This window comes from Gopherus flavomarginatus, chromosome 7 (assembly GCF_025201925.1).
Source record: "Gopherus flavomarginatus isolate rGopFla2 chromosome 7, rGopFla2.mat.asm, whole genome shotgun sequence".
Taxonomy (NCBI): domain Eukaryota; kingdom Metazoa; phylum Chordata; order Testudines; family Testudinidae; genus Gopherus; species Gopherus flavomarginatus.
The window spans coordinates 9,321,188-9,446,844 of NC_066623.1; the positions used below are offsets into that span (position 1 = coordinate 9,321,188).

Here is a 125,657-nt window from a genome sequence, read left to right on the forward strand (position 1 = left end):
AGATTACTTTAGTAAATAAACAAAAGCCACAAACTGATCTTGACACACCAGATAGGTAGGATACAAATTAGCAAATTCTCACCCTGAGTGATAAACAGGATGGCAGATTCTTCAGGCACAAGTTGCCTTGGCTTTCCCAGGTTTTCATACACAGGCTGAAAATCCTTCCAGCCTGGGACCATCACTTCCCACAGTTCAGTCTTTGTTCCTCAGGTGTTTTCAGATGTGTTGTTGTAGGGAGAGTGAGGGTCCCTCTTTTATATCTTCCCTGCACTTGGTGGAAAGCTTTTTTGCTGTGACCTGGGTCAAACAGTTCCCATTGTGTAGAGCTATCTCTGAGAGGTTTCTATTGCACACAGTTCCTGGGGTCATCCTTATGCTTGTGTGTATTTCTTCAATAAGCCACTAACATAGATTCATAGACTCTAGGACTGGAAGGGACCTCGAGAGGTCAGCGAGTCCAGTCCCCTGCCCTCATGGCAGGACCAAATATTGTCTAGACCATCCCTAATAGACATTTATCTAAATGTCATTTGGAATACAGAGACATGGTTAATATTCCCAACTTCAGATACAAAAATGATGCATGCATGCAAATTGGATAAACATGTTCAGTAAATTATAACCTTTCCAATGATATCTTAGAAGACCCATCTTGCATAAAGTATATCTTAGTTATACCATGTTCATATCATAACCATATTTCTATGAAGAATGTGGGGTGTAACATCATAGAGAACTCCCCTCCAAATGGAATGGTAAAGGGGAAAGCATTCCCTTCATGTGCTGTAGCAATGGATCAGCAAAGAGAGGCGTTTTCTCCAAAACAGTTTTTTGCGATACTGGACATACTAAAATGTGTCTTTAGTGCCTACTGTTTTCAGATGGTTCATAGGGGAGGATGGCGCAGATGTGAGAAAGCTTTGAATTTAAAAGGAATGGCTTGTTGCATGTTCTCTCCTGGTCCTGCTGCCTGTGAGGTTCATTTCCTCTGACAGTGATTTCCATGTAATAAGTAGCTCTTTTCTCTCATTTCCACAGGCCCTCCAGGAAGGCGGGGAAAGCCGGGACGACGAGGAGAACCTGGTAAGCCTCATGTTTCCTCCTGTGGAGTGTGGTGCAGTGCACCCAGGTTACAACTGGAACAGTACTTAAAAGTACTTGAACTGCTTGAGAAAGATACTAGCTACCTTTATCTAATTGACCTGTGAAAGGAAGAAGTTCCATCTCCCGTGCACAATAGGTTATCTATTGATGTTAAAACCCTTCAGCTCTATTCTGACCTAGCCACAGTGACTTAAAGGGGCACTGCCACATTGATTACACACGTGTGTGTCTGTCTGTGTGTAATTTATTAGTCTGCTGTTTTTTTCCTTTTGCTATGTGTGCTCCATTCGTTTTCAAAGAAAGAAAGGACAGGGAGAAGGGAGATAGGCATGTGAACAGTCATAGCAGGTAATAATACAGAGAGAAATATAAAAAGCACATATACAGTGTCTTGGGAACCATACACTGGCTTGTTATTTTAGGATTACTTATGCATTATACACCTTGTATGATCTATTTAAAATGTTCACAGACTGAGAGTCAGGAAAGAGTGAATTCTAAGCCTAACTTGTGTTGGTCTTGGACACACATTCTTGAGATTCATGTTCACCCATAGCCTTTACCTCAGCTAGCTAACTCATGTAAAAACTATAAACTTCTCGTCCTTCGCTAGGATTTCTATTTTTGTTAGTCACCATGTTTTAGCTAACTCGAAATACGAACACACCTGTCTTCCTTGTGAAGACTGTTTTTCTGCCTCTCTTGTGAAATAGGGCTAATGCTACTTCGATATCAGCTTCAGAAGGGTATTGTTTGCTCTGTGCTTTGAAGCTAGAAGGTACTACAGAAGTAGAGTGGAACGTAGTTGGTTTTGGGAGGTAAAAACATATCTAAAGAACTACATGGAGTTTGTGAACATTTATATAAATTAAAGGTGGATGAAATTTTTGGCCTCCCAACCTTGACAGTGCCCTTTTAATTTGGTCTAAGCAATATGGTGCTCTAAATATGTATTTTTAATTAGCAACAGGGCTTCTGTTTGCTGTGCCTTGGATATAATTTCATTTCAAGGGCAAGCCAAAAATATTCTCAGATGGTGCAACATCTGTTGCTGTAACTCAGGGGTGGGCAAACTATGGCTCGTGGGCCGGATCCAGCCCATGAGATTGCCCCCCATGGCACCATGGGCCCTGCACCGCTCTCAGAAGCAGCTAGCTCCACGTCCCTGCGCCCCCCCGGCAAAGGGGCAGAGGGCTTTGTGCATTGCTCTTGCCTTCAGGCACCGCCCCCTGCAGCTCCCACTGGCCGGGAACAGGAAACCGCAGCCAATGGGAGCTTTGGGGGAAGTACCTGGAGGCGCGGCAAGGGCAGCACATGCAGAGCCCTCTGCCTCTCCTCCCCCAGGGGCCACAGCACCCTTTAGATAAGTGGCACTGGGTCAGAGCCCGAACCCTGCCTGCACCCCAACTCCCTGCCCTGAGCCCCCTCATATGCCCCGCACCCCTCCTGCGCCCCAACCCCCTTCCCTGAGCTCCCTCGTACACCCCGCACCCCTCCTCTTCCCTAATTCCTTGCCCTGAGCCCCTTCCTGCACACTGCACCCCCTCCCACACCCCACACTCCCTCCCACACCCCAACCCCCTGCCCTGGCTCTGCATACAATTTCCGCACCCTGATGTGGCCCTCGGCCGAAAAAGTTTGCCCACCTCTGCTATAAGTTCAAGCTGTTTATATCCCAAACTTATGTAAATATTCAGCTATGAACTTCTAGAACACACATGATGGAATTAAGGGTAGGTAAATTTCGTATCAATAGAAGTGCAATATGGTACCAGCCTGTGGAACTAGTGCTGCAGGAGAACATATAATCAAATACTTGAGCTGAATTTTCAGAACAGACTAGATAATTTTATGACCATCAGTGCTTGCAGTTATGAGGAGGTGGAGCAAGGTAAATGATACACTCCAGGCCATAGAACTGATTGCCATAGAGGTCAGGAAATCATTTCCTTTGCTTGCTCGCTAGAGGACATCACATATTGGGACAGGTAAACATCAGGGATTGTTGCAACCAGCAGAAGAATATTGGACTTCATGGAACAGCGATCCAGTCTGCTACAGTGAATCCTGTTCTGCTTAACTAAGCCCAACTGTCGAGGTGGATTATCCTGTCATGTGGTTTGGATTTCTTAATGTTGCACTCTGCTCCATAAAGTTATTGGTTGACTATAAGATTCAACCAAGTGCTAACTGCAACATTCAAACAGTGAATAGTGTTTAAATACATCAGTTTACTGAATTTTCTCTTATGACATTGTCCAACTATTTAGTCATCAAACATTTTAAAGACATCACTGAGGCACAGGATGCCGACCTGTGAGAATTTATACTCAAACTACACTTTAATATTTCACGTGAACTGCCTGAAAATACAATTATTGTGATGCTAGTAGCAATAGTATTAAAATGCCATCTAGGGTCCCAATGTGAGATCAGGCCCTCATTGTGCTAGGCACTGCACAGGCATGGTAAGAGACTAACCTTTCCCCAAAAAGCTGCTTACGTTTTACATATACAGCACCAAAAGAGAGAAAGGAAGTGCTATTATCTCTAATTTACAGATGGGGAACAGAGGCACAGAGAGATTGTGACTTGCCCACGGGGATACAGGAAGTCTGTGGCAGAGCAGGGACTTGAACTGAGGTCTCCTGAGTTCCAGTTCAGTTCATTAACCACAAGAATATCCTTCCTCTTAAGGAACAGCAAACTGCCCTGGGATCAGAGGATAACCAGCAGCGGAATTATAAAGAATTAATGAGACTCAAGTATGTCTCTTTCGAGGGAAACCAAGGAGAAGCTGTAGTTATTTTTGGCAGGGAGGCTCCTAGGGCGCACACTTGTGGTAGATGGTTAAGCTATGCCTTACTCTGAGACGGAACAAAAGCACACAACGTAATACACTAGATACAGCAAAGTGGTTAAACACAGCCTATGTAATGAAGCCCCGGAGAATTGTCATGCTGTATTACAGATATAAAGAAAGGCAAAAGAGCAGACTTCCCTCTGCGTATTGGTTTTGGCATAGCTGCCAAAAGTTTGTTTTCATAGATAGCTTGAACATATATTTATATATTTGTTTCAGAATCTTACCACACATAAACCAGGTCCTTGTTCTTTCACCACGGCTGATAAATGGGAATAAAAATTTGTTTGCCTAGCATGATAGCATCCCTCCCTGGAGACTCTATGTGGTTACAACTTCACAGCCTCCAGACAAATACTGTCTTATTGCCAGAAGGCTCAGCCCTGGGGGAGGCCTTTCTCTGACAGCTGTTAAAATTGTAATGTTAAAGCTTTCTAATACATAGGAGGCATTCAATAAATTTGTTTTAAAATCAAGCAGCTTTCCACAGTGATGTTGGAGAGATCAGCCTGGCTCCTCCAGGATTGATTTAAAACATGACTGAATTCCATTTCTTTTCTGTTTAGATTCGGACAATATAAAAATTAACCAGACAACTATAAATAAATAGGAATTTATAAAGAAGTTGTCACTCTTGAAGCACACTGAAGACAACTGATGATGGGCATTGTTTATGGGGTGGATAAAATACTATTTCAAAATTTAATTTAAAATGTCTTTAAAAAAATTAAAGGACACGTCTGAACTGTGGTGTCATTGGGCCAAATGCAAACCAAAGTTAAGTGGTAAAACTGCTGATATTCTGGCCATGCTAGTGCTTCCACTATTGCTACTCATGGTGAAACTGCACTAGTGCTAGACAAACACTGGTTAAAAGTGCCAGTGCAGCCAAATGTAAATAGGTTCACTCTGCTAATCTGCTTGGAATTCAGCAATTCTTACCAAACCAGAAAGGTGCTAAATACCACATTCCAAAGGGATTATCACCTTTCCCTCTGCCTCTGCTCTTACTGATTGGGGACAAAAAGATAAATTGTTTCTACCCCATGAAGGGAGGAATAGGAGGGGAATTCCTGGCTCCTGGTCCTACTGCAGCTGTTCACTTCTGGAAGTGATACAGCCTTCCAGAGCTGTTCCCTCCCCACATACATAGTAGGCCTGCCTGCCTCCCAGTACTGTACCGTGTTAGGCTATCAGTGGGATAAGTGCTGTCAATTTTCAGTGCAGAGGCAGCCTTTCGTGGAAAGAAACTTCACCATAAACCCATCCAAAGCCCTGCACTGGGGCTGTTTGAAACTCTTTCCCTGTGAGTTCCACTGCATGTGCCTGCTCTTGTCCTTTGGCCTGGTCAGGACATAAGAATGTTAGAAGTCAGGACTGTACACTTCAAAAGTAAATGCACAGGCATGTTTGTACATGGTCTGAGTGTTGTGAAAATGGCTGTGGAACATGCAAAGCAAATGTGAATTTGGAGGTTGCATGAGTCCCCCAAACCCTTCTTGCCTTTACACCCCTGGCTACAGCCCAGGTTTCTTCTAATGCTCTTCACCGACCTTCATGTTTAAACAGGAACAATGCATAGATTTGGAAAGCAGTTTTGTCAGTGTCAATACAGTTAAACAGCCCACAGATATATTGAGTCATTGACTCTATCTGACCCATTTTATTTACTTCTGCAGTCATCTGGCTCTTACTTAATTATTTCAATGTCTCTGACAGAGGAGCAGCTAATGCCATGAATTGCACCTATGTCTCAAAGCTATATACAAAGAAAGAATCACCTTTGTAATGGGCATTCAGGTTACAGCTTTCTGGAAGAGGCTGCTTTTTAAAAAAAATCAGCGTATCTTAATAATGCAACTCTGGCACTAAGATACTTTGAACAACTAATCAGTCTCACTTGGGAAGCACCATCCTACTCTCACCTTTCAGGTGTGTCTACAGAAAGCAAGAAAGCCACTACATGAACATTGAGTGCGTCAACTGGCTTGTGAGTCTCGCTTATCTTTGCAACCGTTTGACGTGTTCAGGCAGCCAAAACTGTTTTGGATGGAACTGCTACAGTATGTTTCTGTAGAGCATACTACAGATCCATGGCTATCCCAATGCTTTCTGAAGCATTTATCCCATAGTGCTCAGCACTCTTGCTGGGACTAGGAGGCTTTAGGATAATTTTCTATATACAAGGCATTGCAGGAGGGCTGACTCAACTGATTCATTTGCAACACAGGTGGCTTCTCATCTGCAGTGGGAAGAAACCAGTGTAGATAGCAACAGTTAAGTAGGATCTCAGCTAAAGAACTTATCCAAGGTGTTGCCATGAAAGCAATTTCTACAGAGGGAAAACGCATCCTGTTAGAAAATGTTAGCTGACATGTTTTAGCTAACACAACTTGGCACCTGGTATAGACAAGGAAAAGTGATATCTAGCTTGTTAATGGGTATCCTCTACAGTCAGCTAATATATTTTTTAAAATATAACTGTCCTTTTCCACACTAAGGGCAAAGTCTTGTTAACATCATGTTAATATGTTTTCAAACATTAACCATTTTCCCAGTGTAGATACGGTCTAACTGATTAAGGCCACGTCGCGTCTGGTGAAGATGCTCTGTTCTGACCTCTGCAAATGGCAGAAGCTCTGTCAGTGGGAGAAGCACAGCATGTTTGGGATGAGCTATATTCCAAAAATAATGAAAGCTTTGGGCCTGAGGCTGTCACTTACCATATGTTTGTATAGTGCCTGGCATCACAGAGCCCCATCCTGGTAGGCCTTTGGGCACTACCACAATCTAAATATATATTAATATTAAATAACTAAAGCTGGATTGTTAGCTAACTAATCTGACTTTTTTCCTCCAACACGTCGACCTTTGGGGGCCTGTGAGCATTTTCAAATACTTTTATATGCATTTAGAGTTCTGGCTATAAAACATAAAGTCTTAATTATAGGAGTTGTTTAAATCTAGCAGTAATAAATGCTGCAGGTTATAGATAAGAATGGCATCCTGCCAACACTATGTTTGTTAATGGGGGACTCTGTCAGAAATGGCTCAGATTTTGTTCTGTAGGTTATTTTGTCTTCCTGTTTTCCTTTATGAAATATGCCTCCGAAGTAATTTGTTATGGAATCCCAAATTTACGAAGGCTGTTGCCAATTTTTGCTTGTTATAATAATAATAATTTCCAACTGATTTCATTCTGACTGTAGGATGTTGAAAATAATTGTTGCTGGTCAACTTTATTATTAATAATTTGGGCAAATTTCTCAGAAAGGGAGAATGCCTTATGCAGTGTGTCTACATCTAAGGGAAGGAGAGAGAGCCCCTTGGCACATCGCTCACTTCTTTGCTTATTGCCTTGTTAAAAAAAAAAAAAAAAAAAAAGACTTCATCTATAGCAGACAAGTCTCCCATGACCAGTCTGTGAAAAACATTGAGCAAGTCAGAAATGATGTAGTTCTTGGACAATGTTTATTTTAAAAATCAAATTTGATTTATTCATAAATCCCTTAAGGGTCTCCTATAACTTTTAGCATTAATGAAAATTCCTAGCCAAATTCTGCTCTTTATCAGTAAAAGTTTAACATAACTCTGATATCAATCAGACATCAAAGTTCTTCTGCCCTGAGCTGCATGTTGCAAAAGATGATCTACAGCGATCCATTCAATTCAGTTGAGCCTCATGACCAAGGCTGAGGCATTTTATAAGGCAGATCAGATGTCATAGTTGCTTGCATATATTTGAGGGACACGGTATATGAATTAAGGCAAAAAGACAACAAAGCCTAAAGAAATTAGGTACGTCATTGCAATCCCATATTAAAATGTCTTGACCACGTCACTTAATTTGTTGTTCGTTAACATGAAAAGGGGCTTTGCGTGGGTAAGTTGATAGAAATTAGTTAATAAATCAGTTCACGTTAAGAGCCAAATTCTCTGCTAGTAAATAGATCCAGTAAGTTCAATGTAGCTACGCCAATGTATAACAGCTTAGGATCTGGTCATAAGAATTTAAACCTGTGAAAGTACAACAACAGCCATGTACATGACCTAAGGTAAAGACAATGGTCCTGATCCGGAGATGGACCAAGTTGCCACTGTAACAAATGAAACTTTGGATGTATTCTCTTCTAAAATATAACCTACAGCATTCACAATGAACGCACCATGTTCAGGCCCAGATGCTACCAGGTCTTGTGCGGAATACGTTGAGCTGGCCTACTGATGCTAACAGGCCAGTTCCTGGCAGTATATACTCTGTGCCATAATAAATAGTTGGTTTGGATCCTAATTCTGCACTATTATTTGGTTTTTATTGTTTCATTTTTAAACACTTAGATGTTTTAAAGTAAGTTTTTTTTTTAAATTGAGAGCTTGAAAAGACTCATAAAGAGAAACAGAAATATGCTTTTCATTTAAAACTGAGTTTCCAGTAAGCTTCTTTTTTTTCTGTTTTAATTCCTCCCACATTTTTTATTTATTTATTTATTTATTTGCATTGAATCCATTTCTGGTTTTGATCATGTAGGAAATGGAGCATGAAGAGGCCCAAAAACACAGTGTAAAAACCCTCTCAAACAAGAGTGGAACATGGATGCCATTGGTCCACAGCCCAAATGTTCACCTCTGCTGCACAGTGCTGAGGAGATGGGAATTTGGGAATGCTGCAGAAATTGGTCTGGAGTAGGTGGGATGGTTGTGCAGCAGGAGATGCCAGGTTTCCTGCTACCACCATCACCACTTGAGTCCTGAGTTCTGTGGGTCTGATCTAAAGCCCATTGAAGTCTAGAGGCGTCTTTCTTTGTTTTGTTTTCAGTTACCTTGCCCTGGGCTTGGTGCATGGCATGTTCCCCTCTCATGGCAACATAAGTCAGCAGCAGCAGCAGCAGCATGACCCAGTGGTTAGGGGCAGGAGTGGGAGTCAGGAGAATGTTCAGTGAAGCTTGGAGATCAGTAGGTGAAATGTGCTGCACAAATGCTCAGAGGTGGTGGAATTTGTGCCTCATAAGTTGCTGTGTATCAGTAGCTCCCTTCCATCAGCCAGGTCTACGCTAGGAGCGCTTGGCTGGAATAGGTATACTGATGTACTATAGCGACAATGCGCTCCTATTGGGGACGCAGCTTATCCCAGCAAAACCAGCACAGCCCTACCCCCAACTGAAATAAGCTATACCATCAGAAGCACAGCTGTGCCAGCATAATGGCATCTACGCTAGAGGCCTTTGTTGGCACAGCTGTGTCAGATGGGTCCACAGAGGACCTCACCCCCATGAGTTGACATAGCTATGCCAGCGGAAGGCTGTAGTATAGACCTGGCCTCCTACTACAGGCACCAGAGATGAGAGCAGAGAACTCCATAATGGCAGCTGAACGTTCCACAGACTTTTAGCTCTACAGCATTGCCACTTGCTGCTGCCAGCTCCGTGCCTTCTCCAAGGCTCCCATGGTAGAGATGAAGATTCAATTTTATCCTAGTGTGGGAGTGTTCATGTATAGCTGCGTAACACTCACTCTGGAACCGGGTTGTAGATGCTGTGTTTTATCTACATGTGGAATGCCACCAAACTTGATGCAAGATAGAAATATTGCTCTGACATCCTGACCTCCCTGCCACATACTGTGTTGTATAGAATGATACTTTGCTTTCTTGTGGTTAATAAGTGTTTGGGGTTTTGCTTTTGTTTTTCAGGACCTGCAGTAAGTACCGTGGATTTTACTCTTGGGTCAACAAAGTTAAGGCAATTTTTTTTCCTTTCTATATCATTTCACAAGAACAGCTTTTTTGGTAGAGGTGTGTATGGAAGGAAAATTAGTACCAGATGCTACTTTTTTTTTCCTCCCTCCCACTCTTGATCGTAGACAACTACTTAAAAAAAAAAACAAAAAAAAAACAAGCTTTAAAAATGCTTAACTCGCTGCTCTAAGGAGCCTGTGACAATTTAAAACCCCGCAAATATTCTGTGAAAAAAAAGCAGTTTTTTTTTTTAAGGAATTCTTTGGTCAGTCTCCATGCTCAAAAATGTGCACACTGTATTAATATTTTAATGTTTTGATGTTTTAAATGTGAAAACTGTCCATCTCACTTCTCCCACCTATTATGTCTCAGTTGATTGATACTGCATGTCATTAGTGATGTTGATAACCCCACACCACTGTGATTCAGCCAAAAAAATGTATAGCTTTCTTCTCTTTTCGGGGCTGCTTGGTGAGTAATAAACATCTCTCGCTGCATGGCCAGAACCTTTATGGTGAATGCATTGTTTGAAGAGATAGCAGTTGAACATGTGCTAATCCCTCCTCCTAAAACAACTTTCAGACACATCTGTCTTTATTCCCTCCAATGAAATCCCCAAATCTGTTACTCTCCCAGTGCTCTTAGGGTGAGAAGTTAGCCTTACTGGCACCAGTTAAATGCTGTCATGGGTGGGATTTTCAAATGAACCTAAGGGAATTAGGCACCTGCCACCTTCCATTGACTTTCTGAAAGTCAATGAAAGGCATCTAAAACCTTCAACAGCTTTTGAAAGTCCTACTCTTTATATTTCAAACCTGCCGTGCTTTTCTTGATAAGCAATGTAATGGCAGTTTCTTTCTTCAAATGCCATTCCCTTCCTGCCAAGGCCCAATGACACTGGCAGGGAGTTATTCCAGTAATCTCTGCAATTCATTGATAAACCATCTTTTGATCTAGTTAATCTCCAATTCTATATATTTCATTTAAAACCTTGAACCAACGATGAAACACAAGTAAAATGTAAAACTCAGCAGTGTTCATGTGGGTTTGAACAATATTTTGTGTTTATACTTTTAGTTAATGGGCGTTTATGTCCCTTGAGGTTTCATTTTTCTTTCAGGTTCATTTTTGAATCTGAAAACTTGGAGAAATGTGGGCAAAACTGCTATGTTGGCTTGGATTTTAGTGGGAACCATAGAAGAATGTGCAGTTAACAATGATTTTGACTGATAACCCCCCTGAGAGGAGGGAAATGGGGCTTGTCTGAAACTCTACCCAGGCACACATTCTGTTATAAAAGTTGTGCACGGTATTAGCGATCAGTCGGTGGGGTATCTGTCTGCAGAAGCCCAGGCAAATGAATTTGTCCCAGCTCACTGGTATTTAGGAGTTTAGTCTGTCAGTGAAATCATTTTCCTGTAAACATTTTCTAATCAAAAAGTTCAGCACAGTCTGTTTATCCACATAGTACAATGAATATATGGGTCTCCGTAATATTAGTGAGGGAACATTTATTGGGGGCGAAAAACAATTTAAAAGCAAGTGATTGCAGGTTACTTGGCACCGAGGTGAGCTGGGAATTGGCTCCTGAACTTCCCGGTTATACACAAAATCCAGAGCACGTTTTTGCTTCTTCAGCAAAATCATTATACACACTGACCTACTAGAGCTAAGCCCCAAAGCTCCGTCTTCGAGACATTCTGTTCTGGATTTAACCCCACAGAGCTTTCATGGTATAGTTTGGGCAGTTTCCCCAGAATGACTAAAGTACCCTATGGATAGGGTGACCATTTTTCCCAAAGGGAAAATGGGACACTGCTTAGGGCTAGCCCAAGTCCTCCCCCCCTGCCCACACAGGGCTGGCATCACTGCTCGCCTGAGCTCTGTCTCCCTCCCCCACCCCCAAGAGGCTGGGGCTGGCGTCACTGCTCAACCAAGCCCTGCCTGCCCCCCTCATGGGACTGGGGTCACTGTTCACCCGAGCCATACCTGTCTCCTGTGAGAGCCCTACCTTCCTCCCCTGTGCAGGGTTGGCATTGCTGCTCGCCTCCCCGCACATTGCTCTGTGCCCCACTTTTTTGACAAAACTTGGCATTTGTCCCATGTGCGTTTGTCAACTGATCAAGTTGGCAAGAGCAAACGGGAGAGGGATAGCTCAGTGGTTTGAGTGTTGGCCTGCTAAACCCAGGGTTGTGAGTTCAATCTTTGAGGGGGCCATTTAGGGAACGAGGGTAAAAATCTGTCTGGGGATTGGTCCTGCTTTGAGCAGCAGGTTGGACTAGATGATCTCCTGAGGTCCCTTCCAACCCTGATATTCTAAACTCCGGCTTTTGCCAAAAAAGTTGGGATGGCCAGGACAGGGCTTAAAAAAGGGACTGTCTTGGCCAAAATGAAACATATGGTCACCCTACCTCTGGATTAAATTTGTGTCCGTCAATGTATGGAATTATTTGAATTTGATTGGAATTCAGAAAAATATTTTATTATAATTTTTAGTTTATTTGTAGCTAAACATAAAAAAGATGACCTCCTTCCAACTCCCTATATATTTTAAAAGACCCATTTCTTTGCATTTGTTGTTTACTGTACCTTAAATGATTAAAAGTGAATATTTTAGCAATTTAGGCTCCACTCCTGCAGTTGATAGCACAAAGTGTCTGCAGTCTGCCTGCATCCTGTCAATTGCAGGATTGAGGCCTGAAATGTCACTGTATGTGTTGTCTGTTCACTTCTATTAATCTGATTTAGTTTGAACAACATATTTAGAAACCATTTTATTTTAGTCTCCAGTCACTTTGATTTGCTGGTTACTGTGCGCTGTTGAGTTGTGGACGCTGCATGGGGGAGATTGTGGTGAGGCAGAGAGGCCCCACACCAGCAGAGAAGGAGCTAACAAGATCCTTTGGGCCCAAATAGCCCTGCCTGCCATACCTGAAGGAATAAAAGAAGAGAACCTGGCCCAGTCCAGGGCTGACTGGCCAGGAAGAAGGGTGGAGCTCTGTCTCTTTGCACAAATGGAGCTTTGCTGGTGGAGAGGTTAGCTGGAGAAGCCCCTAGGGACGGGCAAGTATCCAAGTGGTAGCCATGTTAGTCTGGATCTGTAAAAGCAGCAAAGAGTCCTGTGGCACCTTATAGACTAACAGACGTTTTGGAGCATGAGCTTTCGTGGGTGAATACCCACTTCGTCAGATGCAAGTCAGGGCAGTTAGTCCCCAGGAGAGAGCAATGCTCTACTAAGAGACTGCTTAGGAACTAAGCCCTAAGGAAAGGGCAGAGACACCCCACAGGAAGCTTGGGGGTGGTCCAGTACTGAGCTGATTTTCCCTTTTTGCGTCAAAATGTTTCAGCCCTTCCAGTAGCCCCCGAAGGGGTTAAGACTGATGGAACAATTAGCTGGTGGGCCAGAGCCTACCTCCTCTTGGGGAGACCCGCAGCCATGTCAGGCACCTGGGAAGGTTGACTAGGGGGCGCTCTTGCAGCCAAACCACTACAAACATTTTATTCACAAACAAGACCCTTTTCCCTCTACACCCATTTACATTTTTTTAACCTTTTGTAAAACTTTTCTTAACAAGCCCTAACACTGTGGGTTAAACTACAACTCTTGACAAAGACTCTTTAAACTCTTTAAAAAGAAAAAAAAAGTCCTAAAACCCACAGAAACACAATGTTATTTTATGTCAGCAGCATTGCAGTTAAGTCTATTGCTTTCTTATGTTTCTTGATTTTTGGCCATAAGGAACTGATTACATTCTATACATACAGCATCACATTATGCTAAAAGGCATTCTCAATTATGTTGGCCACTAGTAGTAGTTGTTCTGGTGTTTTATTTTTGGCTGTCATAAATTAGTTGCTTGTATGAAGTATTAGAATCTGTGGTACAGTATTTAGGGCTGTTAGATGATGGATCATTCTGTCTGTAGGATAAGGAGTGTGCTAGTCAAATACTCTCTATAAAGACTCAGTTACAGAGGATATTAAAATCACATGCAGAGTAGGAAATTTCTACAATCTGAAGGATAGATTTACCATACACTATAATTTAACATTTACTGTAACAGATACTAACAAACACTTTATGTATTAAGATACAGACCATGGAAACCTACCAATAAATGAGAGTTCTGATTTACACAGTGTTTCCTACTTACATATTTTATGCTTCAGTTGTCCGGTACCATAAGCCTTCATAAAAATGTTACTGTATATTTTATCTGAAGTCTATGACTTGTTAAATGAGTTGTTATTGTAATTAATGTCTTGTTCCTGGAAGAACCTACATTTCTGTAGTGTGTGTGTTAAATACTGCAGTGTTTCTTTAGTAGATGTGGATGCTACTGTATTTAAACTGGAGGAAACTTTGGAAAATGTAGGAAGTTGATGCAATAAGAAATTTATGAATGCAGCTACCATTGTATAATAACATCGTGCCAATAAAGTCCATGTATACAGTGTCACATGACATTGCTGTACTAGATACAACCCTGAAATTTAACAGCTCTGTACTTGGAATCTGTATAACTTGTACACTTTTTTGTATATCCTGGAGAGCAGCTAACTGCATGTTTAACCCTATATCTAGCTGCAAACACTACTTTGAAAAACAAGGAGAATAGAAAATGAGAAATGTCCTTGGCCAGCTGTGTTTTGTGTCCCTTTGCTGATGGTGCAGATCTGGAGGATTAAATAAGATATTTTCTGTGTAGAGCCCATTTTCTATTTTAGCTTCACCCTAAACAGATGCAAAACCTTGAGCGGGGTTGGGAAATCTCCCCCTCCCATGGAAAAAAACAATGGAAGCGGGGATGTGGAGAGGGGAAATCCTCACAGAAATGCTTCACCCAAATCCCTTCATCAAGTGAGGGCGGAGTTTGGGGTTTGTCCCCACACACTGAAATGCCCCAGATCACAGACTGGGATCCTAATCCTGTAGATTCCCCTGAGGTCTTCACAGACAGAGAAACACAAAGTCAGACACACAAACGGAGACACAGAGCCAGGGTTCCTCCTCCTTCTCCCCACTACTTTTCTCAAGAAAGGGTCCCCAGCCCAGAGGGGGCACTGTGCCAAAGCATATCTTGCCATCAGTTTGCTTAAAGCAAAGTAATGTTCCTCATTACTTCTGCGGGGAACTCTGCCTGCTGGCCTGTAGCAGGGCCTGGCAATATGTCCGTGACTCCACTGTAGGATTGCATGAGAGGAGGGGATGGGTGTGTGGGAGCAAAGCCTTTGGTAAGTAGCAAATGTATACAAAAAGTCAAAAACAACTGAAAGATGAAGAGATTTGTATTTGATTCACATGTGTGTCAGTTTACCCTCCACTAGGAAAAGTTGCTCTTGTAAGAGCCTGCGCCTTAAATGTTGCTGAGTTCTTGCACCTCCCACTGGCTGCCAAGGATGCAGCAGGGACTAAGCCCTCTGCGTGGGTCAGGCTCTGAGTTTTACATATTGCAATGTGTTGTCATGCTCCTGAGAGTACAACTGTGACTGACTTTTTCTTGTTGTCTCGCTTATTCATTCTGCACAGGGGCAGTCAGGACGAGATGGCTACCCGGTAACTCTGCCATGCCGTTTGTATTTTACTCTCTTCTAACCTATGCCTTGCATTTCGCTCTTTTTCCATCAGCCATCGCTCTCTTTGCCTGTCTCAGTTCATTTTTTTTCCTTTCCTCTCCCTTCAGTGGTTACGGTATTTAAGGGATTTAATCCTACAGCTCTAGAGCAGATTGTGTATTTTATACAAATGATTATTGGCTAAATCCTGACACCCTGCATATTTGTAGGGGGGCCTTACTCAAGCAAACCACTGAGAGCTTGCTAGAGTATAAACTGAGTGAGGATCTTTGGATTTGTCCCCATGTTAATGCTCAGCTGTAGAGGGGCCTAGTTTGGGTGTTGACTTGCTGAAGGAAATGCACAGATACCCCAAAATGAGTCTTGATGTATCCATATCTAAAAATATACTGACTGTTCTCTTCAAAGGTGTGTTACAGCATGTAACACCCTAGCACCTCCAACTGTGATCTCACAGCAAAGCAATGCTGACCTCAGTCCCTGGGAGTCAGAGCCGTCCCTTGGGTTTGGCAAATCAGGGTGACTGCTCCAGGCCCTGCGCTTTGAGGAGCCCCATGGGTCAGTGCAATTGACCGGTGCAGTCAGTCCCAGAAGTGACAGTCCAGTCCCAGAAGTGACGGCTTTGTCATGTCTGCCCCAGGGCCCCCACACCCTTAGGGACAGCCCTGCTGGGAATTACATTAGTCGGGGAAGACTCAGGAGTGGTATGAAGCAGTACTGGTAATTCAGTATGTGGTGCTGTTCCCATTTGCACTGGTTCTAAGGGATGCTGCTCAGCCAGAGGGTGCCTTCTTTCTGAGGAGAGACTAAACCAAGGTCCTGGCTATTTTTTTTGTAATAACTTTGTGACACTTACTGCAAGAGTATTAAGCTGATTCCAGCCAAATCCCAAATTGTGGATTTACATCTGCCCGTCTACCCTGTTGTGTAGCTTCTTTGCATTTTTAAACACCTGCCATGCTCCACCCCAGAATGGAGCAAGTGCCTGCACTTTAGTGGTGAGCGAAGTGATTGCTCCATATGCTGTGTGCCATCAGTCAGTGAAATCACAATGTATGTCCATTAATGTTACAGTGCACCACAGTTTTGCAGCTGCTCTTGTGAATAATGTACAATTCACACTATGTTGCTTGAATCTCTGTCAGGGTTTCGTGATGTTCCTGCTGATCCCCTTCTAAGGGACAGAAAACTATTTAGGCTTCTCCTTGCCATGACAGACATCTTTTTAAAAGAAGCTGTTGGGAAAATGCACTTTCTTGTTTTCCTCCTCCTTGTGCTCTGGCTTAATTCCACTTTGTACTCATGCAAACAGCAGAAAATTTCAGTGTGCGATGGACGAATGACTGAAGTAAAAACAACTAAGGGGAAAAAGAACAGCTTTTCTGCTTTTCATTTTCCTGGGACTTGTTTTTGAGCTGCTCTGGGAAAAGATCAGAGATTTCCTTGGGGACACCGATCTCCTAGATTGGGCAATGTAATAGTAAATTAATTTCTAAGACAAGCCTTTTATTCCATTACATCAATAGCAGGAAAGTATGTAGTTGTCTTTCCAATTGGTTTTAATAACTTAAACTCACTATAAAAACTCCTTCTGAAAGGAACAGTAGAAGACCTGCAAGATTCTTTGTAATACTTTATAGTCAACCTGACTGCTTATTTCCAGAGGAAATTACAACTACTGTTCATGTAACCTACACCCACCCAGAGTGGTACCCTGTCCCCCTCTAATGGTGGCTTGTTGCATATAGTGGTTGATGAGCCTGCTACAACTTTGATTAATAGACATAAGTCTATTAGCTCAGGCAAGGAGAGGCACATGCGTTATGATTCCCAGGTTCAGTGCCCCCTGCTGATGGCCAGTGCAAGGGTGTGGTATTTGGAGGGTGTCTCTGTTTAAATGGTCAGTATTTTCTAATGTAGTATCTGAAAGAGTGTAGCAATTCCTGGGTTTTTTTTGGCCTTTTAATGGTGACCACTGTGTATTCACTACACCACATCCAGCGTGAGGATTCTTACAAGTATCCAAAGTCACTTGGTGGTTTTTTTGTCAAAATTATACATAAAATTAAGTGACTCTCTCTTTTAAAACCTGTTCTGCCTCTGCAGCTCCTGCTCTGGCCATATCAACCCCTGCTCCCTCCCCCACATAGCACCATGGACTTTTCCTGAGATGTTTGACTGCCCCACACACCATTGTATAGAGTAGTGCCCTAGGGCTGTGTGAACTCAAGGTTAAGGACTTGAGAGGATGTTTGCAGGCAGGGTTACTGCCTGAACCCATTCTCATTGCCAGTGGCTCCAACGTAACACTTTGCAGATGGCAGCAGCTTGGGAGTTAACCTCTTCACAGCTGTGGAAAAGGTTTCTAGAAACAATCGAGCAACAGTGTGGTGAGTTCTCTCAAGCTCCTTGAACTTTCTGCCCAGAGTAGCGCTGCTGGCAAGGCCTCAGGTACCTACACGTCATCTCTCTCCCCTCAAAAGGACCCAGTCATCATGACCGGGAGAAAATGCCAACCCCAGAATGAATGTTCATAGCAACACAGACAACTCTTTGCAAACTGCGAAGTGCCAGGGAACAAACAGTAGAAATCCTTCTGAAGAGCAGCAAACACCACCAAACAGCAGTCTATAGAAATGCTTAAGTGGCTTATCAGAAGTTAAGAATTTAATTTATTAAAGATTAAGCGTGAAGGTTTTGCTCTAATTGGACCGTTCAATAGCACTTTTGGAATGACTTTCTTCAGCAGGATGCTGACTAACCATCTATAAATTAGTGCTGCCCTTGGGGAATATTGTTGTGTTGGGTTTGGGGTTTTGTTTTCTTTTTAATCCCAATGATATTTTTGGCACTGCCGAGTGCTGTTTTAGTCACAAGCTCCTGAAAACCGGAAATGGTGGAAGGAAATAAATAATTAAGTTACACGGGGCTCAGATTCAACCTTACAATCTGCCCTGAGGGAGCACACTAGTCACAGTCCCCTTCCTGGTGCCCCCATTACCACAGCTCGGCTGGTCAGAGCATTGGAAGGAAACAGAGTCAAAGCTCCACCTAATCCTCACCCTGCCTTTCTGTCTGCAGGAGGGCAGGAGCCTGTAGCTACCCCACTGTGGCAGCTGTTTCCCTCCTACCCCGCTGGGCCCTGCACTCCAGGTAGCTCATGCAGTTTTGCTTTAAGATCCTGGTCAAAATAGTTGCAAAACTGAGTGAGCCAAACCTGCCAATGAGGCTTGCTAGAACTCATCCGAACCCCAGACCACTGCTTCCACAGAGCTGTAAGCACAATAAGTAGCTTTATCTAAGAAGGAGGCAAAAGTATCTCTCTTTTCTGAAGAGTCCAATGCCCTTTGGAGAAGAAAGGGGTTAGATGCAAATAAAAGCAGGCATTCGTGTGTCACATTCAGTAGCAGCACATACTGGCCTCCATCACATCCAATTGCTTAATCAAACTGGTCTAATGATTTAGTCACTCCTAAACAGGTAGATGCTTGGAAGGTGGTCTGTGCTACACATGCTGCTTCGGTTAACTTTGTTACTCATTTGTGGTGTATAAAAAAGAGATTAGCTAGCTAGCGGGCTTGCTTTCTGTTCTCTAGCTGTCTCATACTGCGTATGGAAACCTGAATTCATGTGCAGTCTCTTTACTGATTATCACTGTGTCAGGATGCCCTTTTGTGAATTTATAATATACACATGGGAAACGCTCGGCAGTGAGGTCAGTTCAGCAGCTTGCCTTCAAGTTAAGTGCAGCTCTGTACACTGCAGGACATTGGGGTTGGGTATTTACGCTACCTGAGGTAAAATAAGAAACAAACTGCCCTGATATTTTCAGTAACAGGCATTGTTGTGGTAGAAAGAAATTTTGGTTTTGTGTCTGTCACATGAGTTTAAAGGAGGATAACAAGTCCTCCATCTGTTGTGATGCATGGATGGGATGTCTGCTGTCTATTCCACACATGGCTTTTTGACAATTGATGTAGCTCACATTTTAGGGTCATATTCTACCCTCAGTTACAACTGTACACGCCAATGGGATTGCAAGACTATAACGTAGGGCAGAACTTCATGTAGTCCTCTGAGCAGTTAGAGGAAGTCTCTTTCTGCCTTCTGCTAAATTTCCAAGAACAGTGTATTTTTTAAAAAAGTTGAAAGTAATTCCTTTTCATCTGTATATCCCTCATCCAGTGAAATCACTACATGTAACCTTTGGCGTATTAGGAAATAACAAGTCTTAAGTCAAATAGTTCTTCATCCAGTGTCATAAATGCACGACACTTAAATTTCTGGGCTCTCAGTAGAATCCAGCAGATGTACTGGAGTGTTTTGTTACATATATGGCTATTTTAATCTTGAGTTGATAAAATTATTTCTATAAGAAGATAAAATAACTGTTGTAGAATTTGAAAGGAATGAAACCAATTAGAGTTAAATAGAAATGTAAAAGGGTTATAGAAATGTATAGAAAAAAATTTAGAATTTAATAGAGAGTTATCATCTTTCAGGAAGCTTTTTGCACCATAGTGTAAAATTCTATAGCAGAGGTGTAATATTATATTAAATTCTCTCAGATGGTTGAATATTATATTAAATTCCATGGACCACAGGTTGAAAACCACTGCTTTAAAGCATCCTGAAAACCAGTTTTAAAGACACTATATAAATAGGCTTGGAAGGATTAGATTTTTATTAGCAAATGTCGATAAATGTCAATTTCATGCACACACACAAGCCAACAACAAAGTATTTCCATCCATGATAACTGAAATTTACAGATAGACAAATTAAGAATTTAATAGAGTAAATATCCAGTGATTTAGACTTTCCAGTAAAGCTTGTTACAAATGGACTAGCAAATGAGTAGTAAAAACAGGTATGATTTGTTGGTTTAAGGATATTTAATTTGTATATTTTGATGTATGATGTTGATGATTGCTGTTTAATGGTTTATAAAGCTTTAACTCTTTGAATCTCAGCATCTATTGCCATTAAATAACTGTCTCATCCCCTGTAATTTCTTGCAATTATGAAAATCTAAATTGATACAAATTGAAAAATAGTGCTTAAAAATAAACATTGATATTATCTATTGCAATTATAAAAAATAAAAAGCAAATTCTGCGAAGCCTATGTATAAAATAAGGCCTAGATACTGTGACAACGTAAGCACATGCGTAGCTTTATGCACAGTCTTCATTGGATCAAGATCTAAGACTGAAGGAGAGCTGAAGGAGTAAAATGTTTCATTTTAGCTCTAAAACAACTAAAAATATTTTATTGTGCTCATCCTAGCTATGTAGATTGCAATTAAAAACAAAAAATCCCTAAACTTCTTAGGTAGTTTTAGGCTACAATGTAATTGGTAATTATAGCTTCTGAGCTATTCTAAATGCAGACTTCATCTGGCAAAATAATAAAGTTAGTAAATTGCCAGAAGACTAACTTTAGTGTTTATATATTTGGTTCAAAATTGGAAAGGAATAAACTTTGTAACATTCTTGGCAAAGAACACAGCAGAAAACAGCCTTTCTTTTTGTAGCTATTTTTATGGAAACAGTTTTGTTTTATACAGATTATTAAACTATCCTACCCATTGCCAAAGTGATCAACTGTTATTGTCTCTTAACGTTCTCATAACTGCTGGGAAATGAAGAGGAAAGTGTTTTCATTATGCCTTGTGTCACTGAATCCTCTAGAGATGCACTGTTATTATTGTGAAGCACTTTAACTCAATCCAATAGTCTGATTATAATTATAATGATTGGGGTAGGCGGTTAGTGACTTCCTTGGGGGACTGTTCCTTCTCCCCTCTGCTTGGGCAACTAAAACAATTTGAGTTTTAATCTACTGTTTTCTCCCATACATAGCCTGAAAACCTGAGGGTGCAGTCCCAGTTTCTAAAAGTCTGTTAGATTAGACCTGGAACAGGTCCACATCAAAGTTTTGCCTAGAAAAACTCCTCATTCAAATACTATAAAACTTTGGCGACTTATATTTTATCTGGTTTTAACCCTGTCCATATAATAGATGGAACCATGTTAATGTCTGACATATTTAACTAGTACAGTTATAGGCCCTGATCCTACAAAGACTTGACATGCAGCAAGTGGTCCCACTGAGGTGTGTAAAGTTAAGCACATGCGTACATTTTGTAGGATCAGGGCCACGGTAAGTTTTCTTGCTATCAATATAGCTGTAGTTTATTTTATTTTCTGAAATGTTATGAAACCCCAGTATAGACTACCAGGGCCACTGATAGCAGAGTCTGACTATCAGAGTTCTTAAAATACCCAGTAGTATGGCTGGGACTAAAGGGAGAATGCCAGAATCAGGACAAACAAGACAAATCGGAGATAGTGTCCCTACACAAATGATTTGTATTTTGCACTCCTTTTCTCTCCATGAGTCATAGATTCAGAGGTTCCAAGGCCAGAAAGGACTATTGTGATCATGTCTGTCCTAGAGCAGATCTTTTAGATAAACATCCAGTTTTGACATAAAAATTGTCAATGATGGAGAATCCACTGTGACCCTTGGTAAATTGTTTCAATGTAGTAATAATTATTCTTATTGTTATTCCACTCTGAATTTGTCTAGCTTCAAATTCCAGCCATTGGATCATGTTATATCTTTCTCTGCCAGATCAAAGAGTCCAATATTAAATAGTTGTTCCCCATGTAGGTACTTAACGACTGTAGTCAAGTCATTGCTTAAACTTCTTTTTGTTAAGCTACATATATTGAGCTCCTTGAGTTGGTCACTGTAAGGCATATTTTCGAATCCGTTAATCATTCTCGTGGCTCTTCTCTGAACCCTCTCCAATTTATAATCGTCCATCTTGAATTGTGGGCATCAGAAATTAACACAGGATCCCAATAGTAGTCACACCAGTGCCAAATATAGAGGTAAAATAACCTCTCTGCTACTGAAGATTCCCCTGTTTGTGCCTCCCAGCTGTTTTGACCATAGCATCACACTGGGAGCTCCTGTTTAGCTGATTATCTACCATGATCCCAAATCTTTTTCAGAGTCATGGGTTCCCAGGATAGAGTCTCCCATCCTATAAGCATGGCCTAAGTTCTTTGTTCCTAGATGTATGCATTTACATTTAGCCATGTTAAAATGCATTTGGTTGCTTTTACTCAGTCTACCAAGTGATCTAGATTGCTCTGAATCAGTGATCTGTCCCCTTCATTATTTACCACTCCCCAATTTTTATGTCATCTGCAAACTTTTATCAGTGATTTTTTCTTCTTCCAGGTCATTGATAAAAATGTTAAATAACATAGGGCCAAAAACTGATCCCTCGGGGGACCCCATTGGAAACCTGCATGATGATTCTCCATTTACAGTTACATTTTGACACCTATCAGCTAGCCAGTTTTTAATCCATTTAATGTGTGCCATGTTTATTTTATATCATTCTACTTTTTTAATCAAAATGTGTGCTACCAACTCAAATGCCTTTCAGAAGTCTAAATATATTACATCAACATTATTACCTTTATCAACCTAACTAGTAATCTCGTTTAAAAAAAAACAATATCAAGTTAGTTTGACAGGATCTAATTTCCATAAAGCTATGTTGACTTGCATTACTTACATTACACTCCTTTAATTCTTTATTAATCGAGTTCCCAATCAGCCGCTCCATTATCTTGACCGAGATCGATGGCAGGCTGATATTCCTATAGTTATTCAGGTCATTCCATTTACCCATATGAAAAATTGGCACAATATTAGCTTTCTTTTCTGTCTTCTGGAACTTCTCCAGTGTTGGAAAATCAACAATAGTGGTCCAGCGAGCTCCACAGCCTGTTCTTTTTAAATACTTGGATTCAAATTATCTGAACCTGCTGATTTAAAAATGTCAAACTTTAGTGGCATTGTTTAACATCCTCCAGAGATACTAGTGAGCCGTGCAATGTTCCAGTCCATTCAATAAAACTAACTCTGATCATTTTGGCTAGCTGTCTCCTTTTTTCTAAAGCAGTGTATGTATGACAAAGGTGCCTACATGTTTCAAATGAGATCAGGGCCCATTGTGCTAGGCACCATACAAACACATCACAGGAGACAGTCCCCACCCCACAGGGCTTTCAGTCTAACTAAATAAGACAGACAAACAATGGGAACAGAAAGAGAGACAGAGAAGTGATTGGCCTGTGGTCACACAGCAGGTCAGTGGCACAGCTGGAAATAGAATTCAGATTGCTTGATTTCCAATCCAGTACCCAATCCAGTGGACTGGAAAGAGCTACAAAAGGATCTCACAAAACTGGGTGACTGGGCAACAAAATGGCAGATGAAATTCAATCTTGATAAATGCAAAGTAATGTACACTGGAAAAAATAATCCCATTTATACACATAAAACGATGGGGTCTAAATTAGCTGTTACCACCCAAGAAAGAGATTTTGGAGTCATTGTGGATAGTTCTCTGAAAACATCCACTTAATGTGCAGCAGCAGTCAAAAAAAGCGAACAGAATGTTGGGAATTAAGAAAGGGATAGATAATAAGACAGAAAATATCATATTGCCTCTATATAAATCAATGGTAAGCCCACATCTTAAATACTGCGGGCAGATGTGGTCGCCTCGTCTCAGAAAAAATGTGTTGGAACTGGAAAAGGTTCAGAAAAGGGCAACAAAAATTATTAGGAGTATGGAACGGCTTCCAGATGAGGAGAGATTAATAAGACTGGGACTTTTCACCTTGGAAAAGAGATGACTAATGATATGATAGAGGTCTATAAAATCATGACTGGTGTGGAGAAGCTAAATAACGAAGTGTTATTTACTCCTCATAACACAAGAACTAGGGGTGACCAAATGAAATTATTAGGCAGCAGGTTTAAAACAAAAGGAAGTATTTTTTTCGCACAGTGCACAGTCAACCTGTGGAACTCTTTGCCTAAGGATGTTATGAAGGCCTAGACTATAACAAGGTTCAAAAAAGAACTAGATAAATTCATGGCAGATAGGTCGGTCAATGGCTATAAGCCAGGTTGGGCAGGGATGGTGTCCCTAGCCTCTGTTTGTCAGAAGCTGGGAATGGGCAATAGGGGATGGATCACATGTTGATTACCTGTTCTGTCCATTCCCAGTGGCATGGGCCACTGTCAGAAGGTAGGATACTGGGCTAGATGGACCTTTGGTCTGACCCAGTATGGCTGTTCTTATGTTCCTGCACCTGGACAGTTTGTCACTTGTTTGTATGCAGATGGTGTGTATGTACAGTGTGTGTGTACAGTATTCCCATATAAGAAAGGGAATAATCAATACTGGTGTAAGACCCCTTTATACTGTTATAACTGTGTCCACACTACGGGTTGTACAAGTGTAACTAAGCGAAAGGAAAATAAAATCATATCTCCAACAGACCTAGTTATGCTTGTATACTGCGTAGACGAGGCCTGTGTAATGAAAATGATATACTGTGTATACATTTAATATGTTATTTCATATTGTAACAGCCACTTTAGTTATATAGCAAGATTGAGAGTAAACCCTGTCTAGGAAGCAAACCCATAACTATCTAAATTCTAAGTAATTTCCATGGAGCCCTTTAGCCAGAATTATCAAGTTGGAAAACATATGTCTTTCCTGGAAAATGTAATAGCAAGGCCATGAAAACTTGTCTCACTCCTCCCCTACCCAATTAAACTACAGCACAGAGGAGTCTCCATGATAAGAGGCTACACTGAATGGAGAAAATACTCTTTTCCACTCATAAACTGACTGCATACCCACATCAGAGAGTCCCTGTTTAAGACCTGATCCTGCAGACACTCATGACTGAACATTTCTAAAAGATGCACTCTAGTTCAACCACAGTGTACTAGCTGAGTGCAGGAGTCTCTAGGTGACATTCTGTGGCTGGAATTATGACTCTCATAATAGTCCCTTCTGGTTTTAAAGTCTATGAATAATGCTTACAACCATGAATGGTCCTATTGGCATCAGTGGAGGGGGGCTGGAACAGTTTGTACAGTGGGGTGCTGAGAGCCATTGAATCAAACTGTAAACCCTGTATATAATGGAAACCACTTCAAGCCAGGGGGTGCGGCAGCACTTCCAGCACCCCTCGTTCCAGCACCTATGCATCAATGGGACTGTTTCCATTGGTAAGTGCTGTGCTCTGTAATGAGAGTTTGCAGGATTAGAATAGAAAAAGGATTGTCCAGTGGTTGGGTCACTATTCTGGGACCTGAGAGAGCTGGGTTCAATACCCTGCTTTGACAGACTTTCTTCGTGACCTTGGGCAAGTCATTTATTCTCTCGGTGCCCTACCTGTAAAATGGGAGTAAAAAATTCTCCTTGATGTCACAAGGGTGTTGAGGATAAAGATCATGAGGCACTCAGATATGATGGTGATGGGGCCCATAGAATACCTAACATAGACTGACTCCTTAGTTCTAGTCAAATCTCTGAGCTATGTATGCTGCAATTCAAGTTAGGTCAATATTAGCAATATAGAGCCTGTCCCTAAATTCCCTTTGGCTTCAGTGTCAATATTTAATATCCTGGAAAATGCAGGATCAGCCTCCTGCAGTTACAATTTTCTATTGGAAAGACTTGAGCCATTACACTGAGACAAAACTTGACGTAAAAATGGTGTCTTTCTGGTCGCTGTTTAAAATTAAATATTCTAGCTAGACTGTATGGAAATAGCCACATGTAAAAGAGGTGAGGTACAGCAGTTTATGCCTTGTGACACTGTTACTCACACTATTTCTTTTGTTTCAAAAAACAAATTCTTTAAATGAACCATGAAAAGGGCAAACCAGTCTTTGCATTTTTTTACAAATATTTTTAATAAAGAAATCCTTGTGGGCCAGATTCTGATATCCTTACTCCATAAGTAGACCGATCGATTTGAACTGAGCAATTCAAGTGGTAAGATACTACTCAACATAACTAAGGGTGTTAAAATCGGGCCCTCTATTGGAAAATCAGTGACTGTACATATTATTATTTATTATTTATTTGTACTATTGTAGCACCCCAGAGCCCTAATCACGGAGCAGGACACACAAACACAGAACTAAAAGTGCTTGAGCCCCAAAGACTTGTAGTCAACCAGTCCATATTTTGGGTCAATATAGGCATCAATGGGCTTAAGTACGTGTTTAGGTGCTTTTCAGATAGAGATGGAATACTTCCATGCTTACAGTTAAGCCCTCTGATTCAGCAAAGCGCTTAAGCATATGTATCTCTTGGCCATAGTGTGTATTTCAGCACCACCTGGACTTCCAGGATTTAAGAAGGAGCTGCAGAGCTGAACTGCAGCCAAGTGAGTTAATGTTTATATTTATTTCAGAATAAGTTAGGGGGCTGATCCTGCTCCCACTGATGTCAATGGCAAAAGCTGCTCATTGCCTCTAGTTTTATATTAAAGAAAGCTGCCATGGTCTTACTAAGGGAGGTAAAGTGGGAGATTGGAGCAGAAAGTGACACATTTTGCATTAATATGACTGCAGAAGCATTGATTTTGCTTTTTTTTTTCCCAACTTTTTTTAAAAATCTTTTTGGTTAGCAGTGGTTTTGTTTGGACTGAACTTACAGTCCTCCTTTTGTGTTCCTGCTGTTCAGGAATTTCATGTAACAATCAGTAAATTGTACCTTTTCCACATAAGAAATGCTAGCGCCAATCTCCATTCCACTTCCCAGTTTCTTCAGTCCACTACTCAGAGTTCTCTTCACTCCTCAGAACCACCTTGCAGTCTTGCCCTGCCTGCCTTCAGCATGAGACCCAACACATACCCTCTGGGGAAGTAGTCTCATCTGTGAGCAGGGGGTTGAAGAGGCAGGGAAAGGGGACAGATCAGAGTCATACCAGTCCTCATGGATGTGACTGTCATCTTCTGAATCCCTTTTGGCAGTAAGATAAAATATAAAGGTGGAAACAAAACTATGTTTCTAGGAAAATACTGGAGTTTTTCTTTTAAGCAGATGATGACTCTGCTCTTTACTGGAGGAATATGACAGCTATATATGAAAAAAATCTGTCATCACTAGAGTATTTATTTTACACAATTAGCTTTCAAGGAATGGGTGACAGGTGTGTGGAAGAGCGGAACTGCCTTGCTAGGAGACTCAGGCCTGGTCTACACTACGCGTTTAAACCGATTTTGGCAGCATTAAGTTGATTTAATGCCGCACCCGTCCACACTACGAGGCCCTTTATATCGATATAAAGGGCTCTTTAAACTGGTTTCTGTACTCCTCCCCAACGAGAGGAGTAGCGCTAAAATAGGTATTACCATATCGGATTAGGGTTAGTGTGGCTGCAAACCGATGGTATTGGCCTCCGAGCAGTATCCCACAGTGCACCATTGTGACCGCTCTCGACAGCAATCTGAACTCGGATGCAGTGGCCAGATAGACAGGAAAAGCCCCGCGAACTTTTGAATTTCATTTCCTGTTTGCCCAGCGTGGAGCTCTGCTCAGCACAGGTGATGATGCAGTCCCAAATCCAAAAAGAGCTCCAGCATGGACCGTATGGGAGATACTGGATCTGATCGCTGTCTGAGGAGACAAATCTGTTCTATCAGAGCTCCATTACAGAAGACGAAATGCCAAAGCGTTTGAAAAAAATCTCCAGGCTACACAGTGCTGCGTGACAAGTGTAACGGGAAAGCGAAAGAATCAAATGGACGCTCATGGAGGGAGGGAGGGAGGCAGTACTGAGGACTCCAGCTATCCCACAGTCCACAGCAGTCTCCTGAAAGTATTTGCATTCTTGGCTGAGCTCCCAATGCCTGTAGGTTCAAACACATTGTCCGGCGTGGTTCAGGGTATAGCTCGTCAATTTACTCCCTGCCCCCCCCCCCACGTGAAAGAAAAGGGAAAGAAATCGTTTCTTGACTTTTTTTAATGTCACCCTATGTGTACTGAATGCTGCTGGTAGACGCGATGCTGCGGCAGTAAACAGCAGTATCCGCTCCTCTTCCCTCCCCAGTGGTAGATGGTACAATATGCTTGATAGCTGCTGAGTACTCCTGGCTGGCCTCAGGTGAGGCGGGCCGGGGGCGCCTGAGTAAAAATAGGAATGATTCCCGGTCATTCCCAGTAGATGGTACAGAACGGCTGGTAACCATCTTCATCATAGCAACTGGGGGCTGAGCTCCATCAGTCCCCTCCCTTTCATGTGTAAAGAAAAGATTCTGTACTGCCTGGACTATCATAGCAGCAGGATGCTGGGCTCCCTTCCCCCACACCGCTTAATGTCCTGCCTGGACTATCATAGCAGCTGGAGACTGCCTCCCCCTCATTTTATCTCACTAACAAGTCACTGTTTCTTATTCCTGCATTCTTTATAACTTCATGACACAAATGGGGGGACACTACCACGGTAGCCCAGGAAGGTTTGGGGAGGAGGGAAGCAACGGGTGGGGTTGTTGCAGGGGCACCCCCCGTGAATGGCATGCAGCTCATCATTTCTGCAGGATCTTACACAGAGCGGCTGTGCTCTCTGGTTCTCTGATACACTGGTTCTCTAGTACACTTGCCCCATGTTCTAGGCAGGACTGACTCTATTTTTAGATACCATAAAGGAAGAGTTGACTTGGGGAGTCATTCCCATTTTTGCCTTTGCGCCCCCGGCCGACCTCAGCCAGGGGCACCCATAATAGCAGCAGACGGTACAGAACAACAGATAACCATCATTTCATTGACAATTTACAATGGCAGCAGATGGCACAGAATGACTGATAACCGTCTCTGCTATCATGAAAAAGCAAATGAATGCTGCTGTGTAGCGCTGCACCATCGCCTCTGTCAGTGGCATCCAGTACACATACGGTGACAGTAAAAAAAAAAAGCTGAACGGGCTCCATGGTTGCCATGCTATGGCATCTGCCAGGGCAATCCAGGGAAAAAGGGCGCGAAATGATTGTCTGCCATTGCTTTCCCGGAGGAAGGAATGAATGACGACATTTACCCAGAACCACCCGCGACAATGATTTTTGCCCCATCAGGCACTGGGATCTCAACCCAGAATTCCAAGGGGCAGGGGAGACTGTGGGAACTATGGGATAGCTACGGAATAGCTACCCACAGTGCAACACGCCGGAAATCGACGCTAGCCTGGGACCATGGACGCGCACCGCCGAATTAATGTGCTTAGTGTGGCCGCGTGCACTCAACCTTATACAGTCTGTTTTACGAAACCGGTTTATGTAATATCGGAATAATCCCGTAGCATAGACGTACCCTTAGAGCTGACTTGCTTTGCTTTCTTTTAGCTGTTTGCATTTTTAAAGATTAAAAGCGCCCTCTTGTGCTTCGCAGACCGCTGAGTGACAGCAAGCTGCTTCTGCTGTATTCCTTGTCTCAGATTAGTGCTCACTATGAACAATTCCCCGTGGATTAAGCTACTTCTAAATTCTCAGTGCTTGTCTGTGTCCAGAGAGCACAAGGTCTGGCAAATGGGTGTTAAGCAGTTAATCCACAGAGAAGATGAAATGCAGATGGAGAGGACACAAGTCACAGAGACCATCAAGTGAACTGGAAAAAATGATTGTCGTTGGCAACGGGCCAACTGAAAAAACTATCAAGGGGCTTCATAGCTGACCACCACATGGCTGGTTCTGCTAAGTCTTCCTGGCTCCAGCATGCAAGTGCCTGAAGGAAAGGAGGGATGGGCTGGCACTGTAGGCAAACAGGAACAACAGATTTGTTTAGAGAGAGAAGAAAGTGCAGAATTCATGCATGGCTTCTATTGCTTCAGAAGGGATTTTTGCCACTTTTTTTGTCAGCTGTAATATATTCACTGTAAATACTGAACAGTATTTGAGAATCGTGCATTGGTAAGAAAACTAAAATGACTTAAGCTCAAAAGAGAGACTGATTCAAAGACCAGTTTTGCATATATGTGGTAAATATTTTTTCTTTACATATTTTCATCCAGTGTTTGTGCTGCCTGTTGACTTAACCCTGCCTAAATCGGGATAATGGATGGCTGCTCAGTGTGGAAATGCAGTATCTGTTAATAACTGATAGTCACAGCGTAATGGGGCCTTATCCCAAGATCCCAAAACATTCTACAAAACGGTTACCAATTGCATGTCCAGGGGTGGTTCGGTCCACCATGGGAATGCAACCAGCTTTGTTGTGGAGCAGCTGAGAGCAAAGCTATCCAACGAACCATTCAGATCAGAAAGTGAAGAAAATACTGAATTCGGCCAGGGGGAAAGTTAACACACCATTCTCCTCTAGTTGGAAATAATGAGCCCATTCTTGTAAAAAGTCCCATGGGATTTTAATAACCAGGAGTGGTCAGGAGCTTGATGTTATACCTCACCCAGCTATGGGCATCTCCAGCCGACCAGTGTAATTGTTCAACACCTAGTACAATGGTGGCCTGGTCTGTGACTGGGCCTCCTAGGCACTACTGCAGTACAAATAATGATCATTGTGGATTGCACCAGGGATGTGCATGCACAGTCCTGTTTCAAAAAGTGTGTTTGTATCCCCATATTTTCCCCTCTTCCCCACTGGAGCCTTCTGGCCACAGATCTAGGGAGTAGCACAGTTCCCTTGGCACTGTGTTGTTAGGAAGTGTGCAACGTATGACATTTCACACATAATATAGTAATATTTTCTGGGGTTACAGCTCTCTGGTTTTCCATCACCATTCACCACAGTTTCTGACACGTAATAACTGAGGTGCATATGTCAGTGCACGGTCCTAGTGGAGGAAGACATGAATAGATCCTCATAGTCAGGGCGCCGTGGAACATTCCAACAAGCCTGTCTCTCTGACACATTGTTCTGGTAAATATGGATGCTGCAACTGGTAGTCATTATGCACACAATGATTGACAACTGAGGAAGCAGTGGGTCAGCCAGAAGGAGACAGACAAGGGCCTGGTTTCATGGTCACATCCTGGCATTCAGTCTTGCCATTTATTGCAAGGATACAGCAACTGCCTTTAGATGAAATTGAGCAGGAAAGTTAGGAAGCCTGCTGCTTCCACTTCCACAGAAACAAATTCCGCTGAGTCACAAAACTGGTTTCAGCTTCAGTCTCGAAGTCCATTTTTGGCTCGGGGAAAAGTCAATGCAAAAAGGACACAGGAAAACAAAACTGGATTGCAGCTTCGCTAAAATGTTGGCACAGGGCTGGATTCTGTAAGGATTCACATAGAGTAGAACTTTGCTCTGTGAGTAGTCCCATTGAAACTAACGAGGGCATTCATGGAGTAGGGTATTACTGCATGGGATGAAGGGTGGCAAAATCTGGCCTAGAACGTTTCCAGCTCTCAGCTCAGCTCTTTACCCTTGGTTTAATGGCTTAGACAGTTCCTCATATATGGGCTGGAACAGTTACTGTTGATTTGATAGGTCGTCAGTATTAGCTTGTTGGTGGGCATTTATCTTCATAAAGCTGAAACAGCCGTATACAGATTGGCTTTATAGGAAGCAAAGACAGGGATGCCTTCCATTGCTTATGTTAGCAGTATAGACAGCTGAATCTGCAGGGAGTAAAGAGAAAATGAAGACCAGATGCAAGAAACATACCATAGACTTTTCCCGCTAACACTTAAATGCAGTGAGATCGTCTCATATGGAGCCAATTAATGAATTCGAGTCACATAGGGCAGAAATAAGCACCATTCTATTTTATATAGCCTCTTATGCATGCTCATCACTCTAGTTTCTGGGCAGCCTGATTCCTTTAGCTGTTCACACTCGTGCCTTACTACACAGTGCTCTGGGACTTTGGAATAGATTGGGGCAAAATATGTGAACTTTGAACCCCTCCTCCTGAGAAACCAACATCCTGTGCAAGAGGGGCAGGAGAGCTCAGTCAGGTGAATCTTGTGGAATTTCTGGGGCATCATTGCCTAAACATTTGGGGGTGGTGGAATGTTTAGAAGCTGGGATGCCTTCTTCCTTGTGGAGCCTCACTAAGTTTCCAGAAACAGAAGCTGCCATGTGAACGATTCTTGTCTTCAAGGCTGCTGTCTCCGTACAGCTCAGCTAACTGTTCACATCACGCTATGCAGCACGGCTCCTGAAGTCCCGCTATGGTGCCTCAATAGTAGAGGAGGTTAATATGCTTCCCAGCTACTAGAGAAGGTGCCTTTGAACCATCACCACTCAGCCCAGTCAGGGTGCTGTGATCACCATTCTGGAAACACATTCTGAGATTCTAGCAGCATGTCCAAACTTCAGGGCTCAGTCCTGCAGGGGGCCTGGCTTCTGGCAGTTCCAGGCAGGTGGCTGCATTGTGCTACCAGCAGCCAGGATGATGTTTGCTTTACTAACGACTCACTAATGCCATGTGGAAAACTTCAACAGCAACAGCAAAAAGCCTGTTTCTACTGAATAGCTTTTGGCTTTGATCCAAAATCCTGGTTCTGTCCTGAACTTCCCATCTCTATTAAGAGCAGAACCAATCTGTGGGATCCAAACAGAGGGAGTTGAGATCTGGATGTGAACTTTATGAAGGTACAGTGTGTTCACATTCCGCATGTAGAGAGAGGCTCACGGTCAAGTGTGGGTCTGGAGGTTTGTTTCAGACCCATCACTATTGTAAAGGAATGATTCTCTTGACACAGTAGGTCTTATATTTCTGGACTGGGTTTTTCTTCCTTTTCTCATTTCAGAAGATCTTTGAAGCCGAGATTTTTGTTCTGCAGGAGTTTCATGTACCTCTGCTGTTTATTCACCACCTAATGTCATGATCCTTCTGCAACATCATAATCTCACAGCAACTAATGGAGATGTTGCAGATTAGAGGATTATGTCTTTGAGTTGGGAAAGAAGCCACCGGGATCAGATGAATTCAAGAACCAAGAGTCTGTCTTTTTGCAAATGGCCTTATTAATGGAAAGCACAGAGAGAGCAAATTACAAAACGTATGTGGTGTAATAAAGAGTCGTCTCCTGTTTTTCTAAATTTTCCTTGCAGCATTAGTGACAGGAGTGGTGTTAATTATTAATTTGGCTCCTTCAGTTTGTAATTTTGATTGAGGGAGTTTTATAAACCATAGTTGCCATGAGTGCTGCATGTGCACCTAACTCATTTTTTACTGTAATGAGAGCTCCTCGGAAATGACCAGAGTGAGAAAAGGAAAACCAGAATTAAGTCCTGACCTGTGGCCAGTTGGAACTTTTGCCACTTTTGGCTGAATTTTAAGAAATTCAAGGAATCCTAATGAAGGCATGGGTGAAATTCAGAGACCTTACCCAAACTAATACAATAGCCGAAATCTCTGTAATAACAACCTCCTTTTCTTACGATGGATACTTGTGCTAATAGAATCAGTTGATGGTTGATCCTACCCAAAACTGTTCAATAAAATAAAATAGAAAAGCTAGAGAAAGTTGCTACTGCATTACAAATAATAAATAGTAATCACCTAGGAGCCCTAGTCATGGACTAGGGTGCCATTGTGCTAGATGCTGTAGAGACAGAACAAAAAGAGACTCCAGTGCAGTGCTTCTGTGACATAGGGCCATTTCTTCCATTCTCTGAATAGCTGCGCAATGAAGAATGAGTTGTTAGAGATGAATTTTCTAAATACTTCACTGGGAAGAACATTACTTGTAAGGTTATGATCAGCCCCGGTAATGAAGTGCTGTAACTGAACAGATGAGACTCTTTTTTTTTTTAAATAAGTAAATAAATGAGAGAATTTTTAAAGATACATACAGTGGGCTAAAATCTTCTTTGGGAGCCACTGCTGTAACTCTGGTTGTCTGACCGAAGTCGATTATATGTGTGTAGAAATAAAACTGGAACACAACATGCAAGGGAAATAAACTCCATTTTTAATTTAATTTTAAAGACAAAAATTAAAGCCTAATGTTGGGCAGCTTATGTCTGGAAGGGAAAGGAGTAAATGCAGAAAAGGAACTTGATCCCCATTAGAAAGTTCCCTAATGCAGAAGCTCTGTAGCAGAATAATGGAATTGAGGGCAGCTTAAACCTTGGCTGTAACCAATCAAGTTTGTAATTTTTACCCTGAGCTTTTAGGAATTTCAATTTGTGTAGATAACTAAGCACAGGAAAGCCTATGTAAGACCCAGTAAATGTGTTAAGACCGTACACAGGCTGATCTACAAGAAATGAATAACATATGCCAAGGAATAAAGCCTCAGAGAACCCCCAATCCTAATGAAGGACACTCTATTAGTGTCAGAGCCGCCCAAAGGATTCAGGGAGCCTGAGGTCTCCGCCGCTGAATTGCCACCAAAGGCTTGGCACTTCGGCGGCAGGTCCCGGGGTGAAAGGACCCCCGCCATGGGTCTTCGGGCCACTTCGGCAGCGGGTACCGGAGCAGAAGGACTCCCCACCGCCGAATTGCCGCCGAAGACCCAGAGCAGAAGAAACTCTGGGGGACTGGGCCCCGCAAAAGCTTTCCGGGGCCCCCGGAGCGAGTGAAGGACCCTGCTCCAGGGGCCCCCAAAAACTCTCCTGGGGGCCCCTGTGGGTCCCAAGGCCTGGGGAAAATTGTCCCACTTGCCCCCCTCTCTTAGCAGCCCTGATTAGTGTACCAGAAAAGTGCACACTCCAAGACACAGGAGTAGCTAGACTTTTTGAAAAGAAGGATACATGAATGCCAGCAGTGACACCATAAAGAACTGCTTTTACAGGGGGAATTTAGAAGTAACTCACAACTTGACAGTCTGATAATTTGATGAATTGTCAACATGTGTGTTATAATCACTTAGTCCTATAATTCAAGATATCCCTTTAGAGTATTAAGCAGGGCATATTCAGGATGCAACTGTTTGTCTGAAACGGAGCTGCAGGTACTGCGTAGCCACAGACCATTCTGTGCACAAAATAGTATACCAAGCAGCGTTTAACTCGTCGGTATTTTAAGACATTGTTTGTGTTTTATGTGCTGTAATCCATATCCATCCTTTCAATGAGGATTTTGGCTACTGTGTTAAACACTTAGTTTTCCTAGGTAGCTTCACCATGGTTTATAACACTATAATTTAGGGGCTGATCCTGTAAACACCCATTTCAGTAGTTTTACTCACACAAGTTCCATTTACTTCAATGGGGTTACGTATGTGAGTAAAGTCACCCATGCACATGCTTTCAGGATCTCTTTCAATGAGAACCTGACCTACATAGTGGCATAAACATGCATTTATACAAGGGGATGGAGGTAATCTATAGAGTAGCATTAGTTTTATTGTCTTTCACTGCAATTTTAGTATAACTTTTTTATTTCTCTGTGCTGTGCCCAGGGCAATGACATGTGGCTTTAGAAAAACTCTTTAAGCCGAAAGTTACCCTCGAACATATTTGTGAATGTCTCTGCCATGTTCATTTAACGATAATACAAGTGTGGACAACTTTAATTTTGTAAGACCAGCTCTCTGGGAAAGCAGGATGTTTATGCTTGAATTTAGGGGTGGTTCTTCCATTGGGAAGACAAAACTCCCCCTGCCCCAACCCACCCTGTTGAGACATTGCAGTGGCATTCATTTAGCTTTTCTGATCCCTGTTTTATTCCAGTGGGCATAACAAGGCAGTGAGGGTCTTAGCAGTGATGACTGTAGTAGCCGCTTGGGTTCTATGGTGATGAGCATTGTTCGGTACAGGTTACAGAGGTAGGTTTTGACATAGGCATAAATGCTTTCTCTGGTTCTGAAGGTATGTATGTTTCATATATCATCAGACCAAAGGAGTAACTCCATGCAAGTCCATATAATTACACCAGGGATGAATTTGGCCCAATGAGTTGGCTGGCCATTCTCCTTCTGAATGTGGTGCCCATGTGTCCAGAGTTCTAATTACACTGGCTAAGTGTGATCTGGCTGGACACTCTTCAGGCTTGCTGATGGTGTTCTGCCAAATCTTGGTTCTCTCTTTTCCCCGTGACATCACACCCAGGTCTTCAAATGATCCTTTCCATACCCCATCTTGATGGTGCCCCTCAGAGGAAACAGTGTCAAGCCAGATGGGGCCCTGGTCTTTTTGAGTAACCTTTCCAGCAAGTGTTCAGAGAATCAGTTCAAGGAGATGCTCTCAGCTTGGGAGCTAATTAGGTGCAGCTGGGCCTGGTTCAGCTCAGCATCTTAAGTGTGTTGGGAGGATGGGGGGCTAGCTTCAGCCCATGGGAAGAGGATAAAGTGGTTTTACAGACCAGACACCAAAGGAGGGAGTTCTGAAGAAATATTAGATCTGCTTTCTTTGTTGGCTTGTGCGTTTGCTTTGGAGTTTACTTGCTGTAATGCTGCATAGAAGGAATACAAAGTCCTCGGCCGAATGAGTGTTTTCTTGCTTAAACCAGAACTTCTGAAATAAACCCCACTCTTAATGAGGTTTTTTGTGTTCAAACCTGAGCTTGCTACGAAATCTCTCATTTTACCTCTTTAGACCAGTGTCCAGTACTGCCATAGTCCCCAACCAGGGGTCACTGATACTTACAGCCTGTCTCCAACCTGCTCCTCCACACCAGTACAAAGTGCATTGACTACATCAGGATCCAGCATCCTCGAAAGACAAATGTATATACAAGCTAAGCTTTGGGTGCCTACCCTCATCCTAGTAACATACCTTTTTCCTGTGCTGCTCATGCTACCAGTCTTGGATATTCTCTGTTTGTTTTGTGAGGAGCGGCTGATGTGTTGGAACATTGCTACCCAGCCAGTTCTACTCCACTGTTGTCTGCTTTCCTACTTCCAGTGCATTTGTATGTGGAAATTGTGATGGTGGTTCTGCTTGTTGCACAAGGAAAGCTGAAGATTGCAGCAAATGGGGAGGAAACTCAGCTGGAATCTAGCAGCATTGGAAAAACAAGGATTGGGGAGAAAAAATATATATATAAAGGAATCAAGAGATGAAGTACCTGGATGAAAAGCCTACATGAAACACTGCTCCAAAACAGTGGCCTGCCTGCATTAAAACAGCACAGAACCTGTGTTCTTTCCTGTGTTTGGGGAGTAAGTGAAATACCAACCGAGGTTTAAACACTTGAAAAAAAACTGTGCAGAACATATGGAAGTCATTTCAAATCTCAGAAATTTGAGGGGAGCCTTGGGACTGGTTCCCCCATAAAAGCACTTTGTTGTTCTGGAGGAAAATTGGTGCAATATGATGCACAGATGAGTGAGTGGTGGCTTCTGAAATGAAGCTCAGCAGCTGAGCAGAAGATGTGGCACGTCTGAGATCTTGGTGGGGGCTGGAGCTCTCCTTTCAGAGCTTACGGTGACTTGGTTCATGGGCTAGCCATAAGCTGCTACTACTACTCCTCAAACTGTGCCATTTTCATTGGAGAGAGTGGAAGGAAATAAATTGTTCTCTTGTTGGAACTACTCAAGATCACAGTCTCATTCCCAAACCCAGAAACCCCTTTTAGCTTCTGTCTTCAAGAATTTTGCATTTTCAGGTCACTACCTTTTTTATATTTAGCATCACACTTCCAGGTATTTTCCTTAACATTTTCGAGAACACACCCACTCAAGCAATAAAGTAATGTTCTCTGTAAAATGAATATCTCAGTCATGTCCTCAGTGTGTTAGTGAAGTCTGTTGGTCCTCATGACAGTGGTTTTCAAACTTTTTTTCTGGTGACCGTTGAAGAAAATTGTTGATGCCCGCAACCCAGCGGAGCTGGAGATGAGGGGTTTGGGGTGTGGGAGGGGCTCAGGGCTGGAGCAGAGGATTGGGGATGTGGGGGTGAGGGCTGGGAATGAGGGGTTCAGGGTGCAGGAGGGGGTCAGGGCTCTAGACGGGGGTGCAGGCTCTAGGGTGGGGCTGGGGATGAGGAAATTGGGGTGTAGGAAGGGGATCCAGGTTTGGGGGGGCTCAGGGCTGGGGCAAGGGATTGAGGCATGGGGTTCGGGCGCAGGGTTGGGGCATGGGCTTACCTCGGGTGGCTCCCAGTCAGCAGTGCAGCCTGGGTGGAGAGGCAGACTTCCTGCCTGTCCTGACACCACAAACAACACTGTGCCCCGAAAGCGGCCAGCAGCAGGTCCAGCTCCTAGGCAGAGGTGCACAAGCAGCTCCGCATGGCTGTCTCCAGCAGGCACTGCCTCCCAGCTCCCATTGGCTTTCAGGGCACAGTGCGGTGTCGGAACAGGTAGGCACTAGCCTGCCTTAGCTGGCCAGCACCTTCGATGGGACTTTTAACAGCCCAGTCAATGGTGCTGACCTGAGCTGTGGTGACCCAGTGCCTGACATTCCATGACCCAGTACTGGGTCGCAACCCACAGTTTGAAAACCACTGCTCTATGACAGTTGTGTCTGCTCCTTTGGTAGAACAGAGTGAAGCTTCCTCCAGATTAGTATGTAAAGCTGCAACACTGGATTCTAACAACACTTTGACTGTACAACCCCCATTAAATAACACAATCTCTGCAACGACTGAGTTTAATTGCAGAATTCTCCTGTTTGTTTTGTATCATGGATATCGGTGCTAGCAATTTATTGTTGCCTTCTGCTCTTTTTCCATCAGGGAACTGATACACCGAGCTCTGCAGTCTGGGTGTGTATCTTCCTAAAAACAGAGTGAGGAATTTTAATCTCCATTTAATGCAGAACTCTGGCTTATCAGAGGTTATTTTGTTATGTGTCATCTGATACCTCTGCGGGGAGAGTTTGTTGCTTCTTACTTCTGGTATGGAACACAGCACCATCAGGAAAATGTGGTAATCCTGTGAGGCAAGCTCAGGGGATTTGGAGACTCCTGTGGTCCCAACCAGATCTGGCAAGAGCCATCTTTAGTTCTGTGCATAGAGTGAATACAGGTAGCCTTTTTAAAAAGGATTTACTCTTTCCTAGGGAAAATGCAAGATGGTGGCTGCAGCCCAGTCCCCAGGGAATGCTTTAGAAATTCTCTCGTTAGTGTGAAGGGCTTCCTTTTGCAACATTTCTCAAATAATCCCTTTGGAACCAAAAAATGAAGTTCTTAAAGTGTTTGTTTGGGGTCATATATGATACTGTGTGCAGGACTTCATGAGTTTCAGGGGGATGGATGTCATGGAACCCATAATTCCCTTATACTTTAAAATGATGTGCAGTATGTCAACTGAACAGCGAGAGACTGGCTGTTATTCTATCCAGAACAGCGCCAAAAAGGGATCATAATAGCACCATGTGCTTGAGGTGAAAGATTGTCAAGAAAGCAACTCATCAGTAAACATTTGTGCCACCTACTCAGAACAAACAATCATCTGGTAACTATTTCCTTTATTCTGGGTGACTCAAAATAGAAGTATAATCACAAAACAAAAGAGACACTGAAATGTCCCCAGAATTTAGGCCAACAAGTTGGCTTGCTGATCATATAGCTAATGAAGGCAAATGTCTCATTTTCAGTGCCCTTCATTGTTTTAGGCTGTGTGGAGAGAGGTTGCTGTCATAAGAATAAAGTTAAGTGGAATACTGTGCAAATTCCTTAAGAAGCCGCAGGCTCTGTGACATTCATTTACTTCCCATGGGGCCCTTAAATCAAACATCACTTCCAAATGCGAGAGAGCAGTCTCTATTCATTGTAATTACTGTCTCCTTCTGTTTTCATGGTGATGGGGCTGGCGACCTCTGAACAAAGACATGAAGTCGCTTTCGTTCCAATAATATGACAGTTTAAATAAATAACTACTTCTTACTTATCCCTTATTCCCATGATATCTTGCCTTCCTGTCAAATGGAGAAATTCATACACCTCCAAGCTGATACTGTGTACACAACACCTTGGCCTAATCCCTGCCTGTAATCGTCAGTTAGAGAGTAGTAAATGCCTTTTCAAAGCTGTACAGCAGATGCAAAGTGTTGTTCTCTCTAAGCACTGGTGCAGTAATGCTAGGGACATAAATCTTCCTGCTTAATTTACTATCAGGACAGAGAGAGTCCATGCAATGAGGAATGAATTATGCTCACAGTACATTGGCTGGAAGGTGGCCATTTGTCCACCCGAGTCTTGTTTTATGTTATGCTGGGACTGTAGCCAACTTCAAAACCTGTGTCATTTTGTGATAAAATTCTCTCTCTTCTCTCACACCTGCTGTTATTTTTCAAACTAAATATCTCCCTTGCCTACTTAAAGAGCCAAAGGTCTTTGCATAACTCTGATGGTATCGCTGCTGTTTCTCTGATGGCCATACACAGGTGCATTTTTTTGTATGATGAAGTAAGTTTTGTGCTGCTACTTTTTGTGCAAGTCCTGCCGGTTAATTCTTTGGCCCATGTTACGGTTATTTTGCACTGCTCGAGTGGCACAAAAAGACTTTATATGAGGAATCCTGATTTGGTGCAAAGTCCTCCCTCAGTCTGTGGTATAGCAGGTATTTCGGAAACAGATGGGATAGAAGCAGGGCCAGAATGCACTGTGCTTTAGGGATCCTTAACGCTGTAATGTTCATTAGGCTGCTATTACAAATTGGCACAAGTTAGAGTAGCCCTTAAGCTGCTCGGTTCTTGCACATCTCTGCATTAAGCCTGATCTTGGAAAAAAGGTCCACATGCCAAGTCCCATTGGCTTGAGTGGGACTCCATTGTAGGAGTTGGTATCTGTGTGCGATGAGACTGGGTTGTGGAATTGGTCCTTTAAGAGCACAGCCCATGCCTTCTATCTATCTGTAACGTGCCCTGTACACTCTGGGCATTACAGTAATCGTGATGATAAAGCAAATCCTCTGGCTTAGTTTCATTCAGAAGGCAGTTGTGTTTCCTGTGGGGCATCTCTGTTGTGTAAATATTTATATTTGCAAATTATCTCTGCTTAACTGTGAACATCTGCAATGTATTTAAATTTCAGCGGCATGCATATCAGGCACACCATTAAATTCAAATGGTTTTGCCTATTAAATCTGGCAATAAGGAACTCGCCAAGATTGGCTTTGGAATGATGCTCTTTGTAATAGTTTTAACAAGAAAAACATTTGATTTATACAGAAAATATTAAGAGCTGAAACAGTATTCCTTTTGGGGATACCATGCTGGTTAATTTCAATCATTTAAAATATAATTTGCTTTGTGAAAGTATTTTTATGCAAATATGCTGACATGAAACATGACGAGTGCAGGTTCTTTTGTAAATGAAGGTATTTTTAGTTAGTCTATTTTTTTAATGATTGCATATCTAGATTTTTGGGTTTAAATCATAAGTTCTACAAAAGTAGGGGAGGAGGGGTGGAGAAAATGTGGTAAATTCCTTTCCAGCTGGAGAACTTGCTTATAAATTTTCAAATTAGCATAACATTTTAGAGACTTAATTCATAATGTTGGAAAACACTAATGTAGCCTTTTACATACACAGAAGTTGTATCAAGATCAAATGAAACTTAAGTTACATCACCTTGCTACTTTACTTTAGTTCTTTATTGCTGACCTATGGGTGTGAAAGGCATCTCAGAATGTTTGCAACATCCTTACTCCGCCCTTGCATCCAGGAGTTTGCAACAGGCTTACCTGGCTGAAACCAGCATTAGTCCTGATAATAACTGTATATGCAGCTGCCATGACTTTTCTCCTCAGTATGGTGAGGCTGTATGATGGGTTAGGTGAGCCATGGGTGGGTACAGGACCAGTATCCCCAAGATCTGCAGTATTACTGACTAATGAACACCAAGCCTGGTCAGAAAAAAATAAATCACGTTCCCACAGTGAAGTGTGTAAACTAAGCGACAGACCCTGCTGATGTTTGTTAATGGAGAATAACTACAGTGAAGTCAGAGCTATGTTAGTGTAAGTGGGATGGGACTCAGGCCTCAAGAGTTCAATAGGCTTCCTTTAGCTGGGTCTCTAAATGTAAAACAAAGAGGATGGCTTTGTATTGCCAAGGTTGGAGGCTCTCAAAAGGACTTTTTCCTGCTTCTCCCAAGTTGTTTTTGGCTTCTTGCAACAGCTGGATTGTAGCACTCTTTGGAACACCTCCCTCTTACAGCATATGCTGGAGGAACTGCCTAATCCATTGCAGCCAGCCCAGCAATACTTGCTGGACAGTCCTAAAGCGAGCAGCTGAGGGTCTTTATTATATTCAGGGAGAAAGTGCCACTCCTCTGTCTGCCAACCCCTGCCACAGCATCATACAAGAACAATGCAGTATAGGATGAGGACTGGCACTCGGGGGTGGGGATGTGCAGGCATTGGAGCTGCCAGCTGACACTGTTGCTTTTGTACCAACATCAGAATTCTAATTTGTTGTTTGAATTCTTCTGTCACCCTAGCAGTCTCTACCCCAGGGCTTAGGTTGGCTTAACTGCGTCTCTTTCTGGGCCTCTCTTGAGCAGCATAGCTTAGGTGTAAACCAGGCCAGAGGCATGAATGTTTCACAGGCCTTGAGCTGGCTCTCTGCACAGGCATGAAGTTCACCCGCTGAGAATTAAAAGATAAATCTGAATTGGTGTTTTGACATTCCACTCTTACCCTCCCCAGACTGAACAATAAAACAGCCACAATTATTTGTTTCAAAATGTGTCTGAATAAATCAGTTTACTCTGAGGTTGAAACATTGCATGCCAAGTGCTGACATGGAGCAAATGGTGATGGCCCAGCTCAAACCCTGCATCTTTCTTTACTACTTTCTATGTTTTAAATTAAACTATAAACAAACCATTGCATACACACCATGGCAGAACAGATAGGCCCCTGTTTTATTGTTAATCTCAAAAGAGGTCTTTATTTGTGCATATGTACCATTTACATCATAGAATCAAGGTGAATATATTCATTTATCATGCACCTATCACCCCATCACCTGCACTTGTGCATCTCCAGTCCCTCCTTCCAGACCACTTCTAATGTTCGAAACCTCTGAATGGCTCCAAACAAATGTTGGGTTTTTTAAATCAAACTGACCGAGACATATTTCTTCCTTTCCCTTCAAAGGTGGGTTAGTTCCCACAAAGTTACACTGGTCTCAGCCCCAAGACAGTCAATGCTCAGTACTGCACCAGTCACAGAATGGGATTCAATTACCAGGGGAAAGCGTCCTGTCCTCACAGCAAGTTCGGCCAATGGGAATTTGTTCTGATGATGTCCTTCTTGTGACTGGAGGCCCTCAGGAAGAGCATTGGTGGGTGAGGTTTCTCTGGAACCAGTCAGAAATGGAAATTTGCCTCAAGACTTTACATTTATTCCAGACACAGTAGAGGTATTTTTATTAAGTTTTTAACAATGGCTAGTGTGGGCCAGGATAGCTAGAGTGTCTTAAAATAAAACGTGGAGGAGACTCTGGATGAGGTGTGAAATTCATACCTGTACACAGTGCTAGTCTAAGGCCTATGCAACACTCAAGTCCTTAAAACAGGACTTAAGCTGAATTTAAATGGTGCTTAGGCCCCATGTCATTCTACATAGGGATGAATTTCACAGAGGAAACTATAGTTTTTACTTTTTAGATTAGAAAGTCAAATTGTGTAGCTCCAAATTCAAATTGTGTAGACCAGTGATCTCAGTAAAAGAATGCTTTTGAAAATTCAAAGCTTAGACTAGATGAATACACAAATTTCAGTTTGGGGGCACTCAGATGTCAGAGCTGGGATGAGGACCCCTTGGAAATCTGGTCTAAGGTGCCTTTTGTACCAATCACTAATTAAACACCTCCCCACAAACACAATGTTTTCCCTTAAGAGAACCACCCTTCCTATCCCTTTTGGATACTGCTTTGTGTGTTTGGTACAAAATAGCTATTAAAAGCAGTTGGACTGGGATTTGAAATGAAATGGTTTGCATCTTTGAATTCTTGCATGATTACTTTTTTTATAACTTTCTTCTGAAAACTAGAATTTGCTCCAAGTTCCAGAACTACTTTATATCAGGCTCTACCAAAATGTAACCAGTTCTGCGTGCCATGTGAATTCTTCTCTGATGTCTGTTTGCCTTTTATTTGTTTAAAAAACAGAAAAAAGTTCACTGGGTAACGTTGTTCTAACAAGATTAAAACACCATACAAAATCTCTAGAATGTGTACACATAAAGGAAAACAGAATCACACTTTTTCAAGATTACTTCCAAAGTTAACAAATGTTTAGGTGGAAAGAGATTTTTTAGTGTATTGCTTGGGATTCTCTTACACAATTTTTGACTTGTTGTATTTAATTGAAAAACAAATCAAGACTCTGAGCTGAACTGAATTGTTTTACCCTTTTTTTGCTTTATGAAATCGAGAGAATCTTGACCATATATTGTTGTACAGGAGTGATCCAAACTCTGTTTGCTTCAAAAGGGTTACTCCAAATTTATATCACTGTCATGTGAGAGTAGCATTCAGCCCAGTGTTGCTTAGAGAGAGAGAGAGAGGCGAGACATATGTCATACAGTTGTAGCTGTGGTATGGAAATATAGCTTGGCATCAATGCTCTTTTATAACTTAGAGACCATGGCTCTTATATTACCATGAAGTGAGGAAAGCAACATCACATTCAGTGATAGAAACATACTGTAGATCAAAATTGCATGTTTGGGGACACAAATGAGCAATTCATCTGCATGAGTATATGGATCACATGGTTCTTGTGTCAAAGTCTTGTAGTTGGGTTTCTCACATGACATAGTGACAGCTGCTCACCATCATAGGGAAAAGGCTGAACCATAAAGTTGTTTGCAGTGTTGTTGTAGTCATGTTGGTCCTGGGATAGGAGAGAGACCAGGTGAGTGATATTAATCTTTTATTGGACCAATAGAAGTTCAACCATAAATGGCATGTGAAATGACTGTAAAATGGCAAGCCATGCTGCTGAGCTGGATTAGACTTTGCCACTGGAGAATCGCCATGCTCCAAGGCACAGTTGTTTAAAACTAAGCTATTAAGGCCCCGATTCAGCAAAGTATTTCATACATGCTTAAGTCCATTCCTACCTAACAAAGTGTTTAAAGCACGTGCTTAAAGGTAGGCCTATATTTAACCCCCTTTGAAGGCTGTGAGACTTAAGCAGGTGCCAAGTGAATCGGGACTTCAGTCCCTTATCTGTTTAGGAGATCATTATAAATCAAATTACAGAAGATACAAAGTTATTTGGGTGGCAAGTAGACCAGCCGGTAACAGCACCAGGGCCGCCCAGAGGTGGGGGCAAGTGAGGCAATTTGCCCTGGGCCCCGCAGGGGCCCTGCGAGCCCTGGCCTGGAGGTCCGGGTCTTCAGCGGCATTACTGTGGTGGGGAGCCCTTCAGTGCTGCCAGAGACCCAGACCGCCACCGGGTGAGTATAATCACCGCAGCTCACCCGCTTTGCCCCAAGCCCCCTGAATCCTCTGGGTGAACATAAACAGCACTGTCCTTCCAGGGATTTACTGCAGCTATTCAACTGCTCTAATGCAAGAGTAGCAGGACTAAAGTCAGTGCCTTTGCACAAGTTCTCCTAGACAGCAGCAGTAGCCTGGTGCTCAGGACCTACACACTCCCCTTCTCATGTACACTCACTCAAGGGCCAGATACAATTTGGCCTAATATGTTTAATGACATTTAACAGCCATGTAAGAGATGAAGTGATTGTAAATAATAAATCAACCTTTACTTGGGGTACTTACTGTGCATTTCTTTTGGGAATCCTTGAAAGGTAGATTTAAAGGATAGTTAAGATTGCTAAGGCCCCAATCCTGCAACACTTATTCATGCATCTGACTTTATGCAACTACTCTGGTGGATGAAGCTGAGCATCCGTCTAAGTGTGCATGGGATCGAGGACTAAAGTACCATGCTACATGCTGCCTCTCTGCACAGCGGGACTCCCGTTGCTGTCAGCGGGAATGATGCAGGGCAATAGGTGGCCCATAGAATCTGCTAAATGATAAATTATTGTCCCTATTGTTTTAAAAAATAAAGGCCCTGTTCTGAAGTTGAGTCACACGTGGGATCCATCCTGGGTTCTGTGCTGCTCTGCTAGGTGCTTTAAAAATCCCTGACAGATGTAAGCACCATGCCTGAAGGGAGTCATCTTATTCTTCCCACCGTGCCTTTGTTTCTTTTCACACCCTCTCATACTCTCTATTATATATTACTTGACATCCTTTATTTTATTGTTCTCTTGAGAAATATTATTGAATCTTGAAACAGTGATAAGATCTGTTAATATAATCCACAATGCACTAGATCTAATCTAGAGCCTCTTTTAGAGCATGACTGAAATAGCTGCATTCCCAAATTAATCTCCTTTTGTAATCTGGTATCTTTGCTTCCCTTTTCAGGGGCCCCTTGGTTTGGATGGCAAGCCAGTAAGTAGTGTGTTAAGTGTCAAATGTACCATTTATTTATTTCTAGTTATGCCATGAAACACGTACATGCAGAGCCAAATATTGTAGTAATGGAGCTCTGCATTATAATTATTACAAGGTGCAGTATAGCAAGGTCACTCTGTTTTGTAACACAGACTGATTTTAGGATTTACAAGCTCCTCAATGTATTGGATCCTATAGGCCCTGATCCTGCAAATGGTAGCATCTGGGCAAATTGTAGCACTCAGGTGAAACCCTGTTGACTTCAGTGGGACTAATCACAGTATATAAAGTTCAGCACTTTTGTAAGTTTTTACAGGATCGGGGCCTCTGTGAGCTTTTACTCTGGAAGGTGACTGTAACATAACGCTGTCATTCTGGAGTTCTGTGGTTTTTGAGTCTCAGTGTTATATACAGTGTGCTGAGTTTACAAATAAAAAGATGTACCTTTCTAAGTGCCAGCCCTATAAACTCAACTTGGGACTGGTTGGGAAGCAAAGTTGGGTTCTTTCCTTCTTGAACATAATCTCTGGTAAAGCAAATTATGCCCTCAGTAACATCTGATGAACCCCATTGCTTTCCATGTGTTTGCACAGATTGTTCCTGTAATTGGAACTTAAAAAACAACTCCATTGATGCACTGGAGGGAACAGAATCAAGTGCACACTCTTAGCTGGGTGCTAAGCTGGGAGTAAAAAGTCATAATAAAGTATTTAAACTGCAAAAGTGACCAGTCTTTCTGAATACACACAGTGCTGAGTAGGGGTGTACATTTCTCCAGAGTGGTTTGGAACTGGTCTCAGTGTGCACGATTACTGAAGTAGCATTTTGTGAATTATTGGGATGGGGCACAGTCTGGAATTCATTTTTACACGATGTTCTCTTGACTTCTTTCTTTTGCTTGGAAGCCTATTGGAAATCCAGGTATATGTCTCCTTATTGTCTTTACAAAATCAGAGCCTTTTGGTAACACGCTGACTGAACTTTGGTCAGTTCTGATTTTTTTTCATAAAGGATATTTAAGAACTGTCACTTGTATTTTGTTTTCAAACTGCATTTCCTTCCATGATCACTAGAGGGCTGCATTTGAAATCTTTTCAAGCTACAAATCATTAAGTGACTGTATTGAGAAAGGTAGTAGAGGCTCATTCATTCAGTTGCAAAGTCATTCTAGATATTTTGTTAGCCACTTTGGGAATGTTTCATTATAGCTGCAAATATGCTCTATTTCTGTTGCTATATTAAAAAAAAAGACTAGTGGTAGAAAACAATTGGGGGTGAACCAACCAGTTAGATCAGTACGAGAGTATTTGCCTATTATTCAAACCACTCCAGAATTGAACTTTTTTGAAGTGTCGAAAAAGTTGGTGTTTATTTTTATAGCTATATACACAAAATTAATTTTCTGTGCTGTTCTCAATATTTTTTGGTCTATCTAGAAAAAAAATAGCAGAAGTTTCATGAAAGAGCCAGGTCTCGTGTGTTTTCCAGCACCGTTTTCAGGACACACAAGATGGGATTTTCAAAGGGGCTGAGAGACCTAAGGTCCAGATTCTAAAGGTATCTAGGTGCCAAAAGCTGCAGGTAGGTGCTTCATGGGATTGTCAAAAGCATCTGGGCACCTAACTTCCATTGATTTCCATGGGATTTAGGTGCTTTTGAACATCACAGTTGGCACCTATTTAGGTATCTTAATACCTTTTTAAAATCTGGCCCTAAATGCCTAATTTCCTTTGGCTCCTTGGAAATTTTAGCCAAGAAGTTTGAATAGATTTCCCTAGGCTCCTCTGTTGTCAGCATACACATGGAATCAAATGTTTGCAGGATAAGACTCTGAGTGAGGAGAGGGGCATGAAACCCACGTGTTTTATAGTGTGATCTGCTTTTCTACAGGCCAGTAATTCCTTTGGTCCATGTAGTAAACATCCACCGACATATAGAGAGGCAGGATGTCAGGCTAGATCATCGTAATGGCTGCTTCTGGCCTTAAAATCTATGAATGTCTGTAAGTAGGAGGTCCATGTGTAGAGCAAATATAGGCTATAACCCTGATCTTGCAACAGGCTCCAGAGGCAGACCTCTAAATCCCCTGCAATGTGGCTCTTTGCATCCATCAGCATGGACTCTCCTGCAGAATTACAGCTCATGGTCCATACTTGTTGTTCTCAGGTTTTTTCCCCACCAGAAATGTTTGATGGTTAATTTTTTTCTTTAAAAAATAAAATAAAATTACAGGGTTTTCTTGGCCTAAAGGGAGAACAAGTGAATCTGATTTTTCTCTTTCCAAATCATATTAATTTCTTTAGCAGTAATGCTTTTAATTTCAACAAATGTTGAAAATGTTTTAAAAAAAAACCTCACTTTTTTGGTCCTTAAGGAAGAGAGGGGGAGGGGGAGAAAGAAAAACATAGCAATAGACTTAGACTGGAACCATTTTACATACTCTGAACCCACCACACGCTTTGGTGGCAGTGGGAATGGTTACTGGATGTGAATATCTTGAAGTAGGTTTGAAGAGCCAGCCCCTTCTGGCTTTTGCCCATTCCTACAGAGAACACATGGGAATAGAAAAAAGGCAAATGTGGTTTTAAAAAAAATATCCAAACCCAAGAAACTAGGGGCCCGGGTTGTGCAACATGCTGAGCATTCTGCTGTCCAATGGGATCTGGCCTTAAATTAGCAAAACCCTAAGGCAAAAGAAGACCCATAAATTAAAAGAAGAAACAGAAACCACAAACACGTACAACATGCAGTACAGGATCCATTCTCCTCTCTGTGCGTGTGTTGATGTTGATGGTCAGAAGTTAAATTCAAGCCCCAAGGCTGGAAGAGACTCCTCTGGGGAGGCAAAAACCAAACGGGAAGGAAAAGCAAACATAGCCCATCAAATGGCTATACTGAGACCAAGCCGCTCCTGAGCTTGTCCATGGAATGCTCTTGAAAATAAGGGGCCAGCACTACGGCCCGAGGCCAGACTTGCAGCGAATGGACTGTTAAGACACTAGAGCAAAGACGTGTGTGCTGATCATATATGCTGCTTTCTTATTCTGCTCTCACTTTATTTACAGGGACCTCCCGGACCAAAAGGGGAAAAGGTAAAGACTAAACTCACCAAAATGCATCTTTTAAAAGCCCTCTACAGTGCATTAACAAATACTTATTGTTTCCTGGGCACTGGGATTTTTTTAGTTAAGAATACCTAATATGGTAGAGTCCTGTCTTCTAATTGTTTCATGGTGGCGCATGGAGCCATAAGGCTAAATTCTCCCTTTACCTTGGCAAAATCCATGGAAGGGACAAAGTTACAGCAGGAAATGCTCTGAAATGGCAGGGCAGAAATAGTGTCACACTCTCTTCAGCGGGGGAAAGAATTAGCAGATGCTAACTATTCCAAGCATATAAGCATCCCCATACAACTTGAGACATCCACATGCCGTCCTTTTCTCCAGCAGCGCAGATAGCTTAGTGGTTGTGCTCTCCTATTTCCATGTTATGCTCTATCTCCCCCACTGAGAGTTAGAAAAGCCATGGAAAGGTGGCTACTGTTACAAAACTATCTTAGACCAGGCACCATTTTTCCATATAGGTTACAGGCAGTGGCTGTGGGAGCCTAAGAAATGGAAAATACCTGAAGTATCTGCTCATCTCTTGCCAATGCAGAATTGTTCCCTGTCGCCTTGTCCGGCCTGGTTTTGAATGAGTTAAGCTATGGGCAGGGGTGGCTCCAGGCACCAGCACACCAAGCGCGTGCCTGGGGCGGCCTGCCGGTTGCTGTGAGGGCAGCAGTCAGGCTGCCTTCGGCAGGCTGCTTGTAGGAGGTCCAGCGGTCCCGCAGTTTCAACAGCAATTCAGCAGCGGGTACTCTGAAGGCACGGGACCGGTGGAGCTCCCGCAGGCATGCCGCCGAATCCACGTTACCAGCGGACCTCCCGCAGGCATGCCGCCGAAAGCCGCCTGTCTGCCATGCTTGGGGGGGCAAAATACATAGAGCCGCCGCTGGCTATGGGGCTCTTGCCATTTCCCTGGGTGTACCATTCCACAGTCTACTGGCCTTGCACTCTGTCTTGCATGTATGAGATTTGAACTCTAATTGCTGTACCTTGCTGTTTTGTGTGACATGTAGGGTGAACAAGGGGACGTCGGCCCAAGGGTAAGTACCAATAGCACTCACTTGTTTTTCTAAAACACAACCAAACCCCATTATGATAAAGGAAAGCAAATCTATGTGTAATATTTGTCAGTGCAAGCTATAATGCAGTGAAGATTCAGAAAACATTGTATTCTACCATCAGTATTGATTCTTGGGCATCATTTTTTTCCCCCAGATAATTATGGACTGGAGACATGAAAGCTTTAGTTAAGAACCTTCAGTCCTATGAGCCCAGGTCACTTTTGTATTGGTTTCCCATTACTAGATCTTCTTTTGTTTGAGAAAAGAGAACAAAGAAATACCGTCAGCTTCCATGTTTCAGTTGAGACAACTATTGTTCTTTATTTGTAGTGTGGTCATACCTAGAGTCATCAGTCAGGGATCAGGGCCCTCTCTGTGCTAGACACTGTACCCATACGTATAGTGAAAGACTCTATTCCCGCCCTACAGAGTTTACAATGTAAGTATTTGATGAGAGGCAGCAAGTAGATACAACAGACACATGTGGCAGTATGAGGTACCAGTGAGGTTATTGGTGTTATAATCTCTCCGTGTCTCTCCCATTCTTGTGGATTCATTCTGTGATCTATTCTCACTCACTTATAATTGCTCTGAACTGTCTCTGATTGAGGATAAAGGTAACCAGCCCAAGTGAGGAGACAGAAAAGTTTCTGCCATAACTTATGGAAATTAATGACCTGTTGTGGGAATGACACAAACGCCTATTGTTTCTAACCTGTGAAGTAAGTCATTTACAATAGAACAGCGTAGGTTCCTTCAACAAATATATGGGATCAATCCTCTAACTAGAATGGAGCAGCTGGTTACAGGTATAGTAAGTGAAGGATCAACATGTCAAGAAATAAGACATGATGTGGTGTGGGTGCCATCAGACATGTGCTTTCCACAGTACTATGTTTTACTCAAGTGAGTAAAAGTTTAATTAGCCTGCAATGTATAGAGAGAGGCTGAGCTGGAGTTCCTATGTCTGCTGGATGTGCCTGGGAATGCTCAACGTTGTGAAATTAGTGTGCACCTCTCTAAGCCTAGAGGCTGACACAGAGTGAGTAACTTAGGAGTTGGCTGTTGGAAGATGGCTCGGTTGCTGCTTTGATGTGTGGTTTCTTGGAATCTTCTTTTTGTGTTTAAATGCAGGGTAAGCATTTTGCTAAGGAAACCCGTATAGGTCCTTCCTGATTGTTAAATATACAACATTCTCCTTTGCACCGCTGTGTTCAGACTGAGTCTCTCTTACATTCTGGCGGCTTTCCTTCGAGGCTGGAAGAGGTGGTTGTTAGTGGTTCTGTCACTTTAAGAAGATCCAGGACCCAGGCTTCCTCCAAACTCTACATCTGTGGAGTCTCGGAATATGCCACGCCACTCTGATTGTAGTACACAGTTAATATTATCATTTTAACAAAGAGTATGGGCAGAGTATTATCATTTTAACAAAGAGTATTAATTACTGATGGGTAGGAACCATGTGAGCTGGTCACAGTCTGCACATAGGGAGCAGAGAAACAAATTCCCGCCAATTATGAGATCACAATCAAAGATGCATAGGCCTTGAAAAAAATCGCAACAAAATGAGGGCTGCTCAGCTATCCAGCAGAATGTGGTAGGTGGACCCTTGAGATTCAGAAGTGAACTTTGGTTTGCAGTTGCTAGGATCGGTGTGCTCAGCAGGAAGGGTAGAGTCTATACCAACACCTCTCTGCTGTATTGGGAGTAGGCATCCAGAGGGAGTGGTGTCCATCCCCCAGAGGAACGAGCAGCAATCACAATGTAGGGACATGAAGGAGAGAAGAGTGGATAAAGTGAAGAGGCCTGAAAAGGGGAGGGAACTTTATACCACCGAAGTGGCTTTTCCATATTACCCAATTAAATGAACACTTGTGTGGTAATTACTCTGTTACTGCACAGCACTGTCTGTGGGAAGTGTATTGTGAGGATATGCCAGGGGTAGGCAACCTATGGCACGTGTGCCAAAGGCAGCACATAAGTTGATTTTCAGTGGCACTCACACTACCCAGGTCCTGCCGGTCTGGGGGGCTCTGAATTTTAATTTAATTTTAAATGAAGCTTCTTAAACATTTTAAAAACCTTATTTACTTTACATACAACAGTAGTTTAGTTATATTATAGACTTATAGAAAGAGACCTTCTAAAAACGTTTAAAATGTATTACTGGCACACGAAACCTTAAAGTGAATAAATGACGACTCGGCACACCACTTCTAAAAGGTTGCAAACCCCTGGGATACGCTATCATTGTCTGTCTAGAACAACAGTTTCTAGGGAAATTGATGGTTGATTTGCAGAGTTCCCTTTTGTTTCCTCACAAGCTTATTCTTGGGAACTTGCTGCAATGAACTGTGTTCTGCAGCAGAAGTGTTTTAGGTGTGTGTCTGAGGGGGAAGACAGAGCCCCTGTTAAACTGAGCCAGCAGACTATTAGAATTAAATTTGAGTGCACCTTAAAAAGGGTTTAAAGCTCTGGTGGATCTTGTCACCGTGCAGTTGTGGATTCTGGTATTTTGTGATAGGGTCTTTCTGCATCGCTGGGGTGAAGAATGAAATTTTTTCTTTATTTACAAACAAAATTATTAGGGCTGTCTATTAATCATCGTTAACTCATGAGTAATCAGTTTAAATCGCACTGTTAAACAATAGGATACCAATTTAAATTTATTAAATATTTTGGATGTTTTTCTATATTTTCAATATATTAAATTCTGTATTGTAATTGAAATCAGTGTGTATTGTTTCTTATAAATATTTGCACTGAAAAAATGATAAACAAAAGAAATAGTATTTTTCAGTTCACCTCATGCAAGTACTGTAGTGCTGTCCCTTTGTCATGAAAGTGCATAATTGCACTCAAAACCAAAACAATGTAAAACTTCAGAGCCTACAGAGTCCACTCAATCCTACTTCTTGTTCAGACAATTGCTAAGACAAACAAGTTTGTTTACATTTACAGGAGATACTGCTGCCGTCTTCTTATTAACAATGTCACCAGAAAGTGAGAACAGGCATTTCATGGCACTTTTGTAGTTAATGTTGCAAGGTATTTATGTGCTGGGTATGCTAAACATTCGTATGCCCCTTCATGCTTCAGCACCGCTCCAGAGGACATGCTTCCATGCTGATGACGCTCATTAAAAAAATCATGTGTTAATTAAATTTGTGACTGAACTCCTTGGGGGAGAATTATGTCTCCTGCTCTGTTTTACCTGCATTCTGCCATATATTTCACATTCTAGAGTCTGGGATGATGACCCAACACATGTTGTTCATTTTAAGAACACTTTTGCTGCAGATTTCACAAAACGCAAAGAAGATACCAATGTGAGATTTCTAAAGATAGCTACAGCACTCAACCCAGGGTTTAAGAATCTGAAGTGCCTTCACAAAACTGAGAGGGGCGAGGTGTGGCCCATGCTTTCAGATGTCTTAAAAGAGCAATACTCCAATTGAGAAACTACAGACCCAAATTACCAAAAAAGAAAATCAACCTTCTGCTGGTGGCATCTGACTCAGATAATGAAAATGAACATGTGTCGGTCCGCATTACTTTGGATTCTTATTGAGCAGAACCCTTCATCAGCATGGATGCATGTCCCCTGGAATGATGATTGAAGCATGAAGGGGCATACGAATCTTTAGCACATCTGGCACTTAAATTTCTTGCAACACTGGCTACAACAGTGCCATGAGAACACCTGTTCTCACCTGCAGATGACATTGTAAACAGGAAGCATGCAACATTATCTCCTGCAAATGTAAACAAACTTGTTTGTCTGAGCGATTGGATGAATGAGAAGTAGGACTGAGTGGACTTGCAGGCTCTCAAATTTTACATTGTTTTATTTTTGAATGCAGGTTTTTTGTACACAATTCTACATTCATAAGTTCAACTTTCATGATAAAAAGATTGCACTACAGTACTTGTATTAAGTGAATTGAAAAAAATGATTTCTTTTGGTTTTTTACAGTGCAAATACTTATAATCAAAAATAAATATAAAGTGAGCATTGTACACTTTGTATTCTGTGTTGTAGTTGAAATCAATATACTTGAAAATGTAGAAAACACCCAAAGATATTTAAATAAATGGTATTCTACTATTGTTTAACAGTGTGATTAATCACAGTTGATTTTTTTTAATCGCTTGACAACCCTAAAAATTATATAAACTCCTCCTGTATAACTCAGAGGTGAGATCAGGTTACCAGGAATACACTTACTGGCTATGTGTGATGAGAAAGAGACGTAGGAATGATCTTTGGTTTTTTTTCTCATCCTCATGAGGAATATTTTGCTTTATTTGACATGGTGCAGAGATAATTGCTTGTTAAATGTTTACTGAAAGTTCTGAATCAGAGCTAAAAAGTTTAGGGCTTCTTCTGACAAGGTGCTGTGGAACTCGGCATTCAGCAGAATCAGGCTCCTAAGGTTGGATGTCATTTTATAAATCTACCTGGTGTCACAGTGACTGAGGTAAACTGACAATTCAGGGTAAAATTTTCGAAGGCTCCTAAGTCAGTTGGGAGCTTGTTGCATTTTTCAAAAGTGTCTCCTAAGTGCCCAAGTCAAAGTTTCATTGACTTTTAAATGAAGATTTAGGCTCCTAAGTTACTTAGGTCCTTTTGAAATGCTTAACCCGCCATCCTTAAAACACCTAGAGCAGATTTGGATTCCAAGATTTGTTCTTTTTCTCTTTGGATGAAGTTCACCCCTGTGCAGAGGGTCAGCACCAGGCTTAGGCACCATTTAAATTCCCACCCAAGTCCTCAAAATATGGTCTAAGTGGGGTGTGAGCCTTGGCTTGGATGTGGTTTTCTACCCTTTGACCCTGATTCCAGATTAAGAACTCTGTGGCTCTGAACAGAAACACCAGTCTGTCCAAATAGAAACCCATAATGGCCTACATGGACCACAATGCAAGATCAGGGCCTATGTGAATTACAGAAGAGATTATTATTAAGGCCAGAAGGGACAACTATGACCATTGTCTGACCTCCTAGAGAACACAGGCTGGAGAACCTTACCCAGTAACGTTGACATCCACCCCCATAGCTTCTCTTTGTGCTATAGTATATGTTGTAGAAAGATATCCAGTCTTGTCTTAAAGACTGCAAGTGATGGAGAATCCACCACAAGCCTGGGTAACTTGTTCCGGTGGTTAGTCACCTGTAGTGTAAAAATTGCACCTTCTGGTTAGTCTGAATTTGTCTAGCTTCATCTTCCAATCATTGGATCTCATTATGCTTTTTTCTGCTAGATTAAAAAAGTGCCAAACAAACAAGGAGATCCTGTCTGACAAGAGAAAAACACAAAGGAGTCTAGTGATTGACGAGGTTTGACTCTCCAATGAGCTGCTCTGCTTTTTTCTGGAGTGTCGTGGTGGTGGATTAACTACAAAACCTCCTGAGTGATTGTGCAGCAGTTGTCTTATATAACTAAAAATAGGCTGAAAACAATTCACAGATGTTGTCAATTACATGTAAAAACAATGTGCATTCAGAAGTGTCTGTGTTATGAAATATGTTTGTGCCCCAATTTCTCAATGTGTTATGTGCCTGGGGAATCCCTGGCTCTGGGGCTCGGCAGCACAGTTAAGCAATCAGATTCTGGTGCTAAAAGTTTGTGGTTCACAAATAAATCAGATGTGTCTGGGTTTCTAAGGCACTTACTGCTCAGGATCTCTGTTCCTGTCCCTAAAACTTACTGTCCTTTGATACCATCTGGCCTAGAGTAGTTCTGTTTCCATAACTTAGTCTGTATTGTATCAGAGGGGCAGCCGTGTTAGTCTGGATCTGTAAAAAGCGACAGAGAGTCCTGTGGCACCTTATAGACTAACAGACATATTGGAGCATGAGCTTTCGTGGGTGAATACCCACTTCGTTAGACGCATGTTGTGGAAATTTCCAGAAGCAGGTAATTTCCATGACATGCATCCGACGAAGTGGGTATTCACCCACGAAAGCTCATGCTCCAAAACGTCTGTTAGTCATAAGGTGCCACAGGACTCTGTTGCTTTTTAGTCTATTATCTCTACTTTCTCAGTGGTAACTTTGTTTCTTCTTCGAGTGATTGCTCACATCCATTCCAGTTAGGTGTGCGCGCCGTGCGTGCACGTTCGTCGGAAACTTTTTACCCTAGCAACTCCAGTGGGCCGGCAGGTCGCCCCCTGGAGTGGCGCCGCCATGGCGCCCAATATATATCCCTGCCGGCCCACCCGCTCCTCAGTTCCTTCTTACCGCCGTGTCGGTCGTTGGACCTGTGGAGCGCGGCATAGCTGTCCTCCACGTCCCTAGCTCTCCTTGTTCTCTATCGTTATCTCTATTGTAGTTGTTAATTAGATTGTTAAGTGTAGATAGTAGTAGTTAAGTGATAAGTAGTTTGTAAATAGTTCTTCGCCGGGGGCTTAGCCCTTCCCGGCACCTGGCACTGGGCTCATGCCTGGTTCGCCGGGCTTCAAGCAGTGTGCGGCCTGCAAGAAGCCCATGCCTACCAGCGATCCCCACGACGCGTGCCTGAAGTGCCTGGGGGAATCGCACAGATCCGACAAGTGCCGCCTCTGCAAGGCTTTTAAGCCAAGGACTAAGAAGGAGAGGGATCAAAGGCTCCGGACTCTCCTTATGGAGGCGGCACTTGACCCGGCGGCTTCGCAGGCCGTGATGTCGGCGCCGGCACCGGATCGCACCGGCACCGAGAAGACTCCCCGGCACCGACCTTCTCCGGCACCGGGGACAGAGCCTAGGCCGTCGAAGTCCATTACTCCGGCCAGGCAGACCCGAGTGGAGCGCCCGGCCTCAACATCGGCCGCGGCGCCGCCGGCACCGTCGACTCCGGGCCCGGCGGGTCCGTCGAGTCCGGTGCCGCCAAGCTCCCCCATGACATCTGGGGTCGAGATAGTGGTGCCATCCACACCAGAGACCTTCGCCTCGGCACGGGACCTCATAGCCATGACCGAGCCCACTCAGCTACCACCCCCGGTACCTCCGGTGCGGGTCGTGTCCAGAGGCAAGCCTATGATGTCGGCACCGTCTCGGGACTCACGTTCTCGATCCAGGTCCCGACGTCACGGTCGCTCCAGATCCCGCCGCCGCTCGCAGTCCCGGCACCGCTCCCCTCAGCGGTACCGGTCGCACTCGCGGCGCCGGTCGACATCGAGACGATCGCGGTCAGACTCCAGCCGCCGTTACCGGCACCGCGATTGCAGGAGCCGATCCAGACATTATTCGCCGCACCGGTCGACCTCCCGGCGCCGAGCTGGTGGCAGGTCCCGGTCCCGGTCGACCTCCCGGCACCGAACCGGTGGCAGGTCCCGATCCCGGCACCGAAGCGGCGCCCGGTACCGGTCCAGATCCCGGCACCGTGACAGAACCCGGTCCCGGTCCCGGCACCGATACGACTCCCGGCACCGGTCCCCGGCACCGAGAAGATCGCCCGTGCCGGCCCGCGCGGACCCTTACCATCCAGGGTCCGCCCCGCCATGGCCCTCTAGACAGCCCTCCGTGTCTTCATTAACGGACAGTGGGTACGCGCTGGGCACCGACCGGCAGGCGGCGCTGTTCAGTGAGCCTCCACAGCAGGACCAAGGCCCGCAGCAATGGGGTTTCTGGACACCCTGGGCATATCATCAGGCCCAGGGCCCCCAGCAGCTCCCTGCTAGGCCGGCGACTGCGGAGCGCAGGGCACCTGAAGCCTCGTTGTCTCGCCCCCCTCCCTCCCCGGATGGGGAGGAAGGGTCCAAGCATCAAGACTCCGCTTTGGCTCCTGAGGCAGAGGCGAGGGCCGAGGGAGACCCCCCATTAGACACTCTCTTGCCGGGGGTCTCCTCATCCTCCTCCCCGGATGAAGCGGTGGCTGGGACCTCCTCCAACAGCCCCCCCCCGCTGGACCTCAGGGCGCACCAGGACCTCCTCAGGCGAGTAGCCCGAAATCTGAGTCTGCAAGCCGAGGAGGTCTCGGAGGTAGAGGACCCTATTGTGACCATCCTCTCGGCAGACGCTCCCACTAGGGTCGCCCTGCCGTTCATACGAACCATCCAGGCCAACGCCAACACCATCTGGCAGTCTCCGGCCTCCATTCCTCCCACTGCGAAGGGCGTCGAGAGGAAGTACATGGCTCCTTCTAAGGGCTACGAGTACCTCCACGTACACCCGACTCCGTGTTCCCTGGTGGTCCAATCCGTCAACGATAAAGAGCGTCACGGCCAGGAGGCTCCAGCCCCCAAATCCAGGGAGGCCAGGCGGATGGATCTCCTCGGCCGTAAGGTGTACTCGGCTGGGGCGCTGCAGCTCAGGGTCTCCAACCAGCAGGCCCTGTTAAGCAGATACGCCTTCAACTCCTGGGTGGCAGCAGATAAATTCAAGGAGCTGCTGCCACAAGATGCTCGTCAGGAGTTTACGGCCATCTTAGAGGAAGGCAAGAAGGTCGCACGCACGTCCTTGCAAGCCTCGTTGGACGCTGCGGATTCGGCTGCCCGTACCCTCGCGTCGGGTGTAACAATGCGTCGCCTCTCCTGGCTGCAGGTTTCCGGCCTTCTGCCGGAGCTCCAGCACACTATACAGGACCTTCCTTTCGAAGGCCAAGGATTATTCTCGGACAAGACAGACCCCAGACTCAAGAGTCTGAAAGACAACCGAGTCATCATGCGGTCACTTGGGATGCACACACCTGTGACGCAACGCAGACCCTTCCGGCCGCAGCAACAACAACAACAGCGCAGGCCGTATTCCCAGTTCCGCCAGCGGCAGGACCTTAACAGGCGCCGCGGCAGGAACGGAAGGCGCAGGCACTCGGGGAACCAAGGGGGGCAAAACCAAGGCTCCTCTAAGCCCCCGCCCGGACCCAAGCCTTCATTTTGAAGGTGCGCCCGAGGGCGCAGTAACAGTTTCCCCAATGGATCCTTTCCCCCCGTTTTCCAACCGCCTTTCGTTTTTCCTCCCAGCGTGGTCCCTAATAACATCAGACCGCTGGGTCTTACGCACGGTGCAGTCGGGATACCGCCTGCAGTTTGTTTCATTTCCTCCTCCCCGCCCCCCTTCCTCGTCCCTCTTCAGGGACCCCTCTCACGAGCAATTCCTTCGGCAGGAGGTGCAGACGCTCCTCGGCAAAGGAGCTATAGAGGCGGTGCCGGAGAACGAGAAAGGCAAGGGGTTTTATTCCCGCTACTTTCTGATCCCCAAGGCCAAGGGAGGCCTCAGGCCTATCCTCGACCTGCGAGAGCTCAACAAGTACCTGGTGAAGTTGAAGTTCCGCATGGTTTCCTTGGGGACCATTATCCCATCCCTGGATCCGGGAGACTGGTACGCCGCCCTCGACATGCAGGACGCGTATTTTCACATTGCTCTCTGGCCACCCCACAGACGTTTCCTTCGCTTCGTTGTGGGGTCTCTGCATTACCAATTTGCAGTCCTCCCATTTGGCTTGTCCACGGCCCCGAGAGTGTTTACGACATGCATGGCAGTTGTTGTGGCGCAGCTTCGGCGCAGTCGTATCCACGTGTTCCCGTATCTGGACGATTGGTTGATTCGGGGCACGTCGGAACAACAAGTCTGCAGCCATGTCCGTGTGATCACCGACATGTTCGCCACTCTGGGCCTCTTGGTGAACACAGACAAGTCCACCCTGGCCCCCACACAAAGGGTGGAATTCATCGGGGCCGTCCTGGACGCCACTGTGGGCAGGGCCTTGCTGCCATTGCAGCGGTTCCAGGCCTTGTCGGCAATCGTGCAACGGCTACAGACAGCCCCCTTGACGTCAGTGAGGACGTGTCTAACCCTGTTAGGCCACATGGCGGCCTGTACTTTCGTGACCAATTACGCTCGGCTCCGCATGAGGCCACTCCAGTTGTGGCTCATCAGTCATTACAGGCCGACAAGACAGCCACTAGATATGTTAATCACGATCCCCCAGAGGGTCTTAGACTCTCTCGGCTGGTGGCTGGACCAGTCAGTGTTGTGTGCGGGTCTCCCCTTCCACCCATCTCAGCCCTCGGTGTCCCTAACAACAGATGCCTCAGATCTCGGCTGGGGGGCCCACGCAGGGACCCTGAGGACGCAGGGCCTGTGGTCCCAGGAGGAGGTGGGGCTACACATCAACATGCGGGAGTTGAGAGCAGTCCGTCTTGCTTGTCAAACGTTCTGTCATCAGCTCCAGGGTCGTTGTGTCGCGGTGTTCACCGACAACACGACGACCATGTATTATATCAACAAGCAGGGCGGCACCAGATCCTCCTCCCTGTGCCACGAGGCGATACGACTCTGGGACTTTTGTGTAGCCCACTCCATTCACCTCATGGCTTCCTTCCTTCCCGGAGTACGGAACACGCTGGCGGATCGATTGAGCAGATCCTTCCTGTCACACGAGTGGTCCCTTCGCCCAGACGTCGCCCTCTCCATCTTCCGGAGGTGGGGTTATCCCCGGGTGGACCTCTTCGCGTCCAAGGGGAACAGGAAGTGCCAAGCGTTCTGCTCCTTTCAGGGCAGGGAGCCCGGGTCGATAGCGGATGCCTTCCTCATCCAGTGGTCGACCCACCTGTACTATGCGTTTCCCCCCATTCCCGTTGGTCCACAGGGTCCTTCTGAAGGTGCGCAGGGACAGGGCTCACGTGATCATGGTAGCCCCGGCATGGCCCAGACAGCACTGGTACCCCATGCTGCTGGACCTGACCATAGCCGACCCAATTCCCCTGCCCCTTCATCCGGACCTCATTACCCAGGAGCACGGGACCCTCTGTCACCCGGACCTGCAGTCGCTGCACCTAGCGGCGTGGCTCCTGCGTGGCTGACTGGCTCTGAGCTGCGCTGTTCCACGCCGGTGAGGGAGGTGCTCTTGGGCAGCAGGAAGCCGTCCACAAGAGCGACATATTTGGCCAAATGGAAGCGCTTCTCCTATTGGTGCGTGGAGAGAAATCTCCGCCCTATGGAAGTTTCAGTAGCCGACATCTTAGACTACATTTGGTCCCTCAAAGGGCAAGGTCTGGCCATATCGTCGTTACGAGTCCACCTAGCAGCTATCTCCACCTTTCACCCGGGTGCGGATGGTCGCTCTGTTTTTTCCCACCCGACGGTGTCTAGATTCCTTAAGGGGCTGGAACGTTTATACCCTAACGTCCGTCCCCCTGCTCCAACCTGGGATCTTAACCTGGTGTTGTCCCGGCTCATGGGGCCCCCCTTTGAGCCGTTAGCTACTTGCTCCCTGCTTTACCTCTCTTGGAAGACGGCCTTTCTAGTAGCTATCACCTCAGCTAGACGGGTGTCGGACCTCCGGGCTCTTGTGGTAGACCCCCCCATATACGGTCTTCCACGAGGACAAGGTGCAGCTGAGACCACACCCTGCTTTTCTCCCCAAGGTGGTCTCAGCCTTCCACGTCAACCAAGAGATATTCCTCCCGGTTTTTTTCCCGCAACCTCACTCCTCAGGCAGGGAGCAGCAGCTCCACTCGCTTGATGTCCGTAGGGCTCTTGCGTTTTACGTGGAGAGGACTAAGCCCTTCCGCAAATCCCCCCAGCTTTTCGTGGCAGTAGCGGACCGCATGAAAGGGCTTCCTATCTCCTCCCAGAGGTTATCCTCTTGGGTAACGTCCTGCATCAGGACCTGCTACGACTTGGCCCACGTCCCTACGGGCCGTGTGACTGCGCATTCTACCAGGGCGCAGGCGTCGTCGCTGGCTTTCCTTGCCCGTGTGCCCATCCAGGAAATCTTGTCGGGCAGCGACCTGGTCATCGGTCCACACCTTTGCTTCCCACTACGCCCTGGTCCAGCAGTCTAGAGAGGATGCGGCCTTCGGATCTGCTGTGCTCCATGCCGCGACTTCTCGCTCCGACCCCACCGCCTAGGTATGGCTTGGGATTCACCTAACTGGAATGGATGTGAGCAATCACTCGAAGAAGAAAAGGCGGTTACTCACCTTTGTAACTGTTGTTCTTCGAGATGTGTTGCTCACATCCATTCCACACCCGCCCTCCTTCCCCACTGTCGGAGTCGCCGGCAAGAAGGAACCGAGGAGCGGGTGGGCCGGCAGGGATATATATTGGGCGCCATGGCGGCGCCACTCCAGGGGGCGACCTGCCGGCCCACTGGAGTTGCTAGGGTAAAAAGTTTCCGACGAACGTGCACGCGCGGCGCGCACACCTAACTGGAATGGATGTGAGCAACACATCTCGAAGAACAACAGTTACAAAGGTGAGTAACCGTCTTTTCCTAGCTGATAGAGGAAGCTGTGTCACAGCTCTGCATGATGATAATCAAAAAGAATCAGATAGAATAAATAATTGATGGTAATAATCAAAAAGGATAAATAACTGGTAATGTATCCAATAAGAGCCTGATCTGTAAAACATCATGGCTGGGAAAAGGGCCTATTTAATGTAAAGCTTAATACAAAAATAGTATCGCTATGTTGAGTATGGAAAGACTAGAAAAAATAAATACTCATGAATATTCTTGAGAAAACAAACAATGAAAATGAGATCAATGCAGATAAAAATTAACTACTAAAATTCATTGCTATGCACTCTATTTCTGTTCTTGGGTGTAATAAACTTTATTAGGGCTTAATTTTCTATAACTGGCACCTATGTAAAATGTGTGCCCAAAATAGGTAATTGCATAAATGGATGTAACTTTCTTGCTCACGTAGTTACCTTATACAGGAGGTATTATGTGCTAATTTTTGAGAACTGAGTGACCAATTCTGCAAACACTTACATGTGCGAGTAATTAGCCTTAGTAGTGCTACTCGTATGCATAAGTCTTTTCAGGATCAGTAACTTTAGCTGTGAACTTTTCTTTAATTTATTTACTGAGAGAGATGAACAGTAGATATTAATCTCATGTTGGACCCCGGCATTATATTGTGAGAGATGAACTGGCCTCAGCCAGATGTTACCATAGGGAATTTATTACCCACCACTTAAATATGCAGTTCTATTTCCCAAAGGTATGGTTATTCTCTCTACTCAAGCCCCCATTTTATCCACTCTAGATTTATAAATTGTTCCACATCATATGATCTCATTTTCTCTGACAATACACATGTGTAGACAAGTGACTTACACTCAAGTGAGTGATGGACTTGGGAAGGTTTGGGCCAGTAGAGGTATGTTGTGTGTGGCCAGAGAGATGTGCTTTGTTCTTGGGAAGGAGAAAACATTATGCTTTTTGTGTGTGCATTACTGACTGGCCCAAGTAATAGACTTCCTAGCAGCTAGGCAAAACTTACTATGGTGGGAGTCATTGGAGGACATCAGGTTAAGGGAAAGTTAAAGGAAAAGTTGTAAGCTTTGCCAAAAATTACTAAGCCGCTTCCCTGTCAGGAGGTAACAGCCTGGTTGGTGATAGCTTAATTGACATCATATTGGCTTAGCAGTTTAGGAGACAGGAGTTATCATCTGGACATGTCATGAAGGTGTCAAGAACTGTGCAGCTCCGTCTCATACACACTCAGCTGCCAATAACCAAGCACTTTCACCTTCAGTTAAGTGTTCAGCACTTGTCCGCAGCATTGTCAGTGCTCCTTGAAGAAAGATGTTATTGATAATGTGTGTTATATCCCTCTGGTGCCTTGGGAAATTATAGAAACAGACACTGGCAAGCAACAGGCTGCATGGTTAAGCAGACAAAAATGTTCCCACAGTCCGTCGTTGAGACGGAAGTTGGAATAGTATCCCTTGCTCTTCTCTCAAGAAAGGAAAACTAGGTGATTTGCACTCGCCAAACTCAAATTGCCGACAGAAAGTTAGAATACACATCTGCATATGTAACTACATTCAGCTCACAATATTTTGACTTAAAGTTTCATGCACTTGAATCTAAAAAAAAGAGCGCTCTTAAGAAATGAAATGTTTGCAGCATTATTTTAGCTGTGTTTGGCCCAAGATATCAGAGAGAAGGTGGGTGAGGTAATATCTTTTATTGGACCAACTTCTGTGGAGATCAAAACTTGGCTCTTTCACCAACAATAGTTAGTCCAATAAAAGATATTACCTCACACACCTTGTCTCTTCAGAAATTAAATCTCTTTTGAACTTCTCTATAGATAGATAGATACATATGCCAGCTTAAAAAAAGCAGCAATGAATGGTGACATGTGCTTGATTAGATTGTTTTTCATCCAGTACCTTTGTGAGATTTATTAGCGAATTGAGGGCAGATGAATGAATTAATATTCATTATATCTACTGAGGAAATGTATTTGCTATCTTGAGATCGGGGGATATCTTCCCGTGGGCTATATCTTCCATTGTGTCTTGTTGGAATATGTATTTATTGCATAGTGAAACTCTGACGTGGGAACCTTCTGCACCCTGCCAGCTCTGAATTCCCTCCTCTGCATTAAGCTAATGAAAAGACTTTGCTCTCATGTGTGTGTTTGCTATTTACAAAGCCTCCAATTGAATCAATGACCTTAAACTCTCACTATTTCTCTTTCTTGGTTATTTCCTCCAGTGTTATTTCTTTATTCCTTGCTGAAGTTACTTTGTTAGATAATATTAACTGAACCTTTTAAAAATCACTCCCATGCTGTAACCTTTGTCTTGACTTCTTGATCTTTCACGCTCCACGTCTCACTCACCTGGCTAGATGGTTTTTCCTCGCCTCAATCATGGATTTCTCTCTAATGACCAGCATGTCTTTAGCCGACGAATCCTTAAGGTAGTTGTGATGAATCTACGTCTTCTGGCTTGCTGTGTTTCTTTCTGAATTATGTTTCCTTATTAGCTAATAGCACCTTATTACCATTGTAAGTCATAAATACGATGAGCCAAATCCTGAGAGTCCTGCTCAGTTTTTAACTCAACCAAAATTCCATGTGAACGTAGTGGGAGTTCTGCCTAGAAGGAGTGAAAACTCAGGCCTTGCGGGTCTGGCTCTTTGTGAGAGTCACGGAGGGAGGAGAGGATAAGGATAGTTCTATATGCTATACTTGTACCATATGAATAATAGTAGTAATCACACAATGAAGTAGATCAGTCCAAATCCGCAAGTCCTAACTTGAATTTTTACTTAGGCAAAATTCAATGGGAGATTTCCTGGCTGAGACAAAATTGGGTAGAGTCTTCAGGATTTGCAGTGGAATTTTCAAGTTTCTAAGTGATTTAGGAGAGTGAATCACATTGAATGGCAATAGGATTTGTGCTCCCAATTCACATAGGCACTTCTGAAAATCCCACCCTGGTCCCTGATTTGTGGGTGGACCATATTAAACACAATTGTGTTCCTGTGTTGTTCAGATTGGTATCCTGTCCAGATGCTGTTAAGAGTTATGATCTAGCCTTTTCATCAGGATTTTTACAGTTAAGGCCACATGTCAGAACAATCAGCTTGCATCCTAAAGGCTGGGCTATTGGAGTTCACCAGGGGATCAGTAGCTGGTAATCTGAGCAGTGAAATTCATTCTGAGATCAGGTGTGCTCCACCTTCTGAGCAAGCTTTTCTGGCTGTTTAACTGAAACGAATGTACACTACTGAATTCTTTAGTGTTAAAATTGCAAGTAGAGACGTAGACTCATCTTTTCTTTATCTACTGGCAAAGTATGGTGCAAGTGGAGCATTTTAATGTCATTACACTTCAGTCGTACTAGAGCAATGGTTCTCAACCTGTGGCTGCTTGCGGCCCAATCAGCACAGAGCTGCGGCCCATGTGACAGCCTCAGGGCCATACAGGTACTATCGGATGCGGCTCACAGTGGTAAATAAGTTGAGAATCACTGTAGTAGAGGGATGTCATTAAATATGTTTTGATTCCTTTATTATCTACTAAATGGTACTAGTACAATTGTGCTTGAAGTAGGCATGATATCAAGTATGTGATTTAATAATCAGCTATTAATGTTTAACTAGTGTTTTCTATGCTCATATTTGCTATGAGGCCAAGTCCTGCACAACTTACTCAGACAAAACTCCTGCTGGAAGCTGTGGGTCAAAACCTGGAATAAGAGATCAGTAAAAACTGAAAAAAAGACCTTAATGGCCCATTGGGAGTTTTGTTTGAATAGGGACTGCATGATTGGGACATTCAGCGTTAAACTCCACTGGGATAGTCTTTGGAAAAATATGGGTCAGGTCAAAGGGAGGTGCTGAGTACTCAGCACTTTTGAAAATCACGTTATTCAGGTGCCTAACTATGGAGCCTAAATTAGACACTCAGTTTTGAAAATCTTGGCCATGATCCCAATTATTTAACTTAGTTGGTCAGCCACAGAGCTAAAAGGTACCCTGCATGCCAATGAATCTCTACGGGGCAAACTTCTCTGGGGTATGTGCATAAACCATCAGATTTGTGCATATAGCAGAAATGAGAACTGCTTAGCAGATCTGAACAGAGAATTTTGATCTACAGCTGTAGCCTTCTAATTAAACACACCCCTGCATGCCACGGTGCTCTTGCGGACTTCAGAGGAATCTGAGTCTTTTCACAGGTTCTCTCAGCTATCTCTTATTTGACCAAACAAAACCTTTCAGTAGCCTACAGTAAATTCACCCAACCCATGCAGTGTCCCCATGCAGTGTTTGGGATTATTCTTCCAGGATGCTGTAATCCTTTACTATAAGGCTGAATCCACCTTAAAAAATCATTGTCAAATTTGCTTTATTGTCACCATGCATTAAAGCTAGAGTGAAATGTGATCCATGATCCATGTGAAAGAGCTCCCTTCACCCACATGTGCGCACACGCACCATAACTGGCTGTCTCCAAATCTTAACCATCACTATGGGACATGCCATTCAAACAATTTTGGTGGTGCTATCAGAAAGACCTGTCACTCTGGCATGCCCCCTGCTGGTTTCTGTCCTACTCAGTGTAGTTAGTTTGCCGTTAGCACTTGTGTTGGTTTTTTTTCACATCACAATGTTTGTCTGAACTTCCTACAGGGTGATCAAGGTCAAGATGGAGCTGCTGGCCCGCCAGGTCCCCCAGGACCACCAGGTGCAAGGGGTCCCCCTGGAGATACAGGAAAAGATGGCCCCAGGGGACCACAAGGCCTCCCTGTAAGGAATGATAAATACAGAGTATTCACATTGTAAAACAGAATGGGTGCTCTCTAAGAATGCCCACAGTGTACTTCATCTTGGAGCCACCTGGCACAGGGCCATGCCTGTCTGGGCCATGTGGCGGTACTAGTAGGGGAAGGGGATATTAGGAGCCTTTCCCCGCCCTATGATGCTGCATCAGGATAGGATTCTCACCTAGCACTTGAGATCATTAGGAAAAGGAGCTATGACATAGGTAAATAAACTGTGGCTGCCAGGAGGCCAGGTCTGGCAGCTGGGGTGTCTGACTAGGCCCCAGGGTCTCCAGCACTTGCTAGCAGGGGATGTGTGTTTCTCTTTAAAGAGAGCAGAAGTGTGTACCCTACCTTGCAGCGTGGCTGCCAGCACACTGGCTCTGGTTATTAGCAGTGCTCACCACTGCTGGGCTTTTAGCAGAGGGCAGGATTTAACCCACAAGTTTGAGTTTCTCTTTCCCTATCACAACTGGAGGAGAATAGTCACCATAGGTGACCTCAGAGCTGCTTCTAATGATTCCTCTGGATGCAACCTGACAAATGTCTTTAATTCTCTGTAACTGTCTGGGCATTAGAGAAATGGTAGCTTCACAATAATAAATAAGTAAATAAATAAATTATCCCAGAAAAGTTGTGGGCTAAAGATGGGAGGTGAGAGGGGAGGGAGGTTGTGTAGTATTCTGAGCAGAAAATAAGTCAGAATATCGTTTAAAATCTATAAAAAAGCAAAGTTTATTTCCTCCCTGATGCGTAACCTTCACCCATCCCACTGAAAATCTCCAACTCACTGGTAATTCATTTTTAAAAAATCAGAATGTAAAATCAATGAACCTCTCAGTAATTATTTTTTAACTTTTTGGAGGATGAAGGGTTTTGGTGCAAATATCTGTAATCAACTTCACTGACTTGATTAACTTCTTTCCCCAGGGCTTAAAAGGAGAGCCGGGGGAAGCTGGAGTGATGGTTAGTAACATTCTTCCTTCTGTGTTAGTGTCAGCACTAATGGATTAATTATGCTTCACTGGTGTGGACTGTTTGCCTAGCTCAGAAGTGCATGTAGTTTTTGGCTATTTACTCCCCTCTATAACCACATAGAGCAAATTTATTTTGTTTGTGCCATTGCTTGCTAATTAAAAAGTACAGCGCTATTATGCTTAGCTACACACAACCAGAGATGGACAATTGTTGAGCTTAGAAAGTTGTACATGAAACTGAAGCAATCAGATACTGCCTTGATACTTCAGCCCTCTCAGATGCACCATAAGACCCTGCATCACCATAAAGAAAAGAGGTGAGTCTCTCTTCTTATAGCTTTTCCATAAAGTTCCTTTGGCCTCCCCTTTCCCCACCCCTGCCTCCTCTGTGATGTCCCACACTTCCAAAATTTGGATTCTCATTAGTCAAGGAAGACTTTTGTGAATTTTGGGGTATTTTTATTTCCGCTGAGATTTTTTTTAATTGGTGAAAACGTTATTGATGCTACTTATCAGAGTCATTGCAGCTACGATGCCAAGATGAGTTTCACAAGGATCGAATTGTGAAAATTGGGAACAGAATCTGGCTGACAGATGATGTTTCATTGGTGCCACCCACTTCCCCTAGGACAAAGTTTATATTTTTCAGGGAAGGGTTAATTCTTAAGGGACACTGTTGGTAAATGTGGATTATTTTCACTTGTTTTCCTATACCTTCCTCAAACCAAGAAAAGAAGGTTGAGAGAAGGAAAAGTTCTGAGCATTGAACCATGTGGAAGGCCATGAAGTATTACACCTTTGCAGCATTAAAAAATATTAGGTTTTGTTTTTTTGTTTTTTATTTTACACCTGTGGATTACCTACTTTGTCATATGCAACAACAAGCAAGATCACTCAGCAAGGCACTGGAGTATCTGAAAGTTGGGCAAAGAACCATAGAAAAAAATTATGCTGGATATTCCCAGTAGAAGCAGGAGAAAAAGCAGAGAAATCACAGTGAAGACTGTGAAGAATTTATTGTCAACAGACAAAGAAGAGATGGAAGAGAGAGAGGGCCTCCTGGAGATACAGGAAAAGATGGCCCCAGGGGACCATCCTAGAGGGTGCTGCAAGATCTTTGCCGAATCTACTTGGATATGTTTGGTTTAGAATAGGTATCACCCACAGTGGAGTGAGTAGGAAAGGTCATGTGCAACTACAAAGTGGGGAAACACTAGCTAGGTGGTAGTACTGTGGAAAAGGATCTGGAGGGTTTTAGTGAATCACAAATTGAGTCAACAGTGGAATGCAGTTGTGAAAAAGGCTAATATTCTGGGGTGTGTTAACAGGAGTGTTGTATGTAAGACATGGGAAGTAATTGTCTTGCTCTATTGGCACTGGTGATACCTCAGTTGGAGCCCTGTGTCCAGTTCTAGGCACTACATTTTGGGAAAGATGTGGACAAATTGGAGATAGTGGAGAGGAGAGCAACAAAATTGATAAAAGGTTTTTAAAAACCTGAATAATTTTTTTTTTAAACTGGGCATGTTTTGTCTTGAGAAAAGAAGACTGAGGGGGGACCTGATAACACTTCAGATACGTTAAGGGCTGTTATAAAGAGGATGGGGGTCAATTGTTCTCCATGTCCACTGAAGGTAGGACAAGAAATAACTGGCTTAATCTGTAGCAAAGGAGATTTAGTCTAGCTATTCAGAAAAGTTTTCTAACTATAAGAGTAATTTAACTTTTTATAAAACCAGTTTATGTAAAATCGGAATAATCCCGTAGTGTAGACGTACCCTCTGGAATAGGCTTCCAAGGGACATTGTGGAATCCTCATCATGGGTGTTTTTAAGAACAGGTTAGACAAACACCTGTCAAGGATGATCTAGGTTTACTTGGTCCTGCCTCAGAGCAGGGGGCTGGACTAGATGACCTCTTGAGGTCCCTTCCAGCCTGACATTTGATTCTGTGGTGACAATAGTTCATTTCCACCTGTTACAATGACTCAAACAGCTCTAAATTCATCTCAAACCATGGCATGAAGGGACTTCATTCCCAGCTAGGTACAGTTGTTCTAACACCCTTTGGACCATTCTCCCCTTCCTTGCATAGCATAGCCCCTTGGAAACCTGTCCGTTAAGATCCTGAAACCCACTCTAAATAACTAGTGTTGCTGACTCACAATGTGAAAATAGATCATGGGAGTTGTGCCTGTTTATGTCAGGGATGAATTCGCCCCAGCGCCTGGAATCTAGTCTATATTATCTCATAAACAGCTATATTTACAAACTACTCTAATGCTGCCTTACTAACCAATCTCCTGCTTCCCCATCAGCAGATTTTTGGAAAGCATTGATGTTATGGACATCCTCCATTGACCATATTTTTGAGCCCCACTATGGAATATAAAATAGCCCACATAACCAAGCTCTACAAGTCCACCTGTAACATTTCAATTATTTGTTCTATGCAAAGGTCTAGCATGGAGTTATGGTACTGAGTCAGGTTCCAAAACAATTTATGGGACATTTTTTATACATAAAATATAAATCTTTAGAGAGCATTTTCTTTATTATCTGTGGGGTAAAGTGCATTGATACTGAGAATGTTTGTCTGTAGTAATGTTCATACATAATGAAAACAGACATAGGCATTCTTGCCATTTTCTACAGAGCTGTAAACATTTATAGCTATATATTTTTAAATCCTGTTATGCTTTAATTTCCAAATAAATATACTGATAAATTTTACTTTTAACAGGGTGTAAGGGGACCTTCGGGACTAAAGGTAGGTGGTAAATAGTTTATTATACGTCTAATTTTAACAAGGCAAGAATCTTCAGAATGCTTCTATGTGCCTGGGTAGGGTTGCACACATTTTTTCAGTTTGATGTAATTTCCTCTTCATCAATTGCATCTAAAAATTCCAGGGAATCATATTGGCCATTACCTGGAAACTGAAAAGTTAATTTTTTATTGCATCTTCTGGACAGAAAGTATGCTAATTGTTAAGAGAAGTAAAACAATGAAATTTAGAATGAGGAGGGGGGAATTTGCTTTTTTAATTTTAGCGTACTGTAGGCACACTGGATTTTTTTGGCATTTCAGGAGAAGATAATGAACATCAATAGCAGAACAAAATTTCTACTTCAACTGATAATTTAAAAAATGAATATGACTCATTACTATATTTCATGGTATCTCACTCTTATTTCCCTTCCTTTGTTTTTTGTTTTTGAAGGGTGAGCCTGGTTTTCCAGGGAGAAAGGTAAGATAGTGATTGTTCTTTCAAAAAAAAGAAGTGTTCATCACCACACAAAATGCTTCATGAACCATTTGCAGAAACAAGGTTGACCAAGGCCCTAGTCATGGTTGGTTGCACTGATTCACACTTTATATTCTTCAGGATTATGATGATCAGCCCAGAAGCAGTAATTACGTTAGCCCCATTAGAGGGCTCTCTGCTGGTGCCTGCAAGCCTTGCCCCTGCAGCTCTGATTGGGCAGGAGGGAGCCAGTGCAGCACGTGGAGACCCCCTCAACCTCTGTGCCTAGGGGCCACCCACGTTGCACCGGGAGCTGCCCCAGGAAGCACCGCCAGCCCTGGGACTTTGTACTTAGGGCCATATGTCCTTCTTTTCCTTGATGTTTTTAGATATTTAAAAATTCCTCCCAGACAGCGATTTAAGAACTAAAAAGCTGGATATGTCCAAGAAAATACAGAATTATGGTAATCCTAACAAAGAATAAAACAGCCAAAATGCCACACAAGGCTGAAGGTGTGAGCTCTTTTGCTGAATTAATTGAAAATAAAAATGTTTTGAAACTGCTGCTCTCCAGCAGGCCAGCATTGGTAGGTCTGAATCTCTCGTAGGACCGACCAAACAAAGACATCCCCATACTCTGAGGAGCAGAGCCCACTGGACATAGTCTCTGTGTTTGGAGAAAGCATACTCTATGGCAAGGAAGGAGAGCAGCTTACACACACACACTGTCTGCTCTTCTACAGGAGACTGGCCTTTCATCGAGGAGGACAAACTGTTGCTCTGAGTAGCCCACTGAAGACGAGGGAGCCTTGCATGAGCAATCCTGCCTATCCAGTTTTTATATCAGTGCCCACGTCTGTTCTATATCAATGCCTCCCAGAGAACTGAAAACAAAACTCCAAAAGGCTCATGCCTTATTCCATCCTTACTTCTCTTAAGGCAATCAAGGGCTTGTGTGTTTCTGGGCAGAATTTGGCTCCGAATCTTCAATATATAAGGGTTAAACTCTGTCATTCTCTAGTCATGAACAATCTTTAATTTAAATGTAACAATGAAAGCAAGTGACTAAATGACTAGCTAAACCTGTGAATCTCCTTTTTGACAACTTAGAATTCTTAGTGAATATAATGCATTCAATTTCCAAAATCCAGGCAGAATCTTCATGTAAATTATGGGCCAGATTTGCAAAGGCCTGTTGACTTCCAGTCAGAGTTTGGCACTTAATCTGCTTAGGCTCTTATGTAAATCCCAATTGGCATCTAAAAACCCTGTAAATCTGGCCCTATCCCATGAGCACATCAGAGTTATGGTGATAAATATAATTGAGCTCTTACTCAATAGTAACATTGGCTGGCATATTGACCCCTGTGTATTGTCACGGTTTGATAGAGACACTGTGTATATTTTTATTTTACAAGGGTGATGATGGGACCCCAGGACAGCCAGGGCTTCAAGGGCCTAAGGTAAATTTCAGCTCTATATCGTTCTGCCTGGTGGCTATTTTTACCATCTGGTACCTGTTACTGGCCAGATATCACAGTCAATGCAGATTGCTCCTAAAGCAGAGAGCCATAAGTAGACACTTTTGATCTAAAACTAAAAAGAACAAAGAGAGGAACAATAGACGTGTAATATATACACCTAGGGTATTAATGCCAATTAAAATATTTTCACTTGTCATTTGTTATCTGTTGACTTGAAATGTTGACAGTCACTAACTAAATGATAACACAGAGTTTGTCTACACTGCCATTGAGGGGCGTATTTGCAGCTTTTGGGGCCTTGCCTGCACTTTAATCTAGCTAGTTTGGGTACCTGAGCAGTGAAGCTGCAGCAGCACAAGCTTCAGCCCAGGCTAACCCTGCAAGTCATAACTCAGATTATTAAATTAATTAAATGACACTTGTGATTATGGTGCAGACATACGCTACAAGTCATCATTTAGAACCTGATCTTGCAGAACTGAATCAAGCAAAGCCAGTGGGAATTTCCCTGACCAGGAAATTCAGGATGTATGTGGTCCTTATAATAAGTTCACTTCAAAAGTGTAGCAGACTCAGTTCCATGGAAGTCTCCGATTGCAGGGCCCACATGTTCATGGTGGCTGCCATTTTGGGACTAGGTTTGCTGGTGAACATGTCCTCCACTACTGTGTCTGAAAGCCTGAAAGCTTCATTTTAGTTTTCAAATTCCCTTTTGGGCACGGGCAGCACTTGAAGACATTTTAGAATAAAAGCAAAGCTTTGATCATTCCGGCATCTGTGTAGAAGTTTAAGATAAGGCAAAAGTACTGTAACCTTAAGAAAATTGCTTTCTGGCCTATCAAGTTAGAATTAAGCTTCAAAGTTCATACCTGGTAAGGTTCAATGTGAATTATCTTATTTTCAGGGAGAGCAAGGAAGCACAGGTCCCAAAGGAGAGAAAGGAATAGATGGATTGCCAGGATCAAAGGTAAATAAAAGACAGGTTCATTAAGCTGGAAGTTGGTCACAACAGTATTGAGACAGTGGGTTTCAGTTTGACAAGAGTTTTAAACATTTGTTTTCTAAAAATTACATTAAAATGGCAAAAAATAAAACGTAGCCTGTAAACTTTCACTAGCATTTTACCTTTCCATGGTGGGTTGAGACTGAGAATAGAGTTCCAGAATCACCACTTTCTGACATTTTTGGCTGCATTGTCTTGCAAGAAATCTGTAGGTTCTGTCCTCTGCTTCGCATGTGTTGATTAGTACTATATCCATTCTACATAGCTAGTGTTAGTGTGTCTCTCAATCTTACTTTTTCTCCGCAACTGAAAAGAAATGCACCAACATGACCTAGCTGAATTGAGCAATGACAACATAACATGTCCGCCCTTCATGATCAGCTGTTCCTCTACAGCTGATTTTGCTTTAATGGAATCTGCGTCCAAGTATGTTTATGCTCAGAGCAGTCATGCTTCTGTCATGCATGAAACTGTGCAAAACTGGGAGACCACCCTTAGCCATTCTACTTCTAAATCCATAGCAGCAGTGCTGGTTTGTGCTTGCTGCTGCTTCTGCTTCAAGCTGGTATCACTCTATTAGGAACTTTTTACTTTCAGGTTTAAATGCTTAGCTATTGAAACGGCATCACTTTGTGACTCGTAAATATATTTAAGTGAGAGGTCAAATCTGTATAAATGGTTTTGCTGTCTTATATCTGATCAGGCTGGGGTTCTTTTGTTGCCAGCTAGATTATTTTAAGGTTATTTTAGCAAGGCATATGCTTCTAAATATCTAAAATCCATTTGTCCTTGACCAGTTGAAGTTTCTTATTGAGACTATACTTTTACCTAAAATAAGTATTTGACGATCATGCAGTAAATGACTTTTTTCATAATACTTCTAACTTTATTATTTCTGAATAATAAAGGTGATGTTCATTTTCAGGGTAATCCTGGTGAGAGAGGAGGAGATGGACCCATTGGACCAAGGGTATATGAGTGTTTGGTTTTGCCTCACTAATTTAGATGCTTGTATTCTCCTTAATATGGGTCAGTTTCCTCCATCCAACTCTGTCTGTCATCTGTTGCTGTATAGTTGAAGGGTTCAGTACTGTATAAGAACAATAAGGAAGATGGAGCATATTAAAATAAATCACCATATAGATATTGAGCCAAATTAATGCAGATAGCTCCCGTGAAGTCAGTTAAGTTGCATCCAGTTTTACTATTGACCTCAGAGAGGTGCTGACCGCTTGCTGTCACTGAAAGATCCCATGGCTTTTTTTCATAGGAATGATACTGTACCAGTCAAATTCCAACTTAGGTAATTACATTCTGCCTGTCATTCAATGTATACTTCCAGGTCCTTTCAGAATTTGCTCTGTATAGCTACATTCTTGGTATCGATTGCATGTGTAATATTTATATGGAGACAAATTAAAAAGTATCTAGGGGCCAAAATAGTACTTAACCCTGTTCCAGCTGTTGTTTTCATGCTGCTCACTTTTCAGGGATTAACACCACAGTTGTTATCACAAAGTTTGCAATTTGCCTTTGTCTCCAGGGTCCACCTGGCCTGAAGGGGGAACAGGGAGATACTGTAATAATTGACTATGATGGCAGAATCCTGGATGCACTCAAGGTACCTCTGCAATAAGATGATGATGATAATTTGTTGTGTGCTCCTGTTCTTAATTGCAGTTGAATTAATCAGCTGAGATTACTGCACCAATTGAAATCCAGTGAATCTGAGAGAGAGCTGATCTTGAGACGTATGCTAGCGTAGCTTGGGGAAGTTAGTTCACCCTGCAGGGTTTGGTTGATGCAGTGATGGAGACCTTGCAGATTGATGAGCAGGAATTGCAAGGTAACTAGGAAGGTTGAACCTCACGTTGTCCACACAGGACCCTCTCTTTCCTCAAGCTACTCTTTCCCTACTGGTCACCATGGATCTGGGCCTGAGAGAAGACCCATAATCATTAGCATGGCTGCTGGGAAAGAGACCAAAAAGCCAAGATACCCCATAACCGGTAGTGTGTATTGCTAGGGAATCCCTGTGCTAAGGATTATGAGGCTTCTTAAAATCTCAACAGAGTAGAGCTGGCTGGCAGTGGGAGCAGAAGTGTTTTCCTTGTTTTCATTGCTCTACTGGAAGTGGGGAAGTCATCACACTCTCCAGAAGACAGAAGAAGGGAACAGGAGCCTAAACAGTGGACATAGTTGCCTAAACTGTATAGCCACACCCAAGGCACTGCTTTGTAGGAATGACCACACAGTGCCCTCAGAGATGTCGGGAAATTGTGGAGAGATCACCCAGTCTCTAGGAAGAAATGGAGAGCTGATAGGCCAATGCTTCCTCCTGACCCAGGAGGACATTTAAGGAGCAAGGGTGGCCTGGCAGGAGGGCTGAGTGAGAGGACAGAGGGCATCAGGTGAGTTCCTAGGTGTTGGCAGTGTTCAGACACCACGCTGATGTGTGCACTAGAGAGGATTTGGTTAGATGTACGGAAGCAGCACAGACTACCTCAGCCTGATTTGCTAATGTTTACGATATGGGCTAAGGTGCATGAACACACTGAGTCACTGTGAGTGGGTTTGAAGTCAGATGCCATTCTGTTCACTGTTAAGCATGCAAGTGTAGCCTGTGGTATTATAGAATCACAGGGACTCGAGAGATCATCTTGTCCAGTCCCCTGCACCCATGGCAGGACTAAGTATTATCTAGACCAATTAGACTAGTATTAGCTAAGGCTCCAGGCTAAGGCAGTCACAACAGTAAGAACAAGAGGTTTTCCTGCTCAAATGCTGCAGGGTGGAGAGGAAATGCAGAGGGAAGTGGGCACATTTGTCCCTAGAAGACCTGTTTGGGGACCAAGAGAAGCAAACTAATCAGGTGTTCTTACCCCAATCAAGCAGAGACTGTAGGAGTAGTAGTCATCCAGCCCCAGAAGATACTAGAGCTGAGAGTACAGAGGGATTGCAGGCCCCAGCAGGACTGTGTCAGCCTAGTGCTGATTGGGAGTGGAAGGACTGGGTGCAGTGACAAAACATGACCCAGAAGCCCTGAAAAATGTACAAATATAAATCAAGTTTCCAAGTCACCACAAAACCTTGAATCAGGTGAGTCTCAGGATTTGCAGCAAACATTTTGCATAGCCCCTCCCCCCCCGCTAGACACGATTGAAGTAGCTTGTTCTCTAAATAACACAAGTGACTTGAGCCAAATCTGATCTGTGCCCATGACTGTAATGAGATCGTACATGTAAAGGAGGGCACCATTTGCCCCTTTGTCTCTGTCAGTTATGTAAAATGAAAACAATAAGACAATGTATTCAGAAGGAAAATTTCCTGAAGTTCGTGTAAAAGAAAATTATGCCCCATTGTGTAGCCTGTACTTGCTATACAAGAAAAGGAGTGAGACCATGTTTAATGCTGCCATTTAGCAAAGATTAAAGAAGCTGAGTAGAATAAATATTTAATTACAGACACATTTGAAAACCATTTTAATTGTTTTATAACAGGCTGCAGGGAAACATAAAGTGATGGTAATTACTGTATGCCAGATGTCTGCATGGGTTGCTTGGACAGAATAGCACAGCATGTGGCGTTGTCAATGGAATTTGTGGACTGAGATCATTGGAAGGCTTCCACCAAACGTTTGGAGTTTTAGTTTACTAACAAAATGACCCACAGTCTGAGTCAGTTGAGTTTTGTGTGTGCTGCATGTTGAGATGCTCAGGAGTAAATTATTAAAATGTCACTGACCTTGCCTTTACCGTTCTGCTTATCCGCTGGGATCTGAGTCATTTCTTCTATTTACCCACTCATTGCTTCTCAGTGAACAGGCCTCTTAAAAACTGTTTTGTTTAAATACTTTAAACTGTGATTAAATGTAACCTTGTGAAGTACAACAATGGGGACTAGGAATTCAGAATAATGCAACATGTTGCTGGTTGGTTTTCAAGCTGAAGGGGTAGATGTCTGATGTGGTGCCATTTAGGGATCCCTTATAAATGACAAAATACATCCCCATCAAAGGGTTTTCAAACTCCTGGTTTGCAAGGGTCTCTAGTCAGAATAGTTTACATGAGCTTGCAAACTTTTAGCAGAGTGTTTTCCTGCTGTTAGTATTCATGTATGCTTTTCTGTTTCTACTTCTTTTTAATCATGTCATATGTGGCATAATGGAACTCGTGTTTCACCTACCAGTAGGATTGAGTTGAATTGACCTGGTTGATTTCAAACATCATGGTCACGCTGAGCCATAGATGAGGGAATTTTACCTATCTAGTCTACTGTCCATCTGAATTGGTAGGCACCATTCCTCTTGCATGGGTTGGCCAGTAATGAGGGGATGGAAAAAGTAAGATCCCCACAGGCAACAAGGCAGATTTTGGACCAGATCTACTTATTTCTAGAAATGTGTGCCTTTTAAGCACATGTATTTCAGTGCTAGCATGGCCCTCTACACCAGATTTGACAGAGTCTTTTTTGAGTTAACATTTCCTGTGTTGTGGGAAACAGCCTTGTCTGTTTAATGTTAGCTGATCTTGTCATGGACATTTCTGCTATGATAAGTTAGACAAATATTTACTATAAATCTATGGCTATGTCTACACTTGTAATGAGTGTGTGGGGGTGATTCCCAGCTTGTTGGGTATTCTGTGGGTATCCACTCAGGGAGGCTAGCCTGTGCCACTGCTTGCTGCCCATGCTACCTCAAGTATGCTACCATTTTTAGCATGCCAGCATGATGAGCTCAAGCTGGGAATCACACCCCTGGCTCCAATTGTAATCGTAGCCTATCTGAGAAGCTGCGCTCATGGCTGATCTCCAGAGTGAAGTAAACATGTGCTGGATTAGTAATGATACTCTAGACAGTTATATTTACGCCATCTTTCTTTGCTGGGTTTTCAGGGCCCACCAGGACCCCAAGGGCCTCCAGGTCCTCAAGGAGCTCCAGGACCAAAGGTTGGATTGACCTCTGTTATACAGACAGTATTTCGTGGCATGCAGCATATACAGTGCCCGCTCACCACATCCTGACATAGATCCTTATGCAAAATCAATGGGAGTTCTCCATGTGGAACTATGGTGGGATGTGTCCCCTTGTGATGACATCTTAGAGCAAGACTGGAGAAGTGTCTCCCAAATCACAAAGGGTGAGAGGCAGGCAAGGGCTGAACCTCGGTATTTTAACTCATGAGTCTGTCTGCAGGGAAAAGAGCATTCTAAATTCCCCTCCTCTCTGAACAACAGAAGCCTTTTACCTAGATGCAAAAGTATATTTGTTTTTTGGTGTTTTTTTCACTCCATCAGTGGGCCAGCACCCTTCTGCTGGCCTTGTCTGAATGAATGTGTTGTACTGTACTTGGAAGCGAGCCCATACACATTCCTGTATATATTGGGGTGAAATTCACGCCTCACTGAAGTCCATGGGAGTTTTGCCATTGAACTCAGTGGAGTCTGGATTACACCCATTGATAAAGAAAATGCTTGTGAGCATGCACTGTGCTTGGCTATTGATAGTCCTAAATTCTAGGTTTTATCTTGTTTTCTCCTACTGGAAGCCATGTTCTCACATCTACCATGTCTTAGTGTTTCACATACACATATTTAGTATTGTACAGTACCAGCACCAGTACCAGCCACTCTTTGTGAAATGGTCACCTTCATTCAGGGGCAAGATCAATAGGCAATAAATAATACTCAATCAGTTATAATTCCTCATAGCAAATATGCACAAAAGTATCTTACTAGGAAATTATATTTAGATTGGTTCAGAATAATGTATATCTCTGCCCGTCAGTTCATTCCAAATTCTACTTAACTAATGAAACCTGGCACTTCACTTGAAATAAAAACATGTCATTTTCTACCTCAGGCTGCTCATAAGTTGATGGCCGTCAGACTCAGTACAAAAATGAGGATTTTCATTTACATCCAGTTCTTTTGTGAAATTATTTTCTGGTTTCACTTGATGTTATACCTTTACTCATTTGTACTGCTGTAGGGGGAGCTTGGATTGCCTGGTCCACCTGGAGTTGATGGAGAAAAGGTACCAGATGTATGGTTTTATAAAATTATAACTGTTCTGGTATGGCAGTTAGCAGCTGAGTTAAAAGAATTCCTTACGTGGCCATGCTAAGTGCAGTTTGCAAAACTAAATCTGACCATGCAAAGACAGCGATCTTCATCTGCCCTTCTTTGACCTCATTGCCTTTTGCTTATGGCCCCTTCGGTCAGTTATCAGTCTCCAGTATGCTGTTCAGATCCCACACAAGTTGAATTAGTTTTGTGTAGCTCATGAAACAGTCTCTCAAATTCTTTAGTAAATCTTAAATTTCTGCATTCTCTTCGGCCACTAAATTAAATTCTACTGCACTGCAAAATCAGTATTTACAATTAATATTAAGGGGTGTTTTGATGTGTACTGAAGAAGTAGTAATATGAGAAGAGGGAGCGAAAGGGGGAGGTATATTTAGATAGAGCTGTACTTATAGATATAGATCTACCTTTCTCCTAATAAAGCTCTGTTCTGTGACCTGCAGGGATCTAAAGGAGACCCAGGAAATCCTGGGATAATGGGACAAAAAGGAGAGATTGGAGAAATGGGCTTGTCTGGCCTACCGGTATGTCTGTCTGTCAATATATACATGGGGCTTATTGCCTCCAGCATATTGTTTCCATAGATGTGTGTTATATATCTAGATGCTTTGTTAGTTTAAATTATATCCCTATCAAACCAATATTACTGTTAACTCATAAGCTTAGTTCTCCATGTTAACAGTAATAGTAATGCTATGATATGTCAGAACTCTCGAGGAGCTGAAGAAATATTTGCAAATGGCATTGCTTAGCTAAAGTCAGTTTTAGAATACATGAAATGATTCACTGATGGAAAACAAATGTGATTAACTGAATAAGAAGAGGTATATTTTTAGCAAAGGACATGAGGAGTGAGCTGCATGTTCACCACCAGTGTTGTTTCTTCAGCAGTAATACCAGAATCAGTACAGTACAATAAGATATATGATTATTATTGTACAAACTTATGCTAGGCTTTCTCCCCATGTTCTTCTTTCTCCATCTATGTGTTTTGTATCTTGTGTAGTGCTGTCACGAAAGGTACCTTGTTCTTCAACCTGTTTTCCATTAGTACTGTAATGTAAGTTGAAAAATGCACTAGCTCTTGGAAAATGTGAAGCAAACTCACTTGAGGGGACAGAACTGTGTTGATTTATTAAGGAGCTATGTGTGATGTCTAGAGAGGTTTTTGGTGGAAGTCGCAGAAACACATTCTCAGGTCCCCAAACAACATAGTTCTCATAGACCCGTGCAAAGCACTTAAAATTATGTGCTTAACTGCCATTTGAAGTCAATGGGACTTAGGCACGTGTCAAGTTCTGGGTGCCACACTTTGAGGAAAAAGAAAGTCCAGAAGAGAGCAACAAAAATGATAAAAGGTTTTAAAAACCTGGCCTGTGAGAAAAGGTTTAAAAAACTGGGCTTGTTTAGTCTTGAGAAGAGAAGTCTGAGGGGAGACACGATAGTCTTCAAATATTTTGAGGGCTGTTATAAAGAAGATGAGGATCAATTGTTCTCTGTGTCCACTGAAGGTAGGACAAGAAGTGATGGACTTGATCTGCAGCAAGGGAGATTTTGGTTAGCTATTAGGACAAACTTTTTAGCTATAAAGGTAGTTAAGCTCTGGAAGCTTCCAAGGGAATTTCTGAAATCTCCATCATTGGAGGATTTTAAGAAGAGTTTAGACCAACACCTGTCAGGGATAGTCTTAAGTTTATTCAGTCCTGCCTCAGCCCAGAGACCTGGATTCAGTGACTTCTTGAAGTCCCTTCCAGCCCTTTTTGGGGCTTAGAGTTAAGCATGTGCTTAACTACTTTGCTGAATCAGAGCCATAAATACACCGCTATCCCGATATAACGTGACCCACTATAACATGAATTTGGACATAATGCGGTAAAGCAGGGCTCTGGAGGGGCGGGGCTGCGTGCTCCAGTGGATCAAAGCAAGTTCAATATAACACTGTTTCACCTATAACACGGTAAGATTTTTTGGCTCCCGAGGACAGCGTTATATCAGGGTAGAGGTTTATTAAGGAGCCAATGGTGCAAGCTGCTCCCTGTGGGTGAAAATCAATGCAGCTCAATGGTGACAGGGAGGGTCTGCTCAGGTAGAACACAACATGCAGGATCAGAGCCTGACAAGTCTGTGGCATCCCTGAGCTTCAGCAAGACAGTGGAAACAGTAGCTTTCCTAGTAGGGAGCCCATGTTAAAAACCTTATTTTGGCAAATCCCCCTTCACTCATGTAACAGCCCCACTGAAGCAAATGAGAATTTTGCTTGAATAAAGACTTCAGAATAAGATTAGGAAAATATATTTTTCTCTCTTCTTACAGCCTTTTTGGAAGCCTTGGATGTGTAAATTCAGCATTGTTTTTACCATTTAGGGAATCGATGGGCCAAAAGGAGAGAGAGGAGAAACCGGATCCCCATGTTTGCAGAACAATCATGTAAGACATTAGCACAGTGTTGTTGATACTATCAATATTAAAAGAAGTCGGTGTGTGCATAGGCTGCAGTTATATTTTTAGTCTTTTAGGTACATGCAGCAGTAATGGTGATGAGCAAAACACTGCATTTTCAATTAGAACTGATGCACAATTCTTCCTCACAGAGTGTAGCGTTACGATGCATCTGTTGATAACTCTGCAAAGTTAATGTTCTTTTTAGCCTTAGATCAGGGGTAGGCAACCTGTGGCACGTGTGCCGAAGGCGGCACGTGAGCTGATTTTCAGTGGCACTCAGACTGTCCAGGTCCTGGCCACCGCTCTGAGGGGCTCTGCATTTTAATTTAATTTTAAATGAAGCTTCTTAAACATTTAAAAAACCTTATTTACTTTACATACAACAATAGTTTAGTTATATATTATAGACTTATAGAAAGAGACCTTCTAAAAACGTTAAAATGTATGACTGGCACGCGAAACCTTAAATTAGAGTGAATAAACAAAGACTCGGCACACCACTTCTGAAAGGTTGCCAACCCCTGCCTTAGATTGTACATTGATCATGGAAGTGTTGAGCAGCAATGTGGTAATTGTGTCCTATTCTGAGAAGCATCCTTGTGACTTCATTCTGGTTTTACAGTATTGACATATATATTTCATTTGCTCATTTTAAACTATTTTTTAAAGTTGGTTTCAATGAAAGCTTTTTTATTAATGACACCAGAACTGAGATTATTTGTTTTAATCAAATAGGAAGCCATTCTTCTCAGGTCTGCATGAAAGGGGATAGATTCCTAACAAAATTAGAGAAATCACATTTCAGGCAGTTGTATTTTGTGATCCAGCTTGGCTGCTGCCTCACCTTGTAGGCACCTAAACTCACTCAGCAACTAAACTTTTACAGTAAAAGTTCCCTTGGTGCCTTCCTCTGGGCATGTGCACTACTGCCTCCCTCTAGGCACCAGCGTGATCCTTGAACAGGGGGATGATAGGCACTTTACACCTAATTTGCCTGCAGGGCCCCATCAGGTAGGCGTGCTCAGAGGCCACCTAGCTCTACACAAAATGAGAGCGGGAGGGAGGACATCCCTTATCTCCTTTAGCCCAGTGGATAGGGTAGACCACCAGTTCAAGTTTCCCACCCCTGCCTGATGAGGAGAAGAGGTTAGAATAGGGAAATGCCACCTCACAAGTGAGTGCCCTATCACTAGGGCTGTAGAGTCATTCTCACTTTCTCTGGCCCAATCAATATTTACAATATTTAATTAAAGTGGAACAACTTCAGTAGGAGAGCTTGAGGGGCACTCATCTCAGAATATCCCATAATTCAGCTGTCATATTGATCCAGCAGGTGTCATTCTTTTCCTCCTCGACAAGCCCCTTTGTGAATCCAGGTGGTGTTAACTAAAACCAGTTAAACAATAAACAATGACCACACTATTCATGTGTTAATATGGCACAACCCAGTACGTGCTACCAACCCATTTTAATACATAATGGAATTCCTATTTTCAGATAATACCAGAACCAGGACCCCCTGGATTGCCAGGCCCTATGGTAAGTTATGACAAACAGCACTTACATTAGAGAATGTCTGAAAATTCATTAGCACATTAAATTTATTAAAGAAGGAGGCACTTTATTGTCTGCTATCCTACGCACCTTAGACTTCATTGAGCAGCCTGAAGAATTAGGGACTAATAGGCCATACTGTGGTTTCCAAACTAGCTTAAGCACCATTTCTTGTGTTCTGTAACGTTTTCTCTAGAAAGGTCTGAATGCTGTTTCAGGCCCTGAATCAGGAATGTACTTGAGCACGTGTGTAACTGTATTTGCAGTTGATAACAGTGCAGGCCCAGGCATTTTAGGAATAGAAATGGCAAGAACTGCCATCAGCATAGACACTTGTACAAATTAGGCTGGATTCTAGTCCTACTGAAGTCAAGGGAATTTTGCCATTGCAGGATTGACACCCCCTGAGCTTATTCAACAGAGACCTCTAAGATGTCTGGGAGGTGTCAAAAGTAGGACAAAACGGAGCCTTGAGATGTGCCAGAAGATTAGACTAGTCACTGTTCTGAGCACATTTGTAGGTGGGAGGAGGAGGCAGCATGTCTTGGGAACTATTCTGAGGTACTGAATAAGGGAGCACTTCTGATAGACTGTTTACTTAAGATAGCACCTATAGTTTCAGGAGAAGGGATACCGAAGGTCTTTTCCAATTCCCTTGGATTCAAAAGGATATTAATGTTGGGGTGCACGTTAAGCAGCAGAATGCTTTATAATTTTCCCTCTTCAGAAAGCATTCTGTAGCCTTCTTTATCCAAGGTTAATTTCAAAGGATTTCGTACCTTATGCAAGAAATAACTTTTCATTCCTATTGAGTTGGTCAAGGAGAGACAAAAAACTACCATCCACCTTGAGAAGAAATGTTTGAGATTAAATAATTATAATACATGACTGCCAAAGCCAGATCTATGGGTCTAACACAAAAAAATGATTGGGGAATTGTATTTGATTATATTTAATTGACTTAAAAATCCGTTGTTGTTTTTTTTTTTTTTTTTTCAAATTCACCATTGTCTTCCCTGCAGGGTCCTCAAGGAATCCCAGGTCCTAAGGTAAGTCAATACATTAGGTATTTGTCACACAATACTTCCAGGCTGCTGGTGCATGACTGAGAGGGAACACAAAGGGCTATGACCAACCATAGGGACTGGGTTTTAGAATTGTGGAGCACGAAAAGCATTCATTGCAGTTGTGGGTGCTTGACATTTTTGAAAATTAGGCCCATATTGTGTGAGCAGTATTTCCTCCAAATAGACTTATAAACTTGAATCCTCTTTGTTATTGTGTTTGCACAGAACGTGTGATGTTAACTGTTTCCTAACCCATATGTTTAAACTTTTAGTTCCAAACATTTCTCATGTGATGTATTCAAGAAAACTTACTGTTCAACTGTATATGTACATGCAAAGTATTATATGTTTACAGGGAGGCAGGGAGATAAACTTCAGATAGATCAGAGGTATTGACTGTTCTGCTTCTGCATGAAATGGAGTTGATGTACTAACTGGCCTTTTCCTTGTCCAAGTACTGTAATTCTGATTCTAGATAATACAGTTAACTTTTACATTGGTCCTGATCTGTCCTCAGTCACACTGGCACAATTCCTCTGGCCTTCAATGGCAGTTTCGCCAGAGTATATGAGAGAAGAATTTGAGCCCAGGGTATTTATAACCTACCCATTCCAATGCTCTTATGTACACTGTCTCCCCTTGGTAATTGTCACTGTCTTTTCATGCAGGGCTTGGATGGTGTAAAGGGAGAAAAAGGTGACCATGGTGACAAAGGGGCAGCTGGTGACACTGGGCCACCTGTGAGTAGCTTGGTTTCTATGTTGGAAATCTGCTGGCTTGCATTTTTTTCTACAAAAAAACTTTTAGTAGCAGTTTTCCAAATCCTTCTGATAGATCGCTTTTCTTTTTAGGGTCCTGCTGGTCCCCCGGGACTTATTGGCTTACCAGGCACCAAAGGGGAGAAGGTAATAATTCAGTAGGGAAAGAGAAGATAAAAATATATTGTAATTATAATGAACTGGCTAGAGCGTATATGCAAACCTTCCCTCTACTGGGTATAATCAGAATTGCAAAACTGTGGGTCAAAGGCACTATACTGTTAGTCGCTAACAAGTGCTCGTTTAGCTCAAGTAGCAGAGGCCTGTGTATTGGGAGCAGCAGGATCTGAGTTCTATTCCTGCTATTTCTTTGATGTTCAGAGTGGCCACAGCATACAGCATGGTGACACAAAGGAAGTCCTAGGTACCCATGGAATTGTTGGATTATGAGTACTTCATAATCAGATGAATTCAGTCCTTAATGGGTGTACACCTGCTTTGAGGCAAAAATATAAAATTAATTTGAAATCCACTCTGCAGTCTGCTTTGGCATCCATCTCCTAAGCCAGTTAGCTAATGGAGTGAAGAAAATTCCTAAAGATCTAACTCTCAAGTTGAACCAAATATAACCTAATTATAGGCTATATTGTCATTTTAATTATAAAAAAAATCCATTTTTACTGACAAGTAGACTGTCAGCCAAAGAGTCCTCAGCAATCACTGGGTTCCTGTTAGCCCTGTTAAATAAATGTCATGGTACATGTATTTAGAGAGGACTTCAATCACTAGTGAATAGGTATCTGATGAGAAAGCTTTATAGGCTGAGCAGGGCTGCATCTACGGAAAGGAACGCCAAATGTATTTTTGAGCAGCAGAATGCAGCATAAGGCCCTTTACCTCCCTCCAGTTTTCCCTTTGCACACACATTTTTTATTCTCCTCGTAGATGTGTATGACACAAATGATAGCATCTGAGTCTTCTGAGATTGCCATGTTCTCCAGGGCATTAATATATTTAAAAAGATAAAGACAATCATAGACTTACTGAACCAAATTCATCCGTGGTATAAATCCAAAGAGGTTAGTTTACTGGATTTCTTCTTTTTCAAAGTAGTCTGTAGTCAGCTGTGCTTTAATTACAGTGTCTTTAAGTTTATCCAGTCACCTTCCATGTGAATAGATATTAATGCTTTCTACCATTACACCTTTCTCGCTAGATGTCTTAATTCCCCCAAATTTGCTTTCCAGAAATCTGCTATGCATGTACCACTGCATTCTGTGATCTTGTCCCTTATTATCTGGATCTAGCTAGCTAGCTTCAGGTCATGGTTCCAAGCCACCCTATTGTTCTCTCTATATATATCACTTCCTATCAACTGGAAGTCAATAGAGTTACACCAGGGACAATTCTGACCTACTTTTGTCAAACACAAAAGATTCTAAATGATACAGTTTAGCTTGTCCACATTCCCCATGTTCCCAGGTAACATGCACCTGCCTTAAGAGAATTATTGTCAACAACAATACCAAATCATTTGCATATGAGAACTGCAAAAAATACTTTCCCTTTAACTCTCCAGGCATTGTTTGCTTAAACATTAGTTATGTACATTTATATTGAGTCCCAACAAAACTACAAGACACAGAGTTCACTTAGTTATTTTGCCAAATAGTTCTAAGTTTACATACAACATAACAAACGCTTAACATGGCATCTTCTCTTCTTTTTTTTAATATAACCCCAGGGCAAGCCAGGGGAACCAGGATTAGATGTAAGTATTTGATGCATTATTTTAATTGTGGCATCTGCAAACATTAACATTAAAATGGGTGGTGTTTTAATTTTACAAATACTTATTTTCCATATAGGAAAAATAGCAAACACTTTATCTTTCATTTTCAGTTAAGTCTGCTGTGCCCAGAGGAGTGATCTGGTGGATGAGAAGTGGACTTACTGTTGCACACTTATTGCAGTACAGCCACTCCACTTCATGCCCCACAGATGTAACTGTGCCACAGCTTGATTGAATGCTACCTAGTGGCTGGATGAGGCATTTTGACTTTATTAAAAATGTATCAGACTAACAAAATCAAAATCCTTGTCCAGGTAATATGATACCATGAAAGTATATTAAACCATTAGCTTTCCCCCAAAGAACTCAGCCACTGATGTGTGCAAAATACATGGTTTCTTTCTAATTGACCTCGTGAGCTAGCATGCATTTGATGGAGTTGTTTGGAACTAAACTTACAAATACCTTTCTCATATTTAAAATTCTCTTGATAGGGTTTCCCAGGTCTACGAGGTGAGAAAGGAGATAAAAGTGAAAGGGGAGAGAAGGTCAGTATATTTTAAATCTTTCCTGGTCACAAAGGGCCAGATTCTGTTCACACAGTCATGGCAACCCTTTTAAGCCAACAAGGCTGAAACAATGTAAATAGGAGAAGTAGTTTGCCCAAAGTTTATCCATGAAATTACATTTTTTTGTGTGTATCTATATGTACATACACAAAAAAACCCTTTACCTTATATGTAAAATATTTAATAGAAATGTTTTCACATCAATAATAATTTCTCCTGCAGTCGCTGCGACACAAACATTGCAGCCCTGTGCCCTAGAGCATGAGAACCAAAGAATGAAGAGCACGTAGTCTAACCAATTTTTATTTTAGTGACCAAACTGCCAGAAGGGGTTTTATTTTTGTTTTTTTTTTTAAAAAAAGAAAGAAAGAAAAAGAAAACTTCTCAGTGGTGAAAAACGTCAATTAGGGATCGGATCCTAAAGTTCTGACTTCAGTGGTATCTTGCACAAGCAAAGACCCAGTGAAAACTGAGTCAGTGTCTCAGGTTCCGTCCATAGATGCTTTAAAACTCTTTTTAATATAGAGATCCAAGGTACTTGTAACCCAGGTAAAGACAGTTGTTAAAAGTATAGATATTATCTTGCTGGTTTCACTAAGGTGAATGGGAACTGACTAAACATTTCTAACCTGTTAGTACTGCAGGGCCTGTGTCCACAATAGAGAAATTTGCACTGCATCAGTGTTAAGCAAGGCCTACACTGGTGTGGTTTACTCCAGCATCTCACTGGTGTGAGTCCCTCTTTATGTCAAAGCAGTGTACCTACATTGAAGTAGAGCTGGGTGAAGAATGGTAATTCCATTTAATGGAGGATTTCAAGTTTTTAAAATTGTGGGTTTGGCGCAAAACCCCCAAATTTTGAATTTTCCATGACACAGAAATCCAGGCGGAAAGAATTGTTTTGAAAAATCAAAATGATTTGTTTCAATAATTTAAAAACTAAATTCTATCTGGTAGGGAACTGGGAGCCCTAGTTGAGCCAGGAGCTGGGAAGTTCTGGAGCCAGTGTAGGTGGGCTAATGGGGAGATAGGAGCATGGAAGCCCTGGGGAGCCCCAGCTGAACCAGGAGCCTTGGAACTTAGGAACCAGTGCTCCCAAGCAAGATGGCTCCCTGGGCTGCCTGGGACTTGGGCAGCCCAGGAAACTCAACTGGCATGGGAGCTGAGGAGCATGGAAGTTCTGGGAGCCCTGGCTCCATGACAATCTGCCGGGCAGGCTGCCGGGAAGGCAGGTGAGCTGGCAGAAAACCAGAAATTTGCCTCATTTTCAATGGAAATTCATCAAAATCAACATTCCAGCATTTAGATATTGATGAATCAGCACTTTCCAACAGAAACCCATCCCACTGGAAAATTTCCGACTGGTTCTAATTATGGGTTTGCATCATTGTAACTACCTCAGTGTATCTACACCATTGTGAATCATTCCGTGAAAATGGGAACACTGGAAGTCTGGCTCACATTAAAATTGAACTGTCATCCTTCTCTGTCAAGCGTGGCTTAATCTTTTTATGGCGTCAACAGGGAGAAAGAGGAATACCTGGCAGAAAAGGAGCCAAGGGGCAAAAGGGAGAACCAGGACCGCCTGGGTTGGATCAGCCTTGTCCAGTGGTATGTGATTATTTTGCACAAGGGGAAAGCTTTACCTTACATTCCATGGCACCAAGAGTACCCATGACACTCTTCTCTTGACTCTGCTGTCAGTTGGAGGGCTGTGTTTGACAGCTCAGTTATTTTGCACTAGATCAGAGCAGATTGCTATTGTTTTCTGACTTTTTTTTTTCCAGTGTTTCTTTTAATCTGCGCTGCTAAGGCATCAGTGCTCAAGACATATCGGCTCAATGTAATGATCCTTTACTTATGAGATAAGAACTGGCTGAAGTAATAAAGATAAAGACCTTCTCATTATATTTAAAAATCAAAGATAGATAGTTCACCCTTTTAAAAGAGTGGTGAGTGTTTTTAGCTCAGCACATTTCTGTTCAGATCTTGGGGATTTGGAGGACAATGTGGTACTATGAGAAGAAGATTAGATATTGAGTAAAATTTCATTCTCAAGTCACCAAACATTACTTAAGTGGGGTTGCACTGGGGCTGAATTTGGCTCATTTTTTTCTTCAGAAGTTTATAGTTGATTGCAGTGCAAATTTCTCAATTTATAAATTAACTCAGGTTAAAATTAGACACCCTTTCCTGCGAAATAAGGAAAGCTCATGCATTAGTCCAAAGGCCATGTTTTAGCGCTGATCTGGCAGTCTTGGCACATTGTGCTACCATGCACAAGGGGCACCTTTTCATTGTGAATTCCCCAAGCTGTCAGTGAGTCCAGAGGAGGAGGCATGCCATTGAGTGGTCCCTCTGACAGCTGCTCAGAATGAGACCAAAGGGCTGTCTCACCTCAGACAGCAATTGGGACTAGCTGAGAGTGAGAGGGAATCAGAGAATCTTCCATCCACTTCCCCAGAATTGCTGGTTTTTAGACACCAGCATTAATCAAACTTACTGTGTGTGTTTCCAGAGTTTCACATTCATTTGATAGGCCCTAGATCAGTGGTGGGCAACCTGTGACCCGTGGGCCACACACGGCCCGTCAGAGTAATCCGTTGGCGGGCTGCGTGACAGTTAGTTTACATTGACTGTCCGCAGGCATGGCTGCCCGCAGCTCCCAGTGGCCGCCGTTTGTCCTTCCTGGCCAATGGGAGCTGCAGGATGCAGCGCGGCCACTGGGAGCTGCGGGCGGACAGGCCTATGGACAGTCAAGGTAAACAAACTGTCTCATGGCCCGCCAGCAGATTACCCTGACAGGCTGCAGGTTGCCCACCACTGGCCTAGATAGCACAATTAGATTCTGGTTTATGTCAAGGTAGACAGGTGAGTGAGTTAATAGCTTTTATTGGACCAACTTCTGTTGGTGAAAGAGACAAGCTCTCGGCTACACAAAGCTCTTCAGGTTAAGGTAGTCCTCCTCTTCTAAACTACTGTTTTCTTTATACCTGTAGAATGGGCGTATTGGTGCTTATCCATCTTGGTAAAATGCTTTGAGAATTATGGATGAGTTACTTTTTTTATTTATTAAAGTAACATTGTTTAAATCAGTGGTTAAAACTTATTCCAGCCATACTGATCTACTGTGAGGTACATGCTTTAAACAAGGTATGATTCTTTGTTAGGCCTGGTCTACACTTGAAACTTTTGCCAACATAGCTTGTCAGTCAGAGATGTGATTTTTTTTTTCTTCCTTCTCCCTACCTCTGACCAACAGAGCTGTGCTGGGAAAAGCTCTGGTGTAGACGCAGATGTACCAGCAAAGAAGTGCTTTGGTCGGCATACCTTACTTTGTTCAGGAAACTGGCATAAGCTATACCAGAATGTGTAACTCATTTTGGCTTCTGTGGATTAGCTTTCTTTGTGTGTCAAATTATTTTACTTCCATGGTTTTAAATTTGCTGTTACAAAGTTATAAGACGCTTGTCTGATGACAGAGTTGATGGTGTCTAGACGAATTTGCTATTCTTGTCATCAAAAATAGATTTACAGTAATTTGAACCCATTTTCTTTCTGTTGCTGATGAAATTATGGCTGTTTAAGTAACTTTTCTGTGTCTTTCATCAATCTCAACAAGCAGTTCATTTTTAAACAGGGAGATCGTAATATTAAAGGCGATAAAGGGGAGCCAGGCTTACCAAGCCTGCATGGGTTGAGCACACTCTGCTCTTTGGTATAGTATCTCTTCTCTTTTCCTTTCTTGTATGCCTTGTGTGTCTAATGGTTTCTGCAGCTGCAAAGCCCTTTCATGAGGGATATATGAGTGCATTCCCCTAAAGAGAGAAGGAAACACACATTAGATTCAGAGCCAGTTTGTACTTCTGTGGAATGGTGGTCATAGGAGTACACTGACAGGCCATGCATTGAAAGAGCATTTGTTGTGTCAGAATCCAGTTGCCCGCACATATTAGTTGTCAAGTCAACAGGTTAAAGTGCAAAGATTATGTGAAAAGGTGTGTGCTTGGCTGTGCTGTGGAAAGTGACTCTGCATGGACAACTGAAGGTGCTTGCTGTGAGAAACATAGAAAAATATGCATGTTTAGCTGGTCTATATACTTCTTCCAAGCAACCAAAGGGCAGTACACAGTCATTCTTCCACAAAGTTAAACGGGTTCCCACGTGGATCAAAGAAACCAAATATATGCAGGAGACTCCACTGAACTCTTGACCTTTGCTGTTCAGAATAGTTTTATCTACCAAAGTATTTCCCATTCAAATTACAGCAGGGCTTTGGAGCTGTGCTCTGGCTCCGCTCCAGCTCCAGGCAAAAACCTGCAGCTCCACTGCTCCGGAGCTGCTCCATGCTCCAGCTCTGGGCTCTGCTCCAAAGCCCTGAATTACAGGGAATACTTCAGTACAGGTAAATACCAAGGTGTGGTAAATATCAAGATTTTAATGGCATTCACTGTAAATGGAATCTGGTTTCTTCTGCATGTAGACAGTATATACACTTGCTGATACAGTATTTTCATTTCCTAACTACTATGCATGTGGATTAACCTATACCTGACCCTTCGTTTGAATAGTTCCTGACCTGCTGCATAGTGTTGCTGTGTGCTGTTTCAGTCTAGGAGTAGATAGCATGCTCCCTGTGTAGTGTTTGCAAATTAGTTTTTAAGTCGGTAAAGTGCTTTGGGATCCTCTAGAGGGAAAGGTACTATATAAAGTCGGGTGATTATTATTATTGCCAAAATAAATATATGGGTTGTATATTTTTAATGAAAAGTTCTTGTCTGGGGCAAGATGCTGACTTTACTGTACTTAGCAAGAGCCAAAGGAGGAGAACAGGTCATACTTGAACCCTGAGTCATCTTGCCAGCAGAAAGTGCAGGACAAGACAGAGTAGGCTCAGGGTTGGCTTTGACTGATGGATGTCTGAATGTAAAAGCTGGATTCCTACTCCCATCCTCCAAACTCCTCCCATCCCACTGTACCCCCAGCAGAAGAGGGCAGGCATTTACCTCTAGCAAATAGTGTTCAAATGGTTTGGCAAAGTGCTCTCTTTCAAAGGTACTTCCTCAGAAATTCAAAGTTTTATGTGGACGCAGCACTAAGATCAAACATGTTGTTATAATCACTCTGTAATGATATAGTAAAAGATGTGTTACTATAGCATGAGCTGAGTATCATGACATGAGTAATGTTTGGAGAGTGTCATTCCCCTGCCACATCTGTCACACTGGGCTTCATGTAGGTTAGGTTATCTTATGGAAGTTAATGCACAATATAAGTAAGAGGCTGTGAAATGATGGACAGTAGGGGCCTGGTTTTTAAAAGGAGCGGCCCAAGGTCCATGTGCATTTTTCACTTATGCTTACCCACAGTTACCATGACTGTGCACACAGACCTGGTGTTTTCACACACAATACTTAATTAGTTACCTTTTTACCGACTTATGTATGAACACCCAATTTTCACACACACACACAGTAATTTACATGTGCAGAATGCACACAGCTGGCCTCATGCTCTTTAAAAATCCAGCACCAAAAACTGAGTATATATAGGTGGCTTAATCTTCTATTTCTTCCAATGTGGCTTTGAGCTGGAGAGTTGGTTCATATTCACATCTAGCCCCTTTTCCTTCTAAGGATAGATTAATTAATTTATGTGTCATATGCATATGGTTAATTTTTCCCCCCTCACTATAGCCAAACTTTACCATTTTCTGATCTTCACAGGACTCTGATACCTCTGTGTGTCTGTAACTAAGCATAAAAGGCTCAATCTTTACACCTGTGCTCCCACTGAGTAGTCTGTTACTCCATGAGTCATTATTATTTGTATTACTGTAATGCCTAGAAGCCCTGGTCATGGACCAGGACTCTATTGTGTTGGGTGGTGTACAAAAACAGAACAAAAGGATGGGCTCATTTACAATCTAAATGAAATCTTATTGAAATCAGTGGAATGACTCTGGACTTCTCAAAGGATTAAGTGTTGCAGGATCAGACTAAAGAAACTGAAACGTAATTTAAAAAAAAAATTAAACAAGAAAACCACCAAAAGCTGTGTGTTCCTGCAGAATTCCCTCCATACATGCTTCTGACAGCATAAACCCCACAGCCTTTTAAATCACATTGTGAAATGAATTCATTATGATTCCAAGTTTTTTTATTACTCCTGATACACTAATTATTTCTCTTGCATATGTATTTTTGTTTATATACAAACATACGTTTTTGCATGGTAATTAGAGTCAGTCTTTGTCGGCTATTCTGCTGAATCTTACACCATCATGATGAATGGCCTGCGTTTTTTTCAGCATGACACTTAAGTAACTTCCAACAGAAATGACACCTGTGAATTAATTTTTTCAGGGACCAGATGGACTGCCAGTACCGGGATGTTGGCACAAGGTAGAGTGAAGCTCCTTGCTTTGGCAGTGGTTTGAATTTGGTTGCATTTTGAGCTTTTGTTTGTATTTCTGAGCTTCACTTAAACTGTGCAAAGGAGAACGTACCTTACATAGAAATGGCCGTACCAGATCAGAGCAGAACTTAGGTATCCCTGTTTCTTACAATAGTAGAACCAGATGCTACAGAGGAAGTGCAAGAAACTCCATAGCTGACAATTGCTGAATAACTTACTCATAAACCTTGTCCATAAAGAGCCAGTTTTTTTCAGGCCTGGCTTTACCAAGGGTCCATTTTTGCACTTCCAGTTTAGGGACCCAGTCATGTGCATAGTTAGTCTGTTTTGTAACTTGATTAATATGGGTAGCTCACATTTAGGGGAATGGGATCATTCATGTAATGAAAGCTACTCAGTGTGCAAAAATATGCAGGTTTGAGCCCTGGGTCACTTAGAGCTCTTTGTACCTGGTTTGTAGGCACACTTAGATGTTTATGCATCCAAGTGGCCTAAATTACACTGACAAATATTTGCACCTGCCAAACAGCTAATCTTGCCCAGAGAGTGTAGGGGTATGTGTATAGCATGTGTATATATAGTCCATTTAGGAAATATATAATATGAAAAAAAATTAGATGTCGAAGTTATTGTGCTCAAATGAAAACTAAGTTAAGCCCAGATTTTTTAGATAAATATTCCCCAGTCTAACCAGGCAATTCAGAATGGGGATTGTGCCGAATGCCTCCTCAGCAATAAGTTTCAAATAAATGTATTGAAATTACTTTTTCCCAGTATAAAATCCTCTTGATGACATCAACCAACCACAAAGTATTTGAGAATATAGCAATTTTTGAGAGTGTATCATTTTATGACAGCACAGATACCATGGTTTTCAAGGATGCCATAGTGCTTGTGAAATTACTGTCCGGGATAGCTTTATTGAATCAGGAAAGGTGGAAGCTTGTTCCTGTGCTGAATGTCTTCTGCCACCTGATTAGTGAAGATAGTTGGCTCAGAAATCTGGGTTTAACTTAATTTCCATTCTAGCTTTACAGTTCTCTGTTAAGGTCTGCCCATACTCTAGCTTTTAGCCATGATTTTGAAACCAGACAGAATTTTGGTCTCTTTAACCAAGTTATAAATCATTTGGTTCCATACAGGACAGGGATGCTGGAACAGTTTTTATAGTGGTGGTGCTGAAAACAGAAATTGTATATTTGGTTATTACAACTTCAAGCCATGGGGTGCTGCTGCACCCCCAACACCCCTAGTTCCAGCACCCCGATACAGGAGTACTTCTGCCATCACAATAATGTGTCCACGCCAGCCACACTGCCTGAAAGTGTTTGTATCAGTGCGTTCTAGGAAAATCTGGGCAGCTCTTCCATAGTGCCTCAGTAGTGGGGATAAAGCATCTAAATGACATGCACACAGAAGAGCAGTAGCACACAGGACAGTGCATTGTGGGATATCTAGTGCACAAACAGCTAGGAAGGAGGACTGCCCAAACCTATTGTCTGCATATGGTTAGGGCATTTTCTCCATATCACTAAAGAACAGTACTGTAAACTAGTTACAGGCAGAGAAGTATATGCCAGACTAACACTCTGGCAATGCTGGGACATTGGTAGCTGACTAGTTACTAATCAGATTTTAACCATGTGGTATGGGGATATAAATCAAGTTCAGAGTCGACCACATTACTAGCTGGTTACAAACTTGGAATGTGGGCAGGGCCTTAAAGGAACACTATTTAATTCTATGTTGATTCATTTAGTTGTTTAATATTAAAAAGTCAAAAGGGGTCAATTCTTACAGCATTAACAATAATTAACTATTTTGCAGTGAATGAGTGTAAAGAAACATTCCTGTCTTTGTGATTAAAACATTGTCTGTGTGTTTTTTTTCAGTGATCTCTAACCATGAAGCATAAAGTATGTAAATAATGTGACATATTTTGATCTTTTAATTTTTGTAAAAAAATATCAACAGTAATATATTGAACTTTTTTATACTGGATGCTGTCATTTATGGACTTTTAAAATGTTATAAAGTTTCCCAAGCCCATAGGACATGCATGGAAACGTTGGGAGTTTATATACAAACAAGCTGCAGTGGATGGGAATAATCGTATTTGCTGCTAATGCTACTGTGTGGACTAACAGTACTGAGACAATTTGTTGCCTAGTGTGCCTTTAGAGCATGGAGGAGAAAGATCCCTCTTCTAAATTTGGCTTTCAACTCTGCATTTCTGTTGCACACTCACTAAAAGGGTGAAAAAACAAGGCTGAAAGCAAAAAAGAAAAGAAGACTGCAGCCCTAGAAATGAAAGAAACTCATTTGTCATCCGGCCAAGTGAAAGGACTTTCAGCTGGCAGAGAAAACAAAGCCAACCCCATTCCCTGCTACATGCTCCCACCCTGATGGAAATGGTAAAGTTTTGGCTCAATATGATGAACTCGGCCATCTGTGCATGCTTCAACTACTTATGACAGAACTTGTATCTCGGGAAGAAACGTACTTTTAACCTTCTGGAGTGTGTGGCTGAAGAGTTGCAAGAGTCTTGCTGGGGATTCCGTCTTTCTTACCGCAGAATCCAGAGAACCTGAGAAACCTCATCTGCCAAACACACTTTTTAAAAAAAATTGCTATCTTAGGCTCAGCGCATAGTGAGAACTCTGCTAAAGTCTTTTCTAAAGCAAGAGAGCACTTACACTGGGGGGATCCCAAAACTTGGAAGAGGTCACAGTATGAAATATGGTATTCGATTCCCTTGGTTGGTGGGGCTTGTTTTGTGAACATTATGTAATTTGATCTGCATACTCATACTTTTCCTCCACCTCTTTCTCCCTGTCTCTCTTTTTCTTTGCTGTAAATGAGTTTGAACTCAGGCTCAGTCTATACCACATACCCACTCAAAAATACTGGGTGAACTGAGATTACAGTGACACAGTAATTCCATTCTGCAAGTTACCTTGACCAGTTCCATTCCATTCTTGAAGAAATGAACACCCAGAAAGCCTGATGGTTTCTCTTTATGGGATGGGGAGAGAGCTTAACAGTAGACACCAATGACATTGAAAAGTGTCTAGACAAAACTTGGATGTACCGGTAAACAGGTCATCGGAGCCTATTTCCTATATCAGGTAAAGCCTAATTAACCAAAAGCTCAAAACCCAGGCTTTTAGGACATGCTGATTTTGTAGGTGATGTACTAGTAGGGAGTAGTAAGGTGGCCAGGTAGATTGGAGAAACCTAGAGTGATTACACAGCCATCAAGTACACTGATCTTGGATAGGAGCTGCAACTGCATGCCTAGCCATACAGAGTGGAGTAGCAGTGCACCACCCACTGGGAATGGACGGCATTCCCATCTTGGATGGAGCTCTAGAACTGGCTGAGGAGAGTTGTCTCTAAAAGGAAAAAGTTGCATGGCAAAAAAATTGTAATCGTTTGATCTCTGTGCTCCTCCCAATACACTTCTTTAGTAGCATAATGTAACTAAAGGATAAAGAGAGAGGAAACATCAAAATTTTGTGCCTGTGGTGCTTACTGTGTTGATCCAAGCCTTGTGTTTAGATCATTATTCCATTGAGTCTACTGGGCACATGCAGGCTTGTGGTGAAGTGAGGATACTGGGATAAAGGCAGGAATTACTGAGCTTTGCCTGTACAAGTTAACCTAGTGCAGAGTTAATTCCAGCTCTAATAATATGAACAAGGATAATGTGCTCAGTACTGTATGCTGCTCTCCATTAATGTCTCCAAACAGATGATAGAAAGTTTCAGAATGATGCCTATGAATTATCATCCATGTCTTGGTGCATTATTTCTACTGGATTTATTTAGGAAAGCCTCCTAGACAACAGAGTGCATTTCCTGTACACTGATTAATGTTTGAAATGGACATACAGCTCATCATGACAGAAGATGTGGACTACGTAAAAGATTCACAGGAAAAGTTAACTTTTATTTCTTATATTTGTCAGCCACTTGATTTTGTATTACTTGTCTTTTTTTGTTTAAAGACTATAAAGGTGTATGTTGTATTTTTTACTTTTCTCTATAATTATATTGATTAAAACTCAGATAAGCTAATAGGTCAAGAAACAGGAATTATATAATTTTAACCAGCAATAAAAATGCATTTTAATTATTTCTAATTCATGAGGTGAGTTATCACTTTTAAAGGGAGATTCTGAAAGGCACAAAGGGCAGTATGCACCCAATTCTCTAGTTCGTGTTAACATAGTCAAACAGGACTATGTTAACATGAACTTAGATACCTTTTAGAGCACGCCAACAGGATCTACATGGGGCATTTAGAGTACAGCATACTGGAGTGCTTTACAAATCACGCTCCTCTCGTGCATTTTGCCAAGGCAATGTAAACCAGCCCTAAAGCTAGAATGGTTTATTTCATTCAGTATTGTTCAGGGCAGTCTGGCTGTATGCTGCACCCTGTCATTTCAGTCATGTTAAAGGCCTGATTTTTGGTAACAGTTACAGTACAGTTGCCCTGTCTAGACTAGCCTATGCAGAATTTTAGGGAAATCTTCCATTGTTGGTCTAGCATTCGTGTAGCACAATCAGTGCAAGCAACAGTGTGATTGCACCAATGCTATAGCAGAGGTGGGAGATCTTCCTATAATTCCCAATGGGAAAATATCCTCTGGCCTTGACTACTTTCCAAATATTTCCCGTCATTGCAAGCTTCAGTCCAGTGCCACCAGCATATAGACACTGGGACCCTGAGGTAGACTCACTTCCAGTATTTTAAACAATCTGATGATGTAAGCCTGCCCTTGTGGGGGGGACTGTAGTTTGCAGTTGATGCAATTACATACTTGGAGGTTAATCGAGGAATGTTTCTCCTAGTTAGGAAAGAGAGTGGGAGAAAACCCAAACTGACTCCAAGCTGAAAATATTTCTTTCAAGCCTTGATAGTTATTTTTGGTAGTTTGATTAAGAAATCAAGATGTTGCCGCTTACATTTTCTGTATATATAATGATGATGAACTTATTTCTCTTGTATATTTAAAATGTCTATGAATGTCCTCTCCTAATGCTAAAGCTGAAATATTTCTTCTGTTTTCTAGAAAACCAAAGGATAAAATGTTTCTTAGTCAGCTTTTCAGTTTTATGCTTTCATATGTTTGGTGTCTGATGGTCTTTAACTAAACAAATCATTGATATGTTCTTTCTGAACTGGTCGTTCTTGTTAATGCTAAAACTGGAAAGGATGGAATCCACCCATGTAAAAAATATCTATTAAGTATATTCCATATTTTTAAGCCTGTCAGATATATTACCACGGTTATCTACTATAAAAAGGCTGTATGTTTGTTATGGCCAAGACTTCCATGACAGAAACCCTGTTCTTAGGGTTGCTTTTTTTTTGTTCATTTGTTTTCTTGTTTGTTTGTGTTTTTGTTTTATTTAGTGTCAGTGTCAAATTCCTAGATAGTGTACAACTGGCATCGGTCCACAATGGAGCAAGGGCCCTTCATGATGTTTTACAAATTTTGTCCCCAATCCTGCAGTCAGACCTGTGCAGGCAGACTCTTCCACCCACAAGAATCCAACTGCAGGATCAAGACTTTGGTGTTCTCTACATACCATGTAGTGGAGTTTGAGTTTTCAACTATTAGCTAAACACCACTAAACTGTATTACGCAATTCACAATAAAATAAATGGTATTCATTTAAATATTCTCATCACTTCCTATGGCAAACAACTTAAAGTATTGTTATGCCATGACACTTCCAGATTTATTGCCATGACAAACAGCCAGTCTCTGCCATAAATAACCTTTCATAATGTATAATTATGCATCCTTTTGGCAGGAAAATTCAATAAACAAAAATAGAGGTAGTACCCATGTTTTGGTAGATTGCATGGCAACTGAATGGTTGTTTAATGCTGCCCCCTAGAGGATATGTTTTCCAGCAAAATAAGTAGCTTTATGTCAGGGAAAGGGGAATATGATTTTTCTGATGTTAATTTGGGGGAGAAGTATGGATAATTCTTTCTTGTATTTTTATGGTTGAAATATCTCTGTAAAACATCATAATATTTATTTAAAGACAGTTTCATATTTTCAATTTTTTTATTAGTTTGTACATTTTCTGACATATCACCATAATGGGAAACACCATAAGCTTCTCATTTGTTCTTATTTAATTGTTATCCTAGTAATTAATTCATGTGCTTCTTAGATAGACACACACACAAAAAATTGACTGAGATTACCAGCCAGACTTCTTTGAGAGGAGAGAAAACTCTTAAATATTTTCCATATTGTCAACAGATTTATCTGAACAATGAGCCAAATGTACAAATAGAGAATTAAAAATCTGACTATAAAATGTAAACAATAAAAGCTGCTCTTAAAAAAATTATCCTGAGACAAGTACTATATATTCTTGGCCCAGTTCTACTCAACAGAATTTACACCAGTGTAGCTAAGAGTAGAACTGGACATCTTTTTTTTTTTAATGGTACTTGTTTCAGTTAGGATGCACTGTAACCTCAGTATTGCTTTCCCTCATTTTATGCATGTGATTGTTTTTACTTCATAAGCATTTTTTACTGGACAACGATAAAAACCGATTTATAAGTAAATATTTGCTGGTGCACTTAATAGGCAGAACTGGGCTTCCTATCTGTTAGCAAGAATTTTTTTTGAAGTATTTAATGAAGTATTTTCACAGATTTCAAGCTGCCCAAGTCACTTTAATTTGCACGACTGGCACAGATGTGGCATATTGCCTTGGGTGTTACTGACCGTGGCAGCCCTACAAGACCACCTTTATGCAGAGATTAACTGTTTCACTGCTAAGAATAACTATTCTAGGAATGCAGAAAATTAGGAAGGAAGAACAACTGATCACTTTAGTCCAGGGGTTGGCAACCTACGGCACACGTGCCAAAGGTGGCATGTGAGCCGATTTTTGATGGCACGCAGTGGCGGGCTGAGCCGCTCAGCCCGCTGCCGCTCTGGGGTTTCCGCCGCTGGCTCCTGCCAGCCGGGGTCCCACCGCGGGTCCCATTCAGGGCCCGCTGCCGGCCTGGGTGAAGGAACCCCAGGCTGGCAGCAGGCTGAGACCCCAGCTGGCAGGAGCCGGAGGCCAAAACTTCAGAGCAGGGGCGGACTGAGCTGCTCAGTCACTGCTCTGGGTTTCCGGCTGCTGGCCCCTTGGCAGCCGGGGTCCCCGCCACAATCCCACTCACCTTGCTTCCGGTTGGAGTTCCAGCGCAGGCCCCCTGCCACACAGGGTCCAGGCTTCCTGCCCTGCTCAGCCCTACCAGCCGCCAGCTCCACTCACCTCAGCTGCTGATCTGGGGTTCCAGATGGTTAACAACTGATCACTCAGAAGCCTGTGTGCAGACATTGGAAAACTCAGCAAGGAAAAGCCAGGGCAAGGATCACACTAAACTGATAAGATCTTCATTTTAATTTAATTTTCAGTAAAGCTTCTGAAACATTTTGACAGCCTTGTTTACTTTGCATATAACAGTAGTTTGGTTAAATAATATATAGACATAGAGAGACCTTCTAAAAAACGTTAAAATGTATTACTGGCACGCGAAGCCTTAAATTAGCGTGTATAAATGAAGACCCGGTACAACACTTCTGAAAGTTTGCCGACCCCTGCTTTAGTCCATGCCCACTGCATTTTGTTAGGGGATCAGCTAGTCTTTGGCAGCTGTACCCAAGATTGTTGTAAATCCCACATATGAATCTAACCCAGTTTTAAACACTTTGGTGACTAGTAGTTTCATATACTTCCGTTGGTAGTCTACTGAACATCAAAGTAAACCCCTGAGTACAATTGCTCTTCTTAATTTGCACCCAGTCTCTCTTGCTTATAGTTGGTTCATGATTTAATATATAATTTTAATTGTGTGACTCTTGCATGTATTTCATTTAATCATCATGAGCAAAAACGTTCTAGTATTTTGTGGAATATGAGCCTACAGTAAGTGGTGAAAACCTGTCATTTCAATAATTTAAAACTGGACAGGGCACATGAGAATATACTGCAGAGACTATATAGTATTCTAGAGAATTTAAAGGGAGCCAGAAAAAGATATTGAGGCATCAGCTTTCAATGCATTAGCAATGTGAAGGCTAGGACTATATAACATGGTTTAAAAGAGAACTAGATAAATTCATGGAGGTTTAGTCTATTAATGGTTATTAGCCAGGATGGGTAAGGAAGGGTGTCCCTAGCCTCTGTTTGTCAGAGGGTGGGGCTGGCTGGCAGGAGAGAGATCACTTGATTACCTATTAGGGTCACTCCCTCTAGGGCACCTGGCATTGGCCACTGTTGGCAGACAGCATACTGGGCTGGATGGACCTTTGGTCTGACCCAGTATGGTCATTTTTATGTTAGAACTGGCAGTTATCAAAACCACTGACTGTAGGGAACAGTATATTGGCAGTTTACAATTCTCCTTTCATCTGCTGTAAAACCAATGAATTCCTGTGTACTACAGGCTGGTTGGTAGAGGCTGCCTCGTTGCTGAGTTTCATGTAATGTGAACAGTCAGCTAATTATTTTTGTGAGGCTTCATTATACAACAAAGACGTATTAAAAAGAGGAAAATAAAAATGGAGGAATCTCATGCATATATTTAAAATACAAAATCTGTAACTCATTAAGACCTGCCCCGCTGCTTTTTCTGATGATAAACACTGATTTGTACACATCTTCAGAAAGTGCTATGTATAGACCCTAGGTTTTGCAATTTATTTTGTGTGTGTGAAATTGAGTTTGTATTTTCAGATTTGTTTAACAGTTAAACATAAATACAGTTAGGACCTGATTTTGCAAAGTGCTTAGCACCCAATTACTCATTGAGTTTCAGCATTAGGTCCATTGGCTAAAATGAAAACTGGATCAGTCTCTTACTGGGTGCATTCTGGTTGGTAATGTCAATGTGGTGGAGTGCAATATTGTAGAAATACTCAGAACACAATTTTTATCTTGCACTGTTTGTTTTTTCTCCATTTACCTTTCATGTTTTACTTTCTGCATCTCACAGGAAAAAAATATATTCAGTATGATAAAACATACAGCTGGAAATTCCAATGAGCAGGAAGTTAAGGCTACAATCAGTTTACAATCCGAATAATCAAAGTGCAAACAAAACCACCTGCTATCTATTGCTCCATACAGTATTATTTTGGGTGGATATACAAGTCTTTTTAAACTGCACTCATTTTATAATCTAAGTGCAATTATCTGCAGTTCAAGAAGCTACAACTGTTAGTATTTTGTACTAAATGAAAATCTGACCTATTTATACAGTATTTAGAAGAATATAAATAAGTGTATTAGCTCACCTGGGTTTCATTATGTCAGTAGGGCCTGATCCTATAAACTGCTATATATGCGTTCCTTATTCATGTGGGTAATCACATTCACTTCAGTTGCATCTGTTCATTTACCCACATGAGTAAGTGTTTGCTTGCATGTTGGGCCCCTTGTGAGTAACAGTTCTGTTTGAATGTATTTACATAGTATTTTATACAATGCTTTCCTAAGTTTCAGTAAAATGTATTGCTTTTCTAAAACAAATATAGGTACCTTTATACAAAAGAGGCATTTAGCAAGTCTTTTATTTTTAAACCCTTTTATACACTGTTATAATGTACATGCCAAGAGAAGTGTTATATTTAGTCATAATTTTAGGGAACAACTGTTTGTTTTTGAAAAGGCATTAATAGTGTTTCTTATCCATTGTTTGTTATGTTAAAATGGTATTAACTAATACTGCATCATTTTATTTCTATTTTATAACTGCAATGAACAGTGCATTATTTTGAAATCCTCAAAACCATTGCTTCATTGTGTTTTAATCTGTAATAAGTTGATATTTGGACTCTTTTTTAAAAAAACTGCCTCCTTTTAGAAGTTGTTTTTATGATGGTGTGAATATGTATCAAACTGCAGCATCTATAACTAAAACTTTCTAAATTCTAAATGTTTGTTTTAAATAACTATTAAATGTTTTTAATGAGGCAAGAATTCAAATAAAAATTTACCTTATTAATTTCCCCTTTAATGTATGTTTAGTTATTAAACAAGTTACTAATATGAAACAAATGAATTTGACTTTAAAATCAACATAGTTTTGAGTCCATGATAGGTCATTGTTTCCAAATGATTCACATTTACACAGAAATTAAATTCCTCTTGTATTTATCAAGTAAATCTGTCCACAGCTGCAAGTAAAGATGCAATTTATTTATAACCCTATTTTCTAATCAGTAACGATCTATCAGACTGTTTCAAACAGTTCACAGAGGGCTCAGGCTTGCAATCTCTGCAGACTGCTTACTCCAGAACATTAGTGGTTGCAGGCATTGTTTTGTAACATTTATTAAAACAGGGCAAACTTTTTATGCAATGGGTGGGAGAATTCCCCTCATGCTTTCAACGGTTCTTCCAATCCACAGTCCTCAGTGTAAACAAATCTGTGCAAATAAGTGAATGTGACCAATCTGAACTAATGATAGTATTTCCCCTGTTGTTCATGTTCCCTCTTTACCAGTTTGAGAGTAAGCCATTTTTCTCCAGCATTGTCAGCTCTGCTACTCTTTCACTGAGCAAACACGGGAATATGGGAATACAAACTTTTCTTCGCTTAAGACTATGGGGTATATATTGTGTGATGTTGGACAACGTTCTCAAAGGTAGCCCACAAAAACACACACCACAATTAATTTTTAGATATAGAAACACCTGCCTTAAAATATAAATATTTGAAAGAGAGAACCTTACAACACAGATAATGAGGATTTGGAAGGGCCCAGGCCAGTGACATAAAATTATCTTTATTAACGCCATCTGAATTCTAAAGAGTCACCTACTTCACTGGTATAATCTCCACAGAAAATTGGAATCCAGACAAGCAGTCTGAAAATGATCACAGAATCATAGGACTAGAAAGGACCTCGAGAGGTCATCTAGTCCAGTCCCCTGCACTCATGGCAGGACTAAGGATTATCTCGACCCATTGCTGACAGGTGTTTGTCTAACCTGCTCTTAAAAATCTCCCATGATGGAGATTCCACCACCTCCCTAGGCAATTTATTCCAGTGCTTACCCACCCTGACAGTTAAGTTTTTCCTGATGTCCAGCCTAAACCTCCCTTTCTGCAATTTAAGCCCATAGTTTGTCCTATCCTCAGAGGTTACAAAGAACAATTCTTCTCTCTCCTCCTTGTAACAACCTTTTTATGTACTTGAAAACTGTTGTCATATCCCCTCTGTCATCTTTTCCAAACTAAATCCAATTTTTTCAATCTTCCCTCATAGGTCATGTTTTCTAGACCTTTTATTATTTTTGTTGCTCTTCTCTGGTGAATTCTTTTCTATTGAAGATACAGTGTATTTGTCGAGGTGTTTTTTAATGGGATCAGCAAGTACATGAATGCAGTGATGCTCCTGCTGACACAATGCAATAATTAAAACAACCTGTGTGAAATGCCAAGTTCTGAATAATGAATAATTTGCAGCATTTACCCTCATTGTTTAGATCACGTTATATACCTTAACTAAGGCCTCCTTTACACAAGAAACTTGCATCAGTTTAACATAAATAGGTTTTTTAACCAATGTAGTTAAACTAGAGCAAACTGAGTAGAGACATGTCTTTCCGCTTGAGTGACTTGTTCCCAATGGACCTAACCCAAACCAGAATAAGCCACTCTTTTTAAAGTGTTCCCAAGCGGGTTTGCACCGGTTTAACACCGTGAGCTTCGATTCATGCTGTGGGCTGGAACAGTGTCATCTGCTCCTGTATACAAGGCTTAACTGCGTAGTGCAAGGGTTCCCACCTGGCTGGCTGTAGGCCAGGGGATGGGTTTTCTGCCCCTTGGAAGTGAGGACGCTGGGGTAAGAGAGAGACAGCCTGGCTAAGTGACCTGGCCCCAGCGTGCCCGTCCTCCCCTCTCTGTGGCACCGAGAGGGAGGCCGGCAGAGAACTGGTCTGGGGGAGCCCGTGGGGGCATGAGGCAGAAATGCTCCTGAGGGTGCCAGTCTCATGCCCCCTTCTCCAGCCAGCGCTCCGCGCCCTACCCGTGCTCCGCCGGCCTTCCAGCTGCGGCGCCGGGTCTCAGCGGGACACTGGGGAGTTGGCGGGAAGCGCACTGGGCCGGCGCTCCCCGAACCAGGCGCCAGCGGGCTCCCTCAGCAGCGCGGCGCTTCCCGTGGGCGGGAGCTGAGCCCGCCCGGACAGAAGGCGGCTCGGCGGGGCGGGGCGGGGCTGCTGTGCCGGCCACCGCTCGCTCCCGCCCCGCGAGAAGCGCCGTGCAGGCCCGGCCGGAGACACTGGCCCTGCGGAGGCAGCTCATCGGGTAGGTGCGGCGAGAGCAGCGGCGGCCGGGCGGGGCGGGACGGGCTGAGGTACGGCGCGGCCCCGCTGGAGCACAAACGGGTCGCCTCTTTCACTCGGGCTGCTGCGGCCCGTGAGGAGCCGGGTTCCCAGCTGAGCGCACGGGCCGCGGTGCCCGTTGCCCGCTCCTGAAGAGCGTCGGCTGCTGCGCCGGTTCAGGGCAGGCGGCCCCTTCCCTGAGGCAGCTCCCTCAGTGTTTGCACTGGTTTGAAACCGAACTGCAGACGCTGACTCCCCCGCGCCTCCTAGGAGCGGGGACTGTAAGCAGAGCTCGTCGGGGATCTTTTCTTTTCTAACGCCTACGGCGTGGTGCTTTATACGTCATAGAAATAATAACCCTCAGCCCACATTTTCAGTGTTTTGTCTCCCAAAATATTTAGGTCCCCCCCCCCATTCACTGATCTGACGATCTGGGGGGGTTCAGAATTCCCTCTCAGTTTCTGCATTAAAACGTGTTACTGTACTGTAGTTTAATCACTTTCACTGTCTTGATAATGGTCGCAGGTGATGTCCACACTCGGGGTGGGGTGTAACTACATGGTGCGGTGAAAGGCAGACTGCATCCACACTTGTCACTGGTGTGGAGCTACACCCCTGCAGGGAAAGGCGCTGGCAGAGGAAGCAGTGGGACACTACATTGCTAAAACAGCAGTTTAAACAGGAGCAGCACTTCTTGCCTATATAAAGAGCTATGTAGCATATGACCTGTGGGTTCAGGTGTGTAGGGCACTCAACCCACCAAAGCCCAGTACTGCTGGAACCAGGGTTGCTGCTGCACCACCTGGTTTGAAATAGCATTAACGAACACCAAATATGTGGTTTCATCATCAGCATCCCCCACTATAAAAATTGTTCCAGAACCCCTGCCTAAGCCATGTCTCACAGTCTATACTGCTGTTTATACCTGGGCTAGCTGAGTGTGCTGTGTCTGTAGTCTACACACTTCCATAAGTGAAGAGGTAGCCTCAGTTACATCGCTGTAAATGCAGAATGGTTATTTTGGATTAACACTCAAATAATTTAGGAGTAACACCACTGCTGTTAATGTGCTTTATATGGATTTATGCTGGTGGGGCTGAGATGATCAGGCTCTTAGATAGAGGTCTATAGAAGCATGACTGGTGTGGAGAAAGTAAATAAAAAAGTGTTATTTATTCCTCATAACACAAGAAGTATTTTTCCACACAACGCACAGTCAACCTAAGAATATGGAGTGTAACATCACAGTTGTCAAGGCCAAGACTATAACGATTCAAAAATAACTAGATAAATTCATAGAAGGTAGGTCCATCAGTGGCTATTAGCCAGGATGGATAGGGATGGTGTCCCTAGTCCTTTTGCCAGAAGCTGGGAATGGGCAATGGGGTGGATCACTTGATTACCTGTTCCGTTCATTCCCTCGGGGGCACCTGGCATTGACCACTGTTGGAAGACATTATACTGGGCTATATGGACCTTTGGTCTGACCCAGTATGGCTGTTCTTATGTGTTATGAGGCTACTTTTGTTTATATTGCAAAATGTGTCTCATACATTTAATTTCACAGATTCAGCTTCATTTTATAATACTGCAGCCCAAAACCAGAAGTGTAGTTGAGACATTTACAAAACAGAAGTACCTTTATTGTACTAGATTTCCTCAGCAGAGTTCAGTAATTGGCAACAGAAGAAAATGAATTATTGAACATTTCTTTGCACTTCAAAAAGATCACAAAACCCCACAGAGCTGTTGAATGCAACAAAGACAATAGCAAGGAATCTGATTATGTGACTGTTGACCTTTGAAATTAAGTTGTGTATTAAAGACCAGACTAAGGACAGACTTCTCTCAATTGGCTTTTCTTAATCTGTAAAGGTTTTATGACAAGAAGGATATGAGTGGAAAGTGAGCTCTGGTGTTAGAAGAAATGTGTTATGGGTTCAGTCATACACACAACATGAGGAACAACCTTTCAGAATTTAATCTTCTCATAATTGATGTGTCCACAATCATCGATATTGGAAGCCAGATTTCTTAATAAGTGCTATCTTCTCATCTGCTAAAGGAACACTGTAAACTGAAAAATCAGAGTATTTTTACTTACAATTGTTATATTGTTGTTACCAGTAAGATTGCTGTCACTGAGTTACAGTAGAGAAAAACATTTTTTCTCTATTTTTCATGGTATTTGACAGTATTTTGTGTGCATGCATTTTCAGTGTCAAATTTTGACAATAGAAATATATGGTACAGGTACTATAACTAAGGCTACATTTATGTCACAGAGGTCATGGAAGTCACAGAATCCATCACTTCCAGAGACCTCTGTAACATTCTCTGCTTCAGCCCCAGGGGCTGCAAGACTCTGGAGCTGACAGCCAGTGGGGCCCTGGCAAAGTTCTGGCAACAGGGGGCCCCCTGCAAATTTTCAGCAACAGGCAACAGAATCCTGAAGAGACCCTCCTCAGGGTTCCAGCGATGGGCAACAGCCTTGCATGGGAGGACGGGAATGCACGAAGGCAGGGTATCCCATTTTCTCTTTGGGAAATATGGTCACCCTGCAGCTCCCAGCCACCGTGAGCGGAGGGAGAACCCCACAGCTACCAGCCACCACGGTGGTGGGAGAAACCATGGAGCTGCAGCAGCAAAAGGTCACGGCTTCCGTGAATTTTTGCTTATTGCCCATGACCTGTCCATGTTTTTTATTAAAAATAACCATGACAAAAGCTTAGTCTTACCTATAACATATTCTACTTCACTGACTAGATTTCAAGTTGATGTTGTTCTTTTAATAACGACCTGAAACTACGTATTTTCATCAGTTGAGAATTATCTCTCCTGCTCCCTCAAGCAGGTACTTAGGAGCTTTACTTGTTTGGGCACCTCACTATAAAAGAACACTGATCAGTTAGGCCCCAGTCTTTCTTGTAAAGAAAACCATCTGGGCAGACTGCAGCAACCATGCAGAGACTTACAAAAGTCACCGAGGTTGCATGTGGGCACAGGTCCCTCCATGTGGTTCCAATTTGCAGGATCAGAACCATATAGAGAATACAGGGAAGGTGAAAAAAATACGAAAAGTTGAGAAGATCGGATTTGGGAGGAAATCTTAACAGAATTTAGTGTCTATGCCTCTTGAAGGAGACAAAGGGAGTGGAGACGTATAGCTCTCTGTAAAATTTTAACGTAATAATAATGTAAAGGGGGGGGCCACATTATTTCATATCAGAGGAGACACTAGATATAAGTCCCTATATTTAAACACTGGAGTTTGGTGGTCAGACATTCTCAGTGAAGGGTTCATGATTCTGAAGTTGGTTTTCCCTGCTGGACCACAAAAACCTAAGCTGGCTGACTGTTAGAGCATGGTACAATGCTTGTCTCTCTTCTCCAACCTTTGTTTGAGGGGACTGAAGTAGAGTGCAGGCAGTTCATGTTTAGTTTATTTTGAGAAAATATTTCTTCCATTTTGCCTTTGGTTAAAATTACAAAAAGATTGGCAATAGTTAATTCTATGTGACTTTTAGATGTTTTATCAGGATCTTGTAGTTCAAGAAGTTTTTTGATTTTGATGTTTGGTACAGCTCTTCCTGCAAGCTCTTTTTTCCTGAAGAGCCAGTGAAGATTGTTAGGGCAAAAGGCCAGTATATATATGATGAACATGGAAGAGAATACCTTGACTGTATCAACAATGTGTCTCATGGTGAGTTTAAAATAACATTATTATCAGATTGTTCTAAATGAAGGCAACAATATTCTGGGAAAACTCAACCAAAGAGAATAAAAACAGCATTCTTTTTCTTATGGCAATACTATGTCGCATTTCAGAAGACCAATTTTTATGTCATTTGATTGGAAAAGGATGGAGAACATTTCTTGGGTCTGTAATTTGGGCAGTACTATTGACACACCTTCATTTCTGGGTGTGTACACATGAAATTTTCCCCATTTGCTTTCTGCCCAGTCTTTGTGAAAATACAGTAAACTGAAATTCACAAAATTTCTGCTTAGGAAGCCAAATGTAGATCAACTGTTTAGCTGTAAGTAATAAATGACTTTGTAGGGTCTGTTTCATTTGTGTATGTTTTCCCATAAGGCAGGGTTTTTTTGTGTATATTCTCCCCTAACACTGTTTCTTTGCTTACTCCTTGACTGCTGCTTCAGTGGAAAAACCATATGTTTCCTCTTGCATGTATTTGGAATCTATCCAAGTGGCCAAGGCTTATAGTCCTATGCAGAGCTATGCATTTGAAGGATTTAGAGGGCAGAGTGCACACATAGTTCAGTGGATCAAATCAGATACTACCCGATTTAGCAAGCTGATTCATAGGATTCCGGAAATCTGATTAAGAATATGAACTAAGCAATTTTTTAACAAATACAACCAGAACAACTTGTGAACCAGATGATGCATCCTAATGTAGACTCTCCAAGCATACCCGCACTGTGTTTTTGCCCACTGACAGCACTGCTGATACACTACTGCTGCAATACAGGGAACAATGTCAACTTCTGCACCATAAGAAAGAGGGGAGCAAGTCAGTGTGTATTTATCTATTTGTCAACAACAAATGTCATAGGGAAAGAACCTGTATGAATGGAGAGAACATTAAAACTCCCCTTTTTTTTTCAGTTGGGCACTGCCATCCTGATGTAGTAAAAGCAGCACATGAACAGAATCAGTTGCTAAATACAAATTCTCGCTATCTCCATGACAATTTGGTGGATTATGCAAAGAGACTTTCTAAAACACTGCCTGAGAAGCTGTGCACATTCTATTTTTTGAATTCAGGGTAAGTATGAGGTATTACTAGTGATAACTCTTAGCTATAGCTGAAGTATAGGTATAGTGAGTATACACTTCATTGTAAGTAGTTAGATGCAGGATCTCGTAAGCATGCATGATCTACACCCATAGTCTGGTTTTGCAGACGAGATAATAATTTCAGACTTCTTGAGAAAGCTGCTGGATTTTTTTGCTGCTCTAAAGGTTTAAATTACCAAATTATTAGAAAAACACAGACACAATGGTTTTGAAAAGCTTTAAAAAAGCAGCTTATAGAAGAAAACACGAACAGTTTATATTATTTAGCTGTGTTCACACTCTGTCATACTAAGGGTTTTTTCCTTTTCTTGCTCTGTCTGTGGTTGCTCTGGCTTACATGGGACTTGCCAATTTTATTTTAAATTATTTTTGAGGTATGGGGATATTCAAGCACTAGATGCTGAAATTTGAAAATGTGTTCTTACATTCAATGATGCATTTAAAATGTTTCTATTAATGTTCCCCATGCACTAAACAGAAATGTATACTATATTATCTCAGTCTTGCATTACAGAACAAGACTAAATTCCATAATGTTTGTATCAACTAACACATACGATTCCAGCTAACTACTTTTGCCAAGAAACTATACTATACATTAGGATATGAAGTAAAATACACTTTTGATACTGTTAAAAGTATGCTGGTTTTGAAGAGCATTTTATTCTATTTCTATGGCTCTGCTCTATCAGGCAATATTTTTTTTTCAAATAATTGTAAACCTTTGAAGGCAGCACTATCTATACTGCAATAAAAGCTGTCAGCGTAAATTTAATTTTCATAGTGGTAGCTTCTATAGCTTCTTGTCTAAACTGATTTATCATAGAATTATAGAAAGGAAGGTCTGGAAAGGACCTTGAGAGGTCATCAAGTTCAGCCCCCAGCATTGAGGCAGAACCAGGTAAACCTAGACCATCCCTGGCAGGCATTTGTCCAACCTGTTCTTAAAAATGTCCAGTGATGGGGATTCCACAGCCTCTCTGGAAGCATATTTCTGAACTTAACTGTCCCGATAGTTATGAAGTTTTTCTTTATATCTAACCAAAATCTTCCTTGCAGCAGCTTAAGCCCATAACTACTTGTCCTACCTTAAGTGGCTACGGAGAATAATTGATCCCTGTCCTCTTTATAACAGCCCTTCACATATTTGAGAATCTTCCCCCTCAGTCATCAAGACAAAAAGGCCCATTTTTTAAACCTTTCCTCAAAGCTAAGATTTTCTAAATCTTTTATAATGTTTGTTGCTGTCCTCGGGACTCTCTCCAGTTTGTCCACATCTTTAAAGTATGGCGCTTGTAACTGAACATAGTAGTCCAGGTGAGGCCTCAGTGCTGAGTAAAGTGGGACAACTACCTCCCCATCTTACATACAACACGCCCATTAATAAACCCCATAATACACTTTTTTTACAACTGCATCATATTGTTGACTCATAATCAATTTGTGATCCACTATAACCCCCAGATCCTTTTCCACACTACTACCACCTAATCAGTTATTCCCCATTTTGTGGTTGTGCATTTGATTTTTCCCTTCCTAAGTGAAGTACTTTGCAGTTGTCTTCATTGGATTTCATTTTTTTGAATTCAGACCCGTTGTCCAATTTGTCAAGTCACTTTGAATTTTAATCCTGTCCTCAAAAGTACTTGTAACCCCCTTCCAGCTTGGTGTCATCTCCAATTTTTATAAGCATTCTCTCCAACTCCATTATTAAGTCATTAATGAAAATATTGAATAGTAACAGACCCAGGACTGATCTTTGCGGCACCCACTAGATACATCCTCCCAGTTTGATAATGAACCATTGATAACTACTCTTTTGAGTATGGTCTTTCAACCAGTTATGCACCCACCTTGTATTAATTTCATATAGACTACATTTCCCTTGTTTAACTTAGGAGAATGTCATATGAGACTGTATCAAAAGCATTACTAAAATCAAGCCAGATCACTTTTACTGCTCCCCTCATTCACTAGGCCAGTAACCCTGTCAAAGGAGGAAATTAGGTTGGTTAGGCACGATTTATTCTTGACAAATCTTATTATCCTCTGGATGCATACAAATTTATTCTAGTATCTTTCTGTGTGTAGAAGTTAGACTAACCAGACTATAATTTCCTGGGTCCTCTTTGTTCCCCTTTTTAAAGATGGGTACTATGTTTGCCCTTTTCCAGTCCTTTGGGGCTCCACATGTCCTCCAGAAGTTCTGAAAGTTAATTGGTAAGGGTTCCAAGATTGCTTCAACTAGTTCCTTAAAAATCCTAGGATTGTTAATTTCATCAGGCCTTGACAACCTGACTATATTTAATTTATCTAAATATTCTTTAATCTGTTCTTTCCCTATTTGATTTGTACTCTTTCCCCCCGGTTGTTACTATTAATTGTGGTGAGTATCTGGTCACATCCTTTTTTAGTGAAGACTGAAGCCAAATAGGTATTAAATAACTCCGCCTTCTTGATGTCATCAGTTATTAGCTCTCCTTCCCTGCTAAGTAGAGGATCTACACTTTAAATATATTAGGAGCAAGAGAAAGATGAAGTAAAGAACTTCTTACTACATTTTATGTCTCGTTAGGTGTAACTCATTTCGTGCCTTAGCCTTTCTGATTCCTTTCCCATGTGCTTGTGCTGTTCTCTTGTCTTGTTCCTTAGCAATTGTCCATGTTTTCACTTTTTGTAGGATTTCTTTTTGATTTTTCAGATTATTGAAGAGCTCTTGATGCAGCCATACTGGGATAGTTTGCAGTTCTGCCTTTAATATTGTCTCCTTGAGAAACTGCCAGATCTCGTGAACCCCTTTTTCCCTTGATTTTCTTCTTTACAAGACTTTACCTACCAGTTCTCTGAGTCTGTTAAAGCCTGCTTTTTGGAAGTCCATTGTCATTCTTCTGCTGCTTGCTCTCTCTCTCTCCCTTTAGATTTCATGATCACTTTCAGCATAATTATCGTTGGTCAGAATCAAGTCTAAGTTGGCCATTGCCCTGGTTACTTCTACTTTCTGAAACAAAAAATTATCCCCAAATACATTCCAAGAACGTTCTGAAAATTTTGTCTTTTGTCATATTATGTTTCCAGCAGATGTCTGGGTAGTTAAAAGTCCCCCATGCTTACCAGGTCTTGGTTTTCAGATATTTCTCTTGTTTGTTCTACCTCCTCTTCCTGATACGGTCTATAGTAGACCCCCCCTACCATGACATCATCCCTATTTTTTCCCCCCTTATATCAGAGACCTTCAACTGGTTTGTCTTTCACCTCCTTCTGAACCAGAAGAAATGTATATATTCTTGTGATATAATGTAACACCTCCTCCCTTTTTTTCCTGCTTCTCCTTCCTAAATAAGCTATACTCCTATATTCCAGTCATCAGACTTATACTACCAAATCTCCCTGATGCCAGTTAAGTCATATTTTAGCTTATGTACTAATACTTCCAGTCTTTCCCATTTATTCCCATATGCCTTGCATTTGTGTATAGGCATCAAAGTTGTTGAGCAGACTCTCCCACTGATTTTCCTCTTGTTGTTCCTATGACCATGTTTTAATTTTCCATGTTCACCCCAACACGTAGCCCTCTGTTCAAGTTGCCTTTTCTATGCTAACTTTTGTCACTTGCCCTCTTTGAACCTAGTTTAAAGCTCTCCACATTAAGTTGGTAAGTCACTGTATGCAGATGCTCTCCCCAATCTTTTCCCAGCAGATCATCTTCCTGGAACAGCATCCTATGGTCAGAGAAGCATTCTAGCTGCTATTATCCTTCCTTGGCCTCTCTGTAATTCCTTTCCTAAAAAATCATTCTTTTCAGGTAGTCAGATTTCTGTATAAGGGTATTAATTTCTGTTTTCAGAGATGATAATTTTTCTTTCAAACTAGTCACGGCTAGGATTGTTTTGGCCTGCTTCTGTGGTAATTTATATTATGTTACTTACCCATTGTTGTAAAATGCTTTCAGATCTTCTGCTGAAAAAGTGCTATAGAACTAGGCTTGGCAGAATTCAATTTTTATTTATTTTCTTTTAATCTATTTAAATTTTCACTTACGTAAAATAGGGAGGAGAAGACAATTATTTAATGACAAACTTTAAAAAAATGCTAAAGCACAAATTGTCAGTATCACGTCAGAATATACAAAATAATATCCTTGATTCAAACTCTAAGTTCTCAAGCAGCATTTTTCTTATTTTGATTATCCTAGATGGAAATATTTTTGTATCTGGTGGTGTGTGTACAGTGAACATTTACCCATAAACACTCAAATCCTTTCACACCTGTATCTAGTAAGTGCAATGTAGTATCATAATCCTGGTCGTATTCCAGCCCAGTGGCCTGCAGTTTTGCACCTGTGATTATTTGCCTGTACAACTGATGTCATTTGTGGATGCAAAATGGCACAGCAAGGAAGGACAAGATTTCAAATCCTGTCCATGTATGTGCAGTGAAATAGCTTTTGAATTTTCAATTGCAGATCAGAAGCCAATGATCTTGCCTTGAGATTGGCACGACAATATACAAAACACAAGGATGTTATTGTTCTGGACCAGTAAGTATATCAAACAATGTTTAATAATATCTACTGTATTTTATTTTTGTTTAGTAATTTTAATTGCCACTTCTAAAGAAAGGGCACAGTTTTATTCAAACTACCCCATCTGCACATTTGACATAATTTTGCCCTGTAGAGGTGTGAATGGAACGAGTGCCTACACCTCTGCCCCGATATAACGTGATCCGATATAACACAAATTCGGATATAACACGATAAAGCAGCGCTCCGGGGGGACGGGGCTGCACACTCCAGCGGATCAAAGCAAGTTCGATATAACACGGTTTCACCTATAACACAGTATGATTTTTTGGCTCCCGTTATATCAGGGTAGAGGTGTATAACAAAAAATAGTCCTTTTAAAACACAGTGACTAGCAAAGCAGACAAAAGAAACAGCAAATATTCAGTATCTGGAGTTTTGGAGCTTAATTCTGATTTGATTCCTGATCACTGCCAGCAGGTAATACTCCTCCTGATGCACACTGCTGTGATGATAGAAACAAGCCATTAAAAAGCCAAAGAAATGGGGGATTGATCTCAATTTCTTCTACCAAGTAAACAGGGGAGGAAAGTAGGAGCGAAAATCCCAAATACAGTCGACATGGTTGATAAATTCCTGTGCAGGTATTTTGGGCCATGTGACTCTATCTTGGTCAGCTGGAATTCTAGAGAACTGTGATAATATGGAAATGACTGTTTAGCTCTGCTGCTACATTGTTTTTGTTTTAAGTGCTTACCATGGACATCTGACATCCTTGATTGACATAAGTCCATATAAATTCAGAAATCTAGAAGGACAAAAGGAATGGGTCCACGTGGTATGTACATACTGCCACCTACATACCTTGACTATTTCAGTTAATTTATTATCCATCTCATCTGTGGCATACTAATCATTAAGGCATTGTTCCTTTGTTCAGGCTCCTCTCCCAGACACATACCGTGGAATATACAGAGAAGACTATAAAGATTCAGTCCTAGCCTATGCCAACGAAGTGAAAAAAATAATTGAGCAAGCACAAAAAAAGGGCAGAAAGGTGAAAAAGATCTTTCCTAATCTATTTGCTGACTTTAGCAGTGGGAATGAATAGTAGAGTTTAGCAGCAGCAATAGACATTTCGGGACCATCCATGTCAGGGAATTCAGAAGCATGTAGATTGCATAAATGACAATTATACTTTTGTATTACATCCATCAGATATAATTTCTGAAGATTTGACTATATATAACAAAGTGATAGTTTAAAAACTATTCATCCAGCTATGTAGAGTTTGCAACTTGCTTATATTACTGCGGTAATCTTTACTATTTAGTTCAAATATTGCATGTTACTCTTCCAGATTGCTGCATTTTTCATTGAATCTTTGCCAAGTGTTGGTGGTCAGATCATTCCACCAGAAGGTTATTTCCAGATGATAGCAGAGTAAGTAGATCCCTTCAGAACCCTTTACACATGTTGTGTGTTGTAATTTATCTAAACTGAGATTGAACACCAGCGTCTTTATCACAACATGCAAACAGCTTAGATTTAGTATGCTTTTTGATATAAAAAGCACAAAATGCTTTTGTCCTATTGAATCGTAAGCTCTTCAGGGCAGCAGCGTTATTACTATTTTTATGTAATGTAGAACAAGCATATTGGATTTTTATTTCTTAACTAGTTAAAATATTTTTCTGCTTAAATGTGCAGTATAATTCATGTATCAACTGAAGTATCACAATTTTGTGCTACAAATTTTAGAGATGGAAGTTGAGTGCCAAAAGTCTAATATGTCCCTGTTATGTTACAGACACATACACAAGGCAGGAGGAGTTTTTGTTGCTGATGAAGTTCAGGTTGGCTTTGGCAGGGTTGGCAAATGTTTTTGGGCATTCCAGCTTCAGGGAGAGGATTTCGTACCTGATATTGTCACTATGGGCAAACCAATGGGAAATGGGCACCCCATCGCCTGTGTAGCAACAACTAAAGAAATTGCAGAAGCATTTGCAGACACTGGAGTGGAGTATTTTAATACAGTAAGTAAAGAGTTAACCAAATCATTGTTTCTGATTACATGACCAACTAAACGTAAAAGAGGACATCACTGTTTAAGTGTCACAGTCCTGTAAGATACAGGTAACACGTTAACTGAAAGCAACATTGAGCAGTTATAGTCCACAAACAATGGAGGAAGGTTTTCGGCTGTTAATGTTGAAATATTTATTGATACGTAAAAACTGTCCTTTAATTTTTTTTTTTTCTCCCTATGTGCCTGACACTGTTTATTTTTTCCTTTGAGCTTAGTTTGGAGGAAATCCTGTTTCATGTGCAATAGGTTTAGCAGTTTTAGATGTGATTGAGAAGGAACATCTTCAAGCACATGCCACACAAGTAGGCAACTTCTTGATGGAATTACTGAATCAGCAGAAGGTCAAGCATCCTATCATTGGTGATGTCAGGTATCAACAACCAATTCACATTTTCAGATAGTTTGATTTCGGTCAGCATTTATCAAATCAGAGCACCAAAGGTTGTAGCAAGCTCTTTAAATCTTGTGTTAAGAGGCAATGTTTAGCATCATCTGCATTCTTCACAAATTCAGCATCACAAATGCTTTTTGTGTATCTCTTTCCCTCCCCATCTCCATACAAGCTACTACAAAGATTGACTGACTTTCACTTGACTAAAATGTCTAGATTTGAACTGGCCTAGACACTGACACCCTTATGATGGCACTGCCAGATCCAAGTTAAAACACAAATATGGAAACTTGCATTGATTCTGCCATCGCTAATTTGAGACACAGAACTTGAACTCAATCGGGGAATTAGAGTGAGCAAGGAAAAAATTAAAATCTTGTCTTGCTGAATTATTACATTGACAGCATCTCTTCTGTATTAAGACAACAAGTAGTACCCTTTTTCTATCCCTTTAACAAATGAATCACATTAGTAATAGAATTGAGTGAAATATGAAAATAAACAAGAGTATATACTCATAAGACAGTCGCTGCTCCACTTCTTTGTAAATTATTCCTAATTCCTTCTAGCTGATTTTAGACTGAATACCTGTTTTTCTTTCAAAGGGGTGTTGGATTATTTATTGGAGTGGATTTGATAAAAGATCAAGAGAAAAGGACCCCAGCTACTAAAGAAGCTGAGTATTTAATAACAAGGTATTTTTTTAAAGTACATACATATGTGGTTATACATTAATCCGTGTGATTTAACAATGTTGTAGCACTTAATGAAACAATGTTGTGAGAGGCAAGTACTAACCATTCAACATTTATACAGCATATATATAACTATGTGCATAGCCACCAGGGACTAAAATATTATGCTGACGCCAAGATGATAAAATGCATTTTAACTCTGAACTTGTCAGTCTCCAAATACGGAAAGTGATGTCCTATTCTTGAAGACTCACCGATGTCATTGGGAAGTTTGCGTAAAGTTCATAGGTAGAATAAGACTTATGTAGTAACCAAACTTTTAAATAAAGACACCCAATTCTTCAAAAAGTACTGAGGCTCCAATAACGCCTGTTTTTTGAAATCTTGGCTTTAGTGTATGCCAGTGGGCTTGTGTTTCTTTAAACTATAAAAAGAAGCGTTCAGGATTTCAACAGTTTCAAATTACACTGTGCTGACACTTGGTATATAAAATGTCAGCGTATACATCAGAGAATGTAATTTGGATTGTGTTTTGCATGCTGTCCTTAATGTGAATTTCTGTTAATTTCTGTTAAAACATCAAGTAATCCCCTCTCATCTAAACTAATTAAATATCCTGACTATTAGATGATGATCTACAACTTGACACAATTTATGGTGATTTGGACCACAACACTTGGAGGACAGAGAATTTTTCTGAAGTCTCCATCATGCTGACACTGCAGTAATTAATATTTTCAAGATTAAGAAAAATAAATGGATTGCATTTTAGGTGAAATTATTAGAAGTATTTATTTAGATTTTTAGACAAATCTTCTTCCCTTTCTAGATTAAAGAGAGAATATATTCTGTTAAGTACAGATGGTCCAGGAAGAAACGTGCTTAAGTTCAAGCCTCCACTGTGCTTTACTATGGACAATGCCAAATTAGTTGTGGACAAAATGGATGAAATATTAACAGGTAAGACTGACAGATTAATTTTCAGTTGTTTAGGTTAGCAGACTAAGCAAGAACTCTCCTGTTCTAATAATCTTGGCTCTGACACTGCCGTAATGTGACCAAAAGGAAGCCATTTAGGGCAACTTTTTCGAGATGGTTTTCTAACTTTAGGTGATGAATTTGAGGCAGTTAGGCTTAATTCTCAAAATTGCTTTGCACCTGTGAAAGCTAGGCCATAGTTACCTATAGTAAAGCACCCAAAATTGAAGGCCATTTTAGAAAATTTTGGCCTTAATCTGTCCAGTGAAGCTCTCTAAGAGGTGAACACAACTGTACTTAATGGGGGATAACTGTGTGGGGCTCTCTTAGAACAGAGGGATACCTAGTAAAGGTGGTCTCTTGCACAGGTTCATTATATTTATCTGCTGACCAGGCACATATTGAGAATAAGTTCAATATTTATATAATACTTTGCATCTCTAAACTATTAACTTTTTTTTATATTTGCAGAGTTAGCTCAGTGGGGTCATTAATGTCTGAACATTGTTAGGAATTTGCTTGCATTTCAGACATGGAAAGAGAAAAGACATGTGAGCCAGTAGGAAACCACCATTAACTTTAGGCCTCAGCTCTATCTGGCCAGGTAAGCATTTTATCTTTTGCAGTTTGTTTAATTAGAATCACTAAACTAGTAATGACATGCATTTGGTGTAAAGAGCTAACCAATCAAATGTTTCTGTTATATTTTTGCAAAATAGGTGACCCTTCTGATATTCTAATCACTATTTTGATTTATGTAGGATCACTTCAGCTTCTCAGCCCCCAAAACAATCTATTCTCCCTCAAGTGAAATGCCTGTTTTTTGGTATAATTAAATCTTTATCCTTAAAGCACTTCAAAATTTGACTACTCCAATAGCAGCTGGATCCTTTAACCTGCTGCTATTCAAAGAATATCACCCATTGTGCTGTCTGTTTATGGTGATGGGAGAGGGTAGCTGATTTTCAATGTATTTCATTGTGTTGGCTGCTGCTTATGTGACTGCTCTACTGAACCCTTGAGTAAGGCAAGCGCAACTCGATCCATTCTGGAATCCACTCTATTCTCCTTGAGTAATCGAAGAAAAACCAAGTACTCTGTGAGAGTCCAGTGACAGAGCCCTACCTTATTTCTGTTGATGTCATTTGAAATTTTGGCAGTCAAGGGAGTGGCAATCAAGACCAGAAGCAAAAAAAACAATGTGGTGAACTAAGGAGAAACCCTGAGATGCTTCTGCATTGCACCAGAAGTCAACTTTAGTTCAAGCAAAGGCTGTATTATCAGCTACAGCAGGTCATGCCCACATTACCTGTTTTATTCAAGCATGAAAGAGTCGCTTTTGAATTAGCATATAAGCAGCATACCTTAACTAGTATTTAGTCTAGGTTTGTGAAATTAAACAGCCAGTAGAGAAATCCTAGGGCCTAATTTAATTGTTATTAAGATTAGAGACAGACTGCTGCAGAGGCTGGATGTCAGCTTTCAGGGGTATGCAATGTAACTGAGCACAAAGGCTTTATGAAGGTAGTTCTCCTTTTTTAGTTGCTTATTTCCTATGGCACTATAGAAGGAACAGTTGCTACAGTACATGCTAAAGAGTCTGCAACTTTGCTTTAAATACAATGTAGGAGAGGCATTGACCTGGTTAATTTCCTTCATGTAAAGAAAAATATGAAACCTGATACATATTCTAGGCCTTATTTTTCATCTATAGGTTTCAGACAGTAATTTAACAGAATCTACTACAAAGGATCATTAAATCCCTATAACTAGTGCACATTTAAGCTAAACAATTATGTTTGAATCTGCAATGTTTAGTAACGCTTCTTTAGGGGTGAAAAGCTTTACAGAAAATACACAGGCATTATGATATAGAATAGTTTGCTTCAGCTGTAAGCAAAGGTGGTGTGGGATTCACTTAATTAGCAGCCAGTTTCCAAAAACAATAACTACCCAGGAGTTATTTTCCTAGTCTAGTTCTTACGTATCACACTTTGCGGCCTTTTCATTTTTCTGGTTTGAGCTATTCCAGTAACTATAACCATCTGAGCTAGGCCAAACATTCTGCCATCCCATAGAATCCAGTGAGAGAGCATGCAGAACCCAATAATCAGATGTATCTGTCCTTATTTTGCCATACTTCAGTGTCTCACCAGGTACACCCCCTGATTTATTTTGTGCCATTATAAGGTCCAAACAGCTAGACTGGTTTTCAGCCATAGGTTTCAAACAGATGACTCTCAGTCCCAAACTCTGTACCGAAGTTCCCTATGAATTGCCTTCTGAGGACATGTTTAGTGAGGAAAGAGGAGGTCCAATCTAAACTGCCCACAAATGGCATTCTGTGTCCTTGATGGACCCCCAAGTACGTATGGGCAATGAAGCGTAACTTAAGATACCACTGTACATGTTGCACGCTCTCACTGGCTAACTTGAGGTTCTCTTCAACAGCAATGGAACATCTCAACTATACCGAAAAAGGAATGGTAAACTCTGCTTTGGAGTATAAGCACCCTCAATTTTTGCTTTAGGCTCTAATCACTATGCACCTAGGATCTAACTCCACAAGTCTGTGTGACAGCCTGCTCCGTAGCCCACAAGCTGCTCTACATGCACTTGCTGGCTAATGCACCATTATCCCTAGTGAAGTGTACAAGTCTTCTCTGCTGAACTGTTTCTAGAACTAGTTAAAATATCTGCTTATTTCCCACTCCCTCAACCCCCATAGTTATGTAATTAAGTTTGCAGAGTTCAGCTTGCTTCCCCCCACCTCCCCGTGGCACGTAGGATTACTTGTGTTCCATTTTATTTTGCATGCTCCCATACCTTGAGGTAAATGAAAAGGTAGTGATCATGTGGGCTAAATGCTGTAGTTTGTTGCTGATCTACCTGGAGCACTTCTATAGCAACTTTCAAAGAAAGTCGGACTCACGGGATGTTTCCTGATGGCAGTGGGCTAGTACAACAGTAAGACGCAGGAAGTTTTATACAGTCTAGAGCAGCAGTTCCCAACCTTTTCGACTAGTGGGTGCCAGACGAAGGACTGTGGCAGCCGTCGAGCATCTGCCGAAACGCTGCCGAATTTTGGCAGATGCTCGACCGCCGGCCAGGACGCAGGTGCATTTAGATGCCCCCCGTGGGCACCATGGCACCAACAGGCACCACATTGGGGACCGCTGGTCTAGAGCTTTAAGTACTCTCCAAGAATAAGATCTGAGAGGGAGGTAAATTTCTTAGCTGCATCTCCCACTATTTGATAGGCAGAGGCTATTTCCCTCCTGATTGCAGATTCCAAAGCTGTAGCACACCTGTGCTAGATGTGCCCCCTTTTCCAGCCTGCTGCCAGATAGTTCATTCTACAGGTGTGTAAAAACTTTAAGAATATGATTAGTAAGTAAGTGTACTGCCACCAAAAGGCCGTGGTCTACAACCAGAAGTACTGAAATGAAATAAATACTGTTCCCTGGCCATGAAGCCATCCAGGGAGAGCAGAATTATGGGAGATGCTGCTAGCAGAAAGGATATCATCAGGTAAGAGATTTACAGTGCTGCAGTTTAGTATCTTCCAAACTTCCAGAGAAGTAGTGAGCAGTGAACTGAAATAGGGAGGGATGAAAAAAAGAGAGAGCGGTTAACTGTCAGAGTTAATTGCACAAAATGGCAATGCTACTAAACTAGACTATGGAAGCTGCTCCAGAGAACAGAAAACCCACTTTCTACAGAGTCTAATAAAGGTGTTAAAGAGATGATCATGTTGCTGCCTTACATCTCTCTATCATGGAAGCGCAAGCTCTTTTCATCCACAGTCACCATAGATCTTGTGGGGTGGGCCTTCATGCCATCAAGAACAGAAGCACTGACACCTTGGCAGGTAATAAAGCCCAATCTTCTTGTCAGTTCAGTACACCTGATATAAATCTTTAGTGCTCTTTAACCCTCTGAAGCATGCTACAGTTTTTTCTATTGGGTGCTGTGGCTTTGGACAGAATGAAGGGAGTAGAATTTCCTTGTGAGGAATGAAATGATGATTCTGGGATTCTTAGTAGCACATTGTCATGTTACAATAGAGTTCTTATATGGTGTAAAAGTGCCACTTCAGGAACTCACCTAGCAGACATCATGGTAACTAGAAAAACAGTTTTCATCGAGAGGCAGAATGGAGATACAGGTCAGTGGCCCAACAGGTTGTGTGGTATGGGCTTTTAATGCCATTGGTAGGCTTCCCCAAAGACTGGCTGAACCACTTGGGAGAAATCTGGATTGTCAAGGAACCAGGGAATCCTGCAAATATGTTTCTTATAAGCAGACACCTGGCTTGTTATGGTGCTGGGCTAAAGTCTCTTATCTACATCTTCCTGAATAACATCCAACATGGTTGATAGTTGTACTGTTCTTGGCACCATGAGCTAAACCTAGTCCACATGGAGGAGTAGGCCTTTTAGTATTGAAGCTTACCTAGTAAAGAGGACAACTCCACTTTCAGGGGAGGATAGCTTTAGTGCACCTCATACTTCCCATCTCAATAGCCAGGCTAATCAGTTGTAGATGGAGGAACAGATGTTGGTAAAGAATGTCTCATCTCACAGGTAGCTGCAACAATGCCTCCACATTCAGTTCTACCAGATTGGAGAACCATGGTCTACTTGGCCAGTGAAGACCTAGCATTATCAGCTTTGCTGCTTGTCTTCGTATCTTTTCTAGAAGTAGAAAGGGCAGAAATGCATGTACAGGCCCTGGGGCCATCTGTGCAAAAGGGGATTCTGCTGGTAGATTTCAAATGTTTGTCGTTGTGATTGGTGAATAGGTTGAC

General features: G+C 42.2%; 2 protein-coding genes across 2 annotated transcripts; both read left to right on the plus strand.

The window, feature by feature from the left end:
• Positions 1-46,387: 46,387 nt before the first annotated feature.
• Positions 46,388-102,986, plus strand: COL23A1 (collagen type XXIII alpha 1 chain). Its single transcript, XM_050962264.1, has 25 exons — positions 46,388-46,407; positions 49,476-49,502; positions 50,531-50,557; positions 67,453-67,569; positions 68,514-68,549; positions 71,303-71,329; positions 71,783-71,809; positions 73,225-73,269; positions 74,195-74,257; positions 75,219-75,263; positions 75,837-75,914; positions 77,794-77,817; positions 79,190-79,243; positions 80,286-80,330; positions 80,824-80,904; positions 82,745-82,807; positions 84,320-84,361; positions 85,399-85,425; positions 86,112-86,183; positions 86,295-86,348; positions 87,946-87,972; positions 88,488-88,541; positions 90,087-90,173; positions 94,928-94,966; positions 97,234-102,986. Exons 5-25 carry the CDS (start codon positions 68,547-68,549, stop codon positions 97,282-97,284), a joined length of 1,008 nt encoding a protein of 335 aa, XP_050818221.1. The 5' UTR covers positions 46,388-46,407; positions 49,476-49,502; positions 50,531-50,557; positions 67,453-67,569; positions 68,514-68,546; the 3' UTR covers positions 97,285-102,986.
• A 2,639-nt stretch (positions 102,987-105,625) lies between these two features.
• PHYKPL (5-phosphohydroxy-L-lysine phospho-lyase) lies at positions 105,626-121,463 on the plus strand. The gene is made up of 13 exons (XM_050961928.1): positions 105,626-105,666; positions 107,034-107,330; positions 110,932-111,050; positions 111,981-112,140; positions 116,635-116,709; positions 117,445-117,532; positions 117,635-117,751; positions 118,055-118,137; positions 118,505-118,730; positions 118,999-119,153; positions 119,780-119,869; positions 120,699-120,829; positions 121,378-121,463. The coding sequence occupies exons 1-13, from the start codon at positions 105,626-105,628 to the stop codon at positions 121,422-121,424; spliced, it is 1,629 nt and encodes a 542-aa protein (XP_050817885.1). The 3' UTR covers positions 121,425-121,463.
• The last annotated feature ends 4,194 nt before the right edge of the window (positions 121,464-125,657 follow it).

Bases quoted from the DNA above. Each gene is read 5' to 3' on its own strand.
- COL23A1 (XM_050962264.1), top strand. The intron at 74,258-75,218 runs GTAAATAAAAGA...GTTCATTTTCAG, and splicing joins ATGGATTGCCAGGATCAAAG to GGTAATCCTGGTGAGAGAGG. The intron at 77,818-79,189 runs GTAATTACTGTA...CTGGGTTTTCAG, and splicing joins CAGGGAAACATAAAGTGATG to GGCCCACCAGGACCCCAAGG.
- PHYKPL (XM_050961928.1), top strand. From the start codon at position 105,626: ATGGGGTATATATTGTGTGATGTTGGACAACGTTCTCAAAG. The intron at 118,138-118,504 runs GTAAGTAGATCC...GTTATGTTACAG, and splicing joins TATTTCCAGATGATAGCAGA to ACACATACACAAGGCAGGAG. The intron at 120,830-121,377 runs GTAAGACTGACA...CTTGCATTTCAG, and splicing joins AATGGATGAAATATTAACAG to ACATGGAAAGAGAAAAGACA.